General features: G+C 35.8%; 1 protein-coding gene across 1 annotated transcript; it reads right to left on the bottom strand.

Annotated features, from left to right (window-relative positions):
• Positions 1-4,492: 4,492 nt before the first annotated feature.
• LOC129229489 (capon-like protein) lies at positions 4,493-114,468 on the bottom strand. The gene is made up of 7 exons (XM_054863807.1): positions 114,094-114,468; positions 56,456-57,370; positions 43,983-44,124; positions 28,463-28,602; positions 26,758-26,952; positions 21,031-21,174; positions 4,493-5,580 (listed from the first exon to the last, which is right to left on the bottom strand). Exons 2-7 carry the CDS (start codon positions 56,669-56,671, stop codon positions 4,780-4,782), a joined length of 1,638 nt encoding a protein of 545 aa, XP_054719782.1. The 5' UTR covers positions 56,672-57,370; positions 114,094-114,468; the 3' UTR covers positions 4,493-4,779.
• Between the last annotated feature and the right edge of the window lie 29,711 nt (positions 114,469-144,179).

The following is a 144,179-nucleotide window of genomic DNA, read 5'->3' on the forward strand; positions in this document are numbered from 1 at the left end:
ACATGGTTTTAAAATGTACGAATCTATGTTCAAATTGTCACGGTTCTGAAAATGCGGCAATGTGGAAGTAAAAATCTATGAGGAAGTTAATGATTTAGATGAAATTGGGGATGAAGAACTAATGCAAACTGGAAAAAATATTGGAGACGAAGATGATGATGCTCTAGAAGATTTCGAAGATCTACTGGAATCAAGAACTATAGTTGAGCATAAGGATGAAGAAATGCCATTAAAGAAGCGAAAACTAATGGATAAGTAAAGGATGTGATTATAGTTAACGGTTAAATATTGATAAATAACAAGATAATGAAGTGTTTTGTTAAAATGAATGAAGTATTTTTTAAATGAAGTAAATTTCCTATGCCTTTTTTTTTTGTGTAATTAAAGTGCAAATTTTAATAAATAGCTGAAAACTTTACATAGTGATTATTTTTTTTTTTCAAATTCCGAGTTTTTTTTCATTTTTTGCGAAAAGTTTCCATAGCATTGTTTATTGCTTTTTATACCATCAAACAGTAGAGGTTCCAACAAAAAAAAACTTGCTCCGATTTTTTAAAAAAATCAGATATTTTGACGTGAGATTTTTCGATTGAAAATTCTGATGCTTTTTTAATACTGAATCAAAACAAAGAAAAAAATAAGTATTTTACTTAAAAAAATTGCAGTGTATTTGGGACATAAAACGGTAACTTTTCACCAAGTTTGGTGAAAAAAAAAAATTGTGGGAGATAAAAACCAAAAAGTCGTTTTTTTGAATTTTTCGCATAAATTTTGATATTATGTAAAAGAAGTGCAAATACAAAATTCGTAGATCTTTTTATTACCAACAACTTTGTGGTTTAGTTTTTTTCGATAGGATTTGTAGTTTTGCTGGAAATCGTAATAAACCGTCCCCCCCCCCTCCTCCCCGAACTCAGATCGCCCTTAAATTATTATTCCTGTTAATGTTATTAGATTTTCTTACCTTTCGAACTGGTTTTATCCTGTTCTACATTGTTTTCGTCTCAAATATTATTGGCACTAGCCTAATAAGCCAATCGATGAATATAACGTCGTCATAAGAGCAGAAAGAAGATCTGCAGGTGAAACATGAACGACAATTCAATGCTCCTCAAGTAGATGAAGTTCCAGTGGTTGTATCAGGAGACGAGTTAGAGCAATGAGGCATCATTAATCAAAGAGGAGAATCTTTGAAGCGCATTTCAGAAACACATCGCTCCTATGATGCTCTTCAGTACCCAATATTATTTCCTAGGGGTGATGACGGATATCATTTTAATCTAAGACAAGTAAATCCAACAACAGATGAAACAACCAGCAAGAAAGTTTCAGCGATGAATTTCTACGCATATAGATTAATGGTTTGTGATACTGAAAACAACCATATACTAAATTGCAGACTATTGTTTCTACAATTCATCGTAGACATGTAAGCAAAAGTTTAAAGTGAACATCTTCTTTACGTTCATTTAGATCAACGTAAATTACGAGTTGAAGAATATATTCATCTTCGAGATTCGGTAGTGAATGATGGGAACACTGAAAACCTAGTATCCTTAATTATATTACCATCTTTCATTTACAGGTAGTCCTAGCATGTGTACTCTCGAGCAGCTATGACTTACGTTAGAACGTACGGGAGACCGGATTTATTTATTACTTTTATTTGCAACCCGGTAAGGACAGAAATGAAAGAGATGCTCTTTAGTACTCAATCACCCAATGAGCGCCACGATTCAGTTGCGAGAGTCATCAGACAGAAGCAGATAATGCTAATAAATGTTATAACCAAATGTCATGTGTTTGGAGAGCCAAAATGCCGTTTGCACACGATTGAGTGGCAAAAGCGAGGACTACCACACTCACACAACTTAATCTGGCTGGCAGAAAAAATTTAGCCAACGCAAATCGATGACGTCATATCTGCTGAGTTGCGTAGCCCTACACAAGATCCTCAACATTTCTCAATTATAACATAACACATGTATCGCGGACCGTGTTGGAATCTCAATCTAACTCACCATGTATGAAAGCTATAACGTGTACCAAGTACCCACGCAAATTTATCAAAGAGACACAAACTGGAACTGATGGCTATCCTTTATGTATAGACGTAGAGCTTCAGAAGACGGATGGTTTGTGGCACAACTGAATGTACGCAACATTTCAGTGATAGAAATCGACAAAAAAGATGGGTCGTTCCATTTTCTCTTCCTTTATCAAAAATACAGGGTGTCCGAAAAAGATCCGTACAACTTCAAAAATTTATTGAAAAAGAAACAATAGGGTTACAGCGAAACTAATTAGTACATTAGATAGAATAACTCAAAAAGTTTTTTTTCCTATAACTTAAGATATTACCTTAGGAAATTTCTCCATGAGACCCTTTCGTAGCACGAACAATATCAAGACGATAATCTAATTCCATCCACTACCGTTTCAGCATGCTAACATCAACAGTAGCTACAGCTGTTTGGATGTTTTGTTCCGTTGTGTTTGCGGATCGGATTTTGTTTCGATAAACCACCCAACACATTGAGCTTTCTTCACGCGATCCGCCATTGAAATAACTAAAATGCTTTAATATTCGTTTGCGTGACATGTAGTGTCATATATGGTCAGAAACATACTGCAGAAAAAACTTTTTGAGTTATTCTATCTAATGTACTAATTAGTTTCTCTGTAACCCTATTGTTTCTTTTTCAATAAATTTTTGAAGTTGTACGGATCTTTCTCGGATACCTTGTATTTCAGGCACATATCAACGTAGAATACTGCAATAGAGTGAAATCAATCAAATACTGCATTCTACAAGCATATTTACAAAGGCAGTGATATGGCTGCTTTCGGTTTAAGCAACGAAGAAACGAATAAAGAAGTTGTGCGATACCAATTGGGCAGATACATTAATAGCAACGAAGCAGTTTGGCGAATCTTAGAGTTTTCACTTTATGAAAGACACTCAACTGTTGTTCATCTCAGTGTCCATTCAGAAAATGGTCAAAGGGGGTATTTCAAGCCAGAAAATATCTCTAATCTGGTTGATAATCCGCCAAACACTACCTTAACAGCATTTTTTTCAACTTTGCAAAACACAATTATTTCGCAAGAACTTTGTTGTATCATGAGATTCCTAGGTATTATACTTGGAATGCGTAGACGAAAGTTTTTTGCAGAAGGAAAGCTGGTCACTCAGTCACTGGTCATGATATTGTCGTGACTAACGCCCTAGGTCATGTAAATAAACAAAATTTAACAAAATACACCACGCTTTATTTTGTGCGTTCCGAACTTGAGTACTGTAGTTTTATTTGGGATCCCTACTACAATCTAATGCGTACCGCGGGAGTGTCGCAAACCTAAATGACATAAAAGATCACGTGACAAACCATGTGCAAAACCTCATTCCTGACGCATCCTATTCCGCAGTTGAGTACGTCGCGCACTCCTCGATTGTGTCCTCCAGCTCAATGGACATGTGGATGGAACCTGAAGATGACGGCATCGCTATGCACACGTGAAAAAAATCTAACATTATTCAATAAATTATGACTGCCATTCGGTTTTACGTTTTGATTCTATATTCTTGCATTACTCATTATGACCCCAAAAACGCCACCTATCGGTGATTGTGGCAAACTATTTCTTTTTTAAATTAGTTAGTCTTCCCCTTTCCCGATCAGTAACGGGGTTGTTTCCTTCAGTCAAAAGTACTACTTTTAGTCACTGAAATTGATAGAATAAAAATTATAATAATAAAAAAAAACATGGAGGGAGAAAAAACTAAAAATGAAGCATTAGGAAAATGAAAGTTAATTTTTTAAAATGTCCGATTTTGAAAATAAGGCGTGGTCTTTAAGATGTCACAAACGGTGTACTTTGGCGCCTATGTATACCGCGTTTCCACGTTATGATAACCAGGAAGTGAATTAAATATTGCGCTCTGTGAATGGCAAAAGTTAAGTGGCAGTTCATCATTTGTGATGTCATCGGCAGAAACTTAAACAATAAAAGCGCAGAGATTAATATATTTTTTTAAAAATATTAAACTTAGTCAAATAATTTAAAAAATAGTCAGATCCTATGTTTTTGAGCAGACAGCTCCAAATAGAGATACTTATTTTTTAACTCACCGGTACTTTCATGGGAATATTATGGCCAAGATAATGTGCTTTGACGACATTGGATTTCCGAGCTCTAAAATTAAAGTTAGGAAACTCAAATTGAATCACTCTTAGTGATACAACATCTCTATGAATTATACAATTTTTAGATACAAATTTTACTAATATTCAACGTGTCAGGTCGCTCCGTTTCTGGTACAAATGCTCTTCTAGCTTAGTCAAAAAAGTTCTTAGTTTTTTTTTTTTTTTGGTAAGATTTTTGGTTCTTCCGCAAAAAACCCAATTGAACCACCTAACGAATAAAAAAAAGTGAACGCGCTTTTTGTTTTTATTCATTGCCATTCTCATTTCTATGGTATAACATAAGATTCTTTAATTCAACATATTTATTAAATACATACACTTTTGTACATTTTCTTGACTAATGAATATAATGTCTGCTTTTCAACTTCCCTGCAAACACATACAATAAGAAAAGACCATGGCAGTTTCTTTTAGGAATACATTCATTTAGATTTCTCAATCTGAAAGCTCTTCATGGTACTTATTCCTGCCGAAATCGATAACGACTAGCTGTTCCTTGAGAGTTATGCAGTCCCTCAAGCAATTAAGTTATATCTTTGCGATGAAAATCACTGTGTCTCAACATCTGGCTTCATCTGTTAAACAGGGATGTCTCTGTTTTGCTTTTAAACTTATCTTTCTCTGCAGGAGAAAATTGTTCGGAATCACTCAAAGAAGCCTTCCTCTGAAATGACGAGAAGGCCTGATACCTCGGAAGTTTACTAGGTGGAGTCAAGTTCAAATTGCTAATGGAACTTTTTGTGCTTGTTAAGGGTTCATCTATTACTAACGGTTTAGTCATTTGATATGAGCTCTGATTGCTATACAAGTCAGAGGTACTAGATGAATATTTTTTACTTGAAGCATTGGAAAAATTGTTGCTGTTGCTGAACAATGTGTTCTTTGTCGGAGGGCTCTCTGGTGCTTTTAGCTTACTATATGAACTGAAGCTACCAGTCCTACTTCTTGGAGGCATTCCTACAGTTTTATCTGGTGGAGTTGGTGCATTCAACTTCCACCCAGATCCGAAGGGCGTCATTGTTCCACTCTGAACAGGTGGACTAGTGTCACCGATTCGCAGAAAATCTTTGCTTTTATTGCTAGCGTCGGCTGATTTGCTCTGAGATGGATATTGTTTCGAAGATGCTGTGGCATCAGATGTCTTGGTTTGGGTTGAATATTGCCTTGGTTGGGTTAGAGAGCTTCTCCTGCTGCTTGGTAGATTTTGATGACTGGCAGGTTTGCTTACAGGTGTTGTTGATTTCGCTGTCGATAAAGTGCTCTTTTTAGTTGAGATTTGGCTGCGATTAGTGTTGGCTGATTTTTCTGGTGCAATTTGGTCAGAGCTCAATCTCCGAAATCCAGCATATGAAGGCAGTGGTTTGTGAATCACCTACAAATGAAAAGTTGCATATATACCAAACAAAATACGGATTTTTATCAATACAATTTAAAAAGTATAGAGATTGTTTTTACCATCAAAAAATAAATGAAAAAAATAATTATAATGGTGAAACTTCTACAACACTGATTATCGGTTACAAAAAAAAAGTTCCCCCTTCCGAAAGATATTGAAATTATTTTGACTGCCATTTTGTTTTGACGAAAAACGAAATTGTTACGGAATTGCAAAGACCAATCAAATATTTTTTATAAGGCAGTCCGTTCTTTTCATTTAGCAAGTACGCAGTACCTGTTGAAGTCTTTCCCGTTCAATAATACATTTTTAGAAAATTTGGAAGTGTTGCAGCCTATGTACAGATAAGAAGGCAATTCCGTTCAACTCATGAGATTGCTTGCTGCAGAAGTTTCCGGAGTCATTAATCCTAGTTAAGTTTCATCAGTGGCAGATGAGTGGCTGGTACTTCAAAGCCAAGACTATGATATTGAAAATAGTAAAAGTGCTAATGCAATGATTTCTGAAAATAGGTGCCCAGATAGTAATAGTTTGCCTCAATATAGTAGAGTAGATCATTACTAGTCATCTATTTTTACCCAACTACGGCAAAGCCTAAAGGAAGGGTTATGATTTTAGCTGTCTATGTATGTTTGTATTTACAGTTATTCCACCGTAGCGCCTAAATTATTTATCCGATTTTGATAAGATAAATAAGGTGTCATTCGTTTCGTGATTGTAACCCGGGTAACACAGGCTACATTTTAACCGACTTCAGTAATAGAAATAGTCGATTTTACCTTATAAATCCTGTTTTTAACCAATTTCATTACTCTCTCTTTTTAGCACGGGTTTTAAATAAATGTAAAAAACACTGTAACCATACTACGGAAAAACACCAGAAGGAAAGAAACAATTTAGATGTTGATTATAATTATAGTCTTATTAAGCAACAGCAATCTTTCATGATCTAAGTTGTCTTCCAGTTTTATATAGTAAGATTATAATTTAATTTACCATTCTAGTATTTCAAACTAAGAGTTTATCTTGTTGAGTATACAATGCTCGTGCTATTGTAAAACTCAACTTTTAATTTAATAAGATAAAAGGTTAAAAACTGAAACCCGACATCGGCAAAAAACACTAAAAGGTAAGAAACAAGGTAGGTGCTGATTCATATTATCGTCCTATTGAGTGAAACCAATAATCTGATAGGTTAGATATTCCTATTTATTTCTATTGAAATCTTCTGTCACTTTCACATTAATAACATTATAATTAATTCACTTCAAATACCGTAGTCGTGCGTTGATAAAACAAACTGTTTGTTTGTTTGTTTATTTAATTTTAGTGGCACAAGAGCCCTTGAGGACTATACTGCGCCAAACGTTTTCTTTATGCAATATTATTTATATGAAGTCATGATATTGTACAGGTAAACTCGTTTTAAGGTAAAAAGTATTAAACTTCAGTACTTTAAAATAAGTAGTAAAAAACATGTATTTATTAAAAACATTTAAATGGATATAACAATAGGTTGACAATAACCTTGGTTAACAAGAAGAGGACAAAATCACAGTTTGACGACACAAACACTAAATTAAAAAGGAGAAACCAATCTCCTGGAGGAAGGAGTACAAATTGCGATGAGGTGGGTCCCCCAGCAACTCCTTCAAAGGTGGATTAAAATTATTAAAATACTTAAAACGAATTTGATTAAAATTAGGGCAGTTACTTAAAATGTGTAACACTGTCTGATTTACATTACATGTAATGCAAGTTGGAACTGGTTCACGACATAAGAGGTACTTGTGGGTGAATCTGGTATGACCAGTGCGTAGTCGCGCTAATAGAACTTGTTCTCTCCTGGTAAGCTGCATTGATTTGAAACCTGCAGTCGAGGGCTGGATCGAATGTAATTTGTTTTGCGTTTCAAGATTCCAGTTCTGCTGCCAATGTGTGTTAGGACATTCACAAATGGCTTTTTTAATATCCTCGAAAGGGACACTGTCATCCGTTTGGATACATGCAGCTCTGGCAGCCAAATCGGCTGCTTCATTGCCGGCAATGCCCACGTGACAAGGGATCCAACAAAAGAGTACGTGAAAATTATTTTGGATAAGATTTTTGTATAAATGATATGATTGATTGACTATGGGGTGGCTGTTATTATTGCAATGAGCGATGGCTTCCACTGAACTCTTAAAGTCAGTGTATACTATCTATTTTTATTGTTTAGACTGGGCTATTGATTGGAGAGATTTAAATATAGCTTTTATTACTGAGGTAAACACTGAGCAAGATGGGTTTAGTTTTTCTGCGGTAACTTAATAGTCGACGTGATCGCTTGTTTTTGACCCGTCGGTGAAAATGGAATTGTATTTAAAATATTTGCCTTTTATGTCATAAAATATTTGTTGATAGACTGTATCTGCAGTAGTTTGATTGGGGAATTTTGAGAAGTCACTGATTATAGAGGGTATTACTTCGCACCAAGGTTCAATTAGTTTTATTGTGTTGGCAGTTTTCAAATCTGATAGATGCAGGTCTGACAGTACCCGACGCATTCGGATCCCAAATGTTGGGGTCATCGAAGGTCGATGTAGAAATAATGCAACATTAGATGGATTAAAAATATGGAGATGTAGTGGGTGATTGATACAAGGTTTTGTTTTAGAGTAAAAATTTAAAGAAAGTTTAAGACGTCTATTGTTTAGAGATTGTTCAGATGCAAGAATATATAGACTGTTGATAGGTGAGGTCCGGAAGGCTCCTGTGCAGATGCGCAGTGCCTGATTATGTATTGGATCCAGGGCTTTCAGATAGCTTTTCGCGGCAGAACCATAAATTTGACATCCATAATCAAGTTTTGAGAGGAAAAGAACACTGTAAATTTTCAACAAAGACTCTGTATCAGCACCCCAAGAAGTGTTTGCTAAGACTTTAAGTATATTTAATTTCAATAGACATTTTTTCCTTAACTCTTGTATGTGCGGTATAAATTTAAGTTTTTTATCAAGTGTGAGACCAAGAAATTTTCCTTGGTCTTTTACAGCTATTGGTTGATTGTTAAGGAGAAGATTTGGATCAGGATGAAGACCTCTTTTTCGGCAGAAATGGATACAGAATGTCTTTTGAGCAGAGAAAGTGAAGCCATTTTCCTCCGCCCATTGTGATACTTTATTGATTGTAATTTGGAGTTGTCTATCCACGATACTAATGTTCGACGACGACAAAGATATTTGAAAGTCATCAACGAACATGGTACCTTTTACAGCGGGGGGCAATTGATCAATCAAGCTATTGATTGCTATTATAAATAGAGTCACGCTTAGTACACTTCCTTGGCGTACTCCTTCTTGAGTGAAGGTATCCGACAGAACAGACTTGACACGTGCACGAAAAGAACGATGTTTCAGAAAATTGGAGAGAAAGATGGGGAGGTTACCTCGCAACCCATACTCATGCAGGGTTTTGAGAATCCCATATCTCCAGGTACGGTCATATGCTTTTTCAATATCGAAAAATACGCTCACAAAATGTTTTCGCTTAAGAAATGCTTCTCTTACGGATGTTTCGAGAAGCAATAGGTTGTCTGTTGTGCATCTGCCATGCCTGAATCCACTTTGATATGAAGATAGCAGATGGTGCGACTCCAGAATGTACATCAGCCTGGCGTTGACCATCCGCTCCATTAATTTACATAGGCAGCTTGTGAGAGCTATAGGTCTATAGCTCTCAAGTTTTTCAGGTTGTTTGTTTGGCTTAAGGATAGGAATTACTATTGCTTGACTCCAGGATTTTGGGAATTTGTGTTCAGAATAAATTCTATTAAAAAGTTGCAAAATATTTTCCAATGAGGACTTGCTTAAGTTTTTTAACATACTATTGTGAATTTCATCTGGGCCTGGTGATGTGTTTTTTGATTTTTGCAAAGCAATATTTAGTTCTTGAAAGGTGAATTTTGTGTTATATTGATTAAAAATGTTTGAATTAAAATCCAGAACTCTTTGTTCCTTGCATGATTTGATAGTTAAAAATTTTGTGCAATAGTTATTTGCATTGGAGACTTCTGCCAATTGTGTCCCCATGCAGTGAGCAACCTCTTTGTGATTAGATAAAATATTGCCGTTTTCTTCCAGAATGGGAGCACAAGATGTATTGTAGTTGCCAGCGATCTTTTTTAATTTTACTCCATACAGTCTTGGATGGGGTGGATGTCGTGATTGTGCTGACGTAGGCCTGCCACGACTCCCGCTGGCTCCTCCGTCGAATCCTTCGAGCTTCAGCACGAGCTCGTTTAAGTGCTACGAGATTTTGTGTGGTTGGATAGCGACGAAATGTGTTCCATGCCTTTTTTTGTTTCTTATGAGCCTCCTGACAATCAAAATTCCACCAAGGCTTAGGGAATTTGATCCTGCCTTTAGTGGTTCTCGGTAGAGCAGTGTTCGCTGCGTTTAAGATAATGTCGGTTACTCGCTTTACCGCCAAATCAATATCAATCACGTCTTCCGATGTTATTTCTGCCAATTTGGTAAATGCTGCCCAATCAGCTCGATCAATGCGAAGTCGGCCTTGCTGATGCTGCTGATTGCTGCAGCGTCCATTAAATGTTATCCGGATCGGAAAATGGCCACTGGTGTAGAGACCAGCCTGCACTTGGAAATCCCAACGTGGCAAAAAGGAAGGTGAACATATTGCAAGGTCGATGGCATGGTAAGATTGAGTAGGAAGGTGAAAATAGGTATTTTCACCGTTGTTAAGAACACATATATCATTGTCTTCTATAAACTTTTCTATTATTAGACCTCTACTGTTAGAGTCTGGACTCCCCCAGAGAGGATTATGACCATTGAAATCCCCCAAGATGACAAATGGGGGAGGAAGTTGGTCTACAAGTGTTTGTAATTCCACGCCTCTCACGTCGTAAGAAGGTGGAATATATACGGAGCAGATTGTAAACAGCGAGTGAAGGTGAACGCGCGCAGCTACTGCTTGCAGGGATGTGTTGGTATTGAGCTGGTTAGATGCATAATCATTAGAGATTAGCAGTGCCACTCCTCCACAACGACGGTCACCTGACAAGCAGTCCTTGCGGTATATGTCAAAACCTTTCAACCTCGGTTTATCAACGGGCGATAGGAATGTTTCTTGCAGACAAAAAATGGCCGGTTGATGGTATTCGACAAGATCTTTGACGTCCGTGACATTATGCGAGTAACTCTGACAATTCCAAGAGAGAATGTTCAAGGCCATGGAGAAAAAAGGAGGAAGAAACGGCCGGAAGGAGAGGGAACAGTTCATGAAGGAGGATGGTCCGTCCACCCTTCATCGTCGGATGGCGGAAGGTCTTCAAATTCAACATCCTCATCTTCCTCTTGTGGAGGAAGGTTTTGGGATTTAGTCAATTTCACCTTTTTGCTGGTAAGCAAAAAGTCCTCTTTTTTAAAATTATGATATTTGGGGGCCTCTGTTTAGTGGTCACCCCAATTTTAGCGCGTTTGCATGTTTTCCTTTTTTTCAATAATTTTTTTCGAATTCTGTGGGATAGGTTTGTTTTCAATAACAATGCTGGCTGCAGTATTATTTTTTTGCATTTGTAGTAGATTTTGATTAGCTTCCTTAAAAGAGGATTTGGGACTATTGATTTGTTTAGTTGATTTGGTTGTGTTTACAGTTTTGGGATTAGTTGAAGTTTCAGTTTGGGCATCTGTTTGTGTGCTTGCAGACTTAAATACCTTTTTAACGGCTGTTGCGTATGAAAGACCTGTTGTAGGGGTGCGAGATTCAACTAGTATTCTTGCTTCTGGATAAGATATTTTTTGTGTTGTTTTAATTACCTGAATTTCTTTTTCAGTGAGCCATTTAGAGCATGATTTGGAGTATGAAGGATGATCCCCCTTGCAGTTTACGCATTTGTAAGTCTTGATACATGCAGTACTATCGTGACCGGGTTCTGCACACCTGGCACAGGTGTCAGTACCACGGCACGAAAGCTTTGAATGTCCAAACCGCTGGCATTTGAAACAACGGAGCGGATTTGGAATATAGGGGCGAACTGGGCAAGAAAGATAACCGGCTTTAACACGTTGCGGAAGGGTGGGTGTATTAAATGTTAGAATTATATGTTTGGTGTTCATCATTTCACCATTACGTTTTATGGTTATCCTTTTAACTGCGCTTACGTTTTGATCCTTCATTCCCTCCAAGATTTCCTCCTCGGGTGTAAAGAGGAGGTCAGGTTCGGAAATGATTCCCCGTGAAAAATTAACAGTTTTATGTTCTTAAGCAGTTACGAGATATGAACCAATTTGTTTGATAGCCATTATAGATTTTATTTGTTTTGAATCTTTGATTTCAACTAAAAGTTCACCGCTGCGTAGTTTTTTTACGGACTGATATTCTCCTATTAGGTGAGTTAGTGCTTTATTAATCAAAAAGGGGGAAACTTTACTTAAATTTAGGTTTGGGTCATTGCGCTTAATTATAAAAAACTTAGCAGTGCTTGACAAAACGTTCTGACGCTCCCCACAAGGGGGAGAAGTGTTCTTTGTGTTTTCATCCATAAACGAACCAGAGAACTAGGGGGAAAAGATGGGGTCTAGCCCCTGTGTAGCCCTCCTACACAGAGGTAAGGCTGCGTACGACAGGGTTCGCCTGCTATCCCTGAAGTCTCCCGTTTGAGGCACCGACTACCCCCGGTACCACGCAGCCATCAGCACGGTTGACACACCTTGGCTTAGGGGTTTTCGTCCGAATTTGGTAAGTGTGATGAGGGAAAGAAGGGAAAAAGATCCCCTCCCGCCGATATTCTGTTTGAGCAACTGGGGGTTCACTACTCCTCCCAAGAGCTCGCCCCGAACTCACCACGACAAGGTAAACGGACACGGGGGGGGGGGGAAACAAATTTTAGTTGAGAACGCACGACAACGGCATTTGAATTGAATTATGTTATTAATGCGAAAGTGACAAAGGATTTCAATAGAACTAAATAAATAGCAGCATCTAACCTATTAAATTACTGGTTTTACTCAACAGGACGATGATATGAAACAGCACCTACCTTATTTCTTACCTTTTAGTGTTTTTCGCTGTAGTCGGGTTTCAGTTTTTTATCGACATGAAAGATTCGTTAGGCAACACTAATTTAAACAACTACCAAAACTTGTAAAGGCTTTGTTGTCATTAGCGCATGGCAGTGCTGACTGCGAACGAGGATTCAGCACTAATAAGCTTAAGCATTGAAAGTCTGAATGGAATGCGACAAATCAAAAGTCATATCTTTAACAGATGCAGGATAACATTAGAAGTTTAAAAATTAACGAAGCTCTTTTAAGGGCTGTTAAGAACTCAGGATCAAAATACAGAAAAAGAATTGAAAGTGAGAGAACAATTAAAAAAGGAAAATAGAAGAGAATCAGAGAGCCTAATCTTCAGAGTCTTTAAAGAAAATTGAAGATGATCGGTACAAAAAAATTTCAGCATCACAAAATATGCTGAACAGAGCAGAAGGGATGATTTCCGATGGGATAAAAACAAAAAAAATTATCTGAAATCGAAAGTGGCCAAGTCCTTTTAAAAGAAGCTAAAAGTAACATTGAAAAACATTTAGAGCAAATGAAAAATCTTCGAAAGAGTGCTTGAAAAAATGAAAATTAATGATATAATAACGTTGTGTTTTGCATACTTTGTTTATATATTCTACAATAATTTTTGGTATTTATTTGGAATGTATGCTTAAAGAATTTTAAGCTTTTCAACTTTCTACATTTTAGATTGAAAATCCGATAAAGGTTGAATAATGTACCATTTATCAAACAATCATTAATAAAGTAATACATAAAAAACATTCATCGTATATTTCTTAAAGTTCAATTATTCTACAATAGAATTAACTGATTTTTGAGAACCATACGCTAACAAATTTAACAATATGCATTGTTTATGTTGTTTGTTGAGTTGGTTTTTATGGCGCAAGAGCCCTTGAGGGCTATACTGCGCCAAACGATATTTTATTATATGCTATTTATTTTTTTATTAAAGAATATAGTAAATAGAAGCATATTTTGAAGGAGAAAGCATAAAACTTCAAGTGTCAATATTAAAAAAGTGCAGCCGATAAAAACATTTAAACAATTTAAAGATAAAGACCAAATGGACGAAAAAATATCTTGAGAAACAAAGGAAGGACGAAATCACATAATGACCAGACAAATACTAAATTAAAAAGGAGAATCCAATCTCCTGGAGGAAGGAGTACAAATTTCGATGGGGTGGCTCTCCCAGCAACTCCTTCAAAGATGGGTTAAAATTATTAAAATATTTATAACGAATTAGATTAAAATTTGGGCAGTTGCATAAAATGTGCAACACTGTCTGATTTACATCACATGTAATGCATGTTGGAGCTGGTTCATGACATAAGAGATATTTGTGGGTGAATCTGGTATGTCCAATGCGAAGTCGAGCTAATAAGACTTGCTCTCTCCTGGTGATATTTAATAATCCGAAACCTCTAGTGGAGGGCTGGATCGAATGCAGTTTATTTTGGATTTCTGAATTCCAAGTCCCCTGCCAATACGTGTTGAGGCTTACAACGATGGCGTTTTTAATATCATTGAAAGGGACACTATTATCAACCAGGATACTTGCAGCTCTGGCAGCTGAATCGGCTGCTTCATTGCCTGCAATACCCACATGACCAGGGATCCAACAAAAAAGAACACGAAAATTATTTTGCATAAGGTTTTTGTATAAAAGATATGACTGGATGACTATAGGATGGCTATTATTATCGCAATGAGTGATGGCTTCCACTGAACTCTTTGAGTCAGTGAATATCACCCACTTTCTATGAACAGATTGGGCTATTGATTCTAGAGATGAAAATATTGCTTTTATTTCTGCAGTAAATACCGAGCAAGATGTGTTTAATTTTTCTGCCGTAACTTGATCATTAATTATTGTGGAAAAGCCGACGTGTTCGTTTGCTTTTGATCCGTCAGTGAAAATGTGTTTATATCCAGAATATTTGCTTTTGATCTCATGAAAGACTTGTTGATAAACTATATTAGCGGTAGTTTGTTTTGGGAATTTTGAGAAATCATTGATTATAGAAGGTATGACTTCGCACCATGGTTCAATTAGTTTTATTGTGTTAACGGTTTTGAAATCTGATAGCTGCAGGTGTGAGAGTACCAGACGCATTCGGATCCCAAATGTTGGGGTCATCGAAGGCCGGTGTAGAAATAAAGCAACATTAGATGGATTAAAAATGTGGAGATGTAGTGGGTGATTGGTGCAGGGTTTTGTTTTGAAGTAAAAATTTAAAGAAAGTTTGAGGCGTCTATTGTTTAGAGATTGTTCGTGTGCAAGGATATAAAGACTGTTGATAGGCGAAGTTCGAAATGCTCCTGTGCAGATGCGCAGTGCCTGATTATGTATTGGATCCAGGCTTTTCAGATAGGTTTTTGCAGCAGAGCCATAAATTTGACATCCATAATCAAGTTTTGAGCGTATCAGAGCCCTGTATATTCTTAACAGAGACTCTGTATCAGCACCCCAAGAAGTGTTCGCTAAGACTTTAAGGATATTTAATTTTAATGAACATTTCTTTTTTAAATCTTGTATATGCGGTATAAATTTTAGTTTATTATCAAATGTGAGACCAAGGAATTTTCCTTGATCTTTTACAGCTATTGTTGATTATTGAGGAGAAGATTTGGATCAGGGTGAAGTCCTCTTTTACGGCAGAAGTGGATACAGAATGTTTTTTGAGCAGAGAAAGTGAAGCCATTTTCTTCCGCCCATTGGGTTACTTTATTGATTGCAATTTGAAGTTGTCTTTCAATGATACTCATGTTTGTTGATGAGAAAGAAATTTGAAAATCATCCACAAATATGGTACCTTTTACAGCGGGAGGCAATTGGTCAATTAAGCTATTGATTGCTATAATGAATAGAGTTACGCTTAGTACACTTCCCTGGGGTACTCCTTCTTCTTGAATGAAGGTATCCGATAGAACAGACTTGACGCGTACACGAAAAGAACGATGTTTCAGAAAATTGGAGAGAAAGATGGGTAAATTACCTCGCAACCCATACTCATGAAGGGTTTTGAGGATCCCATACCTCCAGGTACGGTCGTATGCTTTTTTAATATCGAAAAATACGCTGACAAGATGTTTTCGTTTGAGAAATGCTTCTCTTACTGATGTTTCGAGAAGCATTAGATTGTCTATTGTGCATCTGCCACGCCTAAACCCACTTTGATATGAGGATATGAGATGGTGTGACTCCAGAATGTGCATCAGTCTGGCGTTTACCATCCGTTCCATGACTTTACATAGGCAACTAGTGAGAGCTATAGGTCTATAGCTCTCAGGTTTATCAGATTGTTTATTTGGTTTAAGGATAGGGATAACTATTGCTTCACTCCAGGATTTTGGGAATCTATGTTCAGAATAAATTCTGTTAAAAAGCTGCAGAATATTTTCTAATGAAGACCTGCTTAGATTTTTTAACATGCTATTTTGAATTTGATCTGGACCTGGTGATGTGTTTTTTGATTTTTTTAAGGCAGTATTTAGTTCATGAAGGGTGAATTTTGTGTTGTATTGGTTAAAAATGTTTGAATTAAAATCTAGAACTTTTTGTTCTTTGCGTGATTTGATGGTTAAAAATTTTGAGCAATAGTTATTTGCACTGGAGACTTCTGTCAAATAAGTCCCCATGCAGTCAGCCACCTCTTTGTAATCGGATAAAATACGACCATTATTCTCCAGAATGGGTGCACAAGATGTATTGTAGTTGCCAACGATTTTTTTTATTTTACCCCATACAGTCTTGGATGGGGTGGACGTCGTGATTGTGCTGACGTAGGCCTGCCACGAGTCCCGCTGGCTCTTCCGTCGAATCCTTCGAGCTTCAGCACGAGCTCGTTTAAGTGCCACGAGATTTTGTGTGGTTGGATAACGACGAAACGTGTTCCATGCCTTTTTTTGTTTCTTATGAGCCTCCTGACAATCAAGGTTCCACCAAGGCTTAGGATACTTGATCCTGCCTTTAGTGGTTTTTGGTATAGCAGCGTTAGCTGCGTTTAAGATGATGTCGGTTACTCGCTTTACCGCTACATCGATATCAATATCAGTCACGTCTTCTGATTTAATTTCTGCCAACTGGGTAAATGCTGCCCAATCAGCTCGATCAATGCGAAGTCGAGCTTGCTGATGCTGCTGATGGCCGCAGCGTCCTGTAGAGGTTATCCTGATTGGAAAGTGGCCACTGGAGTAGAGTCCACCCTCCACCTGAAAATCCCAACGTGGCAGAAAAGAAGGTGAGCATATTACGAGATCGATGGCATGGTAAGATTGGGTAGAAAGATGAAAATAAGTGTTTTCACCGTTATTAAGGATGCAGAGATCATTGTCTTCAATAAAATTTTCTATTGTTAAACCTCTACTGTTGAAGTCTGGACTCCCCCAGAGAGGATTATGGCCATTGAAATCCCCCAAGATGACAAATGGAGGAGGAAGTTGATCAACCAGTGTCTGCAACTCCACGCTTCTTAAGTCATAGGAAGGTGGGATATATACAGAACAAACTGTGAACAGCGAGTGAAGGTGAACGCGCGCAGCTACTGCTTGCAGGGATGTGTTGATATTGAGCTGGCTAGATGCATAATCATTGTTGATTAGCAATGCCACTCCTCCACAACGACGGTCTCCTGACAAGCAGTCCTTGCGGTACATGTCAAAACCTTTCAACCTCGGTCTATCAGCAGGGGACAGAAATGTTTCTTGCAGACAAAATATGGCCGGTTGGTAATATTCGACAAGATCCTTGATGTCCATGACATTATGCGAGTAACTCTGACAATTCCAAGAAAGAATGCTCAGGGCCATAGAGAAAAGAGGAAGGAGAAACGGCCGAAAGAAGAGGGGGCAGCTCATGAAGGAGGATGGTCCGTCCACCCTTCATCGTCGGATGGCGGAAGGTCTTCGAATTCGACATCCTCGTCCTCCTCTTGGGGGAGAAGGTTGTTGAAGTTTTTCAATTTGGGACTTTGTTAATTTTACTTTCTTGCTAGAAAGTAAAAAGTCCTCTTTTTTAAAATTATAAAATTTTGGGGGCCTCTGTTTAGAGACTACCCCAATTTTTGCGCGCGTTTGGATAATTTTCTTTTTTTCCACAGTTTTGTTTTGTTTTTGATCAGTTGGTTTTTTTAAAATTATTGTAGATGGGTAACTTGAACTCGGGATTTGTGTACTTAATATTTTAGTTTCGTTACTATTTTTTTGTGGAGGCTTAGGGGTATTGAGTTGTTTATTTTTTGATTTAGGAGAGTTAGTTGATTTAGTGCTGGTTATTGTATTAATAATTTGAGGATCTGTTTGTGTGCTGGTAGAATTGAATACTTTTCTAACTGCTGCAGCATATGAAAGTCCGGCTGAAGGCGTACGAGACTGAACAATTTTTCTGGCATCTGGATATGATATGTTCTGAGTGGTTTTGAATTCTTGTATTTCCTTTTCGGAGAGCCAGTTTGGACATTTTCTAGAGTAGGACGGGTGATCTCCTTTGCAGTTGACACATTTATATTCCTTTTTGCATTCATTGCTGTCGTGGCCGGGCTCAGCGCACCTGGCACAAGTTTCTGCACTACGGCATGACAGTCTGGAATGCCCAAAGCGCTGGCACTTAAAGCACCGTAGCGGGTTAGGAATATATGGTCTAACAGGGCAGGAGAGATAACCAGCTTTGACACGTGAAGGGAGGATAGGCGTACTAAAAGTCAGAATAATATGTTTAGTATTCTGCATTTCGCCATTGCGTTTAATAGTGATCCTCTTCACTCCACTTACGTGTTGGTCTTTCATTTCTTCTAGAATTTCCTTCTCTGATGTAAATAGAAGGTCTGGCTCTGAAATAACTCCCCGAGAAAAGTTAAGAGTTGAGTGAGCTGTAACTGTACATAGATATGAGCCTAGTTGTTTGATAGCTAGAATAGGTTGAACTTGTTTAGGATGTTTGATTTCAACTAATAGTTCGCCAGTGCGTAGCTTTTTTACTGATTGGAACTCGCCGATAAGATTTATTAATGCCTTGTTAATTAAGAATGGGGATACAGCGGTGAATGTTAGATTTTCGTTCCTTTTGATAATAAAGAATTTTGCAGATGTAAGCGATTCAGTCTGACGCTCCCCACAAGGGGGAGAAGTGTTCTTTGTGTTTATATCCATAAAAAAACCAGAGAACTAGGGGGAAAAGTGGGGTCTAGCCCCTGTGTAGCCCCCCTACACAGAGGTAAGGCTGCGTACGACAGGGTTCGCCTGCTATCCCTGAAGCCTCCCGTTTGAGGCACCGACTACCCCCGGTACCACGCAGCCATAGGCACGGTTGACACACCTTGGCTTAGGGGTTTTCGTCCGCATTTGGTAAGTGTGATGAGGGAAGGAAGGGAAAAAAATCCCCTCCCGCCGATATTCTGTTTGAGCAACTGGGGGTTCACTACTCCTCCCAAGAGCTCGCCCCGAACTCACCACGACAAGGTAAACGGACACGAGGGGGGGGGGGAAACAAATTTTAGTTGAGAACGCACGACAACGGCATTTGAATTGAATTATGTTATTAATGCGAAAGTGACAAAGGATTTCAATAGAACTAAATAAATAGCAGCATCTAACCTATTAAATTACTGGTTTTACTCAACAGGACGATGATATGAAACAGCACCTACCTTATTTCTTACCTTTTAGTGTTTTTCGCTGTAGTCGGGTTTCAGTTTTTTATCGACATGAAAGATTCGTTAGGCAACACTAATTTAAACAACTACCAAAACTTGTAAAGGCTTTGTTGTCATTAGCGCATGGCAGTGCTGACTGCGAACGAGGATTCAGCACTAATAAGCTTAAGCATTGAAAGTCTGAATGGAATGCGACAAATCAAAAGTCATATCTTTAACAGATGCAGGATAACATTAGAAGTTTAAAAATTAACGAAGCTCTTTTAAGGGCTGTTAAGAACTCAGGATCAAAATACAGAAAAAGAATTGAAAGTGAGAGAACAATTAAAAAAGGAAAATAGAAGAGAATCAGAGAGCCTAATCTTCAGAGTCTTTAAAGAAAATTGAAGATGATCGGTACAAAAAAATTTCAGCATCACAAAATATGCTGAACAGAGCAGAAGGGATGATTTCCGATGGGATAAAAACAAAAAAAATTATCTGAAATCGAAAGTGGCCAAGTCCTTTTAAAAGAAGCTAAAAGTAACATTGAAAAACATTTAGAGCAAATGAAAAATCTTCGAAAGAGTGCTTGAAAAAATGAAAATTAATGATATAATAACGTTGTGTTTTGCATACTTTGTTTATATATTCTACAATAATTTTTGGTATTTATTTGGAATGTATGCTTAAAGAATTTTAAGCTTTTCAACTTTCTACATTTTAGATTGAAAATCCGATAAAGGTTGAATAATGTACCATTTATCAAACAATCATTAATAAAGTAATACATAAAAAAATATTCATCGTATATTTCTTAAAGTTCAATTATTCTACAATAGAATTAACTGATTTTTGAGAACCATACGCTAACAAATTTAACAATATGCATTGTTTATGTACCGTATTTTAATATGTATTTCAACAACAAAACATGTGTAAGCATTTTAAACTGCGTTCAACATATTTGATTTTATAGGGTTTTAAAAAAATTTCTAGACATTTTGCCTTAATTTGTAAAAACTTTCCCTTAAAATTGAATATACTAAAACATTGCTCCTGAATTCGAATGAGCTGATTTATAATGTCATTATATTTGTACCAATCTCTAAATATTTGCATAGCTTATCTAGTAAAATATCAAAAAAAAAAATAAATAAATAAATAAAAAATTCTTTTAAAATCGCCTAAATACTAAGTGTTTTAAAATTATTATCAGTTTAAAGAATTTTTTAATTTTTAAAATTTTATTTTTTCAGGAAAAGATCCATTAATTCAGTTATTAAAACTTAAAAGAATAAGTATTATACTAGGAAAAAAAAAACACCGTGGAGGTGTGTGTATCATTTTTTGATGTAATGATTTATATTATTTATCTTACACTTACAGGATTGTTTGTTTTCTAAAATTTTCCTACTTGTAACATATCGGAGCATCGGAGCAACCGTAAGATGTCTTAGAGTTGCTCTGAGGTGACGATATATTTATTAACATATTTTGCTCTTTAGTTTTGATTGTATTTAGTAATGTACAATTATATGTAGCATATAGATATATATTGATTTTATTCTTGTTGTTGCCTACTCTTTTCTATAATGTTGCAAGAATACTATAATGTCTTTGTAATACACAACAATTTGTTGTAGTAGAAGCTAAGTTTTCATAATAAATACTTAAGTCTGCATACATTCAACTGCGTAGTTGGAACCTGATAGTAAACTTACTTGTGAATCTTGTGATACCCCCGATGTATTCTTCTCTTGCTCAAGAACATGCACTTTTCTTTCTAAATCCTCAATTTGCAGGAAAAGTTTTTCAATGTGTTCGAGTAGGTCTCTGTTTTGCATCATGAGCTGATTATTTTGGTCCTAGAAAAAAGTATATGGATAGTTATGAATACGTCAACAAAACGTTATGAATAAACTTTTAAAAATTGCCTTTAAACGTTTCAGATGAACACTCACTCAATAATACGTTAAAAGTAGTTAAGTTGTAAGCACTTTGAAGCATCTACATAATCTATATCTTAAAATGTTTACTTTTTTTTCTTACCTTGAAAATGCCAAGTTTGAACGAACTGCAAATAATCATAAAGCTATTAGTAAGAGATGAACTTTTTTTAACGGCCTGCCCCCCCCCCCCCATCCGAGGATACCAATTTTATTTTAATTGCCATGTACGCGCGATAATTGACCGATAAGAAAAACTGCTTCACTTGCTAGCCCTCTTGAAAGTAAGTTCATGTAGATACAACATAGTTATTTTTACCAGTCGGTAGATTTTTTTCAGTCATTGAATTGAACAAAACATTCAAATAGTTTCACAATACTAGCGATGGCGACAAAATGCAATAAGCTGTTATTGTCATTTTGTTAAACAGATTGTTGAAGTGGCTTCCCCTCCCTCCCTGCACCCCTATCAATTAGTCCTTTCCGGTATCTTTCTTTCCAGAAACAACTCTGAAAGCAACAATCCATCAATACACATGAAACAAGACCAACAACTCACGAACCTTCTCTACACGTTAGGCGACTTGAACTTTCTTTTAATGTTTAATACAAAATTAAATGTAATACTAATCATCCGTTGCATAAAAATATTTTCCATCCATTACACTTTGATATATTTAAGCGTTGTCCTTCGGTCTCCCAACATTTGGGATCTGAATGCAACAGGAACTTACTCTTCTTTATCTTACAGATTCCAATCCAATTGAACTTATTGAACCATGGAGTGAAGTTAACATTTCTGTTCTCCACGAGCTCGAAAGTTGTCAAAAAGATAACACTGCAGATTCAGTATGTCAACGAATCTATTTTGATTTAAAACACAAATATAAACAACATAAAGAAATTTTTACCGAGGGATCAAAACCAAACGATCACATTGGCTTCTCGGCAATAATTAATGATCAATTTATTTCACAGCAATTAAATTCATCTCGTTCAGTTTTCACCTCGGAAATAAAAGCCATTTTTACAGCTCTACAAACAATAGCCCAATCAAGTTACAAAAAGTGGGTGATATACACTGACTCAATGAGTTCAGTGGATGCTATCACTCACTGCAGCAACAATAGCCACCCTATGGTTATCCAATCATATTTATTGTACAATAGTCTAAAAGAAAATAACTTCGACATTTTCTTTTGCTGGATCCCTCGACATGGTCGGCATTGCAGGCAACGAGGCAGCGGATTCAGCTACCAAAACTGCAAGTGTTCATGCCGATAGTCTTGTACCTTTCGATGACATTAAGAGTTCAGTTTTGGACTGCCTCGTCAACTATTGGCAGCAAGACTGGAATGGAGGAACGCAAAACAAGTCGTCAATGATTATCCAAAGAGAACAAGTTATGCTAGCTCCGTCTTCGCATTGGCCACGCAAGATTCACTCATAAACAAATCTTTTGCTGCGAATCTGTTCCAATATGCAACACAGGCAATGTGTGCATACCCTCTCCGACTGTTCAAATTTCAATCATGTTCGTTTTAAATTCACCCAATAAAACTGTGACATACATTTACGTCAAGCGCTGCGGAATTTTTATAATAAAACGAAACGAATCAGATTTGACGAAAGTATAAGACTCTATCGATGGTTCAACAATTTAGCCATCAGCGGCCGATGCTAACTTGGGAGGAAACATCGGCCCATCGGCCTTAAATAACATCGAAAAGCCGATGGAATTCGCCGATGTCTTCGAAAAAAAAAGGACCTTTGCTGTTTTCCTTATTAATACAAAGTAAAGGGAGTTATCGTTTTCATAAAAAAAATTTTACTTAAATTTCATAATGAGTTTCTATTTTAGTCACCCCTTGAAAGAAAGTTTAATGTTGCATTCAAGTACAAACAAGTTAATTATTGCGTTGATTTTTGCGGCTAGATGTGCGTATGTATCTCTCATAAGTCACAAATCAAAAATGGTAAGCTGTAGAAAGTTGAAATTTCGAATGTGGGGTCTGCGGACGTTTCAGTTTTGCATTTCCCTTTTTGTTTTCAATCGAGTGTTCTAATAGGCATATTTACTTATTTTAAGGAAAAACTAATATAACGTCTTAGACTGACGATCATTTGGTGATATTTTGCTGAATTGGAGACCAGCTTGGAAACAAATATGAGATGCCCAAACCGGTTTTTGTGACATTTTGTTAGATTCCCGTTGACCCGACTGTAACTTTTAACTTTTAGATATTTGATATTTGTAATATGAATCTTTTCTGTATCCCTTCATCGGAGTTACAAGTTTGGGGCCCGTCGAAATACAATTTTGGGCCCTCTTTTCTATCACGGAACTTGTAAAACATTTATCAGAAGCATTTTTGTAACTCCAACGTGGCCTCTATGGTCATGGGGCCTCCCTCGCAATTGCAACATTTGCGATATTTTAAATCCGCCACTGCACGTCAAAACAAACTGGGGGTGCAAGTTTTTCTGCTCGCTCAAAGGCAGGGGTTCTCAAACTGAGGCGGGGGAGGTGCACACCTCCCTAGTGGGCGAATAAGGGTGTACTGGGAGGCGTACATGTTAAGAAAAAATAAAATGAAAACGTAAAACTAATAATAATTTGTTCAATTGTGTGGTCACATGTGAATATTTTCGACGTTATCGCCTTTTTCAGGTTGTTGGTGTAGTTTTTATCTACATATGAGTGAATCTGAATTTTCAGCATTAGCACCACATACGAAGTCAAAGCATCGAAGAAGATATTGAAAGTAATCTGATGCACTGCGTTAATTACAACCTAACATTCAGAAGTTTATCAATCACAAACAATCAATGTCAATCTTACTTAGATCATAGATTTCCTCAAATTAATGTGTATTAGTTCTTTGCTTCTCTGATTTCATGAGTTCTAATAATAACACGCTCAAAATAAAGATATATGCGTAGTAGTAATACATAAATTTTTCGTACGAACTTACTATACTTTCACTTAATAGCCTGCTTCAGTTTTAAATCCCGATTTTCCGATTGCACTATACTTGTATTGATCAAATATAGTTGGGGTGATAGCGGGAGGGGGGGGGGATACGTGAAACCCACATTAATGTTCATAGGTGTCGCAAAGCCGTAAAGTTTGAGAACCACTGCTCTAAGACATAAAAAATGTAATTTTGTTCCTTTTACGAGCTCCCCTTAGGTTCTCTTTTTAAGGGGGCTTCCGTTCCTGTTGGAATCACCGTGCTATTTCGCTTCGTGCAGCGCTATTGCTTTGGAGTACGGAGGAGTGCAACCTTGATTAAAAAATTTTAGAAAAAAGAAAACTTTTCTGACTGTCTTATTCTGATATTTTTTTACCTTTTAACACATTGGTCAAATATAGGTATAACTTTTTTTTTTTTTTTTGAATGTAACCTTCCTTCCATTACTTACTTGACAAAAAGGACTAGCGGCGTATTAAAAACAAAGAAAAAAAAAGCAAAAGAAGAAAAACACAGTCATTTATCATTGCAACTAAGGTGTGGGAAACCCATAAATTCATTAGATCAGTTCATGCAAAAGGAGAAATCCCAATTGCGCAACTGTGGAAACCCCAATTGCGCAACCACTTGAACTCCCACAAGGCTAACTAAGAATCAGCACTGGCAGTCAGAGCAAGATTGTCACGGGAAGAGTGAACGAGTAAATATGTGTATTAAACAGTGATCAACTAAAACCGAGTTATGTAGTGAATATACCACCTCTGACATAACCACCACAGCACAAAGGCATCGGGATTTTTCACAATTCCCAAAATTGGATCATGAAAGAAGCCTCCAATTTAGATTGCTTAGCCGAAAAGATATATTTAAGTGAAAATAGTATGTTTTCTGCTTAATATATTCAGTGAAATTATTTTTTCATGAATAAAAGCCAAAACATAAGATTTTTACTCAAAATCCAAACATCTATGTTGAAAACCTAAGATTCTACTCTGGCAACTTTGGTAGGCAACCATGTCAAGCTTTTTAGATAATGCGCCAAGTTCACAAAATTAAGAAAAAATTTGCCAAATGTCGCCAAAATATTTTTAGCTAACGTAAGTACTGAAAGAAATTCAGACTGCGCATATTAGTTCTTGTCTTTCCATGGTATTATTTTGATTTTGGTGCGGACAATGGAAAATTTAGATAGCAGCAATGAATCAGACGTCGACGAACCTACAACTTCTCGAAAAAAGAGAAAAGGATGTATTGAATGAAGATCCAATTTACAGTTTCTATAGTGCATGTGGAGGGGACCAAAAAGGTTATGACCTGCAATGACTGCAAAAAAGAAATTTCAAGAGCCACTACCTGTTACATACACAGGAAATCAACACCCCCGAAGCCTACAGGAGCCAATTTGTTGTTTTCAAAGATCATTCATTAATGGCCTATAGAATCCCTTGTGTCCATATAGGTGGAAAGAAACGTTCACCTGCTGCTTGGTTTGGAACGAGCGCAGAAGAGCGGTATGCCAGAACCAAGATCTTTGGTGAACATGTACCCTTTGTAACACGTAAAATTTTACAGAATGAAAGTCAGAGAATCGTCGGTCTAGAAGTAGAAGCACCTATTGAGGTTCAAAATTACTTTAAATATAAAGCGTAAGAATATTTTTACATAAATGAGAAAATTCGCAATTTTTTCTTCGAACCTCAAAAAAGGGGGCCCTAAGGACACGAGTGGAATTCATGGAATTTTGCAAGGATAATTTATTTGTATAATGGAACAAAATGAAGGGGCGTCACGTATAAAATATTTATATAACTTCAAAAATAAGGACCACCCTAATGTATATTATATATATATATATATATATATATATATATATATATATATATATATATATATATATATATAATATATATATAATATATATATATATATATATATATAATATATATATAATATATATATATATATATATAATATATATATATATATATATATATATTAGCTTTAATGGATGAAAAGCTGCCATCCTAATTCCTGGATCTCCAGCTGCAATCTTGTTGAAGGGGACATCATCGCACATGTGAAATATACTTACCTCAATCAACTAAATATTGACTTTGCTCTCAAGGAATTCCGCTGGGAAAGCAAAAAGCAAAAACTGCTACTGAAAATACAATTATGGAAGACGCCCAACTTATGTTAAAAGACATTGTTAGATTTGCTGATTTAGAATCACCATTAGCAACTTTAATGAATGAATTGAATTCCGTACAAATAAAAAACACTGGCTTATCAAATGAAAATACGAACAAATTAAAGCCGAACCGGCGAAATCCAAAATCGCAGCAACTTTTAGAAGGTAAATTTGACTTCTTTGTTTTAATTAAATCACAATTGCAATATTGTTTTGATATGACAGTAAATCTAATTCAGTAATATTGCTTACTTAGACATTTTTACGAGATTTTAGAGGAAAAGATACGGGGGGGGGGAAGGGGTGAAGAAAATAAGTCCAATAAGGTTGTGTCACCTGGGCTTTTCGCCTGGCATTGCTCTCTGCTTCCATTTGGTCTGTGAGGAGCTGCACCTGAAACAGCGCCATTTGTGTCTGTTGATTCTGTTGGTCCAGTTGATACTTGAGGAGCTGAATCTGATGCTGTGAGCCTCTCGGATACGTATCCTCTTGAGGATCTGACAGATTGCAATTTTGGTTCCCTTCCCTTGACTGGAATGGAAATATTTAAATTTTTTGAAAGGGGTATATGGCATTCAACTCTTTTACAAACTGTTCTTCGTGGTTAGTTAATTGAGAGACAAATATGAATATTTTCTTTCGTAATTCACAGCATCGAGTAACAATTATAAGAACTACTACAATTTGTGTACATAAAAATTAATCAGTAAGCAATAATACATTAAATTTGAAATAAAAGTTTTTTAGGAAAACAAAATAGATAACTAATGCTTTGAGTATGCTAATACACATGTCAAAAAGGTGTTTGGTTGTCTGAAAGTTTTTTTAATTTTTTGTACGGTTCTTTAAAATAAAAGGAAAATGTTTAACACTGGTAACGATGTAAAAGTAATATCAGCTTTTATAGAAAGCTTGTAACCTCCAACTTCATTGAATATATTCTAGATTGATGCTTCCAAACAAAGGTCAAACTGTAGCCTCTGGATGCCGCAATGGGCTGCTTGGAATTTGCGATCAATTCTGCCTACGTTCCCGTTGAAAGGCGGTAAATTTTAGTTTTTAAACAGAAAAATTATAACATATTTTTCAAAAAATATTCTCTTCCTTCTCTATTCTTTGGCCATGCTAGTTGAAAATGGAAATTCGACTCACGTTCTGTACAGTTTCATTGTAGTGGAAATAAAACATTTCATGGCGGATCAAGCAGTGTGAAATCCGCTTCGCGAAATGTCATCACATATGCAGCACTGGTGGCAATTTTTGAAGCGTATACACTTTCAGATGTTACAGATACTAAGTCGACACCACCATAAAATACAAAAGGCTTTCTGATTGGCCAAAGGCTGTTTCATCGCGAAGCTTGTAGGTCCTCAACACCTTTAGATGTAAAAACTCCCTATCGTACTGCATTGACGTAACGAACACCCCAGTCATTTAATGTGGAGGAGAACAAAATTGGCCAGAGGTCATGTATCATTTAAGAATGCCTCCTCAAACTCGCTTTTTACATCTTTTGAGCCTTTCAACAAAACTAGCCCTAAATGGCAGCAAGGCAACCGAGGGGTTTGGCCAATACCTTTGTGGCAACATGCGAGAACAATGCCCGGACAATGAACTTTTAAAGATGCAAATCGGCTGCTTTTTAAAGTTTTTGCCAAGCGTTATTCGGCACATGAACTCTATGAAATGACTGTGTGTGTAATCTGCGGTATGGAGTTTCAAGAAGAAACGTATTTATTCAGTTTTAGATTTTGTTTCATTTTAAAAGTAAAATTTTGCGTTAAGCATGCCCCCCTGCCTGGTATTCCATACCTACACCTCTATTCGTGCACTTCTGATTTTGAGACTAATTTGCTTTGTCCGTACGTCTCTCGCCACCACACTTTCCTTGTCCAAAAATGTTTATGATTGTCGCAGGATGTCTTGAATGTGTTTAAATATTTTGAAACAAACGTTTACTCAACGAGGATAATCATTAATCATTTTCCAACAAACTCAAAAAGTTCAAGTAGCGCTATTATTGTGTCCAAATGAAACTTACTTCAATAATTGGGCAGCGCATTGTAGCACCTTCAGGAGGAGAACCCGCTGAGTCCAAGTATTTTTCGTCTCCTGCACTGATTTTAAAACTTCGCTGCTGGCACTTTCGTTGATAGGAAGTGTACTCAAGAGATGAACAACCTGGGAGGGAAAAAGTAACTGGTCTAATTCGAATCTGAAATAGTATGACATATTTTTTTATGTCACCGAAAGGAACAAGATTATCGACCTCGGCACTTGCAGCTTTAGCTGCAAAGTCAGCCACCTCATTGCTTGACATGCCAACGCAGCCAGGTATCCAGCAGGAGAAAACTTGGAAATTATATTATTTAAGATTATTTTATAACATAATTATTTGAGTACCAAACTTGGTTGGTTGGTTCTATTAGGTTTTATATATGGCGCAATGGCCTTGATAGGCTATAGTGCGCAAAACAGGTGTAAGGAAGAAGGAACAAATGCCAAAAATAAAGTAAAATTGTCTCTGGAATGTCTGCGCCAACATGCAAATGCGCTCGCGAATTCTTTATTCAACAAAAATGGTTTTGGATTTACAATTCAGTTTTAATTTATGTAAATGTGTTACAAAGTCAATATAATAGTTTTTTAAGTATCAGTTTAGTTTTTATTACTTACGACGAATTATTCACTAAAACAATGACATAAAACTTCTGAAAAGTTTCTAGAAAATGAACAGAGCAATGAAGTTTAAAATTTCAAAAGAAAAACCAAAAGACAAAACTAAAAAATATTTTTTAGTAACGTAAAAACATGAATAACAAACGAATACGAGACGAAAAGGACATAAAGACGAACTCTAAATTAAAGAGAAATTTAATCTTCAGAAAGAAGGGAAATAATTTGGGATGAGGAGTGTCCTGCAGTAGTTCCTTGAAAGATGGATGCAGCTAATTAAAAATTTTAAAACGAATATTATTGAGAATTTGTCAATTGAAAAAGATATGCAATACTGACTGACGTTACTGTGTTGCCTATTGGAGCTGGGTCTGAAGAAAAAAGATGCTTATGAGTAAATCTAGTATGACCAGTACGAAGTCTGGCTATCAAAACTTGTTCTCTTCTGATGATCTTCGATGACTTTCGTCACGGGCTAGATGGAGTGCAATTAATTTTACGTGTCTTTATTTCAGGCTCGTTTCCAATAGTTGTAAGGCGGAATTTTTAATGTCATAGAAAGAATCAAGATCATTGACATGGACGTTTGCAGTCTTGGCAGCTGTAATAGCTGCCGCATTGTCTGCGATGCAGACCAATGATTTTAAGAGGAATTTTAAAATTATTCTTTCAGACTGTGTTTTAAATATGATAGAGCAACCAAAGAATGGCTGTTGTTGTTGCAGGAAGTGATAGCTTTCCCTGAACTCTATCAAATCAGTGTAGATCACCCACATATGATTTCATGAGAAAATTGTAATGCTACGAAAGTGGCTCTGATACTGGAGTTAAAAATGGAACAAGTGCTTAGTTTATGTGATATAATTTGATCATCAATTATTGCCGCAAATGCGACGTGATCACTTGATTTTGATCCGTTGGTAAAGATTTCTTATGGGGAATAATTGTGTTTGACATCATAATATACGATTAATCAGTACAAGTAATGCAAAAAACGATGGTAGGTTCTATAACTTTTTGAAACTTATCGAAGTCGAAACTAATCGTGCGGAGAATTGACTACTCCATTTAAATTCCCCTTCATGAAAGGACTGAAACTTTTAGTTACTGTCGTTTGGCAACACACGAAAGGTTAAATAATGAACGTCATTTGTTTATAACGAAGTCCGTTAATCTTTCCATTAATATAAATAGAACTGTGTATAGTTCTTCTTAGCTCAGAATTAAAATATTATTATAAACCACCTTGAAGTCATTATTTCCAGTAAATAGTGGTGCGTCTTCGCCGAGAACTAGCAGTTGCTACTCCAAATAAATCGGCTATAACAATGGTTCCAGTTAGATTTTGAATTTCTGTGTAAAAAATCTCAAAATGTGGAGCTAGGATAAAGAGAACAAAATAGCAAGGCTTAAATAGGGCTGCAATGAAAACGTGGAAAACAAAATCAATGAATGAAATTGATGTTGAACTACAACAAGTAGCACCAAGTAATTTAATCAAGGAAAAAAAATCAATGAAATTGATAATAAAATTGAGAATCTTATTATCAGTGCTAGTTCGTTAGAAAGAGAATTTGAAAATTTTATCGATTATAACGAATTATCAAATGAGGCAGTGAGAAGCAAAGAGATTGCAAGTAGACATTTTCAAGTTTTGAGTAAAATCCGTTTAAAGATTTGCTCCTAGGCAGGCTTTCATTTAAATTTTTTTCTAAATCATGCTGTATAGCAGCAACTACCAGGGCTACTAGTACCATTTCTTACCTCAAGACAGAGGAGAGGTTCACCTACCATGCGTACTGGTTATATCCAAATTTTTAATTTTGCCACTTGCATCCCTTTGCTTCTCATTGCCTCAAAGGTAAATCTCGCTGGGTAGCTATTTTAGACATACACGTAAGATTTCCGAATCACGTGTTGATTTTCCTTTGTTATCAGAACCATCACAACAAGAAATGAGTCAGCGTAGTCATTTTAATGTTGCTGGAGTAAAACTTAGCAGCTTATTTATAAATAAATTTCACGGAGATATTTGTGAATAGCAAAGATTTTGACCAATGTTTCAGGTCTTGACAATAAAGATTTAAGTGAAGAAAAAAAAGTTAATTATTTGTAATCGTTTTTTCGCAGGCATTACTTTAACTGCAGTTTCTGAACCGAAAAATAAAAATACTGAACGCTAGGTTCAGAAAAGGGGAATTGTTAATTAATGGTCATATGGATTGTTTATTGAATTTGGAACTACACATTTGTCATCCGTAAGGAAAATCTATGATAACTAAAATCCAAATTAGAAAATGAAACTTGGGATTATGGTAACCTTACTAAAATATTTAAAAGCTTCGCCGAAATAAACACATTTAACTATGTTTTAAATTTTGAAAAACGAACCGAAAAAATAAACTGAAAAACCATTTTGGGAAAGATAGAAAAATCAATAACAAAACAAACACATACGTATGAACGCTGAATTAAAGAGAGAAATCCAATCTCCTGAAAGAAGGGGAACAGTTTGAGATAAGATGTGTCCCTTAGTAGTGATTCAAAGAGGGATGAAGCTGATTGAAAAATTTAAAACGAATATGTTTGAAAATTGGACAATTCCAAGGGATATGCAACACTGATTGACACTGCATGTGTTGCATATTAGAGCTGGTTCTTCGGAAAAAAAGATTTTTTAATGTACTACGGGCGTTGAAAAAGTAAGAAAAAGTAAGTTACACTAACAATTTAGGTCAAAAAAAAAAAAAAAAAAAAAAAAAAAACATTTTTTTTGAGAAGTGCGCTACAATAAAATATGACACAAATACCATCACTCTATTTTACTACAAAATCTCCCAGTCGCTGCAGATATTCGTCGGACCGTATCACTAATCGTTCGATTTCCTGGCGATAGAAATCTGCTCCCTGGTCCTTGCGCCAGCTTAGAACAGCTGTCTGAACCTGGTGACCGCTGGTAAATTCTCTTCGACCCAAATGTTCTTTGAGTTTGCTGAACACGTGGAAGTCGCAGGACGCCAGATCGGGACTGTAGGGTGGATGCTGCCAGACCAGGTCTGTGCGACCATCTTCAAACTGCTGGCACCATTTCACAATGGCTGGACGTGACATTGCACGTGGCTCATACACTGCCGATATTTCACGATGTCTCTGTACTTATTAAAAGTTTTGCTCACAAAAAACTTACTGTTCCACGGACTTTAACGTTGGAGTACGTTTCCAGTTGCAGCGCTATTTTTTTCTCGTACAACGCAGCAACGATTCAAACTATCCGAATGAAATTGCTGCAGTTGGAAACTGTAGAACTAAAGTATCGTCTGCGCACGTTTCCTTCTTGTTACGGGTGTTGGCGCCAATGCTATGATAAAAGAGAATCCGCATTCGCCACGCGCGCCAATACTCCCAAAGGGTTGCTATAGAACATTTCGTATACAGTTCTCTTCGCTATGATGTTGGTTTCGGTTTGGAGTTGATGTGCACTTGCGCACAAATTGCGGGAATATCCCCAATGCATAGTTGATAGTTAGCAATAAATATGTTTCTTCGTTGATCTTGTGTCTTTGAACCAAAAAAAAAAAAAAAAAAAAATTCTCTATCGCCTTACATTTTGGACCGATAGAGCCGGAGATAGTACGAACAATGCCTACCATCAAAAGTTTAAATCGAAAAAGTAACAGCATTCGTACGCAACTAGCCAAACTTTCGGCAAAAACTTTAGAAACTCTCACAGAAAGTGAACTTCGTGCTATTTTGGACTCTTTAGAAGACATAAAAGTCGTTTCGAAACTTTAAAACAGGATTACTATGATATAGCAGATGACGAAGAATTTGAGAAAATAGAAAATTCATTAGCAAAACTGGATGAAAATATTTAAGAATTTCAGGTGAGTGCGAAACTCTGTCTTTACAAATCTATTGAAGATGATAAATTTAATGTTGCAGTTGAAAATAGTAAAAATATTCGTTTACCTGAAATTCCATTACCCTATTTTGATGGTCAATTAAGTAACTGGAGCTCATTTAAGCAGCAATTTCAGAACTTAATTGAAAGTAATCCGAACTTATCTGACTCCCAAAAGTTTCACTATTTGAATGCGTCTTTGAAAGGCGCTACAAAACAAGTACAGTCGCCGACTGATAATTACGATTCGTTGTTTAAAGCTCTTACGCTTCGCTATGAAAACACAAAGTTAATTGTTGATAGCCATGTACAAAGTATTATTAATTACAAAGCAATAAATAAAGAGAATCCTACAGAGCTTCGAATTCATATTGATAATTTGCGGAAAAATATTCGCGCTTTAAGTGTGTTAAAATTTGAACGCAACAACTTTTGTTGATATTTTGTTGATACATTTAATTTGCTCAAAGTTAGATACACAGGCAGTTTCAATTATCTGTAGATTCTCACGAAGTGCCTACTTGGGATAGTTTTATGACTTTCTTAGATAAACGGTATCAAGTGCTGGAAAATTTGAATGCTATTTGTTGTGATGCAAAACCCAAGGTATCGAACGCCTCGAAAAATTATGGAAAAATGTATACCCTTCCAACAAATCTAAATCATTTTTTTTATTCACTCTGCTTCTCAATATTGTATACTTTGTGATTCAAATCATTCTTTGTATAAATGCCAATCGTTTTTGAAAATGAAAGTGTGTGAAAGGTTTGACTTTTGTAAATCGAAAAATCTTTGCCTGAATTGCTTAAATTCATCTCATAAATTAATTGACTGCAGTTCTAAATCAAAATGTAATGAATGTCAGCAGAAGCTCCATTCTCTTTTGCATGAACCAGATCTGAGATCTTTTTCAAAACACATTCGTCATTCGCCACTTACAAATAATTCCGATAGCTTAAATCTCTCAGCCCCTGCTTTCCCCCATCAAGCGTCGCCATCGGTTTCATCTGGAGATGCTACACTCCTCGTAAATAAAAGTAACGAGAAAGTTATTCAGAACTTCATTTCGCAAACAGAAAAAACATTCGTTCTTCTCAGCACAGCCATTATTCATGTTCAAGATATCCATGGCCGATACAGGGAAATGAGAGCGATTTTAGACTCAGCAAGTCAATCTGGATTTATGACTAATGAGTGCGCTTCTTATCTTAGTTTAAAAAGAAATAAAATTAATATTCCAGTTGGCGGATTAAATGGTTCGTTAATAACTGTTGGGCAACGGGTAAATACAGTGATTTCCAATAAGGATAAAGAATTTATAACAGAAATTGAATTCTTAGTCGTTTCAAAGATTACTGATTTAACACCTGCTCAAAAAATAGATGTTCGCAACATACATTTACCATCGGGTATCGAACTTGCAGACTCTAGAATTTTTTAACCATCTAAACTACATATTTTGCTAGGAGCGAAAACTTTCTTCGAAATTTTAAAACCGACTCAAATTAGAATAGTCAAATCTTGCTTCAAAATACATATTTCGGATATTTAGTCACTGGTAGTGTTCCAAGTGACACAACATGCAACACTGTATGTCACTTAGCTGTCGATGACACACAACTAGACAAAACATTGAGGTCTTTTTGGGAAGTCGAAGCTTTGCTGGAAAAAGTGCCCATGAGCGATGAATTGAAATATTGTATGGAACATTTTAATGCTACTCACACTAGAGATAATAACAGTCGCTATGAAGTATGCATGCCCATGATGCAAGATAGGGTGGATCTAGGTTTATCTAAAGATCTGGCTGTTAAAAGGCTGCAGAGATCCATTGTTCGACTAAAGAGGAACCCTGCCGTCAAAGAACTGTATCACGATTTTCTCGCAGAATATAAACACCTAGGACATATGGAGGAAGTAAAGGAAAATGCTCTGCCAAATCCTCATTATTACATTCCTCATCAAGGAGTATTCCGACCTGAAAAAAGTACAACTAAATTGAGGGTAGTATTTAATGCGTCTGCTAAAACTTCGAATGGAGTATCTTTAAATGTTATCTTATTGATAGGTGGAACTGTTCAAGATCCCCTTTGATCTACTCTACTTAGATTTCGCAAGCACATCATTGCTTTTACAGCCGATGTACAGAAGATGTATAGACAGATCAAAGTACATCCATCGCAACAAGACCTACTCAGAATATTTTGGAAAGAACTAAATGAGGATACGATCAAAACCTTTCGTTTGACAACCGTAACATACAGAACATCTTGTGCGCCATTTCTAGCCACTCGAACTCTTCTACAACTAGCGGAAGATGAAAGGGATAAATATCCTTTAGCATCACCAATAGTAAAAAATGACTTACGTTGACGATGTACTTAGCGGTGCAGCGGACATACACTGCTTTAGAAATTCAGCAGCAACTTATAGGTATGTTGAATGCCGGTGGAATGCACTTGTACAAATGGAGCTCTAACAATCGTGAGCTACTTTCGCATGCATCGACTGATGATCAAGAATATGTCTTTGGGAAAGATGAAAGCACATCCGTAAAGACATTGGGTTTGTCATGGAATCCTATGAAGGATAATTTTCACTTTCTTTCGAGCATTAAAGATATTCCAATCACTTTGACAAAAAGAACAATGTTATCTATAATTGCTGAGTTATACGAGCCATTGGATCTGGTTGGTCCTCTTGTTGTAAAGGCTAAAGTCATCATTCAAAAATTATGGTTGCTAGGATTACCTTGGGATTCAGAAGTCCCCACCAGCGAAAGAATTGCATTTCAAGAATTCACTCAGGATTTGAACAATATCGACAAGTTGAACATTCCGCGTTGTGTCGTTTCAAAGGAAAGTACACATTTGGAAATTCATGGGTTTTCAGATTCGTCAGAGTACGCTTATGGAGCTTGTATTTACGTCCGTGCGAAAGATAGTTTCGGTAACATCAGTGTGATTTTGTTATGCAGCAAATCTAGAGTAGCACCAGTAAAGCGAGTTTCCCTTCCGCGTTTAGAACTGTTAGGAGCTGTGTTACTGTCAAAGCTATGAAGTAAAGTTCTAGATGCAATTCAACTTCATATTGATGCAGTGTACTTGTACTCCGATTCAACTATTGTGCTATCATGGATCCGAACGCCGCCTCATCGCTTGAAATGCTTTGTAGCCAATAGAGTTGTTCAGATAACGGATTTGACCAGCAAGTTCGAATGGCGTCACGTACGCTCAGAGGACAATCCAAGTGACCCATTGTCTAGAGGACTTCTGTGAATGAACTTGTACAAAGTAGACTCTGGTGGTCTGGTCCAGAATTTCTACACTGTGACACAAAATTTCAAAGCCACTTCGACTATTCGAACACTGACCCTGCATATACACAGGAGTACAAACCATCTGTGAACAATTATGTGAAACTAATTCGTATTTTAAGTTTTGTTTTCAGGTTCATCTGTAAATTTCAAAGAAAACCTATTCATGGTGAGTACATTAGTAGTGATGAACTTAACCGTGCTCGTGATATTTTGGTAAAACATGTTCAAGCGCTAGAATTCGCAACAGAGGTGAAGCCTAACACAGGGTAAAAACATTTCGAATCAAAGTGAGTTTGCACCGATCCATATTACAAATTCACAACCACCGAGTCTAGTGTGATGGAGGACAAGGCAAGCCCGGGAAAAAAGTTTAAAACAGAGTGTTTCGAACTCTCCTATAACGGAGTGTAATAATTGTGGAGTACTGTTTTTCCGTCCTCATGCTAAGGCGCAATTGTGCTTCACTTGCAAAGACGCTTCTAAAAAACGGGTTTGTAGTAAGGACTAAAAACTGCCAAGATTGTGGTATACACCGATCCATACCACAAAAGTTACAACCACTGAGTCTGGTGTGATGGAGGATGAATCTATCCCAGAAAAGACTAAAACAGAGTGATTCTTCCCGCTCTTCCTCTACCATTTCTAAACATCCAGCTGTACGTGAAAATTTTCCTCTTCAAAGAAGTGAGACTCAGCTATCTACCAAGTTTTGAGGAAACATTCTCGCGTCCTTACCAGCTTTGCTGGTGTTGGTGCTGCCTCTACTTTAATGACTCTCACAAATAACTTGTATAGCAGAATGACGCCCTCTAGAAGTAGCAGTGGTTTTCAGAGTCCAGCGAGACTAGCAAGCACCACTTTTCAACACGCCATTGAACAGTGTTGGTCTGCAGAGGAACTAGCAATTGATGCCTCATTACCGTTCCAGGGAAATTGTTCCCAATAGAAGTCCTTTTCGACACCTGTCATAATCTGACCCGTGCTCTATGAATTCCAGGCTTCCGAACGGCAATGTGAACGTTCGTCATCCTTTTCAATTGTTTAGGAATAGTTTTTTTTTTTTTTAATAACCAAGATATAATATTTTCTCTAATATACTTATTCACTACTTTTTTCCCAAAGAAATGAGTCATCCACGAAAAAGTCAACCGCTTGTCCCAGACGTGAAGGTTCATATATTTCATTAAAAAATAAGGATTTTAAAGTTTAATTACGTAGTTTTTTGCCTGAGATATCATACATAAATTTCTAATTTGCTACGCAAAAAAAAAATTGTACATAGTATTTGGAAATCTTGGAAACGAGATTTTCTAAATAATTTGCAAGCTCGTTCGAAATGGCAATTCGAAAAACAAAACATAGAACCTAAAAGTTTTGTCTTCATAAAGGAAGACAATCTTCCAATTGCGCATTGGATAATTGGAAGAATAGTAAATACCTATCCAGGTAGTGATGGAAAAATTCGTGTTGTCGAAGTAAAATTACCTACTGGGAATATGGTCAAAAGACCTATTTCAAAAATTGCCATTTTGCCTATTGTATAGTCATATTATTGCATATAGTAATGTTGTTTTTCATGTTTAAAAATTGTAATGAATGTTTACTTTAATTTCCTCACAATGTATATCGATTTTGTTTTGAAATGATATTTCAAGGCCCGGCGGGATGTTGGCGCCAATGCTATGATGAAAGCGAATCCGCATTCGCCACGCGCGCCAATACTCCCAAAGGGTTGCTATAGAACATTCGTATACAGTCCTCTTCGCTATAATGTTGGTTTCGGTTTGGAGTTGATGTGCACTTGCGTACAAATTGCGGGAATATCCCCAATGCATAGTTGACAGTTAGCAATAAATATGTTTCATCGTTGATCTTGTTTCTTTGAAAAAAAAAAACCATTTCTCTGTCGCCTTACAACGGGATGCTGCGATTTATGGGGAAACACGTGTGACTTACTTTTTGAATGCCCTAAATAAAGCCGGTTTGACCAATACGAAGCCGGGCTGTTATAACTTGTTCTCTTCTGGTGATCTTTGCTGACTTGAAGTTTTTAAATAATGGAGGATTGGAGGGTAAGAAATTAACACATGAACTGAATACTTTGATTCACTTTTTTATCGTTTAATAATAGAAATAGACTTGGTCTACTAAGACATATCTTCAAATGTAAACCGACTATGTCGCTGACATGTTGGAACTCGGTTACATAAATTAACTTAATTCTCAAGATTCTTCCCCGATTGGCATTACGACTAAGAAATGTGTGATATCTGCTGTTCTCCCTTACCGGTTTTTGAAATTGATCGGTTGTAGAATCGCTGCCAGAAATTCTTCCCGCAAGAAATAAGTTACTTTCTAAAGTCTCTCCTCCAACAATTTTGCAATTACGCGGCTTGCCTGGCACGGATCCATACACCTAGCGGCCGCCTGGAACGCGCGACACTTTGTTAGTGGCTCCTTCTGGTGATGTATGCTCGCCGTGCCGTCGTAAACTCTCGCGCTCTGTTCCACCTCCTAGTTTGTGTTGCCACGTGTGGACTCCGGTTTACGCAAAGCAGGTCTCGGAAGTAAAGAGTTTGTATTTTTGAGGAAAACATAAAATGAAGCACACTTCGCATAAATTTAGCTGATCTGTGTTTTGAGTTTACGAAGAACACTAATATAAATGTATAAAATTGCAAACTTCTGTTTAGATCTCGTGGTTTTCATAGCGCAAGAAGTCTAAAGGGCTATACTGCGACCAACAATCGTTTGAAAAAGGTGAAAGAATGAAAAAAGGCACCAAAAATTGAATTTACTCGAGTAAAAAGGACAGAACTTTCTACAATCAAAGGCCAACACTATGGACAGTTTTGAAATTTTACTTTCAGTAGAATATTAATAATATGTTTTCCATTCGTAAAAAGTGTTCTATTTTTAGGGTGTACCTTAGTACTTCACCATAAGATAATATATAGCTGTGTACCGTAAAATGGTCCAACTGTGGGCCATTTTTCAATGTTTTCAATGAAAATTCCGTGGACAACCTTGATTTAGAAATTTGAGGACTTCAGCAATGATAGCTATACTGCAGTGTGCAGGTAAACGGCAGTATCTGCAGAAATGAGTTTTCGAGATATTTGAAGAAATGTGTGTCGGAATCAGTATTAACTATAAGGAAATCTTGGAATTAGACTTTTTTTTGCCCTTTTTTATCAGCAGAAGCCAAATAAGCAAGCTTGTACAATAAAGCTAACGTACAATAGATGACAAAAATGCAAAAAAATTTAAAATTTGCAGTTATTGTCCTTTACCTGCACACGGCAGTATACATCTCATCTTTCAAATAAAATAATAACCTAAGTTGGAAAGAAGAGGAAGGGGAATTCCCCCCCCCCCTTGTACCCCTATGGGGTACATCTATGGCCACCTTATTTTTATTTACTATAGACCACCTCATTTTAACCTAGAAAACACATTCAAAACTTGATCTGGCCTATTGTTGTCTGAGGCAACAATAGGCCAGCTTCTCTGCTTGAAACTGCATAAATAATTTTTTTAGTCCATCATTTACCTTTTTTTTATTTTTCAACTTTTTAAGGTTTAATCATTTGTCGTCTCGAGTGATTAATAATGTTCTACACGGTAAATGTAGGAAAAGCTCTTTATTTATCTGCTTAGGTTTTGACTTGGAAACATTTGAAAACTAGAAAAATCTCATCAACTAAATGCTAGGTACACAAACTTAGGTCTCAGAAAATACGTAGGTCGAAAGGTTTTAAACGAGATCAACAGAAGTACCGAAAACTGAAGTTACATTTCAAATCTGATCGAAATAAATAATTTTAAAAAATTATCTCTATATTTGGTCCGGACTTCAGTCAGTACCTTCTGCAAAAACTCCCATGAATACGGGCGATTGGGCGACTATCAAGCTTTCTTTTGTCATTTCTTTTCATTATTTGCAATGAGTAACAAAAAATATGACAAAAGCATCCCTACAGAGAATAAAATGAAGCTCCAAATAACTAAAAACGGTGAAAAATAGGTGGAACATTGTTGTACCCCAACATTCCCATTTTCGATAAATGTTGAGAGCTTGTGAAAACTAGGAAACATTTTAAGCACAACTATATTTCAAATAACGATCTAAGATATATTTCAACATCTAAAGCAAATCAGGAGTTCATGGAAAATTTATTTTCTCAGCTAAGAGATTGGCACATTTCTACTACAATCCCTCTCCAATCGAAATGAAACAACGCATAAAAGTGTTGAGAATATTAAATGATTTATCATGCCGTGGATCGAAAACACATTTATTAATGTTGAAGAAACTATCTACATAAACAATGACAAAATATGTAATACTTAATAACCAAAGAACCAAATCAGAGTAAGCACATAGACTATTTATAGTTTTAGTCTAGGATTAGTAAGTTAACCAATTAATATGCTTCTAATGTAAAACAACCAATGAGAAATAAATAAATAAAATATAGACAAAAGAAAAGAATTAACTTAAGAAAATTTAGGACCTCAGAGAGAGCTTCAAGTAAGCCTTGACCAATAGCAAAACGTTATTGAATCAAGTTTACATTAACCAATTAAAGTGCGATTATAGATATTTAGACAAAAAGTATTACTATTAGAAACAAATGTTTGTTATAGAATACGAAATTTGACTGCCTTGCCTGTTTAAATTGAAGAAACTAATTGATCTAAAACATATCACACGTACATACACACAAAGTTGTGGGTGTTCCAGATGTGGAAGATTTCATAGAAAATGCTAGAGAAGCAGAAGTAAGAAATACTTCACTGGTAGATGCTCAAAACGACAGCGAAGAACTGACTGGCATTCAATCACGAGAGCCAGCTATTGATTGTGTATTTAGATGTCTTCGTTTCATCGTTGGATAAGTAGCACACCAACGTTTTTACTATGATAAAAAGTAAGATACGTATTCGTAGACACAAAATTGATCAATCAGAATCTAATGGAAGAACTGAAAAATGATCTCGTGGCGGCTTAATTAAAGAGAATGAAGAATGGTAAACAGATGGAAATAAGATTTGGCGTTTTTCATGAGCAAAATATATCAAATATAGGAGAAGTTGTAATTTTTATAACAATGTAATAAAGTGATATGTTCGTGGAACTTGCATTCACATACTTGCGATATTTAAATACCGCAATAAAAAGAAAATACAGCATATCATGTAAAGCTTAGGTAGATGGGACGTTAAGTATTCTCGTAGTCTCTAAGTCCTCCAAGTGAAACACTACCTCTCGGGGTGCCGAACCAGGGACTGCTCGGTTTCTAGTCTGGATCAAAAAAAAATCAGAGCTCTTCGGGGTTCCATTCAACTGTTTAAACCACAAATTGTGGTAGGTAGGGGGGGGGGACCCTGAAGTGAAAAACTTGTTCGTTTTAAAATGGAAAATAAAACACCACATTAGCCTATTCTTCATTTATCAATCACCTCTCCTGGGGCAATTAGCTCTATAAACAAATCGTCACTCGTTTACATTAAGATAAACCTGAATACTTTGTTTTTTCGTAAGTCCTTGCACTGCTTTTTGAAGTATGATTTAGCCAGAAAAAACGTTTGCCACTGATTTGAGTCACACTAATATTATTAAATATACAATACGATTCTTTTTTCTTAGAGCAAATTATAACATTGATTTACTCAGATTAATGACACATCTAATACGAAAGAATAAACATTTTTCCACGAAAACTTTCTTGCATTGGCAGAAAAAGGGAAGTTACTAGAAAGCCAAAGTAATGATGACAGTTATCCATAGCGACATTGAACGACAAATTTTACTTCTGGGAAGTCATCGACACTCCATATTACTTTGGAATTAAGAATTTACAGTTAACGTATTCGATTTGTCCTCGGTAAGCCTGGCACACCTCACCGTTCGGTTAGAAACACCTCATGTCCACAGGATCCCCGTCTCCTTCCTAAACTACCCTAAACCGTAGGATTGAATGTTTAAATGTTGACCTGTGAGTTATAAAAAGTTTCATTTGGGGTTCAACATTGAAAACAAAGGTTACGACAATGGAAGATGCAGATAAGTTTTGTTGTCTTTCAACTACTGAGATTTGGTACTATAATATAAGAATTTGCAGGGAAAACTACTTTAGAAACTACTAAGTGTGTAAAATGTATGGTAGATATGTTTCGTGGATTAAAATCTCTATGCAAGTAATTATCCGCGAACTTACTTGCCCTTCAACAGCCGGAGCTGAAATGAAAGAATATAAATAACATTGTATCAATTGCTGAAAAGTTGGGGTTAAATGTTGTGTTAGAAGTTTCTGACAAAAGATCCAATAGTATTGGAGTGTGGAAATCGGCTGGAGTTTCTGTAACTCGAAACACCAGATGGGCCCAGTAAATGGAAGAACAATTTATTGTTCTGCTGATATTAATCATTTAATTAAATACATGTAGAGTATTTTGGCACAATCCGTTTGTTTTGCCAAATGCTATCTGTGGAGAGAGTCACATATTTAAACCAGATTTGTAGGTTCTGGATTCGTCAAAAAAATGTGGATACATTCGTCATATGCAGAAGCTAGTTTAAGATCCCATCATCTTAAGGAATCGCTATTGTATACCTACCCATTTTAGCACTATGAATGAAAGTTGGCTATTCAAGTTTTGGGCAAAAACAACAAGATTACTGCAGCAGCACTTAAAAAAAGTTGTCAAAGGATGCACTAACAGCTTATTACTTGCATAGACTATACTAAACTATACTATACTAAACAATACTATACAACTATACTAAACTTATTGATCAGTGAATCGGCTTACTTACTGCTCGTCACAGGAAAATGGAAATATGATGAGCTGTGGGCTACTTATTTGGTTCTATATACTGAGCTCTGAGATGTACTTTTCTCCGCACACACCCCACCTCTTAGCCGTAGGCCTTAGGTTCCACCGCCCGGGGGGTCCGCGTAGCGGGCCCCCCGCACGGCTGGGTGCGGCGGTCGATAGTCGTATCATGCTACGGACGTGCTTGATGCCTATTGCGCCGGGGAAGGTCCCCGCGCTGGGCGTCAACCCAGCTGGGAGTTTACCCCTTAATGTTTGAACCTTGCTCACCATGAGATACGGTATGTCTCCCCGTACCTCGTTGGTGTGCCATGGTTCCCTACTCTGAGATGTACTACTATTGTTGTTGGTGAGCGATGAACGAAGGAAAATGCCTCAGGCAAAATTATGGTGTAGAAAAATCCATGCAAATCTTAGGCTCGCCTGTGCGCAAGAGGGCGCTTTTGATTTATGCAAATCAACCACCATAAACTTAACTGTCGGTTCAATTTCGTTTGATGCTTTTTTTTGGTATCATAGCTTCGATACCGTTCATGTGTGATTGGCTCGTGGAAGGTTTTGTCAGCAAGGGCAATTTGGAAGCCCTTTCGATTGTAGAATTGAAATAAAGTTTGTTTATATTTTATAGATAGTTGCCTAGCATATTCTTTCAATGGTAGTTCCATGAATTTCAAGAAATTCTTTTTTCGATAGAAATGATATTCTTGATTGCCTCAGAACTCAATATATTATCAAAAAAAAAAAAAAAGTAGATTATAGCTTAGAAAGTCGAAATACTTTCCCTAAATATATTTACTGTGCTAAGACTAACTTAAGACTTACTTGTATTCGTTGTACCTTGAAACGGGATTTCAGAATTGTTATTATAAGGTACTTGGTCGGAATATTCGCAACGATCGTTCACTTTCATTGGTAGATCCAAAAATGCGTTGCCAACGCTGTGAACTATGTTAAGAGCTTGATCCTGAAAAGATCAGAAAAAAAAAACTACTATTAAATGCCATCCATACTGATAAAATATTTATTTATTATGTAAACCAAGTCAATCTTTTCCACTTATGAAATTTAACCTTCTATAGTTGGAAAGAACCTAGAAAAGTTGATTCTTCCAGATAATAGGAACAGGGAACATGTAAAAAAAAGTCGCCAATACGTACTCGTCGCCGCACAGGTTTATTTACACCTGATTTAATTACCACGACGCGTTTTTGCATCGTGTAGGCAAACACGTTGCGATTTTGATCCGCAATAATTGTTTATTTGTGTTTCATATTTTCATTTTATGATTTAATTTGTTTATTTTGATTTGTACTTTCTATTTATAATTATCATGCGACTATTAATTACTGGTGATTCGATAGTGAAATATTAGTCACAATATTTGCCATCAGAATTACATGATCATAAAATTAAAGTTATTTCTTTTCCAGGTACAACCAAACGTCTGACGAAACGTGTTTCATCTCTGAATTTGTTTATGATTGTCTGTTTTTGCGTGTAGGTACAAACAACGTGACTCAAGATAAATTTCAATGCCTTGAAGACTACAGGGATTTGCTGAAGGAAGTGGAGAGGAACAACAACAAGGTAAAAGTAATTATTTCGGGAGTTCTACCTGGGAGTAAAAACTTTTATCAACCATTATCGGAGCGGCGGCTTATGTTTGCGGAACGCGTGGAAGAACAAAACATCAAATTTGGTAAGTTAAATGATCTTTTGTTTGAATTATGTAGTAGTGACTCAAAACTATTCTTTTGCAGGTCTAAAACATCTTGGCAAGGCTGCATGGGATGGATTGCACCTAAATGTTCGAGGTAACATGAAGTTGGCCCAATTATTTCAGTATTGCTTCACATCCGTTGCGACCAAGGGAGCTGAAGGAAAAGGTTCAGCTGTCGGATTTCCTAAGGAAAGCATGGTAACACTTTCCAACTCTCAGGTAAGACTGATGATTCAAACAAAGTAAGGAACAAGTTTGGCTGGTTATGAATAAGTGAAAACTAACGGGTTATATTCTTCATCTAGGACTTCTCTGGAGAAATTATCAACTGCTCCATTGCCCGCAGACTGTAGGCCTTCTGCTGCTTTGCTGTACAGCGAGGTTGCTGCTCTTCACATGATTAAAAATACTGTTGGATTGCTCCAAGAAATTAAGGAAACTCCCTGTCCTCAGGTAAACTTGGTAAATCAACCACCAAAGTAAATAATAAGTTTTAACTATTTATGCTTAAATTTCTATCTTATAGTGCATGATGTTAAGAAAATCCGTTGAAATGAAAAATAATGTGTTTTATGTTTCATCTGGGCCTGCCCAGGAGAAACTAACTGATGTAACACCCACAGATTCAGACCCATGAATTCTGGTTGAACGGAAAAAAGTCAGGAAAAATGGTATCATCAAGTAAGTTAATTTTTATGCAGTTTACGACAGTTAATTTAGGTTATTATTCAAACTTCCTGTATTTATTTCTTGGTTCTCAACTTTTTCCTTTAAATTATTAATTAACACTAATCTTAGCTGTATCTTTTTTGAATTAACATACATTAAAAACTTTGTCAATAATTTGTTGTGCAATTTATATTACAATAGAATTGTATTGTTTAATATTGGATTGTATTTACATATATATTTCTTGCATAAATTTATTGATAAATTATTTCATAGCCTAGGCGTACTCCTTGTTAGTTGAGTCGCGTTGCCCACCTACCTGCCAAAGCCTCTTGTTGGCGCAACCTTCATTTGTATTTTTAAGAATTCATTCACACTTGATTTCCTTGCATTCTTACATTTCTTTCTTTCAGACCTGTTGTATCTAATACTTTAAGTCTCCCTGAAAGACTTGAGAAGAAGGAGGAGGATATTCTCACGACAGTATTCCCGCGATGTAACGACCAGAAGGCTATTAAGAAAAGATGCTCATCTCGTTTTTTCATGTTAGTTCTTTGAACAGTTTCTTTTGGAAAAATTATTCCTAGTTGAGTTTTGTTTCATTTTATAGCTTTTTTTCTTTGAATTTCAGTAATTCTGCTGTATGGCCAAGCATTGCTGATGACGATGAACTTTCGGTGGATGTCAAAGAAAAGAAAAGGGTAACTAATTCTCCTGCTCTTCCAGGCTTGGAAATTTCTTGCATCGATGATTGAAGAACTCCAATGACTGGTGGAGGAACAGATGAAGAAACATCTTATGCTGCTGAACTTAATGAAAGTAAGTTTTTCTAAATGCAATACCTCTTGCAAAAATTTAGTTAATGATGACATACATAAAATAGATAAACCATACACATATAATTGTAACATATGTAACAGAAAGTTTGCTTCTACGTCAGGTGTTTGGAAACATAAAAAGTCGTGTAATCGAAATCAAAGTAACCCGTTGCTAAAGTCTTGTTTTTATCCCGATTGTAAGTTTAAATATCATTTCATTAATCAATTACATAGCCATGTTACAGAATGTCATGATAGTAATATTGAATTGGAAAAGCATACTTTCCGTATCTTTGAAAATTTTCAAAAATGGTTGAAGTCGGTTGCAACTAAATCACTTAGTTCATTTAAAAAGACTACAGGAAGCAAAGTAGGTAAGGGCAAAGTATTTTATTATTATTCATGTCAGTTTCATACTAAATCTGTTTTCCCTGTAGAACGTTTAACAAGCGTAAAAAACTCGAGGGGTGTTTTGCCTGTGAATAATTTTTGTCCAGCACGTGTTATTGTCCATGAAGAAAAAGATCTTGTTACAGCACTTTTTTTATCCTGGCCATAACATGAGCTTCTGTTAGAAAATGTCAAATTTCACCGTCTAAATGAATCTACTCACAATATCACATCTAAGGCATTTTTAAATGTACCAGTAAGTATTATTCAGGAGATTCTTCAAGATGAAGCAGGAGATGAGAGACAAAGCTTTATTCCGAAAGAAGTCTTTATATCAAAGAAATCTATTCAGTATTATTCAAAAAAAGCTGAAGCTCCTTTAATCAAAGATGATGCTGCATCTGTATCTGCACTTTTATAAAAACTAAGAAATGATAAATATAATCCCGTAATTTTGTTTAAACCTCTAGGAGAATCAACATTGTATGGCCCAAAAGGGCTTGATACTTTACCTTGTGCATCTGAGTCGTTTGCCCTTGGTTTGCAAACTAAGAAGCAGAAAGAGATGATGATTTCTGGTTGTAGTCTAATTGTATGTATTGATTCTACTCACAAGACGAATAAGTATGGATTCTACTTGCTTAACTTAATTGTTCCGGATGAATTTGGCTTTGGTTATCCCCAGTGGCTCATTTTATTACCAATACTTTAGATCTAGAAACAATGCACAATCTATTTATAAGCATTAAAGAAGTAATTTCAGAATTAAATGTAAACTGTATTATGACGGATGATGATAAAACAACATTTCCAGCTTTCAATAGAGCATTCGGTCCTGATATGATGATTTTCCATCTACTCTGCAAGTGGCATATTCATCGTGGATGGCAACGGAAACTAGTCACCTGCATTTCGGACATCACATTTCGAAATGAAGTTTATCACTCATTAATCACTCTGCTGGAAGAAAGAAGGAGTACCGAATTTGAAAGAATGTTACACGCTTTTGTCAAGATATATAAAGAAAGGATACCAGAACTTGTTGATTATTTTGAAGCTAATTATTTTACTAGAACACAACTGTGGGCCATGGCTTATCGAAATTTTCCGCATTTTTTCACTGATACAAATATGCATTATGAATCTTTTCATAATAAATTGAAAACCAGTAACTTTAAAAGAGAAGCCAATAGAAAACCCAAGTTCCAATGGTGCAAGTCTCTCAGTGGCAAGAAACTAATCAAGTTCCTTGCTTTATTACAGAGAGGAGACCCACAAAACTAAGGCTATTCAGTACTGTGTGAATGTGGAGTGGGAACCTTAGTGTATGCTTATGTATTTCATGCCACTGTTTAAAAAATAAGATGTGTGTATGTTTTTTATTTTATTTAAAAAAAAAAAATTAAACAGTTTTTAAACAGGCCAGCATTTACAGCTGCCAATCCTAAGCCTGGATAAAGTGTGAAGGAAAATTGTGCAACATTTTTATCAAGTACTGAATAGTATATAAGAGCAGGAAGGTTTAGTTAACTCCAAAATGTGTTGTTTAATATTAAATCATTTCTTGCTTTTTCAGTTATTCTATGACCCTTCTTTTGAGCATATGATCAAAAACTGTAACCAGCAGTTTCAATACAAGTATTAGTGCAATCTATTTCTTTCTATAAAAAATAAAGGCAGAACCCCCTATTTACCAAATAATAAACCCCAAAATAAATTATTTTAACAGCCGATTTTTTTTTGTAAACTTGAGTTAGGAAATATTATTGGACTGATTTCCAAATGTTACATATATAGTATGCAAAGCAGAAAAAGACTTTTCTTTGAATCGGCTATTTTTGACTGGCGAGGGGGGCAAACAACAAATATTGATTCTGACTCAGAAAGCCATAGATTGAAACTCCCATTAAAACTTACTTTTTCAAATGCTTTACATGGCCTGGAAACGATAAACATATCTCATGCAGCAGGCAGCGAAAGACACAGTATTTTCTTCTCCATAAAATTGAAATAGAACTATTTCGAGTCAAATATCAAGGAAATTGTCAAATATCTATTACTCAGTAGTTTAAAATTTCAAATTAACTAGCGTGTAACTAATAAGTCGTGGAATGCTGAATAAAAAGGGTACAGTTTCTAATTATGGATATGTTTGCGCAGTTGCTTATTCGGGGTTTTAGGTAAGGTAAGTGCTTTTTTTTAAAAAAAATTTCGCACCCTGATATTACGAATAACCTAGATTTAGCGCATGAAAGTTTTGTTTCCGGTAGATTCGTAAAATTGGGGTCGGACTGTATAGACAGCAAACGCTGTTAGAAGACGATATTGATATTTAAAAAAAATTATGCAGTATTTTATGAATTCTTTTTTGGTGAGCGACAAATTTGTCTCCAATTTGATATTTCCTCAGTCAAAAATACTATAACAAGTGTAAATATTCTTTTCGAAAAAAAAAAAAAAAAAAAAAAAACTGGTTGCATAGTGGTACTCGACACTCTTTCGACTTGACTATCGTTATCCACGATACAAGTCCTGGTGTGAGGAGTGGGGGCACTTTTTTTTTGCAGAACATTTTGGAAAAAATATTCGTGTACGTTATATCAAATTTTAACTATAATTACTGTCATTTTGTGTCTGTTGATTTTTATATTAAGGCAGTTCATCGAAGTACTCTACGGCAATGTTTCATGACATTATTTGAGTAACGTTTTGACCGTCTATTTAATTTAAAGATTTTTGTAAACATTAATTTTCTTACGCAGCAGTTATATTAACTTGATGGTAAAATGTGTCACACAATTACATTAACAGCACTTGACTGCTTATTTTCTGTTCGGACATTGTTTCTTGCTTTTCATTTTGTAACCCTATTGTTTGCGCATGCGCGAGCTTGCTACTCGGCCGTAGTCAGTCAGTTGATGAACGGACGCCTCAGAGAGAAGGCATTTAAGACGTCAGCATTGATATGTTTCCCTTTGAAGCCCACATTCCATTACCATTTAAATGTAAATTAGTGTATATAATTTTGTCTTGTGAAGTTTATTAAAAGCTCATTAGCAAAATTTTATTGATTAAGTTCATCAACCAAATATTACAGTCCACTAAAATATAATCGGAGATACCTATGTAGGGAAAAAAAATCCATCCATCCAAAAATCTCCATCTCTCCATTTAAATGTGTGTTTAAAGTTTACGCTTTTATTACATAAGTATTTCATTTAAAATCTCTAGTATATTGTACATTTTCTTTTAGTGAATCTGTGACTTCGAAAGCAGAGGCAGAGAGTGATAGCCAGCAAGCAAAAGATAAGGAGGTTCAAACAGACAGTGATGTTATGGAATACTTACTGGAACAGCTGAACATTGGAGATCAACAGATAAGTCGACTCCAAAGTAAGTTGTTTTCACTTTAGAAAGTGAAATTGAATGGGAATGCATTTTTGTCGATTACAGGGTTTACTGCAGAGTGTTCCAATTCCTGAATTTAGAAGATTTAGTTAACAAAGGATTGACACCTGAAGAGCAATTTTTTATGTTTCTGGTGCAAGTGCGTTGTGGCCGCACTCTGGATTTCTTTGTGAGAAATTCTGCCTCACAAAATCTTCCGTTTCCAGAATGCTAAGTGCAGTCATTGATTCAATCTACTTTATGGTGAAAGACATCGATATCTGGCCCTCAAAAAGGCAAGTTCAAGAGTACATGCTAGAGGCTTTTGCATTAAAATATCCAAATTGTAGAGCAATTCTGGACTGTACTGAATTGCCATACAAAAACCCTCCAATCCTCGTGTACAGCAGCTAACTTTTAGCTACTATAAAAATCGAAACACCGTAAAGGCATTGATTGCCATCACACCTTCTGGAGCCTTATCTAACATGTCAGACGTATGGTGTGGAGGGATTTCCTATAAGCAACTTTTCTTGAAAGTGGACTGTTGCAGCGTACACAAAATGACGATATTCTAGCTGACAGAGGATTTATCATTGCAGTAGAATTAGCAGCAAAGACTGATAATGCCTCACTTCTTGAAGCAAAAGATTCAGTTCACAGTGACAGAAAAGGATGAAAATCAACAAGTCTCTAATTTGCGTGTCCATGTTGAATAGGCCATCTCACGCATAAAAAAATTTAGATATTTCCGAGTTCCTATTGACAGGCAGTGTTTTGGAGAAGTCAAAGTTTTTTACATTTTGCCATTTTTTACAAATTATTCTAATCCCCTTATTAAAATTGAATAATTTTCAAGAATAACTTATTGCTAGTTAATTTTGATTCCCTTAAGTTGTCTCCATATCTGTAGCTCTCCCTATCTGCATTGGATATTAAAAAAAAAATTAAAAAAACTATTAAAATCCTGTTCATCTCACTTTTTCAGGGGTTGTTTTTTTTTCATATTTTGATATTATTTTCGAGTTTAATGTCTAATCTATAGTATTAACAATAATTTGTCATGATTTTTTTAAAGTATAGTTTAAATGTAATTTCAAAATCTTGTATTCATTAATTTGGCTCTGATTTGAAGGGCTGTGGGTAGTGTGATTTAGCAAACATAAAAGTAAATTCCTTTCTTAAAAATGACAGATTAGCTATGAGCTACAGGAGCAACGAATTTATCACACAAGCTTCAACTTAAACTCGTCTTATTCCAGAATTAATGCCACCGTTTCTAAAAGACGAACCACGAAAAAGCAATCGAAGTGGACTATATTAAAGATGTTGTTGTTTGTTGTTTACAATCCTTCATTGATCTAGCGGCAGCTAGATCAGATTCATGATGCCATGAACCCTAGCGAAGTCAAGCACCAGTAGTGGGCTAGCACAGACATCTGCCAGAGTGAACCCCAAACAATAAAGGAAGTGGTCGGGGGATGCCGGTTTCAGATTGCATTTGCTGCACAAAGAGAAGATCTTACACCCAGAGTCGAAAATCATGTTCTTCAGATAACCACTTATGAGTCTCGAGACGGCCGTTTGATCATGTCTGTCACCCTCGAAATTTAACGAGCCTCCCGGGGTCTTCCTGCAGTACCAGGGATGGGCGGGAGGGGTGATCCAGACTTGCCTGTCTCCTTGTTTCTTCATAGAGAAAATTTCCTTATAAGTAAATGTGAAGTCCTTGTTGGGCAACCTCTTTTAGCCAAGATGTCTGCGGCTTCATTGCCATGGATGTTTACATGAGAGGGAATCCACTGAAAGTGGACTTCCCTTCCCTTGGCTAGATTTTTGAGATGGGTGATAATCTGAATACCCACAAGGTCGCACACACTGCTCCAGTTCTGTAGGTATTGAATCGAGCTCCGACTATCAGTAAGGATCCAAATGTCACCATATTTAGTGTCGTGAAGGATGGTATTTAATCTTTCATTTACGGCGATTAATTCATTTCTGAATACCGAACAGTTATCCGGGTTGCGTCTGAAAAGCTGAACAGAAAGACTTTCGATAAAGACACCACTCCCAGTGTTATTCAATTCATCTTTACTGCCATCTGTGTAAATTAAAATGGCATCACTCGGGATGCCATATATAACTTCTAGAGACAACCGTCTTAAATAATCTGGAGCATCTATGTTTTTGTTAGTGACGGACATAAGTTCAGTATGGAAGTGAACTCCGGGTAGGCCCACAATCGGGCTCACACAAGGTCTTAGAGAGGACTGCTCTACTGATTTAGAAATTATCTTCATATTATCAGCCAAACTAAATGGGCTATATTTCTTTTATCTTTGATTATTTATCCAATTACACAAATATTCTGATGTTCTATTATGGTTTTCATAGCTGCGTAATTTGTTAAAATATTTAACCAAGTTTTTCTTTCAAGACCAAGTGGTGGAAGATTTGCCTCAGAGTACAATGTCGTTCGGGCAGCTGCTTTTCAAACCTGTTATGATACAAGCTGCACATAACTGAACCCTTTCTAATTTGGAGAGATTCGTTAAAGAGGCTCTGAAGTATACTGGGGACCCATACTGTAGGATAGGTCTAATAAGAGCAATATACGTTGCCCTGAGTATTTTTGCATCAGCACCCGAATTTCTTCCACAGATGTACTTAAGGATGTTCAGTCTCTTGCGACTCTTGTTGACCAAATGTAGTAAGTGCCCATTGCACGTGATCTCTGGATCCAAAACGAAACCCAGGTACTTAGGGTGTTTGACATATGAGAGAAGCTGGTTTTTAAGGAGAATCTGGGGGCGATACGAGTAAAGATGTTTATTAGTAGTAAAGAATCCCGTATATGACTTTGAAACATTAAAAACCAGTTTGAAGTCATCTGCAAACTTCTTCACATCAATTAACGTTGAATTTAGAGTTGATTCTATAAGACTGACATCGGGGCCAGAGCACCACAGGACAATGTCATCAGCGAACATTCCAACTTCACACCCTCCATCAGATATTGCAGAATAACGACATTGGCCAACGAGAAAAATTTAATTGAAGCTGAACACTAATCCCGTTTAAAAATGAGAAGAAAAATCTGAGCAATGTGGCACTTCTTTACGAAAATAAATCAGTCTGATTTACATAAATTTGGTTAAATAATAAAAGTTTTGTAATTTCCATAAATGAAGAGGCGTTAATATTTTATCAATTTCTAATTTTTATAAATATGCAGTTTGACAAAACTGTTAAGTTAGTTTATTTTTTTTTAAAATTCTTCAAAGGTACCTCTAGCCTTACCCTTATCTGGAGCAGGTTTGAACAGGAAAATTAAAATTTTAAAACTTAGCATAATATTTAATTGTAAAATACAGTCAATTCTCAATAACTCAAATCTAAAGGGACCGAAAAAAAACTTCGATTCATCGGAAGTTCGACTTGACAATTTGAGACGAGGTGTCTCCCCTAGCAGTTCCTTCGGAGAATGAAATTAATCGAAATATATGAAACGAACATGATTGAAATTTGAACAATAAGAGAGGATACGCAACACTGATTGACATTTCATGTGTTGCATAAGGAACCGGTTGGCGGCATAAGAGATGTTGGTGAGTGAATATTATGTGACAATGCGAAGACGGATTATTACAACTTGCTCTCTTCTGACGATCATTGAAGACTTTAAACCTTTCATTGAAGGCTGGATGGAGTGCAATTTATTTTGCGTTTCTGCGTTCCAGCTCCGCTGCCAACAGTTGTTAAGACAGTAGCTAATAGTATTTTTACTGTCATCGAAAGGAACAAGATCATCGACCTGGGCACTTGCAGCCTTGGCAGCTGAATCTGCCGCCTCATTGCCTGCAATGCCAACGTGGGATCCATCAAAAGGTAACTTGGACATTTTGTTTGAGACTATTGTATAAAAGGTATGAACGTATTACTGTAGGATGGCTATTGTTGTTGCAGTGAGTGATGGCTTCTACCGAACTCTTTGAGTCAGTGTAGATCATCAATTCAAATGATTTGATGAAGATTTGATTTGATGATATTTGTAATGCTTTCAAAATTGCGTTTATTTCAGAGGTAAAAACTGAACAAGAAGTATTTAATTTATGTGATATAATTGGTTCATCAATTATTAAGCTTTCTAATGAAGATAGATACAACGATAGATGAAAGATACTTTTTATCTCCATTGAAATTTTCAAGAAGGCGAAAAAATGTTTCCGGGTTGATTTTTTTTTATAAAAATGTGTCGTACATGAAAACGCATAACGTACGATTCAGCAACAAGTTCTGATAAGTAGGCAGTATAAAACCTTCAACAGTCAACCGACAATCTTCCATGGACTTAACGTCGATCTAAATCATCAAAGGCCACTTTTAAAAAATGGGGTGAAAAAAAGTGCGAATAAATCATCTGCTTAAAGATTCTTGGCTTTCACTCTGATACAGGTGCGGAGGAAAGCCATTCCCCGTTGCCAGATCCCTATGATGCAGATGAAAGTCTTTTTCCGCTGCCAGATCCTTTCGACTGATCTCATGAAACGGGTCAAGGCAGTTGTGAACGAGGCCAAGACGATGCTGAGTAAGATACTTATGCTGAAGAAAGGGTAAAATTAACTGTCATTCTTCTCGGATTGAGTATTTTAGGCAATGTGATGAAAATTAAGGAATGAGAGAGTAGAGATTAAGGGTAATTTAAGTAGGAGTGGCTTTGTTTATTTTCCGAGCGCTTCTTTTGATGTCGGTCGGCGATCACCGCCTTAAGAAACATTCGCGTGTGCTGAATTGTCACAACAGGGCGGTAGGTTGGTTCTATTGGTTTTAATGGCGCAAGAGACTAAATAGACTATACTGCGCCTAACGATATTAATAAAGAGAGTTAAAAAAAAACTAAAAGTGTAAAATTATTTTAACTATAAAATACATAAAACTTCTAGAATTAAGAATAAATTTTTTAAAGAAACAAGAACGAAGTTTCGAATTTTGAAAAAGCCGAAAAAAACTCTTAAATAATTTTGAAAAGCGAAAAACACATATACAAAAACAATGACAAAGAAACAGACTAAATAAAAGACAAAAAGCCGATCTCCTGAAGGAAGGGGAAAAATTCCAAAGAGGGTGGAAAAGGTCAACTACAGCAGCGTTTCTCATGCTTTTCATTCTCACGGATCTCTTCAGTGTCCAAGCCCCAGAGAATTCAAAACTATTTTTTTATGTTTTATGCACTTCTATTTCTTCAACATGTATCTTATAGATACATATTTAAAGTCAGTAGTTGCATTGAACGGGAATAAATACTTTTACATTTTGAACAACGAAGCAAAAGAATAAACAGAAAAATAGTTTTTCAATTCTTCAAAAGTATTACAGTTTATTTTTATCGTCTGTTGCGCAAGATTTTAAATTTTGTACGTGTGTTTATTTCACGAAACTTTTCAAAATTCTAGAAGTTACACCACCTTTGCTCCTCAGACTCAATGCTTAACACCATAGATATGCCTGAGTATACTCGAGCATGGCACGAGAAAGGTTAAGCAATTTTACATTTTTGGTACCTTTTCCGAAAGTTGTTTGGAGTAGAATAGCCTATTATGACTCTTACGCCATAAAAACCAACAGAGAAAACCAATATGTTTTTTGATGCAGAGTTTCAAAGAAATACTGTAATGATAAAATTAAGAACAAAATCGGAGTTCAATATTTCCAGCTACATTTATTCCCCTAATGGAAAATAGCTTAAAACCATGTAATTAGTACTCCAGTTAAATTTTTCTGCCAGAAAATATAATTTCCAAGCATGCATTATTGCTAACGCGCCTGCTCGAAGTACGAAAGCATAAATATGGATTCGAGCTCGACTCACACAGTTTAGACTGTTATTCGTACACCTTTTCAAATAATGCTTAGCTGCGTTAATATATTTGCACTTAGGAACAACAACATCAAATGTTTCAGCTTTTCAAAAAGAGGCCGTAAAGTTTCTTAATTCGAAAGACTTATTTTACCTCAGTAATGTACATTAAATTTCAAATTGACTCTCCATACACATCAGAGAACCAAAGTAAAGTTTAGTTGTTGCTCATACAGCTAACGATAAATTTTTTTGGGACATTGGTAAATGTGATTACTTTTACTCAATATTTAGACGCTGTATCACATTCTTGCTTTCGCAACGAGAAATTGACTACTTCGCGGACAGATTTCCATTAGAAATTAAATTTGTCCAAAATATGACTTGGGCTGCGGTTGTTCCAAGATGCACACAAAATTTAAAGAAATTTCTTCAGTGTAAAAATGTTTCTTACCTCCAATGTCAGATCTTCAACACTGGAACTACCCCTTCTAGATTCAAGAGCTTTAGTCGGAACTGCAGAGAGTGAAACTTTTGATCTGTAATCCCCTTGTCTTTGAGGTCCCACAATTTCCGGCTCCCTGAAAGACAATCTCTTCTTCTGTTTCTGCTGCTGTTGCTGCTTCTCTAGTTTGTCGTGTGCAGAAACTTTAGGTCCAGCTCTGAACATTCTTGTCAAAGATTCCACAAAAGGTCCCGCGCTCTACTCATAGAGTCCCTAAACCCGACTCATAGAGTTGGATTTTTACTCCAAAGAGGCACTAATTTTGCTTCAGATCTATAATATTTACGGTGAGGAACTAAGTTGCAAACATTTAGCTTAAACTGTGGCATGATCTAGATAACAGTGATACCCACAATAGCTTTACTTAATTGAAGACGAGTTCTTAACATTACCGCATTTCATAACGCATAATTGAGGGATTGTAATGCTTCAGTCATTCCAATAATTCAAAGTCATTACAAGCTTGAACAGCTCTTTGAATGTTTTAACACTTTAAGCTCAATTCTTCATAAGACATTTATTGAATTATGATAATTCAATACTTGAATGCAAATATAATTTGCTAATGCAGGAACATCAAGATTCTTCTTGCTGGACTTCATTGCATATCCTTTGTTCTTTATGAAGTATTGGTTTCGCTCTAAAGAAAAACGTTCTGTATCTAAATGTTTTCATAGATATTTTTTGCCTCAGCATTCTTCAAAACGGTTTGAAAAACCTATGATTCAGTTTTGGAGGAATTATGCAAGATTAGTAAAATATATATTTGTGCTAATGCATAATTTGCTATGAGATTTCTGAACAATTAATCCCAAGACAAAACTGTGGGTACATGATTGATTCTTCTTAACTCAGCTTCATTTCCTGAAAAAAGAAAAGAATGTAAGTTTTTCAGGAAATTTTCAACAATTCACTGAATAAAAAAAGGAAAAAAAAAATCAGTCAATGACAGAAGAAATTGTAGTTAAAGGTGTGGATATTTCATTAAAAGAGAACGGCTGACAGTTTGAGTAATTAACTTTTTTTCTTAATTGCACCGACAAAACAAAACTAATACTAAATTTTATAAATAATTCAGACGGAATTCGCTTCACAAAATGCAGAATAAATTTCTATGAAATATAATAAATGTTTTGTATGCTAGTGAATAAACAAGACATTTTATGCAATCTGTGAATGTGTCACACAATGTTACGTTAGTAATAATATTTGTAAAGCGTGCATCTTTTGCATAACTGTTAATATTAATATGCCAATTCTGTTTTATATGAATGGAGGCACGCGCGCACATATCCTTCATCGGCAACAATTGTGGCACATCCTCAAAAATCAGAATTGAGAATTCTTTCATTAAAAAGGACTTAATAACAATATGCCATTTTTTTTTTCAAAAAAGCAAGATTTTTTGTTTCGTATTGAGTAAAACTAACGTATAGCTAACAGTAAAAAATATTTAAAAAAAATACAATTGCAACTATATGTCTGTTTTTCCCAATTTTATATAAAAAAAAGTAGTTAATCAACCAATTAAATCTTATAACGAATAAATACCTTTGTGCTGAAAATTCAAAAAATCAGTAATCCAACGTCAGAAAGCACAAATATTGCAGACACGTGTTTCGGTGTTACAAGGAACACCTTTTTCAATGCAAAGAAATGTGAGCTTCTGGATGAAAAGTCATCCGAGAAAAGCAACACGGTGGAACAGGAGATAGTATAAATATCAAAAACTAGAAATTAAACAAAACAAAAAAGATAAAATGACACCTGGAGGCAAAATTTATTATATAATTCCATCAGGAAAAAAAACCGTTAAGTAATAAATTTTCCAAGAAAACCCATAAACAATGCAAAAAGTCCAAAAATGAAACCACTCTGAATAAATTAGTTTTTCCCGCTGGCAAATTTATTGCTATGTATGAAAGCAATGCATCAAATGGAGAAATGCATTTAAGAACAAAGTGAAGGATAAACATATTGGAATTAGTTAATCACGAAACGAATTAACTAATTCCAATATGTTTATCCTTCACTTTGTTCTTAAATGCATTTCTCCATTTGATACATTGCTTTCATACATAGTTTTTCCCGCTGGCAAATTTATTGCTAATTTATTCAGAGTGGTTTCATTTTTGGACTTTTTGCATTGCTTATGGGTTTTCTTGAAAAATTTATTACTTAACGGTTTTTTTTTTTCCTGATGGAATTATATAATAAATTTTGCCTCCAGGTGTCATTTTATCTTTTTTGTTTTGTTTAATTTTTAGTTTTTGATATTTATACTATCTCCTGTTCCACCGTGTTGCTTTTCTCGGATGACTTTTCATCCAGAAGCTCACGTTTCTTTGCATTGAAAAAGGTGTTCCTTGTAACACCGAAACACGTGTCTGCAATATTTTGCAATATTTGGGCTTTCTGACGTTGGATTACTGATTTTTTTCAATTAAATCTTCTCGAAATTTTTCAAACATATTTCTTTTAATTACTTTGCATGTGAGGAAGTAAATGTCTGCAGGAAAAAAAATGAGTATTAACTGCTGAACAAAGTAACATAAAGAGGGGAGAAAAAACAGTTTCGCTTGGTGACACCGAGGCGTGACAAAGGAGATGAAACGCGGGATTAAACAAGTGAAGATGAAACCTGAGCACCATCAAGATCTTCCCCAATCAACTCAACACCAGTTGTATTTGCTCTTGTTTGTGCATAAGCTCTAATTAAAGCACTACAGCAGCTTATTTTGTTGTCAGGCTTGTTTTGAGCCATCAGTCAAGCTTTGTAATCGCGTATTGACCTAAATATCATGGTCCCGAATTTTGCCTCCGACAGATGAGTTCTTATTCATCAATGGGGAAAAGAATGAGGGAAGGGCGAAAAAAGTTTCTTGAGGACGTGCCAGTTGTTTTTGCTCTGGTGCCCTTCCTTTTTCACGCATTCTCTCAACCTATTTTTATGGTGTTCATTTTCATATTATGTAAATCGTTTTAACACATTCTTTTCAAACAAATCGTACAATCAAGTTTTAGTTGGTAGATTAGTTATACTGTATTTTTAGCTCAAGAGCCTCGATAGGCTATGCTGCGCCGAACGATTGTCAGGGAGTAGAAAAAAGGGACAAAAGAGTGAAAACCTTTAAAGTGTAAAGAACATAAAACTTCTAGAATTTTCTAAAGTATTGCGGAAATAAACACGTAACAAAGTTTTAAATTTTGCATTAAAAACAAAAGAATAAACTGAGAAATAATTTTCAGCTAAGTAAAAATCTTCACAACAAAATAATGACGAAACGAAAACAAGGACATAAGGACGATCACCCTAAATTAAAAATATGAAGCCAATCTCGAGAACGAAAGGGTACAATGTCATATTAGGCATGTTCCTTAACAATTCCTTCAAAGACTGGTGAAAATCCTTTCAGAATCTGAAAAGAATATGATTGAAATTTGGTCAATCGGAGAGGGTAGGCAACACTGTCTAATTGACATTGCATGTGTTGCATATATGAGTAGGTTCGCGGCAAAATAGATGTTGGTGTTAATCTTGCGTGACCAATGCGAAGACTGGCTAGTATAACTTGATGCTTTCTGGTGACCATTGAAGACTTTTAACAACGTTCCAATCTTGCTTGTTGGAAGGACACAAATTCAAATTCTCATAAATAATAGCCGGTGATAAAGTAACCCGCGTGTTTCAACAATGAAACTTGCGTCACGGCATGATCGTTTGATAATATGTTAATGTTTAACATGCATAGAAAAGCTTTATTGTGACAAGGCTGAACTCGATCCGGCAACTTAATAGTTTTACTGGTAAAACTGTCATTTTAGGAAAACGAAGGAACCAAAATAATTCGCAACTCTAATAAACTATAGGGGCCGCTACAGCCACTGTCTAATGGCAGATGAAAAAGGTAAAACAAACAAATGCCGTAACTTCAATTGTTCATGGTATTTATTTAAAAAAAAACGAAGTTATTCTCAAATTAAAAGATAAATGAATGCATCTTGCATTAGGCGAACAGTGCGTAATGTTGGGCAAAAGAATTCCAATGTTACATATCGCACCTTGACACAACGAAAAGTAGGTAAAGGTAAGTTTAATTAGAATTAAAAAAAAATTCTAATTAAACTTACCTTTATGTGTATTTGTACCAAGCAGAAGAGGAAGATATTTAGATTGCATATAATTTTTAATACGTAATCCTTTATATGTTCGGTCAAACACCAGAAATAAGTCAAATCGTCGTTCAACCAATAATATTGGGAAAGGTGTGTCTGATCATAACTACATTTTCTATTTTAGATTGCCTTAGAAACTTAAGGAAATAATAATAGTAATTATTGACTTCAAAAGGTATTTATTCGTTACTAGCTTTGCCCGTGGTTTCGCTCACGTTGATGTAGTGTTTTTTCAATTAATTCAAGTTAATGGTCATTACAGGCAGAGGTCAAATAGTTACCAAAACATTGTTTGTCTCTAGTTTCGCCGACATTTCAAATTGTCTGCCCCCTTAAATGTATCAAAAGGTATGATTAAAACTGAAAATCAGGGGGAAGGGTAGTAAATGAAATGTCGGCGAAACTTGGAAGACACTCAAAAAATCACACAAAATAAATCTTGAAAACGTTCAGGAGTTGTAAAGAAATTAGTTTGGGTAATTCTCAAAAAATCCAATTCGAGTGAGGTCAACTATTCTTAAATAAAGTGAAACAGTTCCCTTATAATCCAGATCTTCGTCATATACATAACATCCAGCGCTACACCGGAAATCTAAATTATTGTATAATGTGTAACTTCTTACCGTAGAAATCGTCCCAAAATAGGGTCAACAATGATGCTACCCGAAATGTTTCCAATAAACAGTAAAAATTTGGCAATTGTTTGAAATTGTGTGCAAAGACAAAGTAATGGAAGTTTTTGCGCTGTTTATGAATTTGCGAATTAGTTGGCGAATTATTTTACGTGTTAACAAATTTAAAGAACGAAATATTAAAGAAATGGATATATTTGGTTACATGGTGAAAACCGAGAAACAGTATTGCGTAGTCTTTAGCTACAAAAACAGCGACAGTTGAAAAAAATGCCAAATGCCTTAGCTATTGAAATGATTCCACAAAAAAAGTTTGGCTAGATTCCAGCTGATCGATTAAATACCCAGTCAATACAAATAAATAAAAAAAAACATTAATTGCCTCAAAGTTGCATTAAAACGAAAAAAAATCAGCCAAATCCATGTATTATTTGCCAATCTTGTGCAAAAATCTTACTTCAAGATTTGACTCGAGAAAAGCCTTGAACAGTCACGAAAAGCAAAGATAGTCAACAATACAACAATAGTCGCTATCAACAGGGAGTTGAGATGATACACTAAATATTGTATTGAGTTAAGGAAAGCCTTCGAACATGGAACTAAAAAGCTCATAACTCGTTTTTTCTTCTACTTAGAAATTTCGAACAGGTGCCATCTTCAGCAGAAAAATCAGAGGTTTCGATGGACATATAATGTTAATATGTGCAAGTATTTTTTCATCCCCATATCAGAGAATTTATACGAAAATTGTGTTTTATTGCCCCCCTAAGGGGATTTTGCCCCCCATAATGGGACGAAAACTACCCTATGTGTTATTCTGATGCATAAGCTGTATTATTGTAAAGTTTCATAAAAATCCATTCAGTAGTTTTTGCGTGAAAGAGTAACAAACATCCATACATCCATACAGACAAACTTTCGCATATATAATAGTAGTAAGATGATTGATATTGTTTAAAAGACTAACAAGTAAGATTTCCCTTCTTTAATTGTAACTTAAATGTCTGAAAATGAAAGGTGTTGAGTTTTGATTTTTTTTCTACTTCAATCAAAGTCTAAATCGTAAAGTGGTTTTTCTTTATCTTTCCAACAGAAACCACAAACCAAAACTGGAGTCTCAGTTTACGGCCGTGCTAAGCGCAGTAGTAAAAGTAGTTATACCTAAAACTTTTGAACAAAATTGAGTTATTGTTGGTTGGTTGGTTTAATTTTTATGGCGCAAGAGCCCTTGAGGGCTATACTGCGCCAAACGATATTTTATTATAAAGCTATTTATTTTTCATAAAAGAATAAGGTAAATAAAATCATATTTTGAAGAAGAAAGCATAAAACTTCAAGTGCTAGTGTTAAAAAGTGTAACCGATAAAAAAATTTAAACAATTTGAAGATAAATACAAAAAGGGCAAAACATATCTTGAAAAACAAAGGAAGGACGAAATCACATAATGTCGAGACAAACACTAAATTAAAAAGGAGAATCCAATCTCCTGGAGGAAGGAATACAAATTGCGATGAGGCGGCTCCCCCAGCAACTCCTTCAAAGATGGCTTAAAATTATTAAAATATTTATAACGAATTAGATTAAAATTTGGGCAGTTGCATAAAATGTGCAACACTGTCTGATTTACATCACATGTAATGCATGTTGGAGCTGGTTCATGACATTAGATATATTTATGAGTAAATCTGGTATGTCCAATGCGAAGTCGAGCTAATAAGACTTGTTCTCTCCTGGTGATATTTAATGATTTAAAACCTCTAGTGGAGGGCTGGATCGAATGCAATTTATTTTGGATTTCTGAATTCCACGTCCCCTGCCAATACGTGTTGAGGCTTACAACGACGGCGTTTTTGATGTCATCGAAAGGGACACTATTATCGACCAGGATACTTGCAGCTCTGGCAGCTGAGTCGGCTGCCTCATTGCCTGCAATGCCCACATGACCAGGAATCCAACAAAAGAGAACACGAAAATTATTTTGCTTAAGGTTTTTGTATAAAAGATATGACTGGATGACTATAGGATGGCTGTTATTATTGCAATGAGTGATGGCTTCCACTGAACTCTTTGAGTTTTTGTAACTCGTTGGTTGGTTGGTTGGTTGGTTTGTTTAGTTTTTATGGCGCAAGAGCCCTTGAGGGCTATACTGCGCCAAACGATTTTTTAGAATAAAATGTATAGATAAAGATAAAAGTAAGCGTGTTTTCAGGTGAAAGGTATAAGCATAGGTAGTTTAAAATACGTAATAAAAAACAAGTAGACATTAAAAACACTTAAATAACGTATGAAATAATATGTTGACAAAAAACCTTGAATAACAGGAAAAGGACAATTCACATTTTAACGGCACAAACACTAAATTAAAAGGGAGAATCCAATCTCCTGGAGGAAGGAGAATAAATTGCGATGGGGTGGGTCCCCAAGCAACTCCTTCAAAGAGGGGTTAAAATTATTAAAATATTTAAAACGTATTTGGTTAAAATTAGGGCAGTTACTTAAAATATGTAACACTGTCTGATTCACATTACATGTAACGCACGTTGGAGCTGGTTCGCGACATAAGAGGTATTTATGAGTGAACCTTGTGTGACCAATGCGAAGTCGAGCTAATAATACTTGTTCTCTCCTGGTAAGTTGTAAAGATATGAAACCTTTAGTCGAGGGCTGGATGGAATGCAATTTATTTTGTGTTTCAAGATTCCAGTTCTGCTGCCAATGTGTGTTAAGACATTCACAAATGGCTTTTTTAATATCCTCCAAAGGGACACTGTCATCGGTCTGGATACTTGCAGTTCTGGCAGCCAAGTTCTCCGTTTCGTATTTTACTTAATAAACAAAACGTTTTAAGGTCACTTGATCAGGAACTATTAAAAAAAAATCTTAAATAAAACGAAACAAAATGACATCTGAATGCTGGGGTGTACCATAGGGTATACTCCAGAAACGCCGTATACTCTCAAACATTTTTTAGACAAATAGCGTATACCCTCAATCTTTAAAACTTTTCATTTATAATTCAGATTCTATCATTGAATTAAAAATTTTCCGAAATGATTTAGCTCCCGGTTACAATTTTTACAAATCAACCCTTATAGCATTATTGCACATGAAAAGTAGTTAATAATCATTACAGTGGTAGTTAATTACAGTGAATTTTTTGAAACATTCGAAAAGTATGAAACTTTAATTTTACCATTTTTTTTTTCGCCTTCCTGGAAAACCCGGAACTCTGTCACCCTTGGGTTATACCTACAAGAATTTCTGGACATATCATGTATATGATCGCACACACATTGTGCATAGTGGATTACTGGGAGTATACCCTCCGGAAAATTAATGGGAATATCACTGTCTGAATCAAATACATGGATGAGCCAATCTTTAAAACGCAATATAGCAGTTTGAGCTCTATTGCAGATTCCACTTTTGTGCTTAACATAGTTCTGTGATTAAAGTCATGTTTGTTTCATGAAGAAGGAAAAAAATATTGCTTTTGCTAAAAAAGGTTCAGTGAGTGGAAGCTTTCTGTGTGGAAGTATAATTAGCAAACCAAGACTTTCGTTTTTCTCAAAACTTGCAGGAAATGCAATTTTTTAAAGTCTTGACGGAACATTTTTAATGAACAGTTTTTCTTATAATCACTCACAAAAACACACGCATTTTGGTATTTCAAAGAACCCCTTTTTAAATGGAAGCAGATGAGACTATTTCCATGAGTTTACATCTTTTCGCATTGAAAAAATAGGTTCATACCTATTGTTGGATCCGAGCGCTTTTTATACTGTGATGTTTCCCAAGAGACAAATCGACCATACATACCAGCCGAATTTAGAAAACAAGTGTTTCACCACGTTCATGATATAGCATATCCAGGTATTAATTCTACAATCAAACTAATCTCCTCAAAATTTATTTGGCCATCGATTAGGAAAGACTCAAGAAATTGGGCCAAATGTTGCATCAAATGCCAAAAGTTTCCAGACATGTACGGAATCCGCATCAACAATATCATACAGTAAGTCAACGCTTCAGTGAAAGAAATCTTGACATCGTAGGACCCTTACAACGTCAGAAGGCTGTCGCTATTGCCTTACTATCATCGACCGTTTCTCACGTTGGCCAGAAGACACCCCAATACCTGACATAGAAGCCGGAACAGTTGCAGATGCACTAGTCAAAACTCGTAAAAGACGTCAATTCGAATCAAATTTGTTTTGAGAATTATCAAAGCTCATAGGTTACAAAAGGCAACGCACAGTAGCTTACCATCCGCAGGCGAATGGCGCGGTGGAACGCTGACACCGTACATTAAATGCTGCCATTATGTGCCATGAAAATCAAAGCTGGACAAAATCACTTCCGATCATTCTGCTTGGTTTACGCACAACTTAGCATACAACCTTCAACTCTACGCCAGCTGAACTTCTTTACGGAGAAAATACCCGTTTGCCTTATGATTTTTTTGAGAATACAGCCAGTGAACCACAGTCTGAATTTGTAAAATCTCTAAAAATTAAAATTCAAGAGCTTAGACCTATACCTTTCACAAACCATTCAAGCCAAAAACCATTCGTTTTTGCAGATCAAAAAAATGCACCCATGTTTTTATAAGAACTGATTGTGTTCGTCGAAGTCTTCAACCTCCATGTCAAGGCCCATTTGAAGTTCTAAACAGATCAGACAAAATTTTTCAAGTCAAAATAAATGAAAAGGCAGTCAACGTTTCAATAGATAGAGTAAAACCCTGTTTTTTGGAAAACTCTACTATTAAAAATGACTTTCTATCCAATACAATGCCAAGCGTACTGCCACAACAAACTTCCACTGTCAAGTCAAATGAACAGCCACCTCTCAAAAAACCAAAGTCGCATACTCCAAAAGCTCCTCAGAAAGTTACATTTGCAGAGGGCCTTCCGCCATCACATTCCAGATCTGGATGTATCGTTCGACGAACGGCACGTTTTCTTTGAACAATTTTTTAATCGGTCGGTACCTCACTAGGCAGGGGAATGATGTGGCGTCTCACTGTAACCGCGATAATTTATATATATTAATTTTTTGTTTTTATATTGAGTGGCAACTGTTATGATATTCGAATCTCTAGTGCTGGCGTCCATGTTTGAAAATATAGTTTTTGTTCTCTCTCGCAAATGAATGTCGTTCAGTTACTTTCGTTAATATATATGTAGAGAGATCACCGTCGAGTGCCCCACAATATAAAAATCTTCTTTGCGGACGTTTGTCAACATAAAGCTTTTAAACGGCTGGACCGATTTTGATCAAATTTGTGTGTAATTAAGTTGTGGCGAGCATGGTTTAGAAGCGCGATGGATCGAATCGGAAACGTTTTTGTTAAGTAATTAATTAATTAATTTAAACATTGGATGGTTATATCTCTCAAATGATTAATATTTATTTTAACCAATTGTTGAGCGACAACTGAAATAAATATTTAACCCGTTGCCAAAACAAACAATAAGATAGCCAGCTCTGCTTTTTGTAATGAAATTTCCTACTGTGACATGTCAATTGAGAATAGATAAAACATAGAGAGAGTGTGAAGCCTTCATTTCTTGGAAGCAACGGTTTTAGGTCCCGAGATATATTTTAAAGTAATGTACTGGAAGCTTCACGCAAACGTGTGTTCTCTCGTCGTAGTTGAACCAAAGACCATATAGCTTCGCATAAGACTGGACACTTCCGTAGAGATCAATGCATTCGCGTTTTCTCCCACTTTAAGGAAAGTTAGTTAGCATAGAAAACAACTTTGCAGGCGAGTTGGCGATTCAACTTTGGCGGAAAAAAGGCTTTATACTGTGTGCAGCGATTATTCGCCAAGTTCTGCTACCGTACGTCGTATGCCTTCAGCAGGTCCCTCTCCTTTCCCTTCTGGCAAAGGGTGGTAATTACATGGGTATTTAAGCATAAGAGAGGGTTATCAGGAAAAAATGAAAGCAAATTAAAAAACAAAAGTAGCACAGGGTAAGTTTGTTGTATGAATAACAGGCTGTTTACGAAGATGCAAAGAGAAAAACTAAGATTTCTTTCATTTATTTTTTTTTTTTTGCCATTTAATTTATTTTTATTTCCCTTTTTTATTGCATATTTATTTTTAGTAATTTCATTTACTTTGTATTTATTTATTTTTGAACCGACTGCTACGAGATATATTTTCATTTTTGTTACAATTGTTTAACATAAGTTTTATTTCTCTAATCACATTTTGTAATTTAATACATGACGACATTTATTAAATTGCAATTAAGTTACAATTGCGACAAAGATGAGAAAGCAGCAGAACGAAAAATGTGTAAATATAATGTGTTTAAGTTAAGGAAAAAGTGTTTGAGCAAAAAGTAGGCTTATGATCTGTCCATGGTTTGGGAAGGGTCATGACCCCCATGACCCTCCCCTTGTATACCCCTGTTCAAAACCAAATATTAATCGCATAAATAAGAAAATAATTTAAAAATATAATGACTAAGTATTTTGTATTCCGTTCAGACAAAATTATCGACGAAACTAAAGTATTATTAATGCATATTTTTTAATTTTTCGCTAATATTTTAGGTATTTTGATGCATATTTGCTGAAAGATGTTAATATTTTTTATTTCAATGCAGATACAACGACTTACTTCAAAAGCTTCTTGAGCTTACTATCAAGAACTCGTGTTCTATCGTGAGCTTTATCATTCCAACTGGTTTCTAAGTATAGCTGGAAAACAATGTTTTAAAAAATAATTATTTCTGAAATCCGCAGTTACTTACGGTTCTTTATTTTCCTTCTGTTTATGTTAAATTCCTTACATTCAGTCGAATCGCATTTCAAATGTTTAATCGACAACCAATTGATTTTTTTTGTTTTATCTCTATTCATGGTATATAGTTCAAGGATACATTCATAATAAAGTTTAGTAACCTAATTCCGTTCTTTAATGTTACGTCCTTTGACTTGGCGAAGGTTTTTCAAAAATAAATAAAAAGTAAAACAAAATAATAATAATAGTCATTAAAATTATCAAACTACTGAAAGGTTGATAAATCTCATTAAATTAGGGTACCTTAAGCAATAGAAATAGTTTTTGTTCTCATTCTCCATCCGTACAATTATGCATTCTACTGTAACAGTAAACGAAAATATAATTCCTCCCTTTATTTGGCCTACCTTTCATGAGTTATTTTTATTTGCAACTGTACGGTTAAGAAACTTTGTTCAACGGCTCTGTGGGATAAATGCAACACTTACATTGCTGAAAAAAGTTTTTCAAACCCTACTCCGTTTCGGAGGGAAACTAATGCATTACGTCAACAAAAAATGAAGCTAAAAAGAAAGAAAATACGCAGAGTGCATTAATATTTAACCCTCTTTTGCTCTCAGGCGGAGATAGTTCGGTTTGAGTTAAATGTAGGGACTCTACCTCCGATGCTATGAACTTCGAATCGATAGACTCATCCAATACTATCAACATGGAATCAATCCCTAGAATCCATTGATAAAGGTTCAGACAAACAGGGCACGAGGTTCTACAAACATGGAAGCATTGACCCCCGTGATTGGGAGTGACCATCAAGATTAAGCAGTGAACTCCAACAAGTCAAGAGGTTCTACAGGCACAGAAGTATTCTCCCCCAAGAGTGATGGCGTGACAGCTGGCTCCGTTGTGTCAAAAGGCAGCATTTGAAAGGTCACCCGCGATGTGTTTAAAAATGCCATAAACTCGATCCATGAATATGGGAAAAGTACAAGCTAGAAACATTGAAGAGGAACAAGCTAGAAACATTGCGGAAGAACAAGCTATAAACATTGCAGAAGAACAAGCTATAAATATAGCCGAAGACCAAGCTATAAATATTGAAAAAGAATAAGGTGGAAACATTGAAAAGGAATAAGCCAAAAGCATTGAAAAAATGAAGCACGAATCACTGAAAAAGAACAAAGCATTACAGAAGATCAAGCAACCAAAGTTAAGATAGGACAAATTATCAAAATTGAAAAAGAAACACGCTAGAAGTATTAGAAAAGATTAAGTCTTAGATATTGAACAAGCTAGAAACATTCAAGAAACAGCTGACTCCGTAAAAGTCATCATACCGCCCAGGAACACACACGCTTGAACTCCCAGAGACGTGTTGGACATCAACGACATCGTCACTTAAGAATATTTCTTTCTCGCCGATGAAACCCAACTCCTTATGGATGCCAAGCTAGAGGACATCACCAGATGGAAGCGGAGCAAAGTGTTCTGCTAGTACGTCTTGAGCAAGTACGGAAGAAGGGCCGTCCGACCCTCGGAGAACCTGGTACCTGACCGACTACAATCTGATGGCTCGTTTCTCCAACTTCGGATTTGCCGAGTTCAGGAAGCATGCAGCGGCCGTCGACATCCCTGTACCGCTCCGACAGAGATTTCTCCGAAGCTTCACAATGGCCACAACGAAAAGCGGCGGTTTGGTCATTTTCAAATTTGTAAAAAATATTCAAGCATATACGGTCCCACTAGAGGGAAAAACTTCCAGAAAATTTGAAGCCTTGAAACAAACCACTTTTTGTCCAGGTTTTTTCGGGAAAAAATTGAAAAATTAATTTCTTACGAATTGAAGTGAAGTTTAATACGTAGTTATATTTTCTTACGAAACTTAAAAAGAGCTTAATATTTAAAAATATACGCAGTCTATATTATTTTTCCTTCTTAGAAATGTGCATCAAACTTTTACCAGTAAAATGTCTTTCTGTTTTGTAACAGCTAGTAGATTTCTAAGTTCAAAACACAGAAAATTATCCAAATTAGTCAAATCATCGTTGAGCAACCAATTTTAATTAGGGTGTGGGTTTTTCTTTTTTTTTTTGAATTGCTAAATCAATTTTGAAACTGAAGTATTATTAATGCATATTTTTAAATTTTTCGCTAATATTTTAAGTATTTTGATGCATATTTGTTAGAACATGTTAATGAATTTTTTAATGCATATAACACGATTTACTTCATAAGCTTCTTGTGGTTACTATTCTGCCGTCATACGCATAGTTGCCGTAACTCCACTTTTTGTCGATTTTGAGTTATTGCGATTTTTGGGTACTATAGGCCATTACGCATGTGTGTACGAAAGGATATATTCGGTTGAAGCGTCCTTCCCACCTAAATCGATAGCCAGTTTTGCCGCAACTCCTCCAAAATGCAGTCGGTACTCGGCATAAATGCCGCAAATCCAATCATAGGCATAAATGCCGCAACTCCGCACGCGTGGTGGAGTTACTGTGTTTACGCTTAGGAACGGACCAGAGACACGATGCGCGAAAGGGCCAGCGCGGAAGTTTCAGCTGGTGATGTTTACTTTGCAAGGTAGACTGTGGCACACCTTCATTTTATTTTAGTACGTGGACGTGTGATCTTGACCTATCTAGTGTGCCCGAGTGAATTATTGTTCAGCAGCAATAGTGCATACCTAAAAAAAAGTGCTCTTGGAGACTTCAAAAGTCGGGTGAGTTTATTTTTATTCTGTAATTCACTAAAAACTTACACTAAAGTTTGTGTATTTATTAGTGCAATATTGCAGTTACTAGTTTTAATTACGTAGACTAATTAGGTGGGACAACGGCTTTTAACAAGAGTCACCTTTTTAATGAGTTTTCTGTCTGTTTGGCTGTTAGGGTATAACAAATTGACCGCCACAATGGAAACCGATCCAGAGGAGCGGGAGGCAGTTAAATTGGATCAAGATGACAACAACAGTGCATCTTCACCAAAAGCGGGCCCGTCCCACATTAATACGAGTTCAAACCGCTCCATGCTAAATCCAAATTTTGTTTGCACTGATTCTTCGGATTCCAGTGATTGTGATCCGTTTGATTACTATATACGATTAACGGAAGCAAAGAAAAATAGGGCAAACGGCAGCAGCAGCACTGAACTGGGACAGTCCACTTCAAATACCGGTACTCCGAGCGTTAAGGAATCTGATGTAGCCGAAAGTTTGACGAAGAGGGGTGCCACTAGAAAGAGAAAAATGTACAGCCAATCTGTAAATGACAGGAAAGAGGATCAACGGTCAAAGAAAGTTAAACAACATCAACTCAAAGCTAGTTGCGCTTGCACCTTTAAAGCTTGCGGTTCAAAAATTTCCAATGATCGAAGATACGTCTTAAATTCTGAATATTGGGCTATGAAACCGAATGAACAGCAGCTTTTTGTTTCGTCGTGTGTAACACAATCGGTAGTTAAAAGAAGGCGCGGCGAGAATGCTGATAAACGCAAGAGATCTGTTACGTACGAGTTAAAAGATGAAAACGGAAAAGCTTGCCATGTGTGTAAAACATTCTTCCTTACAACTCTTGGTTATAGTGCTAAAAACGATAGAATCATTGTTAAGGTCCTGAACGGCGATAAAGTTTTTGGTAACTATGTGACTGCTGATAAAAGAGGTCGGTATGAAAGAGACAAAACAACCAGAGATCTTATAAATAAACACATAGAATCTTTTTCGCCTAGCGTGTCTCATTACCGTAGGGAGCACGCTCCGAACAAAAGATATTTGCCAAACGACGTAACGGTCACTGATATGCATGCGGATTTTGTTGAAAAGTATCCAAACATTACGTGTTCGTATGATTTGTACCGAAAATGTGTCAAAGCTTTGAATATTTCGTTTACCAAACTTGGTCATGAAGAGTGCGATCATTGCGAAATTTTTAAGCTACATGACCCTCTGCATACAGAGGATTCTTTGTCAAGTGACTGTACTTCTTGTATTGAATGGAAAAAACGTATTGAGAAAGCAACAGCAGCGCGAGAAACATATCGCGCCGACAGCCAAACTACTTCCGCCGAGACCTTGTACGTTTCTGCTGATCTAGAAAAAGTAATTATGTTACCGCGAATTGACATGTTTAAAAAGGTATTATTTTGTCCAAGAATCGTTGTATTTAATGAGACTTTCGCTCCGTTAGGCGATAAGCCGCAGGTACCCCCTTTTGCCTGCCTATGGCATGAATGCACTTCTGGGCGCAAAAAAGAAGATCTTGTAAGTGCTTTCCATTCGTTTTTTGTTTGTCACAGGGACATACTTTATTTAGTTATCTGGCTGGATAATTGCGCCGGTCAAAATAAAAATTGGACTCTCATTTCGTACATCGTAAAAATAGTTAACTCCAACGAAATAGCTGCAAACTCTATTACCTTACGTTATTTTGAGCCTGGCCATACTTTCATGGCGGCTGATAGTTTTCACCACCAGGTCGAACTATCACTGAAACGTCAAAAAAAAACCTACGACTTTTCGGATTTCGTTAAAGCTGTCGGTGAAGCCAATTCTGGCAAAGTTAAGGTGAAAGAGATGGGTCAAAGCGATTTTTTGGAATGGAAAGATGAGTCATCACAATACAAAATAAGTCGGGCCAAGCCAAGGCCCTACTTAAAAGATATCGTCGAAATTGTTGCGGAGAGGGGACAGCAAAACGTTAAATATAAAACTGACTTTTCAGAAAAGGAGTACATTCCACTCAATTTCCTTTCAGTAAAGGCACAAAAATACAAGGGCATGCCGCAATCGATTTCCGAAGCACGGGGCATTTCAGCTGAAAGAAAAGAAGGAATTTTAAAAACCTTGCTCCCCCTCATGCCAGAAAACAGACGGCTATTTTGGGAAAATCTTCCAGTGAATAACAAGGCTGCAGATCTCCGCAGCAATGTCGACGATGGCTAGAAAAATGTCATTTAATCAATGTTATTTAAGTTGTAATCCTGACAGCTCTATAGTTTTTTCAATTTTTGTATAAATATCTCCTTTGAATGGTATTTAAATTGTAATACTGAAAGCACTATACTTTTGTAAATTTTTGGATAAATATGTCATTCGAAAAATGGTATTTAACATGCAAATTTTTACAACCAGACACGTTACTGACCTGGTATCAACTTGTGAATAACAAGTAAGACTTTTTGTTTTGTTTTTGATGTAATAAAACTTATTTGGCTGGTGTTAAAGGTTCATTTTTAATTTAATTCATCCTTTTTATTTACAAAGCAAAAGTTAAATAACAAATATAAAGTACAATTTCACTGAATGGTGTTTCAAATCGTAACTTTGTAGCCGAAATCACGCTAAAGAAGGGAGTTGCGGCATTTCTGCTGCTCCAGAATGAAGTCGTATACTACGCATAAAAGCCGTAACCGCCATTTTAGCCCCAAATTTTGGAAAATCGTCCAATTTAACGATCTTATGTCAAAGAGCATCCAAAATACCTCCTAGTAACATAATCACCAAAAGAGTTGTCGCAATTTAAATTGGTGGCCCAAGCGAAAGAAACTAAATCGCCCTTCCTGAACATTTACCTAAAGTGGAGTTACGGCAACTATGATTATGACGGCAGTATTAAGAAATCGTGTTTATCGCGTGCTTTATCATTCCAGCTGGTTTCTAAGTATAGATGGAAAACAATGTTTTAAATCCGCAGTTACGTACGGTTCTTCATTTTTTTTTCTGTTTATGTTTAATTCCTTACATTCAGTCGAATCTCATTTCAAATGTTTAATTGAAAAACAATTGATTTTTTTTCTTTTTCCTCCTTTCATGGCATAGAATTCAAAGATACCTTCATAATAAAGTTTAGTAACCTAATTCCGTTCTTTCACGTTACGTCATTTGAGTTGGCGAAGGTTTTTCAAAATATAAATAAAAAGAAAAACGAAATACTAATAATAGTCATTAAAATTATCAAACTGCTGAAAGGTTGTTATAAATCTCATTAAATTAGGGTACATAAAGCAATAGAAATAGTTTTTGTTCTCATTCTCCATCCGTCCCAGCCCCCATACGTTGGCAGAGCAGTACAATTATGCATTCTACAGTAACAGTAAACGTAAATATTATACCTTTTTTTTTGTCCTACCTTTCGTGAGTTATTTTTATTTGCAACTGTACGGTTAAGAAACTTGGTTCAACGGCTCTGTTGGACAAATGCAACACTTAAATTGCTGAAAAAAGTTTTTCAAACCCTACTCTCTGTTTCGGAGAGAAACTAATGCATTACGTCAACATAAAATGAAGCTAAAAAGAAAGAGAAAACACGCAGAGTGCATTAATAATTCACCCTCTTTTGATCACAAGCGGCGAATAGTTAGGCCTGAGTTAAATGTAGGGACTCTACCTCGGATGCTATGAACTTCGAACCATTCACAACCGATAGACCCGTCCAATGCTATCAACATCGAATCAATCCCTAGAATCCATTGATGAGGTTCAGACAACCAGGACAAGAGGTTCTACAAACACGGAAGCATTGACTCTCGTGATTGGGATTGACCCTCAAGATTAAGCAGTCGACTCCTACAAGACAAGAGGTTCTACAAGCACAGATGTATCCTCCCCCGAGAGTGATGGCGTGGCAGCTGGCGCCGTTGTGTCAAAAGGGAGCATTTGAACGTCACCCGCGATGTGTTTGAAGATGCCACAGACTATCCATGAAACATCGGAAAAGTACAAGCAAGAAACACTGAAAAAGAACAAGCACGAAACATTAAAAAAGAATAAGCACGAAACATTGAAAGGAAGAAGCTATAAACATTGCAGAAGAACAAGGTAGAACAATTGAAATCGAACAAGCTAAAATCATCGAAAAAAAAAAGTATGGAATCATTGCAAAAGAAAAAGCTAGAAATATTGAAAAAGAACAAGGTGGAAACATTCAAAAGAAACAAGCCAGAAACATTGAAAAAAATCAAGCACGATTCATTGAAAAAGAACAAAGCATTACAGAAGATCAAGCAACCAAAGTTAAAAAAGGACCAGTTACCAAAATTGAAAAGAAACAAGCTAGAAATATTAGAAAGGAACAAGTCGTAAATATTGAACAAGCTAGAAACGTTCAAGAAACAGCCGACTCCGTATAGATGTCATCATACCGTCCAGGAACACAGACGCTTCAACTCCCAGAGATGTGTTCGACATCAACGACATCGTCACTAAAGAATATTTCTTTCTCGTCGATAAAGTCCAACTCCTTATGAATGCCAAGATAGAGGACATCTTCAGGTGGAAGCGGGGCAAAGTGTCCTGCAAGTACGTCTTTGGCAAGTACGAAAGCAAGGCCGTCCGACCCTCGGAGGGTCCGGTACCTGACCGACTGCAACCTGATGGCTCGTTTCGCCAACTTCGGATTTGCCGAGTTCAGGAAGCCAGCAACGGCCGTCGTCTGGAAAAGACTGCTACGAGGCTTCACAATGGCCACAACGAAAAGCGGCAGGCCCACCTGAGGTAGGTCATTTTCAGATTTGTTCAAAATATTCAAGCATATATGGTCCCACTGGAGGGAAAACTTCCAGAAATTTTGAAGCCGTTAAACAAACCAGTTTTTGTCCGAGGTTTTTTAGGAAAAATTGCAAAACATTGAAAAATTAATTTCTTACGAATTGAAGTGAAGTTTAGTACGTAGTTATATTTTCTTACAAACTTTAAAAAGGGGTAAATATTTAAAAATATACGCAGTCTATATTATTTCTCCTTCTTGGAAATATGCATCAAACTTTTACCAGTAAAAAGTCTTTCTGTTTTGTAATAGCTAGTAGATTTCTAAAGCTTCTTTGGATTTTCCTCCAAATTAGTCAAATCATCGTTGGGCAACCAATTTTAAGAAGGGTGTGGGGTTTTTTTTCTTTTGAATTGCTAAATAATTTTTTTTGTCTGAAATTTGTGTATTTGTTTTTAAATGTTGAAATTTGAAACAAAAATTTTGTTATACATGCACTTACGAGACAGTGAGAAGCGAAGGGATGTAAGTGGACATTTTAAGTTTTGAGTATAACGCGTTCTAAGATGACGTCCTATGTAGGCTTTAATTGAAAAGTTTTTCTGAATCATGCTGCATAACAGCACCTACCAGGGCTACTAGTACCAAAGACCATATAACTTCGCATAAAACTAGACACTTCCGTAGAGATCAATGCTTTCGCGTTTTCTCCCACTTTAAGGAAAGTTAGTTGTCATAGAAAACAACTTTACAGGCGAGTTGGCGATTCAATTTTGGCGGGAAAACGTTTTATACTGCGTGCAGCGATTATTCTCCAAATTCTGCTACTGTGCGTCGTATGCCGTGATCAGGTAGTTCTCCTTTCCCTTCTGGCAAAGGGTGGTAATTACAACCCCTGGCGTCAGAGAGGGTCATTAGGAAAAAATGAAAGCAAATTAAAAAACAAAAGTAACACAGGGGAAGTTTGTTGTATTAATAACAGGCTGTTTACGAAGATGAAAAGAGTAAAACTAAGATCTCTTTCATTTATTTTTTGCCATTTATTTTTATTTTCCTTTTTTATTGCATATTTATTTTTATTAAATTCATTTACTTTGTATTTATTTATTTTTGTAGCGAGTGCTACGAGATATATTTTCATTTTTGTTACAATTGTTTAACATAAGTTCTCTAATCACATTTTGTAATTTAATACATGACGACAAGTCATGTATTAAATTGCAATTAATTTACAGTTACGATAAAGATGAGAAAGTAGCAGAATTGAAAATATGTAAACATAATGTGTTTAAGTTAAGGAAAAAGTGTTTGAGCAAAACGTGGGCTTATAATCCGTCGACGTTTGGGAAGGGTCATGACCCCCATGACCCTCCCCTTGTATACCCGTGTTCAATACCAAATATTTATTAATCGAGTGAATAAGAAAATAATTTAAAAATAGAATGACTATATATTTTGTATTCCGTTCAGACAAAATTATCGACGAAACTAAAATATTATTAATGCATATTTTTTAATTTTTCGCTAATATTTTAGGTATTTTGATGCATATTTGTTAGAAAATGTTAATGAATTTTTTAATGCATATCACACGATTTACTTCATAAGCTTCTTGTGCTTACTATTAGGAAATCGTGTTCTATCGCGTGCTTTATCATTCCAACTGGTTCTTAAGTATAGCTGGAAAACAATATTTAAAAAAATAATTATTTCTGAAATCCGCAGTTACTTACGGTTCTTTATTTTCCTTCCGTTTTTGTTTAATTCTTTACATTCAGTCGAATCGCATTTCAGATGTTTAATCGACAATTGATTTTTTTTCCTCTTTTCATGGCATAGAATTCAAAGATACCTGCATAATTATGTTTAGTAACCTAATTCCGTTCTTTAATGTTACGTCCTTTGACTTGGCGAAGGTTTTTCAAAAAATAAAAAGAAAATCAAAATACTAATAACAGTCATTAAAATTATCAAATTGCTGAAAGGTTGTTATCAGGGCCGCGCCGTCCCTATGTGCAAGGACGTGCGGCGCACGAGGGCGCCAGAGTCAAAAAGGCGCCGAGCTCTACCGATCGAAAATTTTCTAAATGTGAGAAAAAAAATTCCAACAAAAAATAAAATTGAACTTTTCATTGTATCTATTGGTGGGGGTGCAATTATACTGTTCAGTGAAACAAGCGATCCGTCTAGCAGCCTATCTAACAAGAAAAATTATTGCCTTGTGTCTAAACATGCTATGCATAAGCGTAATGTATTGCACTTTGCACTGGAAAAAATGTGATGCTAATTAATGCACACGTTAGCATTTTTCTTCCTAATGTGGAGCCGTGAATGCTTTTTTAGTAAGTCTGCGTAGAACATACGATTGAGTCATGGAGTATCTTGCATTAGATTGAGCATATGAGGCGTAACAAATTTGCATTTCTCCATTTTGGTTCTTGCAATGAATATGTTGCGCTATAATTTTTGCAATTGGTCTTTTCGTGATTTCCCCTACTTTGTGCTGTCATACGGTGAGCATATTTTCATATTATTGACCTGTGCGTAGTATTTATATATTGTGGATTATAACTTAGACTAACTTTTTAGTTCAGAAAAGTAACGACTTGACCATAATAACTCAATTCTTCCCTTCTCCCCTTTTAATCTGTTATTTGTGTATCAAATTGAAAAAAGAGCTTTGGAAAGAGAATGTACTTGTTTTAGATTTCAAATTTAATGTCTTCGCCATTTTATCGATTTCGTATTTTATAAATATTGGTTTTAATGGAAATAATTTCAGTTTTAGGGTTTAAGGTGGAATATCCTTTACATTACTGCACGTCATTTCAGAAATATAATCAGTAACCTGTGTCATGTTTTGACAGACATTTATGTTTAATTAATTATTCATCAATTAGAGTTTAGAGCGATATTTAGAGTGATGTTAAACTTTAATACTCCAAATATTTTCTCAACGCATTAGCATATTAGTGGAGTTACTGAACTCGAAAAAACTTCGAGACATGAAATAAAAACGTATTGTATTCCAAAATAAAAGTTTGTTATATACCGATTTTAGCCCTAACGGAAAAAGAGGGGGGGGGGGGGGGGGGGGATTCTTCCTAAAAAATACCTGAAGCAAGCTTTAAAATAACTGAACATTTTTTTTCTTTTTATTGCGTAAATTTTTACATCCGCAGAAAATACATAGCTTTGGTTTCACACACATTTTAAATGTTTTTTTGCATCAAAAATAAACTAATGTATGGATAGCCAATCAAGAAATTATCGTTAGGTGGAGCGATAAAAATCATTTGTAAAAAAAATCTTTCGTTTGAGCTTGTAAAATTGAAGATTCTTCATAGTTTAACGTTTACGACGAAGTAAATATTTCGGGATGTTTCATTAAGTGTGCTGCGTTCATAATAAAGCAAAAATTGTTAATAATCATTTTGAAAAGAATGAAATTAAAATGTTATGTATGAAAGAGTTTGAAATCGACATTTGGTGGGAAGTGCACCGTTTTTAGGGAGGGAACATTAAAAATTACCGTAGTGGATAACTCAGTCTTTCAGAATTAATGTAAAATATTTCAAGCAGTGTCTTTCTGAGTGGTTAAAAAAATGTTCTTCAGCCGTTCTTGTAATATTCATTATCTCTATTTTTCTTTTCCCTTTCATTTATTCCTTTCCTTTTCCAGATGAAAAAAAAAAAAAAAAACTGTGTGGTTACCAAAATTTACTGAAGAAAAGAAAACGAGAAGAGGACGTAAAAAAACATAATTTTAAAATTGATCAGTTTTTCCAAAAATCTGAGGATATCCAAACTAACTCTTCTAGTGGTTGTAGCACATCAACGTCTAAGATACCATTGGAAGTACCAAATGAACCAAACAATCAGAATGAGTTGGAAACAGTTTTGATTCGGGAATTACCTTCCAATACAGTTGAAACAAGCGAAGAAATAGCTGTCAAGTCAAATATTTCTTCAGTCGATACGTTTTTGCCAGTCCCTGATGATCCTGGGCTATGGCCAAATCCATTATTACCATCCCAAGTACAAGTCTTAATAGATCTGTACGTCTCTCTCGACGCAACCCAGACCACTGCTCGGTCTTTAAGAGCGAATTAATAGCTATTAAGGAGGGTTTAAATCAAATTCTCCACTCCACAGACTGTAGTGACATCTGGATTCTTACAGACAGCCGTAGCTCAATTCAACATCTACAGGACTGGAACCAAGTAAATGACCTAGTAAGCATTCAAATCATCAATATGCTTAAAACTATTTCAAAGCGAAGAGACGTCCACCTTCAGTGGATCCCCTCCCACGTCAACATTCCGGGAAATGAAACCGCGGATGCTTTGGCAAAAAGAGGCTGCTCTGAGATGGCCACGACTGATTACGACCTAACCTTTGAAGAAATTTTCTCTGCGGCGAAAAATAGAGACCGGCATGTCTGGCTAGCTCCTCCAGCCCATTCTTGGTACAGTAGACCAAAACCAGGAGGTGCATTACGTTTCAAGGCCGACAGACAGGACCAAACGGCCATCTCAAGACTCTTCAGTGGGCACCTGAAATGCATGTCATTTGAATCCGGCCGTAAAGTCTTCCCAACGTGTCCCAAGTGCCATCTGCTGCCGGCCTCCCCGCAACACCTACTGGATTGCTTGGGGCTCACTCTTGAGGATGTCCGCGACAACCCACTCCTGGTGCTCGACTTTGCGAGGGTGCATGGAATTATGGATTTGATCTAGCTGTCGCTAGATCCTGAAGGATTGGACACAACAACAACAGTCTTAATAGAAAATGGCCCTAGATATTACCAAAACCTTGTTTCCAATATCCGAAAGACAAAAGCGGACGTGAATTTTCTGGAACATACTTTTGTCGGATCTCGCCAAACAATGAAAAAGTGAAAAGAGACTGGTTACTATATTCTACGGAAAAAAATTGTGTTTTTTGTTCTTGTTGCAAAGTATTTAGTGATAGTAGTAATGTAAAACTAAGTACTTCTGGGTTTAATGATTGGAATCACCTAAATGAACACTTGAAAGTTTCTCGAAATGCGTTTTACTTTTTCGTAACTTTCATTCTTGGTTCGAACTCTTAGAACGATTAAGAAAAGGAAAAATCGTTGACTCAGAGTTACAAAATTTATTAAGAAGAGAAACTAAGCATTGGCGCAATGTTCTTGAAAGAATTATTTATGCCATTCAGTTTTTAGCTGAGCAGAACTTAGCCTTTCGTGGTGTAAGTAATAAATTATTTGAAAGAAATAATGGTAATTTTTTAAAGTGTATAGAAATGATTGCAAGATTTGATTCTATCATGTTTGAACATAAGTTTTATTTCTCTAATCACATTTTGTAATTTAATACATGACGACAACTCATGTATTAAACTGCAATTAAGTTACAGTTACGAGAAAGTAGCAGAATGAAAAATATGTAAACATAATGTGTTTAAGTTAAGGAAAAAGTGTTTGTGCAAAACGTGGGCTTATAATCTGTCGAAGGTTTGGGAAGGGTCATGGACCCCCATGACCCTCCCCTTGTATACTCGTGTTCAATACCAAATATTAATCGCGTGAATAAGAAAATAATTTAAAAATAGAATGACGAAATATTTTGTATTCCGTCCAGACAAAATTATCGACGAAACTATAGCATTATGAATGCATATTTTATTAATTTTCGCTAATTTTAGTTATTTTGATGCATATTTGTTAGAATATGTTAATGAATTTTTTAATGCACATAACACGACTTAATTCATACGCTTCTTGTGCTTACTATTAAGAAATCGTGTTCTATCGTGTGCTTTATCATTTCAACTGGTTTCTAAGTATAGCTGGAAAACAATGTTTTAAACAATAATTATTTCTGAAATCCGCAGTTACTTACTGTTCTTGATTTTCCTTCTGTTTATGTTAAATTCCTTACATTCAGTAGAATCGCATTTCAGATGTTTAACCGACAACCAATTGATTTTTTTTTCTTTTTCCTCCTTTCATGCCATATAATTCAAGGATAACTGCATAATAAAGTTTAGTAACCTAATGCTGTGCTTTAATATTATGTCCTTTGACTTGCCGAAGATTTCTCAAAAAATAAATAAAAAGAAAAACAAAATACTAATAATAGTCATTAAAATTATCAAAATACTGAAAGGTTGATAATCTCATTAAATTAGGGTACATAAAGCAATAGTTTTTGTTCTCATTCTCCATCCGTCGGTAGAGCCGTACAATTTTCCATTCTACTGTAACAATAAACGAAAATATAATTCCTCCTTTTATTTTGCCTACCTTTCATGAGTTATTTTTATTTGCCACTGTACGGTTAAGAAACTTTGTTCAACTGCTCTGTGGGACAAATGCAACACTTATATTGCTGAAATTTTTTTTAAAAACCCTATTCTCTGTTTCGGAGAGAAACTAATGCAGTACGTTAACATAAAATGAAGCTAAAAAGTAAAGGAAAACACGCAGAGTGCATTAATATTTCACCCTCTTTTGATGTCAAGCAGCGGATAGTTCGGCCTGAGTTAAATGTAGGGACACTACCTCCGATGCTATGAACTTCGAACCATTCACCCCGATAGGCTCGTCCAATGCTTTAAACATCGAATCAATCCATAGAATCCATTGATGAGATTCAGACAAACAAGACAAGAGGTTCTACAAACACGGAAGCATTGACCCCCGTGATTGGGAGTGACCCTCAAGATTAAGCAGTCGACTCCTACAAGACAAGAGGTTCTACAAGCACAGAAGTATCCTGCCCCGAGAGTGATGGCGTGGCAGCTGGCGCCGTTGTGTCAAAAGGGAGCATTTGAACGTCACTCGCGATGTGTTTGAAGATGCCACAGACTCTATCCATGAAACATCGGAAAAGTACTAACACGAAACAATGGAAAACAACAAGCACGAAACATTGAAAAGGAACAAGCTATAAACATGTCAGAAGAACAAGCTAGAAACATTGAAATGGAACAAGGTGGAAACATTGAAAAAAAATCAAGCACGAATCACCGAAAAAGAACAAGAACAAAGCATTACAGAAGATCAAGCAACCAAAGTTTAAAAAGGACAAGCTACCAAAACTAAAAAGGAACAAGCTAGAACCCCAAGCTAGTTTTCCTCCTTTCATGGCATAGAATTCAAAGATACCTTTATAATAAAGTTTAGTAACCTAATTCCGTTCTTTAATGTTACGTCATTTGAGTTGGCGAAGGTTTTTCAAAAAATAAATAAAAAGAAAAACAAAATACTAATAATAGTCATTAATGTGGTGATGCCACATATTCCTATCTTGCATCGGGATGCCGTTATCCACATTTTCCGACGAACGGAGCCCGCGCTCTTGTTTTTTTCATCCCATTGCCCACGGGGCTCCGCCGTGCCCTCGACCTAATTCCACTGGGGGTGCGTTTGTTGGGCTCCCTCTTGCTTTTTCCGGTTCCCGGCCCTTCTTGTTGCTTCGCGATCTTTCTGGAAAGTTCGCGGAGCGGAGACTACTGCCGTTTTTGGACCTGGAGCGGCAGTTGGTCACGTGAATGTGCGCGGTGGTGCAAGTGTGTTCCTCTCTTCATCGGATACTTCAATGGATTACCATGAAGGCCATTAATATGGGTGAGCTCTTTTGATTATGTTTTCTGCTTTGGCAAACTGGATCTATATGTAAATGTGCTGAATGAAGATTCTTTAATAATAAATGTCACGGCCTATATGAACCTGGTCTGTTTTGCCCACAACGTAACACCACCACACTTGGTGCCTGGACCAGCCCTTCACGGGATTAATTACACGTTTGGAGAAGATTTCTATTGATACCATTTTGAGGAGTAATAAGCTTAGATTTTTAAACTTTGGAACTGTACCACTTTTTTCCTTTTGCCATCGCTCAACTTAAATGTTCATTCCGGCTCACCCACTTCACTTGAATTGTCGCAAGTTTTTCCAAGCATAAATTTCTAGTATGGCTTTATCTAAAAGCAAGGGGAATACGTCCAACGCAAATAGAACTTTTGTAGTTGATGTTCATCCTTATGATGACGGGATAGAAAGCGAACTCAATTTTTTCCTAGAACAGGTTAAAGAATTATCTGAAATTAATACATGGAATGACAAAAAGACTATCGCATTTTTAAAATCCAAATTGCGCGGATGCGCGCTGAGATATTTCTTGGAATCAGATGAGCTGAGAAAATCGACTTCATTCGACACGGTGTGCAAGAGCTTGCGGTTGTTTTTTGGTAAATCGTCCACAGTTATAACGTCGAAGGAATTTAATACATTAAGATTTAACTATGATGAGAGCATTCGCCACTCCGCACATCGTATCAGTGTCCTTGCGTCAAAAATCTACCCCACACTGAATCAAAACGCACTTGAAAAGATAAAGTTGGAAAAGTTTCTCGCTGCTGCACCGCAAAAGATAAGATTGAAATTGCTTGAGGAGAATATTTTGCATTTCGAGGCCGCTGTTGACCGTGCACAGCATTTACAAGACATTTTTAAGCAAGATGATGCATTTTCAACAGTACAAAATAATTCAGAGCAAGTTATGCACTTGGCTAAAGAAATCGAGCATTTGAAACGAAGGCTGGAAGAAGTGCAGAACGCTAATAATGTGCAAGCGCAAATTAACCACGTTAACATTGCATCCTCCTTCTCCGCCCCTGGGCATAAACATTTGGAACAAAGAGGTGCACCTTATAAAAATGAGTCAAATTTCAGCAATCGACACTCTTTCGAGAGATATAATAGAAATCATCCGTATTCTAACATGCCGTATATTAATGCAAATTTTTTAATTTTTCGATAATATTTTAGGTATTTTGATGCATATTTGTTAGAACATATTAATGAATTTTTTAATGCATATAACACGACTTCATAAAGCTTCTTGTGCTTACTATTAAGAAATCCTGTTTATCGCGTGCTTTATCATTCCAAGTGGTTTTTAAGTACAGATGCAAAACAATGTTTTAAACAGTTATTTCTGAAATCCGTAGTTACGTACGGTTCTTTATTTTCTTTCTGTTTATGTTTAATTCCTTACATTCAGTCGAAACTAATTTCAAATGTTTAATCGAAAACCAATTGATTATTTTTTTTCGTTTTCCTCCTTTCATGGCATAGATTTCAAAGATACCTTTATAATAAAGTTTAGTAACCTAATTCCGTTCTTTAATGTTACGTCATTTGAGTTGGCGAAGGTTTTTCAAAAAATAAATAAAAAAGAAAAACAAAATACTAATAATAGTCATTAAAATTATCAAACTGCTGAAAGGTTGTTATAAATCTCATTAAATTAGGGTACATAAAGCAATAGAAATAGTTTTTGTTCTCATTCTCCATCCGTCCCAGCCCCCATACGTTGGTAGAGCCGTACAATTATGCATTCTACAATAACAGTAAACGTAAATATTATTCCTCCCTTTATTTGTCCTACCTTTTATGAGTAATTTTTATTTGCAACTGTACGGTTAAGAAACTTTGTTTAACGGCTCTGTGGGACAAATGCAACACTTATATTGCTGGAAAAAGTTTTTCAAACCCTTCTCTCTGTTTCGGAGAGAAACTAATGCATTACGTCAATATAAAATGAAGCTAAAAAGAAACAGAAAACACGCGGAGTGCATGAACTTCGAACCATTCAAAACCGATAGACCCGTCCAATGCTATTAACATCGAATCAATCCCTAGAATCCATTGCTGAGGTTCAGACAACCAGGACAAGAGGTTCTACAAACACGGAAGCATTGACTTTCAAGATTAAGCAGTCGACTCCAACAAGTCAAGAGGTTTTACAAACACAGAAGTATTCTCCCCCAAGAGTAATGGCGTGGCAGCTGGCTCCGTTGTGTCAAAAGGCAGCACTTGAACGTCACCCGCGATGTGTTTGAAGATGCCACAGACTCGATCCATGAAACATCGGAAAAGTACAAGCTAGAAACATTGAAAAGGAACAAGCTAGAAACATTGTGGAAGAACAAGCTATAAATATTGCGAAAGACCAAGCCCGAAATATTGAAAAGGAACAAGCCAAAAACATTGAAAAAAATCAAGCACGAATCATTGAAAAAGAACAAAACATTACAGAAGATCAAGCAACCAAAGTTAAAAAAGGACCAGTTACCAAAATTGAAAAGAAACAAGCTAGAAATATTAGAAAGGAACAAGTCGTAAATATTGAACAAGCTAGAAACGTTCAAGAAACAGCCGACTCCGTATAGATGTCATCATACCGTCCAGGAACACAGACGCTTCAACTCCAAGAGATGTGTTCGACATCAACGACATCGTCACTAAAGAATATTTCTTTCTCGTCGATAAAGTCCAACTCCTTATGAATGCCAAGATAGAGGACATCTTCAGGTGGAAGAGGAGCAAAGTGTCCTGCAAGTATGTCTTTAGCAAGTACGGAAGCAGGGCCGTCCGACCCTCGGAGGGCCCGGTTCCTGACCGTCTACAACCTGATGGCTCGTTTCGCCAACTTCAAATTTGCCGAGTTCAGGAAGCCAGCAGCGGCCTTCGACATCCGTGTACCGCTTCGGCAAAGACTGCTCCAAAGCTTCACAATGGCCACCACGAAAAGCGGCAGTTGGGTCATTTTCAAATTTATTCAAAATATTCAAGCATATACGGTTCCACTAGAGGGAAAACTTCCAGAAATTTTGAAGCTGTGAAACAAACCAGTTTCTGTCCGAGTTCTTTCAGGAAAAATTGAAAAAATTTAAAAAATAATTTCTTACGAATTGAAGTGAAGTTTAATACGTAGTTATATTTTCTTACGAAACTTAAAAAGAGCTAAATATTTAAAAATATACGCAGTCTATATCATTTTCCTTCTTAGAAATATGCATCAAACTTTTACCAGTAAAAAGTCTTTCTGTTTTGTAACAGCTAGTAGATTTCTAAGATCAAAACACAGAAAATACTCCAAATTAGTCATATCATCGTTGGGCAACCAATTTTAAGTAGGGTGTGGGTTTTTTTTCTTTTGAATTGCTCAATTAATTTTGAAACTGAATTATTATTAATGCATATTTTTTAATTTTTCGCTAGTATTTTAAGTATTTTTATGCATATTTGTTAGAACATGTTAATGAATTTTTTAATGCATGTAACACGACTTCATAAGCTTCTTGTGCTTACTATTAAGAAATCGTGTCCTATCGCATGCTTTATCATTCCAGCTGGTTTCTAAGTACAGCTGGAAAACAATGTTTTAAATAATAATAATTTCTGAAATCTGCAGTTACTTACGGTTTTTTTTTTCTTTTTGTTTATGTTTAATTCCTTACATTCAGTCGAATCGCAATTCAGATGTTTAATCGAAAACCAATTGAGTTTTTTTCCTCCTTTCATGGCATAGAATTCAAAGATACCTTCATAATAAAGTTTAGTAACCTAATTCCGTTCTTTAATGTTACGTCATTTGAGTTGGCGAAGGTTTTTCAAAAAATAAATAAAAAGAAGAACTAAATACTAATAATAGTCATTAAAATTATCAAACTGCTGAAAGGTTGTTATAAATCTCATTAAATTAGGGTACATAAAGCAATAGAAATAGTTTTTGTTCTCATGCTCCATCCGTCTCATCCCCCATACGTTGGTAGAGCCGTACAATTTTGCATTTTACTGTAACAGTAAACGTAACTACAAATCCTCACTTTATTTTGCCTACCTTTCATGAGTTATTTTTATTTGCAACTGTACGGTTAAGAAACTTTGTTCAACGGCTCTGTGGGACAAATGCAACCTTTATGTTGCTGAAAAGTATGAAACCAATCTCGGGGGAATGCGTTTTTAACAAACTAATCTTTTTACATCTCGCGTTTCAGCATTTTAATATTTGAATTGATTTCTAAGAAGAAAATTTAATTTTCCGGATAAAATGATGAAAAAACAATATAATAAATATGTAAAGCATATGTTATGAGAATAAATAATTCAAAAGGAACTTGACCGAGTACTGAAATGTTTCAATTTTTTATACATATAAAGATAAATTATTCAAAACAGTGACTACTGCTTAATCCAAGGGACTATAAATTCTATATTTACTCGATTATCAGTATTCAAGTGGTTATTCCGAACTTTATGTATTTCGCTCTTTCCGAATAGAATTTGACCACCTAATTAACTACTCGAAAGGTCAAGGTCGTATTCAGATGGAGAGGGGGGGGGGGTCGAAACCCGCAATGTTTCGTACCGTTAAACAGAAGAAAGTTTTTTTTTTAATTTCTCATGTCAGCAAAGGAAAATAAAGCTTTTTATTCTTAGTTTTGCAAGTATGAAACGAGTGAAAATTTGAAGAAATACAGTAAAAGCAATTCTAGTTCTGCAAACCATGCTTGAAATTTAGACCCTTAATTATGACTTCGTGCTCTCTTTCCAAATTCAATGCAGGGCCGTCCAGGGCCAAGACAGGCCCCTTGTCAGTTTTTTATAACTTGCCCTCCACCAGGGGTGGCACAAAAATTTTGGGGCCCGTCACAAATGACTTTTTTGCGTCCCCCTCCATATTGTTTACCCGTATTTTCGCCCCTACTTTTAAAAATATTGGGCCTCCTTCAGGCTCGGACCAACAAGTGTCCCCTCTCCCCCTGTGCACGCCCCTGCCCTCCTCCCCCCAAAACTCTAATAAAACTTATAATACACCGATTTCGAGCCGGGACTAGTTTCCCTAGCCCCTAGTTTCCGACTAGGCTAGTATCTGGTTGCCTAGATGTGCCAAATTCAGCTCCTTGATACATTCTGAGTAAAAAATTTAAAAATCATGATCCTCGCGTTTTTGTAGCATATTTTTCAAGATAAATTTTTGTGACGAATATGTTCCATGTCTTGCCATTTATTTAATACCGTATTCAGTATTTTGGAAGTTCTTTTGTTATTGCTTGTATATATCTTACTTATACTACATACTGTTAATATCTTAAGCACGAGGGGGGTGGGGATCACACTTACTCTGCTGTATTTCATTTTCTGCACTACTTGTGATTGAAATAAAAATGTTTGCTTGGAGAAATGTTTCGTTACATTTATTTTTAACTTGTGTGTCTTAGAAAGATTTAATCATTTTATAAGACTGTGCAATAGGGTGGATCGAAAATATGTGTTTTAGGAATTTTAAATCAACCAGAGTAAGAAAAGTTGTCTACAAAGACTAAACGATTACATGTGAAATTTTAAGTTGGTCAGATAATATCTTCATGCGCAGCAAGGCGGGCAAAAATCGCAAGTTGAGCCAAAAAATGCATTTTTTCTACTTTACGAAAACATTAATTTTTAATAATTTTTCAAATCGGACAGGGAGGAAAAAAGGTACCCAATGGAGTGAAATACTATGATGTAAAATAACATCTCAGTCCGATGAAATCTTCATGCACCACTTGGCAGTCCAAATTCAAGTATTGAACAGAAAAAAAAAGTTATTTTTTCGTCACGAAGACATTAATTTTTTAAACTTTTTAAATCGACCATAGGTAGAACAATTACCAATAAATACGTTCTTTAAACTAGCGCAAATATGATTAAAACTACCTAGCATTTTACCTTTTTTTTTGTGTGTGCAAATTTCTGATGAAAGAAAAATCTCATTCGAAAATATACACATAAGCGTTGTAACATGTTATAATTAGCTTCTAGTACAGGTAAGAGCCCGAAAAAAAAATATTTCTTTTGCATTATTTCAGTAAAGAACATTTTATAAATAAACCACTGTACAGTAAAATAAAATAAAAAAAGGAAGAGAGAGGGAGATAGATCTACAGATTGAAGCAGAACATGTTTGGGTAAAGTAAATAGAGAACTCTGTGTTCATATTGAAATAATTCATACTTTCTCGTGACTGAATCGTGGCTAAAATGAAGCCATGTCGTTATTTGTCTCTGCGAAGTTTACTTGCTGATTCTGTTACTATTTTAACATATCGCTTTGTTGCTTGAGTATGACATGGAAAGTTAGGAATGGAAATATTAAGCCTGCATTCCTGCTCCGATATTGCATTTAAAATTTCAGAATCTGCATTTTTTTCGTAATAGGTGGCTCATATTTTTCCATTTTTTGCTAGTTATCAAGGTTTGTCATTGCATCAAAGTTGAGGGCCGCAATAACAAATTTCCTCGCAGACTGTAAGGATTTTGTTAGTTTTCTTGCTTCCATTATTTTTCTTAGAGCCAGCTGACGTACGTGGTATCTTCATCTCAAATCATTGAGAGTGAAATATTTTCCTGTTGTGCGAAGACACTGTTCCTTCGTATGGCAGGATCGATAAACCTTTTTCAAATTCTCGTTTAAGTATCTCAATCGATTAATAGAATTCCAAAGCTCACTTGTAGCTAGAAAGTTATACAAACAACACCCCAGTTTACGTCAAAATGACCATGTGTAATTTGAGATTCTCAGTCTTAGACTTAGAGATTACTTGCCGAAATAATTTTCAAGATAATGAGCCAAATGTTCGATACTCTGACATTCTCGCACTCTTAAAAACATTAGCTCCTGGCATGAAATGGTGTAGTAGGGACGTTACTCAGACAATTTCAAGAGCATATAAATGATTTTCAACCCTTAGAAATCCACGAGATTAAACTTCGAACTATACCCTAGAGCTGGGCTTGGAAACTTGTGGCATATGGATCATATAAACTGTGCTTGGGGCTCTTGAGTATTTTAATAAAATGTTAAAAAATATCTGCAAGAGTGCCATTTGCTAATGTTTGGAGTAAAATATTTCATCTTATTCTCCATATTTCAACGTACGTATATTATTTTCGTTGCAAAAATAACTTTGTTCTCAAATGCTTTTGTTCATACACTTAACGCCAGGATTTCCACATACGTATAGCCGTTTCTGTATGCTTGATGTGAATTAATTTCTTTATATTCTAAATATAGTTACTAATATTTTAAGCAAAATTTACTTTTTTTATCTATTGTTCTAAGGGAAAGTGGTGGATGATAATTATAACTCTAGAACTACGGATAGGAATAGGAACATGGATATTAATACTGTATTTAATCTTTGTTTTCGAAGATTTTGAACCGTTAAAGCTTTTTGTTTTTGTTCTAATGATGGATGGTATATTCCCTTTTTTTATGTTATTTTAAATTGAGCAAAATAGATTGTTTTTTAATATCACTTTTTTTGTGGCTTAATATATCTTACTTTAATGAAAACGCGATGGTAATAACATGATTAATTGCTTTCTGTGGCGGGTATGAATTACTTTGATTGCATGAAGCAACTTTTCTACCCGTGGTCGATCTCAAAAGTTAAGATTTTTTTTTTCAATCATAATAAAAACACTATTTTAGGGCTCGATTTGCAAATTTCGACTGCAGAGTAAATGCATGAAGATTCCTTCGGACTGTAATGTTATTTTACATCTTAGTATTTCACTCCATTGGTTACCTTTTTTCATCCTGACCGATTTGGTTGGTTGGTTTGGTTTTTATGGCGCGAGAGCCCTTGAGGGCTATACTGCGCCAAACGATATTTTGTTATACATTATTTATTTTTCATTTAAGATTAAGTCAAAAAAGTAAAAGTAAGTATATTTTGAAGTAAAAAGCACAAACCTTCAAGTACTAGTATTAAATAAGGACAGCCTGGAAACCATATAAACGCTAAAAACATAAGGAAAAATATGATGAAACAATATCTTGAAAAATATAAAAAGGACAAAATCACATAATGACGATTCAAACACTAAATAAAAGGGAGAAACCAACCTCCCGGAGGAAGGAGTACAAATTGCGATGGGGTTGGTCCCCAAGCAACTCCTTCGAAGATGAATTAAAATTATTAAAATACTTAAAACGAATTTGATTAAAATTAGGGCAGTTACTTAAAATGTGTAACACTGTCTGATTCACATTACATGTAATGCAAGTTGGAACTAGTTCACGACATAAGAGGTGCTTGTGGGTGAATCTGGTATGACCAGTGCGTAGTCGCGCTAATAGAACTTGTTCTCTCCTGGTAAGCTGCATTGATTTGAAACCTACAGTCGAGGGCTGGATCGAATGCAATTTGTTTTGCGTTTCAAGATTCCAGTTCTGCTGCCAATGTGTGTTAAGACATTCACAAATGGCTTTTTTTAATATCCTCGAAAGGGACACTGTCATCGGTTTGGATACTTGCAGCTCTGGCAGCCAAATCGGCTGCTTCATTGCCGGCAATGCGCACGTGACCAGGGATCCAACAAAAGAGTACGTGAAAATTATTTTGGATAAGATTTTTGTATAAATGATATGACTGATTGCCTATGGGGTGGCTATTATTATTGCAGTGAGCGATGGCTACTACTGAACTCTTAGAGTCAGTGTATACTATCCATTTTTGCGGATTAGATTGGGCTATTGATTGGAGAGATTTAAATATAGCTTTTATTTCTGAGGTAAATACTGAGCAAGATGGGTTTAGTTTTTCTGCGGTAACTTGATCATTAATTATTGTAGCAAAGCCGACGTGATCGCTTGTTTTTGACCCGTCGGTGAAAATGGAATTGTATTCAGAATACTTGCTTTTTATGTCATAAAATATTTGTTGATAGACTGTATCTGCAGTAATTTGTTTGGGGAATTTTGAGAAGTCACTGATTATAGAGGGTATTACATCGCACTATGGTTCAATTAGTTTTATTGTGTTGGCAGTTTTGAAATCTGATAGCTGCAGGTCTGACAGTATCCGACGCATTCGGATCCCAAATGTTGGGGTCATCGATGGTCGATGTAGAAATAATATAACATTAGATGAATTAAAAACATGGAGATGTAGTGGGTGATTAGTGAAAGGTTTGTTTTAAAGTAAAAATTTAAAGGAAGTTTAAGACGTCTATTGTTTAGAGATTGTTCAGATGCAAGAATATATAGACTGTTGATAGGTGAGGTCCGGAAGGCTCCTGTGCAGATGCGCAGTGCCTGATTATGTATTGGATCCAGGGCTTTTAGATAGCTTTTCGCGGCAGAACCATAAATTTGACATCCATAATCAAGTTTTGAGCGTATAAGAGCCCTGTAAATTTTCAATAGAGACTCTGTATCAGCACCCCAAGAAGTGTTTGCTAAGATTAAGTATATTTAATTTCAATAGACACTTTTTCCTTAGCTCTTGTATGTGCGGTATAAACTTAAGTTTTTTTATCAAGTGTGAGACCAAGAAATTTTCCTTGGTCTTTTACAGCTATTGGTTGATTGTTAAGGAGAAGATTTGGATCAGGATGAAGACCTCTTTTTCGGCAGAAATGGATACAGATTGTCTTTTGAGCAGAGAAAGTGAAGCCATTTTCCTCCGCCCATTGTGATACTTTATTGATTGTAATTTGGAGTTGTCTTTCCCCGATACTCATGTTCGACGACGAGAAAGATATTTGAAAGTCATCAACGAACATGGTACCTTTTACAGCGGGGGGCTATTGATTGATATTATAAATAGAGTCACGCTTAGTACACTTCCCCGGGGTACTCCTTCTTGAAGGTATCCGATAGAACAGACATGATGCGTACGCGAAAAGAACGATCTCTTAGAAAATTAGAGAGAAAGATGAGGAGGTTACCTCGCAACCCATACTCGTGCAGGGTTTTGAGGATCCCATATCTCCATGTATGGTCATATGCTTTTTCAATATCGAAAAATACGCTCACAAAATGTTTTCGCTTGAGAAATGCTTGTCTTGCGGATGTTTCGAGAAGCAATAGGTTGTCTGTTGTGCATCTGCCATGCCTGAATCCACTTTGATATGAAGATAGCAGATGGTGCGACTCCAGAATGTACATCAGCCTGGCGTTGACCATCCGCTCCATTAATTTACATAGACAGCTCGTGAGTGCTATAGGTCTATAGCTCTCAGGTTTTTCAGGTTGTTTGTTTGGCTTAAGTATAGGATACTATTGCTTGACTCCAGGATTTTGGGAATTTGTGTTCAGAATAAATTCTATTAAAAATTTGCAAAATATTTTCTAATGAGGACCTGCTTAAGTTTTTTAACATACTATTGTGAATTTCACCTGGGCCTGGTGATGTGTTTTTTGATTTTTGCAAAGCAATATTTAGTTCTTGAAAGGTGAATTTTGTGTTATATTGATTAAAAATGTTTGAATAAAAATCCAGAACTCTTTGTTCCTTGTATAATTTGATAGTTAAAAATTTTGTGCAATAGTTATTTGCATTGGAGACTTCTGCCAAGTGCGTCCCCTTGCAGTTAGCAACCTCTTTGTGATTAGATAAAATATTGCTGTTTTCTTCTAGAATGGGAGCACAAGATGTAGTTGCCAGCGACCTTTTTAATTTTACTCCATACAGTCTTGGATGGGGTGGATGTCGTGATTGTGCTGACATAGGCCTGCAACGACTCCCGCTGGCTCCTCCGTCGAATCCTTCGAGCTTCAGCACGAGCTCGTTCAAATGCTACGAGATTTTGTGTGGTTGGATAGCAACGAAATGTGTTCCATGCCTTTTTTTGTTTCTTATGAGCCTCCTGACAATCAAAATTCCACCAAGGTTTAGGAATTTTGATCCTGCCTTTAGTGGTTTTTAGTATAGCAGTGTTCGCTGCGTTTAAGATAATGTCGGTTACTCGCTTTACCGCCAAATCAATATCAATCACGTCTTCCGAAGTTATTTCTGCCAATTGGGTAATTGCTGCCCAATCAGCTCGATCAATGCGAAGTTGGCCTTGCTGATGCTGCCGATTGCTGCAGCGTCCATTAAATGTTATCCGGATCGGAAAATGGCCACTAGTGTAGAGACCAGCCTGCACTTGGAAATCCCAACGTGGCAAAAAGGAAGGTGAACATATTGCAAGGTCGATGGCATGGTAAGATTGAGTAGGAAGGTGAAAATAGGTATTTCCACCGTTGTTAAGAACGCATAGATCATTGTGTTCTATAAACTTTTCTATTATTAGACCTCTACTGTTAGAGTCTGGACTCCCCCAAGATGACAAATGGGGGAGGAAGTTGATCTACAAGCGTTTGTAATTCCACGCCTCTCAAGTCGTAAGATGGTGGAATATATACGGAGCAAACTGTAAACAGCGAGTGAAGGTGAACGCGCGCAGCTACTGCTTGCAGGGATGTGTTGGTATTGAGTTGGTTAGATGCATAATCATTAGAGATTAGCAGTGCCACTCCTCCACAACGACGGTCACCTGACAAGCAGTCCTTGCGGTATATGTCAAAACCTTTCAACCTCGGTTTATCAACGGGCGATAGGAATGTTTCTTTCAGACAAAATATGGCCGGTTGATGATATTCGACAAGATCTGTAACATCATGCGAGTAACTCAGACAATTCCAAGAGAGAATGTTCAAGGCGATGGAGAAAAAAGGAAGAAGAAACGGCCGGAAGGAGAGGGAGCAGTTCATGAAGGAGGATGGTCCGTCCATCCTTCATCGTCGGATTGCGGAAGATCTTCAAAATCCACATCCTCGTCTTCCTCCTGGAAAGGAGGTTGTTGGAATTTTTCAATTTGTGATTTGGTCAATTTTACTTTCTTGCTAGAAAGTAAAAAGTCCTCTTTTTTAAAGTTATAAAGTTTTGGGGGCCTCTGTTTAGAGGCTACCCCGATTTTTGAGCGCGTTTGGATAATTTTCTTTTTTTCACTAAGTTTTTTCGAATTCTGTGTGAATGGTCTCTTTTCATTAACAGTAACAGATACAAAAAACAAATACTGTATTTGTTGTTGATTTTGATTAGTTTCCTTAAAAGAAGATTTGTGGCTATTATTTTGTTTATTTGATTTGGTTGTTTTGGCATTAGTAGAAGCATCTGTTTGGGAATCTGTTTGTGTGCTTACAGACTTCAGTACCTTTTTAACGGCTGAAGCATATGAAATTCCTGTTGTTGGTGTACGGGATTCAACTAGTTTTCTTGCATCTGGATAAGATATTTTTTGTGTTTTAATTATCTGAATTTCTTTTTCTGTGAGCCATTTTGAGCATGAACTGGAGTATGAAGGATGGTCCCTTTTTGCAGTTTACTCATTTGTAGGTCTTGTTACATGCATTACTGTCGTGACCGGGCTCTCCGCACCTGGCACAGGTGTCAGTACCACGGCACGCAAACTTCGAATGTCCAAACCGCTGGCATTTGAAACACCGGAGCGGATTTGGAATATAGGGGCGAACTGGGCAAGAGAGATAGCCGGCTTTAACACGTTGCGGGAGGACGGGTGTATTGAATGTCAGAATTACATGTTTGGTGTTTATCATTTCGCCGTTCCGTTTTATGGTGATCCTTTTCACTGAACTTAGTTTTGATCTTTCATTCCCTCCAAGATTTCCTCCTCGGGCGTAAAGAGAAGGTCAGGTTCGGAAATAATTCCCCGTGAAAAATTAAGGGTTTTATGTTCTGAAGTTGTAACAAGATATGAACCAATTTGTGTGATAGCCATTATAGATTTAATTTGTTTTGAATGTTTAATTTCAACCAGAAGTTCACCGGTGCGTAGTTTAACAGATTGATTTTCTCCTATTAGATGATTGAGCGCTTTATTGATAAAAAAGGGGGAAACTTTACTTAAATTGAAGTTCGGATCGTTGTGTTTAATGAGAAAAAACTTAGCTGTGTTCGACAATACGTTCTGACGCTTCCCGCAGGGGGGAGAAGTGCTATTTATATTATCTTCCATAAATAAACCTGGGAACTAGTGGGGAAAGTGGGGTCTAGCCCCTGTGTAGCCCCCCTGCACGGAGGTAAGGCTACGTACGACTGGGTTCGCCTGCTATCCCTGAAGACTCCCGTTTGAGGTACCGACTACCCCCGGTACCACGCAGCCATCGGCACGGTAGACACACCTTAGCTTAGGGGTTTTCGTCCGAATTTGGTAAGTGTGATGAGGGAAGGAAGGGAAAAAGATCCCCTCCCGCCGATATTCTGTTTGAGCAACTGGGGGGTCACTACTCCGCCCAAGAACTCGCCCCGAACTCACCACACCGCAAGCCCCCCACCACGACAAGGTAAACGGACACGGGGGGGGGGACAAAATGTGTTTACACAAGTCCAAATTTGTTTTAACCAGTCAAAATTGGTAAAAATGAAACTTAAAAAAATATATATATTAATGTATTTTCAACGTAAACAAAAAAAACAACATGCATTATACTTCAATTTTTTTAAGTCAGTTTTTTTTCTTCACAGTATGAAATTAAAGAAATCTAAAGAAAGAAATTATATTTGTACACAATTTATTTTTAATGGGCCAAAACCACGATAGAACTTTATCAAATATATATCCCTCCGCAACTAAAAATTTTACTGTGGTTAGGGCCATTAATAGTATATTATCAACATATGTAGAACACATTGTTATTGTTGTAGAGTGAAAGTTATGCACCGATAATACAACATTCTGATCACCGGTATGAAAATGATATACCAAACAACTTTCAAACAATTGAAATACAGCCATACCTTTTATCATGCAGCAAAAATATATTTAAGGTAATGCAGTGGACCTGTTAGTCCTCAATTACCATGTGAAATAAGAAGTAATAGTTAAATAACCTGTAACTATTAATTCCGTTTACCTTTTGAATATTCAGTGGTAAACGATACAAGTTCGAAATCAAGGAAATATAATTATGCTTCTAATTTTATGAATATTATCGGCGAAACGAGATGGCGGGCTAAAGATAAATAACATTTTGAAATATTTAACAATTCTTCAGAATTTATGTCTGACTTTACACGAAATTCAAATTCTAATAATTTCAGATCGATGTAATGCCCGAATTCTCACAACTAGTTTCCAGAAATACAAAACAATTTTAAATACAGAAATGTTTTAAGAGATATTCAGAGCAGAGATGTAAAACTCTCATTTGAATGAATACCTCCAAAATTGAAATACACATTATTATATTTTAAAAAGAGTAATCATAAAGTCAAACTTGCATTATCTGTATTAATTACTTGACGTTACACTACCTTCAATTTATTACATACCATTTTGAGTCTAAGGGTTCGTTTTTAAAGTTTTTTTTTTTTTTTTTTTTTGCGGATGTGCTTGTGTTGTGTTATTGTTTGAAAAGTTTTGTGTTACAGAGGTTTGGCTGGTTTTTGTCACGATTACCGACGGAACATCTCGTCCGCCAATGGGTTAATATCCTTCATACGTGGTGTACATCGAAGGGCAGTTGTCGGAGAGCGAAGACTGACAGTATATCTCCGTACTTGTTCCGAGGGTTCGCCTATACAACCTCACGAGTGTTCTCAAGTTTTCGCGAAAATACTTCCACCTCATCCATAGCAAAACGTGCTGGGGACAACAGCACTTCCTTCGTCCGAAGAAAATCGCACGGTTTGTAAAGGTTGTACAGGGGTAATGCAGACGGTTGTGCAGGGCGCAGCTTTTAGGGAGAAACCCAGTGACCCCTGTGGCGAAAATAGTGAAGGAAACTAGATTCTCTGCCACGCACGGAGGAACTCTTATTCTGTTGTCGATCTTTGCTTACACTGATTCTGGTTCTACTGAATTTATTGGCGCACGAGCCTTAGTAGGCTATACTGCGCCAAACAATTGTCGTTAAATAGAAAAAAAAGGGAAAAAGGAAATTTCATTGATAGTAAAAGACACAACACATCTAGAATTTTGAAGAGCTTAGTCGAAAAAAACACATAAACGACGTTTCGAATTTTGAAAAACAAGCCAAAAGGGAAAACGGAAAAACAATTTTGAACAACTTGAAAACTTTTACAAGCATACAAAGAAAATTTTCTAAATTTAATATAGTGCAAAGAAAACTATGTTGGGATCACGAACATGGGTCATTCCATGCGAAATCAGCAAATCAGCTGTGGCTGACATGTCACAGATTTCAATGAAAATTTTTATTTAGGTAAACCATGCATATCTATGAGGAAATGCAAAGTATGAAAGTTTAAAAACTGTTTGTTGCTTTGTTATTAAAGTTAGAAGTTGATGCTTACGCTAAGCCTAAATTTTCAGAGTTCATTGCTGCCAGTTTGTGACTCAATAACTCCATAAATTATAAACGTACACTTAAAAAATAAATATTTCGGCATTCTATGAACAAATCTGTATTGGGAAAGAGCAAAGTAAAATTTATTCGGATCTCTTTTTGAATCTGAGATATTAACAAAGATTGAAATTTTGGCAATTTACTTCAGATTTCAAATCACTCTTCTAGCTCTTTTAATGAAAAAATAACAGTAAAAATGATTCAGATTGAAAAACTATCTATAACTATCTGCTCTAATTTAGTAGTTGTTTACGAATTTCTTGATAACGAAATCGCACTTTAAAAAATCAAAAATTTACGAAAATTTCATTTTTTCCTCTATTTCAGATATTTTTCTGAAGATGAGGGAATGCTCTAAATTTACTCAATTTTTTTTACATAATATATTGAAGTGTCTTTTAGATGCTACTTAATTTTAATCATTGGTGTCAGCGTATTTTTGTTACTAGAGTAACTTGAACTAAGGTAAAATTTCATTAGTTACTTCCTTTTATTTTGTAAGTTTAGCAAAACTAACCATTTCTTTCGTATATTCAGTAAATTACCGCCCATTAGCCAGGGCTAAAGCAGAAATACATGAAATACTGTTTCGCACTCTTGGCTTCCTTAAGAGGTTTTCCATCTCCAGCTCAGTCATTTTCCTATGCCGGGCTGATGAGTGCTAATAAGCACGAAACTGCAGTCCTCGGCTGGAAATGATTGAGCTGGCGGTGTATTTCATGCATTTCTTTCGTGTTTCATTTTCTCAAAAGCATGTTTATGAAGTACAGTCTGAAATGTACATTTTTTTTAATTGAAATAAATCTTAGTTTTACTTGCTTTTGCATCATTTAGTCGTTTATCTAATTCTTTGAATTCTCGTAATTTCACATAAGGGTCGATCCATACAGGTTCCATACAGTATAAACTACTCGTTCATTCAGTAAGTTACCGCCCTATAGCCAGGACTAAGGCAGAAATACATGAAATACACCGCCAGCTCAGTCAATTCCACTCGTTCATGTTCAGATATTTCTAAGTTATCAAATTAAAATAATTATTTTGAAAATTACAATATGTTTTTTCAGTATAATGTATTATATAGGGCACAATATACGCAATTTAAGAAGGTGCCATGACGTTTTCACACTTTTAATTTGTTTTAGTGTGTGAATTGACTAGCAAAATTGCTTAATTTCAAAGACCTGTATCTTTTTTACAAACCAAATTAAAAAAAAAAAAAAAAAACAATATGTATAACATGTATAGTACTTGAACGGAATATTCAATTGGCCAGGAAATTTTATTTTTAATTCCATCCCCTTTTGGTTTATAAGGCTCTAAAAATGTCATTTTCGTCATTTTTCCGATTTTTGAGGGGCTACTATCTATAAAGGGTGCACAAACACACAGCAACAGTTACATATTCTTTTTAGCATGGTTCAAGTGATTAGTTTTTGTCGTACAGTGAAACCTGTGTAAGTTGACCACTTGCGGTGCAGTACTTTGGTGGTCAACTTAGACAGGTGGTCAACTTATAAAGGATGGTAATGATTTTTTTTTTTTTTTTGTCATTTCCTTGCACCATGGACCATGTATTCATTTCTGGAATCATTGCCACTTACTCTTTCTGTTTAAGTCACTTTTATTGTTTAACATTACTTTGAAACAATAATTAAAAAAGTTATTCAAATATTTTTGCTTTTTTTCCTTGTTTTTTTACTAAATTAGACATTGTAGTTTTAGAAATTCCGTGTGTGTCAGCTAATTTTCGCCAACTTTTTTCCTTTTCATATAATTTTAATATTTCATACTATTTATCAATCTCAAGTTCAACTAACTTTCTTTTTGAAACCATTTTATGTAAAACTTTTACAAAAAGAGCAACAAGCTGGACTCTCCTAGTTCATAAAGGCAGTTGAAAATGAAAATATCCTATCTCTTAATCCCTTGCACCAGAAATAAGTAACTTTTCTCTTTAGCACAATTCCAGTGTTGCCTCAAAATATTGCTACTGGAAGAAAAGACTTTGTACTTTTTCTACTACACTTTATTTTCATTGAACAGAGAGTACAAAAAGCAATCTCAAATAGAACAACAAAAGAAAAACAAGTTCGAAGAATTAGGAGCAGCATAAGCTTTATGCTGTTGTTTTATTTAGTTGGTAAAATGTTGGTCTAAAGCATCAAAATTATTCTTGGAAAGCTATAAAAAATAATAATAATAAAAGAAAATAATTTTCCTGATTAAGTTTAAAAAAAAAAAAACCTAGTGGTCAAGTTACAAAGGGTTTTTTACAATACTCCGAACCAAATTTGGTGTACATTAGTGGTCAAGATAGACAGGTGGTCAAGATAGAGAGGTGGTCAAGTTACAGAGGTTTTCCTTCATTATATAAGATAGGTCCAATTCCGTTCCCGACAAAAGCGGTCAACATAGACAGGTGGTCAACTTACAAAGGTGGTCAACTTGACAGGTTTTACTGTATTTCATTTTGTGTTTCCGTCCCCTACGTGAGTTATCCCCCTTTGAAATGAGTAAACTTTTTACATTTGGTCTTGAACTTTAACCTGTTGCCATTATTTGAATTATTAACTTACAGCTACGTAACTCAGCGTGTAAGACTATCAACTTATGCACTTTAACATCAAAGCGTTAAATTAACTGTCATAAGTGTAATTCAAATAGGTTTCGGCCAAAATGCAAAGGTCTAAAAGTCCCATTTTTGACTACGAAAATCACTTTTGATGACCTCTAAAAAATCAAAGGTCTAGTTGAGAGAAAAAATAAAAGTGGTTTTAAACATCTTTCATATGCAGCTTTTAGGAATATGAATTTCAAAAAAAAAAAAATTAAAAATGGTCGAGCGCACCCATCTGTCGAACCTGTATGAATTGACCCATAAAAAAAAAGGCTATTTATCTGAATTTTATTTTACGTTTGGAAATCAAAAACCAATTTCGAGTTTCTTCAAGTAAATAGTAGAAACACAGAATATAGAGGTATTCTTGTAAAATTTGAAAGTTGTCTGAATTTTCCCTCATTTGAATTTTTGTGGGTATGTGAAGGGGAAAATCATCATTTTGCAAAATGTCACCAAGTTTAAAACTCATTTTGAAGACAAAGGAGTTAAAATACAACTTCAAAAGTATGGTATTTCTTTTATGATACTTAGCACATTATTGGGTATTAATTTCATCAAAGCTAGTGCATTCCGTAAAGATTGAGATTAAAAAATAAAATGCTTAATTATGAGAAAATTGAAATATTTTCAGTTTTTGAAACTCGGTTAAAAGTTAACTATAATAACTTTGAAAATTTTACTGATATTATATTAATTACCCTACTCCATAGATTGCAACAACATATAACTTTTATGTTTTCATTAAATAGTTAATAAGATACAAGCCTTCAAAAGTGCAACATTTAGCATTTATGAGAATGCTGTTCAATTTGACCAATTTTCAATCGCATGTAACTATTCAAATAAAAAATTTTAAGCAAAAATATTTTAGATATTTTTATTTAGGCATAAAAGGAACCTGTATACCAAATTTCATAAAAATCTGTTACCATGCGGCCACCACTTTTTTGCGAATTTTGCTCATTTCGCATGGAATGACCCACATCCAACCACTTTCGTCACTAAAAAAAAAAAAACAGTAAAGGGTGTTGGTGCAATTGGGTGCAGCTCTGGTTGCAGGAGTTCGCACGCGAAACATACGCCAGCCTTCGGGTTGACCTGGCCTCTGTGTTCTCGAACCCTACAGGTGCCTACTCGTGACCCCGCCGGTTACCAGGAAACCACATTCGGGTGGGGATCCGGGCTGAATCCTGTTTGGGTGCACACGGGCGTCCTCCGGGTTGCCAGCCCGGTCGCTCCACTGAAAGTTGGCTCAGATAGTAAAAACTCGAGCAGTAGGGCGCGTCCCACGTGACGTGCGCTCCAACTTCAGGCTCCATCGCATCCTGATCCTCCTGACTTGAACCCTGGGGCAGTCGAAAGGTTGGACTGTGGCACATGTGAGCGCTTTGGAACCAAAATTGGTTTAGGGGTGCATGTGCGATCAAAGTATCCTGAGGTGGCTTATGCCGGTGTAAATGTTGACCGTTTAAAATCACGATGGACTGATGAAGAGGCGAGGATGCTAGCTTGCTCGGAGGCGGAGCTGGTCCGCCGCGGGGTAAGGTTCGTGCATCAAGAGCTCGTTGCCCTCCACCTGGAACGTACGCTTGAAGCGATTAAGGGGGAAAAGGCGTGAGTCCGAATACCGCCGGATAGTGGAGGAGCTGATCACGACTCCCCTGGCTGTGTCCAACGCTCCTAGGGTAGTGCCTCTTTCTTCCGGGGGCCCTTCATCAACTGGTGATGGTGCCACTGGGCAGGGCAAAACTGGCTCATCTTGCCAGGTCCGGCTGCCTCGAACTCGAATAATGATAGTCTGGTGTGGCTACTTAGGGAACTACGTGAATTGCTACCCTCCTCAGTTGGCTCGTTCGCTGAGATAGACGAGGTTATCTCCTCCTTAGACGTACTGTCTCGTGAAGCAGCTGCTGCGCGTCTGGAGGAGATCTGGCGGAAAATCTTTCCGCCTTCACGAGTAAGTCGTCGTGGTTCTAAACCCGCGCCCTCGTCTGGTGGTACTTGTGGTTCTCGCAAAAGGCCACCAACTCGACGACAAATGAGACGAGCGGAATATTTCAGATTCCAAAGCGGCTATAAGAGGAATCGTGCCCGTGTAGTTGAAAACATCCTCGCTGGGAAATCTGCATCGGCCGGGATTACTCAGAGCCTTGCTCGTGATTTTTGGACTTCCCGATGACTCAAACGGTCACCACCTTGGCTCCTTTTCCAGCGGCTAGCCGAGTGGCTCCCCGGGCTGGGTGTGCCCTTTTGGACAGACTCAGGCCGGCTGTCTACGAGGTAATCAAGACGAGCATTTCAGGTAATGCGTCTGCCTCTGGTTCCAATGATGTGTCACCGCGTCAGGTCAGGTCGGGCCTCCCTTGGAAGTTCTGATCTAGCTCATAAACCTGGGTTTTGGTGCGGAAAGCTTCCTGATGCCTTTGCCTCGGCCCGGAGCGTCTTCATACCAAAGAAGACTGCTGTTGCAAGTTCGGGGGATGTAAGACCGATTACTATCAGCAATGTGATTGGACGAGTCGTAACCAAATTACTCAGTCACAGCCTTACTCCGTACGTGCATTTGGACCAGTGGCAGCAGGGCTTTCGGCCGGTTGACAGGCGCCTGGAGAACACGATGATCCTGGACCTGATCTTAAATGAGAGAAGGGACGGGATTCGGTCTGTCTTCATGGCTTCTGTCGACTTGCAGAGGGCCTTCGACTCCATCTCGCACCGTGCTCTTTTGAAATTGCGGGAGGACCGATTTATACCCGATAGGGTTATTTATTTCATACGTCACTTGTATATAAACTCATTAACGGTTCTTCAGTTTTCAGATGGAGAGTGCGGTCCCATAACACCCACGGTTGGGTATAGGCAGGGGGATCCCTCATCATCTCTCCTGTTCAATGTCGGGATGAATGCCGTCTTAAGAGCATTGCCAGATCACATCGGCCTTCCTGTGTGCGGGGGTTTCGTGAGCGCCACCGCACACGCCGACGATCTTCTGCTTTTTGCGGAGACGTGCAAAGGTCTTCAGAAGCTTGTCAGTGATGTATATGCCGTCCTTAGAGCCCTTGTTCTGAACGTTAACTATCAAAAGTCGTTCACACTATCCTTAGTCCCCAGTGGGCGCGAGAAGAAAAATCAAAGTTGTCTCCTCCCGGATCCACGTAAATAATTTGCCGCTTCCGGCGCTTGGTGTGTGTGTGTGTGTGTGTGTGTGTGTGACACCTTACGGTACTTGGGGATTGACTTTTCCGTCACTGGGAGGACCAGGGTTGATTTGACGGCGGCACTAAGGGAAAAATGTGCGATTCTAACCAAGGTTCCGCTGATGCCACTGCAACGTCTCTATGCTTTGCGGAGCCACGCCTTACCGGGTGTCTACTATGCTCTAGCCTTGGGCAGGGTTCGCTGTGGTCCCTAAAGCGGGCAGACATTCTGGTGAGGCGATTTGTCAGAAAATGGTTGGATCTCTCCGACGATGTTCCAATAGCTTACCTGCATGCGGCTGTGAGGGATGGCGGATTGGGCGTACAGTCCTTCAGATGGTTGTGACCACGCCTAGCTCCGACCGCCTTCAGCGTTTTACCGCACTCGCGCGTCCTAATGCAGGAGGTAGCCCCTGCCCTCGCTCTCCGCTCGAGTGAAAGATCGTACGCCTCACACAGTACGGCCGTCGTAATAGGCGGCCTATCATGACTACGGCGGCGGTATGTGGCGGAGTCAATTGCGCTTGAGGGTTGACGGCGGTGCTCTGCGTCGTGCAAGCCTTGTCCCCTCGCAAAACCTGTGGGTGAGTGACGGAATATCTTTAATGATCGGTTGGAATTTTATTATAGCTGTGAAGACCCGGATCAATGCGCTGCCGACTCGGTCTAGAATATCGCGTGGTCGCCCAGATTTGGAACGAAGATTCCGGTCCGGGTGCGCCGCGCAGGAGACCCCTAATCATACGATTCAGCAATGCTTCAGGACCCACGGTGCCAGGGTTTAACTCCATAACAACTTGGTGTCTTACATCCAGCGAGCTCTAGATCAACGTGGGTCCGAAACAACCCTTGAGCCAGTTTTTAAATTGGCTTTGGGGACTCTGAAGCCTGATCTCGTGGCCATGATAGGGGACTGCTCTGTAATTATTAATGCCTCTATCGTCGGCGATGGTGTGAACCAGGAGGAGGTCCACGCGCATAAGGTGCGTAAATACCCAACGGCTCCCTTGGCCAACACCATCCAAACGTTAGCAGCACCCATGAAGTTAAGGCAACGTCCTGCACCATCTCCTGGCGGGGAATTTGGTCACGAGACAGTGCGGAACAGTTGGTTTCCCTGGGGGTCTTATCGACACGCAACATCAAGGTTCTTGTGGTGCGTGTGCTGGAGTCCTCCTTCGACTGCTTCAGATGTTTCAACAAAATGACCGCTTCCAATCAGGAGGTGATCGCTAGGATAGAAGTCGGTTGAGACGAGTAAACTTTTTTATGTGTTAGGCCACTGCTGGGCCTTCTTTCGAAACGGCACAATCACGCCCCGAGGGAAAACGTCCTTTACTTTTATTTTTCCTTTCTTCCTCTGCCTAACACTTCCCTCCGGAAGCAAAAAAAAAAAAAAAAAAGCCAACTGCCTCGTCATCTAATTACTGACGTGCATGAATGGATTAACGAGACATTCTACAGGTACAGCAATCGAAACAATATTCAGGGTATATACGCTGCTTAAGCAGGAAAATGGCATTTGTAGCCCACATAACATCTGTATTTTTAAAGGCAGAAAGTCAGATTTGCAAAGAAACGCCAGTACAAAGAACCAAATTATATATTATCTGAAGAGGTTGAAGGAAGCGAAAAATCGACAGCGTATATGATTAATTCCAAACAAATATGAACTAATATGCTACTTGAATTCCAAAGGCATAGAAACATTTTAGGTAAAATTAATTGTATTATTGTCATTGTATGCTTAATCAATAATACTGTCTTTTATATGGCGAACACAGCCAATTCTCTGTAACTGTTTAATTTTAGCATAAATAGAAGAAAATAGTTATAAATGTATACTATCCTCGCTTCCTTTTTTTTCTACTTTTTATACAAACACGTTCAGCATGTTTCATCAAAACACATTGCGAAAATATTTATCATTATACAAAAATAATGTATGATTTTGTCACTCCTCGTTCAGTTTGTGTCAATAGCGTCACTCCCTAACAGCATTTTTCTGCTGATGCCTTAAATTTCAAAAAAAGTTCAAAAACCTTCTGCCCTTCATCGTTTTAAACACAGAAAGGGCAACTAGTAAAAAACGAATCAACCTCGTTATCACGACATCTTTGGGACTGTCAACAAAGTGTCGTCATAACCGGAATAGTTTAAAAATTCCTATTTAAATATTAGTAAACAAAATTAGATTTAATGAAGAAATTCATGGCGTTTATGTTTTTAATTAGATTAAACTAATGCAAATTTGAATTATTCGTGCATTTTGCCAAAAAACTGAAATTTCTTGAATATCTAACGCAACACTTATTTTTTTCATACTTACAACTTTAGACTAAAAGAAGATGCTTAAAACTTGCCTATTTGACAATAGCTTTCCTCTAATAATTTGTTTGGAAACATAACCGAGAAGATCAACATCAAAATCACTTCTTAATTTGCATGAAGAGCTGCTGAATGACGTTGGAGAAAAGGTTGATCATCTCAAAATCAGGCAAAAGTAACCAGCAGCACAAACCACTCGTCAAATTAATTGTTTTCTCACATTCAAGTAACAAAAACAAATGCCATGTTATGGAAAACACTGCATGCTAACAAAGTTGATAAAACTTATTATATTTATAATTCAAATTTATGTATTCTTACAAAAAAAAAAAAAAACCCTCAACTGAAAACTAACAGAAACTTTTGTGATATTGTTTCAGAAATGACTGCAGCAGCATGAAATGTACTGGCGAAAAAGCTTTGTCATATGAAAAGAAAAGGCCTGGGCAGTGGGCAAGAATCGGAATGGAGGTCATAGGAGAAGGTAGTTCGAGTAAAATAACACGAAATAAGGCCATCAAATATGCAAATCTGATAAGTAATTTTTAATTTGAAAAATGACGAAAAAATCTTTTGTTCGGCGAAAAATCGATAATTTATGTTATTTGAGGCACCCCTTAAACATTTCCGATTGAGCCACTATTTTGCATACATCATTTTTTTGTCTATTGGAACAAATTTAGGGGGTGGGAGCTAACTTTTTCCAAAAATGAAAAATAAGGGTCACCCTAATGCACATACATACAATTTTGCATCATGTTTCATGAATCAATATTTTTTCCCTTAAGAAAAGTGCTTTTAGATAACTTTTTTAGGGATGAATAAAAAACTTGGATGAAATGGGCTACTAGCAATGTAAAAATAAAATTAAAAAATGTTCCTAAATGTTCAAGTTATGTGAAAAATATTGGTTCAATTCCATTACTGCCGACCGAGCAAAATGCCACTTACGAGAAATGTTCTGATGTTTCTAATGTAAAAAAATGAAAAATGTATAACAAAACAGAACGACTTGATGTATTTTGGTCCAGTTTGCTCTCTTATCAAACGAAATGTTGTGGTGATGCAATAGCCCTTATGAAGATTGTCATGATATTGTCCCACGGCCACAGCAATGCTGAAAGAGGATTCTCTATAAATAAAGATCGTTTGTGGGACAATATGAAAGAAGAAACAGTTGTAGCAAGAAGAGTTATTTATGATAGTATTCAAGCAATGAGAGGATTACAAAATTTTGGAATTTCAAAACAAATGTTACTGAGCGTGGCAAACTCAAGGTCCAAGTATGAAGAAGCGAAAGACAAAAACACAAGGAAGAAAAATATTTAAATGATAATATGAAAAGAAAAAGGGAAGCGGAGCATCAGCTTAAGTAACTGAAAGCTAAGAAGTCGAAGATTCTTGAAGCAGTCAAAGAAGGGGCCAAATTTGAAGAGGAAATTGCAAGCATCAAACTTTTACCTAAGAAACTTTAAAATTTCATTTGATCTAAAATCAAGTCATTTTTTTTTTCATTTTCGAAATTGATTTTTATTCTAATTTTAGTTTTTGATTTGATTCTCTTTCTGGATGGATGTTACAATGTGTGACAGATATGTCAATTATTTAGGTAAATATAAGTACCTTTGTCTTCGTCTATACTTTTCTTATATGTTATTCTTGCAGCAAATATATACAGCTTTAAAGTTCCGTTCAAAATTGTTTCAATATATACTTTTCCAACTTTATCATCATTAGACATATGTCTTTAAGTGTGCTTTTAATTATTTCTTAGAATTCTTATGCTCGGTGGTTACTGGAATTGAATTTTCTAAAATATTTCCATGTTAACAATTGAATATACTATTTAAAAAAAATTTCTTTCAACGAATGTTTTTTTTATAATTACCACTTTAATGAACAGTATCTTTTTAAATATAGTAACAGCTTTAAAATGTTTTAAATACTGCATTTTATATAAACATACAGCGGTTTTCAAGTAGGGCAAAAAGAGGAAACCATTTTATCATTGGTCACGTAAATCAGGGAAATTCGGTAAACTTAGTCAGGGAAACCAGGGAACTTTTTTTCGCTGTTTCTGTCGCCACCCTGTTATTGTTGTAGAGTTAATGGTATGCACCGACAATGCAACATTCTTATCATTGGTAAGAAAATGATATACGAAACAATTTTCCAACAATTAAAATACAACCATATGCTTTATCATGCAGCAAAAAGATTTTAGTTAATGCAGTGGATCAGATAGTCCTCAATTACCATGTCGAACAAGAAGGAATAGTTAAATAACCTCTATTGATTTTTTTTCTGTTGTAAACGATACAAATTTTGAATCAGGGAAATAGAATTATGCTTCTAACTTTATGAATATTATCGGCGAAACGAGATGGTGCGCTATTCCATCAACTGCAGTACAAGATCGATATAAAGCTCGAATCCATCCAACTAGTTTCCAGAAGTACAAAACAATTTTAACTATAAAAACGTTTTAAGAGACATCCAGACCAGAGATGTAAAACTCTCAGAAGTAATAAAATTTTTAGAAAAGCCCAGAATGTTCTCTAAAAAAAAATTTCCGCAACAACATTATCACACATTTGAATGAATACCTCCAAAAACGAAGTACATATTACATTTTAAAAAGAGTGATTATTTAGTTACATTTGCATTATTTGTATCAATGATTACTTGACGTTACATTACTTTCAATTTATTGCATTCATTTGTCACGAGAAGGAAGCGTGCGTACTTTCCCATTAATCAGCATCGATTTTATGACCAAAATTTGAAAAAAAAACTAACCATTGAGTCTAACGGTTAGTTTTTAAAACTTAATTTTCGTGGTTTATTTTGTTTTCGCTTTTTTAAATAAACATATAAACGAAGTTTTGAATTTTGAAAAACAAACTAAAAGGAAAACAGAAAAACAATTTTGAACAACGTGAAAACATTTATAAACGTACAAAGAAAATTTTCTAAATTTTACAGAGTGCAAAGGAAACAAGGTCAAACCACAAACATCCAACCATTTACGTCACTAAAAAAACAGTAAAGGGTTAACGCTCAGAATAAGCCCTACAGGTCAGCAACCAAAACAATATTCAGGGTATATGAATTTGTACATACCGCGGAGAGGAATATGCTGCTTAAGCAGGAAAATGACATTTGTAGCCCACACAACATGTTTTTAATGGCAGAAAGTAAGACTTACAAAGAAACGCCAGTACACAGAATCAAATTATATATATTATCTGAAGAGGTTGAAGAAAGCGAACAATCGACAGCGATGATGATTAATTCCAAAAAAAGTATGGGTTAATATGCTATTTGAATTCCAAAAGGCACAGAAAAGTTTTAGGTAAAACTAATTGTTTTATTGTCATTGTAAACTTAATTAATGAAGAATACTGTCTTTTATTTGGCGAACACAGTCAATTCTCGGTAACTGTTTAGTTTTAGCATTAATGGATGAAAATAGTTATAATAAATGTCGACTCGCATGACTTCCATTTTTCTACTTTTTACACAAACACGTTCAGCTTTTTTTTAAAAACAACCCGGCACAATGATTTTAAATCATAATAATACACCTAAATAAACGAAACTTATTTCATCAAAACATATTTCAAAAATATTTATTATTATACGAAAAGAATGTATGAATTTGTCACTCCTAGGTCAGTTTTTGTGACAATAGCGTCACCCCGACAGCATTTTCCCCTGGTGCCTTAAATTTCAAAAAAATATCAAAAACCTTCTGCCCTTCATTTTTTCAAACCCAAAAATAAGGGCAACTAGTTAAAAAAAAAAAAAAAAGAATATTAAAGTAAATAGACTTTTTCTTTAAGATGCAGAAAATTCATTTACTGTATTCACTCGAATATTTTGTCAATGTAAGGTAAAAAAAGTTTCTTCGTTAACCAATCTGAATAAATTTCTGATACATATATTTTTTTAACATTGAGAAATGTTGCATAAGTAGAACTAAAATGAAAAATAAAAACAAAAATTCAAAAAACTTAATAAGGTAGGTGAAATTTATAAAAGAAATGTTTTGATCACTGAAAAAATTACTTCAAAATTCTGAATATATATTTTTTCCATTGAATTTCATGAAAAGTTAATATTTTCGATTATTCATTAAATATCTTTCATTGTTTTGTCATCGAAGTTATATCCCTAAATGCCTACATTCAGGATGAATCTTTAATCCTTTAATCTATTCGATGGAAAAAAGAGTTACACACCCAAATTTCAAGCAAAATGTTCTCAAAATAAATCCAACTGTTTTCTAAATCTAAGCATTGAATTGTAATTTAAAGCTTGCCCCAAAAGATGTATTTTGAGAATAAAAATTACGTAACTGTGCGCATTCTTATTATTCCTCAGAAAGGTTTTTTATTTATTATTATGAAATAGTTCCTCTGTTCTAATCTGGTTGCGAAATATGCGATACGTTAATGTTTCAAGTTTTTCCTTCACTTAATAATAAGCAAAATTTTCATTCAAAAAACGCATAAATAAATAAAAAAAAAAAGCAAAACGAGAAATGAAAGGGTTTGTTGAGTTGAGAAAAAGAATTTGCTAATTAACTGCAAGAGAATGTTTGAAAAATTGAGTGAATAATTATCTCCATTACTGGATTCAAAAAATAATGCCGCGACTAACAACAAAACGTAAGCTATATAAAATTAAAAAAAAAAAAACTCTTGCTCCTTTTTAAAAGCAGTTGATGCAAGGCTACCAAATAAGAAGTTCGATTACAATATTTAGATGAAACTAGCTAAAAAATAGTAATTTGAGTGAAAACTTCACCTTTCATTATACTTAAATATAGTACTTAATGCAAATTTAGCCAAGAGTTTTACATTTACATTTGATTTTCGTTACTTTAATTTTTACCTTTTTCTTCATTAGAGTGAAACACAGAAGCATGTTCTTAAAATTATACACAGCTGTATAAAGTTAATAGTAGCAAAACAGTGGTTTGGTACAGCACTTCTATAAAAATGAAAATTATCGAAAAACCCGATAAAGCCCGGATTTTTATTTGAAATTTATTTCCAGAACTCAAGTAGGCTGGGCTTCAAAAACATCCACTTTTTTTCTAACCTTGGGCGAAGCGAAAACCTTCCTTGAGTATTAAATAATATTTTGTATCTCGCACATTTGGAAGAATAGTGCAGTAATACGAAGAAATGAAATTTGACAGGAGAAGCGTTTGAAGTTGAGATCTTCAGGCAATTTTGCCCGATTAACTCACTAAAGAAATTATTTTGTGAATACTGTAAAAGTACTTTCATTTTTGTTAGGCTGTCGTAGTCTAAAAAATTTAAAGCCGAGTGAGATGATTTTTTCATGAAGGATGTTTCAACTTTGAAGTATGTGCGAAAATTCGCAAAATCACCGATATCTTCATTTCCGCAAAAAAAAAAAAAGGGGCATTTGCAGTAATGCTTTACTGCATCTTTACCCAGTAAAATTAAAATCTTTTACACTTTTGTGTATGTATGACTGTGTTTCTTAGCAAATTTTAGTAGTACATGCGTAACTCGGCAACAAAATTTAATATTACGCCACAAATACAATAGCGTGCGAAACGTTACTTTAAACAACGTCTACATCTCTTTCTGACACCATATACATTCGAGTTTTAAAAATGTATTTGAAAAAAAAAATGCAGGTTTCAGTTTTACAAAGTTTTCTGTGCAGAAGAAAATGCTCGTGATTTGAAAATATATTGTTCACAGAAAATATGCTTTCTTGTGTTAAGTTAGTTATTGACTGCACTTAATAACAATCTAATGTTTCATTTAAAAAAAGCGCCATTTGCTTAAATAATGCGTTATATTTTGTACGATATATTCAAAATAATCGATTGTATTATTGTCAAAATACATTTTTTTAAGCATACCTTCACAAAAATCTATGATGAATACATTTATGAACAATAAATAAATGTAATTTGCTGCAAACATTATTTTAGAACTGCAGCATAAAATTTTACAGAGTCAAAAAAATAGTTTAGAAAGTGCGTAAAACTAAATGAAATATTAAAGAATAATTTTCACAGCTGAAATTCACACGGCACTACAAAGAATAAGTTACAGGACATTTAAATTGGAATGCAAAAATTATCCAAATATAATTTTTTTCAAACATTTTTTGATGCAGAAAAGCAAATAAATACATACTTTACTTTTTTTACAAACTGATGGTTGAAGGAATATTTTTTTTATATTTTGAATAAATATGCACATATACAATTTTGCATCATGTTTCATGAATCAATATTTTCCTCCTTTACAATAATGATTTTAGATAACTTTATATATTTTTTTTAATGAATAAAAAACTTGGATTTAATGGCAACTAGCAATTAAACAAAATTTTTTAATTAAAAAATGCTCCTAAATTTGCATGCTGCCCAAAATATTTTATAATTTTCATGTCTAGTTATTTTTATGTGATTTTATTAACATTAATATGAAAATTGGTTTAAAGAAATTAGCATGAAATTTCGAAAATATTTTTCGAAAATTAAGAAAGATTAGAAACATCGTCTCTCCCAAATAAACTGTTAACTATTTCTAAAGTCTTTAAAAAAAAAAAAAAAAAAGAAGAAAAGTGACGGAGAAAATGGTAGTATTAAAAATAATCATTACGATCATTAATCGGCTAGAGCCGATTATCAACAGCTCATTAATCAGTAATCGGCCAATTTGCTTATCGGTACATCCCTAAAACAAACTTTAACTACAGCCAACATTCAGATAAAACTAAAACCAATGATTTGAGTACGCGAAATAAATTTAAACCAAACATTGTCAGATTTAATCGCTGTATGTCATTCATAAATAAAGAAGTGAACAGTGCAGTAAAAAAAATAATAAACAGTTATACTATGGAAGAGGGGAAAATTAAATTCACCATTGAATGAATACTGCTAAAAAATTTTGGAGGCCATTTTCTATCTGGGAAATGTATTATTTTCATTATTTATCGATCCAAAAGCCCGGGACATTTGTGAATGCAAAAGTTGCTAATTTACTAATAATCACAAAAAACCAACTAAGTAAAAACCGCTATGTCATGGAGAGCTTTGTAAAACATAACTGGAAAAAAAAAAGCTTGAAAAAGATAAATGTTTCATCATACAAAAAGTAAAGTAAGTAATTCAAAAACTAAATTGTGATGCATAAAGCTACTAAAATATTTTAATTTCATTTGCATTTATATCATTTGTAAATATTTTAATATCATTTGTGGGGGAAAAAATAAGGTTATGAGCCGAAAAAAATAGCAACTTTTTAAAAAATCCTTCCGCAAAAACATTCAACAAGTTTTAAAGATGCGTTATTAAAAAAAAAAAATAATAATAAATTTCATAAGTTTACGTTACCTGTTTCAAAGTAATTCCAGCTTTTTTGAACAACTTTTAGTCGAAAGCATTTTTTATTCGCACATCCATATAAGAATAATTACGACGGAGAACAAAACACCGACACAAACACAGAAGAAACACTATTTCAAACCGAAGAAAATTTCGGCGCGCCGCCGGTGCAAACGTTCTTTTTCGGCAAAAAGAAAACAAAACTAAACAAGGGAAAGAAAAACTTTAACTTTCATTCTTTTTTTTTTTTTGCGATCGCAGCTCCTCCACGTGGCAGCTTGACATAACAGTCGTCCATCACAATTTATGACACGTAAAAAGGTCTCGGGGACCGAAACAGATGCTCCGGAGACCCTTAACATAACATAGTTCTGCTATGTTGGTCTTTCGCCGCCTCCGCTGCGAAATGTCGCAGTTTCTCGCCAACGGAGGACTTCAGCTGTTTTTTTGTCCCAAAGCTTTTATGTCTCTGTCGCCAAGTGTTGCGTACCAAGACGAAGCCAGGAATTAATTATTTGCTTCGATAAGAAAGCTTCAGGGCACCTTGATTCAGAGATGCGTGGCTGATTAATTTTTCTGTCTTTTTGCTACGGTTTTTACAAATCTGACTCGGCGAAAACAGCCTTTTGCGTCTAATGAATCGCACTAAGCTTTGGATATAAATTTTAATTGTCTCATCATAAATCGTGTCATAATTGAACCGTCTCATCTTTGTTCTGTTACAAATGTTTTTACGTTTTACTAAATTATTTTTCTGTTTACTATTGTGGTTTATTATTTAAAATTTAAAACTTCGCTTTTGTGCTTATTACGGCAAATTTCTTCCAGATTCTAGAAGTTTTACATCCTCTAATCTTGAATCAATGTGTTTATTTTGGCTAATTTTTCAAAATTCTAGATGTTTGCTCCTTAACAAAAATTGCTTTTTTGGCTCTTTCCACTATTCAACAATTGTGTAATGCAATATAACCTACTAAGGCTATTGCGCCAAAAAACACAATCAAACCAGCCAACCTTTGCAGGGGTAGAAGTGACCGACTTGTCACATATAGGACATTTTCCGTAAAAAATATAGGACAAATATGACACATTATATGAATAATTTTGCTATGAAAAAAGAAATAATACATGTCATATATTATTCAGTTATTCTTATCAATGATTTTGTTTTAAAAAAAAACCCTCAAACAAAATACCTTTCATCTATAATGACTTTCCTGTAGTTGAAAGAATAATTTTTGAAAAAAGTGTACTTTATAGACTAAATAACTAAAGAAAATTTGAACAAAGATAATTTTAATTTTTTCTTCCTCACTTATGACCAAAGTACTAATTCCACTGCTCTTAGATTTTATATCTAAACTGAACTCTTTACCACTTGTATTAAAAACAAACAGAGCTTGAGAAGGATCCTTCTGAAGTTTTTCAGATTTTTCTTTATGCTTGAATATTTTAGCATGCTGCCTCAATTGCGAAAATTCACTATTGCTTATGGGCACTGAACAGTTGCAAAAATGGCAAAAAGCGGTAAAATCATCTTTTCCTTTAGTGCACCATGCACCAAAATTTGTAGAATTAATGTCCTCCTGGTTCAACAACTCCACACGAAATGTTGTTAAGCGATGCGATTTCGCCATTATAATTCCACTTATTACAACAAACTACGTTTTAACATCATAAGGAACTAATCATTCCACGATCCCAAAATTCCACAAAAAGAAAAGATTGCAAAAAGAAAATTAGAACATTCCGATCAGAAAATGCACTGAACGCAAAAATATACCAACGAAAACCATGATGGAAAACAAAAATAACGGCCCACTATAGAGTGACGTGACATTGCTGTAGCTAATGAGAGAAGATGCCTGTTGCAGAATTGAGTCAGTTGAGTTTATTAATTTGAAATTCGTTTGGGCACGTACTTTCAGCGAAAAATCCGATGTCAGAAAGTTTATTTACCGTTCTTTTTAAAAGATATATATAGTATAAAACGGGAATATAGGAAATACAAGACATTTTTGAAAAATATTGGAAATATAGGACGATTTTGATGCTTTTTTTTTGAAAATATAGGATATATAGGACTACTTCGACCTCTGAATCTCTCTTCTTTGGCACCTTTTTGAAATTTACGCAATCGTTTGGCGCATTATAGCCTACTTAGGCTTTTGTGCCAAAAAACCCAATCAAACCAACCAACGTAAATTGCGAGATCGCTAAGTGCTACAACAAATTACAGAGAACTCGAGATAACTCGAAGCCCTGTATATTTCTTTATCTCGAAGCTCCCAAACTCTCGAGAAGGCTGTGGGAAGGTTACATAACTTGGAAAGTTTTTGCCGATCCCTGGGGACTTAAGAGCTATTGAGAGTTGATTGCACACTGTTGTTAAAAGAGCAATGTATAAAACATCATTTTAGAGTAATTTAAGCCACGTCAGTTAACTTTATTCCACTCCATTTGAGTATATTTGCCTAAAACAAATTAAAAGGCCCGGTGCTGCACTCTTTTGGCAAGTTTATAAAATAAGTTTTCGAATCTTAACTTCACAAAAAAAAAGACAGTAATATGTAAAACGCTAAAAAACGCATATTTTTCAAACAGTTACGGTGAGCAGTTTTTGCAACATTGCATTGATGCACTTGTGATAAAATCGCTTTTACATTCATCTTCAAATTTTTAACTCTCAGTCTCAGTCAATCTCAAATTTCCTTTTTCTCAGTGCAGTATAACATATTCATTTCGAACCTTTTTACTTTCTGCTTTTTATTGATTATTTTTCTACAACCGTTGAAGTTCATTTGCAATTTTCCAATGTATTCATTAGTAATGATTTGTGTAACTTGTTTGGGTAACGAACAAAATGTTTGGGCTACAAACAAAAGTCCAACTTTCTGAACCACGCAATTGCTAAAATCTTTCTCGCGCTTTCTGTCGCCAAAATTATTTCTAAAAATACCTTTTATCATATTTCTGGTCATCCTTTTGTTTTCTATAACATCCGTATCAACTACCACCTATATTGATTTTGCTTTATTTTTTAATTATTAACACTATGTTATTAGCTTCACCTGTATGTATGTAAGAATATGTATCTTGCAACTCAAATTTCGCCCACCTCCTGCTATCGGATTCTTTTGAAATTTGGCACGCGACCTCAGATCCGGCGACAATGCTATGTTCCATAATCAAATTAATTATTCATTAATTTTTAGTCAACATTTTGGCATAAATCCAACAATGTGAAGAAGAAAAAAATTTAAAGAAAAATATTTGAAAATGCTCACCAAAAATATCTATAAAACCGTTGATTTTTCTGCATCAGACAAAATTTATTCCAATTTTCCAGGTAATTAGAACATGAGTTAAAATCTTTTTAAACTAATTTCATGTGAAACGTTAGGTAAGCCTCCAACTGGCAATTCATTGTTGATCAGGCCATTGTTGAGGAATACTTTTATTAAAATGTATCTTAAATTTTCTAAGTAATATAAATATGATTTCCGCACACATGGTTGAGATGGATTAGTTGGATTGGACAATTACTAGACAGACAATTCATTGGCGCAGTTGAATGTTTTTAGAGCTCGGCTATTACGCTTTAAGGAGTATAATTATTCTTTTTGGAGTTCGAGAGACCGCGTTTCGAATGCTGCCCGAGACCTTTAGTCCCTTTTTTTTGAGGCAAATTTCATGAATATAAAAGATTTTGAATTATGTTGAAATGAATATGTTTTCATAAAACAAGTTAAGCTAAACAGAAAAAAAAAGAAAAATAAAAATAGAATAATAGTTTTAAAAACTAAAAAAAAAAAAAAAAAAAAACACGCTTTTGTATCAAAATAAACTAAAAAGTAAAAAATAATCTTTGGATGGCAATTAAATAAGTGTAAATTATATAAAGTAATTGACTGAACACTTAATTTTAATGTAACACAAAAAGCGTGAGGGGCTTTTTACTGCTGTCTTGAATTTCTTCCATTTGTTGTCCATGCAAAAATGTAAATAGAGAGCACCCCACGGGTTTTTTATTACATTAAAATTAAGTGTTTGGTCAATCACTTTATATACTTATCATCCAAAGATTATTTTTTACTTTTTAGTTCATTTTGCAACAAAAGCATGTTTTTTACAGTTTTTTAAACTGTTATTTTTTAACTTACTTGACGACTTTCAAGTCGCATATTTTACATTCAATATCCAGATATTTTAAAAAGGATTATTGCTGTCTAGTTTTTTTTTCCACTTAAAAAAGGGGTTGCGTTTTTTTTCCTCCTATCGGTATTGTGAAATAATTTTGAAGCTCCCCAATATTTAGGCGAGTCTTTCTTTAAATAAAGTTATCCGGTACTCCGGCTGAGCTACCGATGTATTTGTTGTTACTTTTTTTCGTTATACGTGGTATATTGGAAATACTAAATGTATATATACAATGCTGTAAGTGGAAAAATTTAATAACTTTTTTTTTTTTTTTTTGACGCGCTGAAATGGAGGCTGCGATTTTTGGAATGAAAAACATGTCTTACCATTCGGCAACTGAAAAATATTCGAAACCCGAATAAACGTTTTTGATTCATTTTTCACAGGCATATTTTCTTTCTTTAAGATAATTTTAATTATCTTTCCTTCAAACAATATTACTGATCTAGTGAAACATATCGAATGTACGTGAGTATGTCGTGCAGAGAGATCACCTGCAACTTTTTTAAATGAACGAAGTCGTTCAAATGAACGAGTTAAATGAACGGATCAGAAGAATGAACGATCCTCTGATGAACGGATCATTAAAAAGAACGACATTGCTCACCTCTAGTCTATACCGTATTATAAATAAGAGAAATGTTGTGGAGTACAAAAGAAGGCGAGTTAAACTTTTGAAAATTTCATTTTACTGCTTCAAATTTACAAAACTTCTTTAATAAAAAAACATTATTTTGCACCCTATATCTGGCACGGCTTAAATTTACCCCAAATTGCGCGATAACTTTGAAACAGGCAGATAATTAATTTTAAATGAGTTTAATAATTATTATTTTTAAATTTTGCATAACTGCACTTAAGAAGTTTTTCTTAAGTTCTATACCTACACATATAACTATTAAAATAAAAATGTGGCAGTTTAAAATTAAAAGAGAGGGGGTTCAAAAGTTGCCCTAAATGTAATAGTGTAGTACAATGTAGTATTAGCAGATACATGGTCAAGCAAATAACTCTTTAGATGTATGTAAATGCCACTGAAAACACAGTTTAAAGTAGACCACATTTAATAATTAAATTTTAAATCTTGATGTTCTACAAAGTCGTATATTTAAAGAATACTTTCTGTTTTTACTGTATAAAATTTATTATTATATAACAAATGCAATGGCGACCGAGCATGAATTAAACTAGCGTTTAACCAGTAGGGTAAGTAGTCTTGGGGAGAATCGTATCGGAAATTACTCTGCATGGGAAATTAAGAGTGGAATACGGTGTAACAGTTTCTTAGAATAAACCCATTTATTTAATTGCAAGTATTGGTTTAATTCAAGAAGTTAATTATTGCGTAGTTTCTTTACAGATTGAAACTCGTCTTCTGATGCATAAGGGCTTTGTTGATCATGAAGGGGGATGCTTTAGTCAAATCTGATTCATTTCGTTTTAGAATAAAAAATTTTGCAACGCTTGGCGTTACTGTCTGTCGCTCTCCACTAGGGGGAGAAGGTTTTTTTTCTTTCAATAGGGAAGTTGCAACCTATTAAATGTTCATATTTTGGCTATTGGATATTGTTAATTGACCCTCAAAACTAAAAAATTCACCATCGCCGAATTGTAAAACACCGTGGTTGATTTTTAATGAATTTTTAAAAATCCACGCGCAAAAGTGCGCGCTTCTGAAACGTCACGAGCCTACGTCACAGGGCGCGAATGGGCAGCCTTCCGCCGAAGATCCCTTGTTTTCGCTAGGAACATTTTGAGCGCGCTGATATTTTTATTTTTTAGAAATTCATTAATCCTTTTGAACACACTATGAAGACCGGATTCGTTAAAGCACAATCTAAATAATCTTCCTCATGTAACATCAATGATGATATTCGAATATTTCGGAGAGGATGAGAGGTTTAATGTTCCAGAAATGCGAGGAGTTAAATGCGAGGAGATAAGCCTTTTACGTTTCGTCTTCGAAGTCGAACGCGTGACCTTCGGCTTCTCCCCTATCGGAAGAGCGCATGACGTCACTTCCTATGCCATTTGACATCACAAGCGCTTGAACTTTAAAAATTAATTTAAAAAAACTACTTATCATATCGCAAAAAATTTTTCACTAATGATGTTCATACATGTTACTCTATCATATAAAAATAAAATTGAAAAATCGAAAACTTCCCTATTCCAGGCTGGAGTGGAGAACTGGGGGGGGGGGGGGGGTCCAGCCTCTATATAGCTGCTCTACACAGTGGTAAGGCTGCATACGACAGGGTTCTCCCGCTACCACTGAAGTCGCCGTTTGCGGCACCAACTACCCCCGGTGCCACGCAGCCATCGGCACGGTAGACACACCTTGGCTTAGGGGTTTTCGTCCTAACTTGGTAAGTGTGGTGAGAGAGGGAAAGAAAAGATTCCATTCCCTCAGATATTCTGTTTGAGCAACTGGGGTCACGACTCCTCCAAAGAGAGCGCCCCAAGTTCAATGCTCACCACAATGCAAGTTCCCTCACCACAACAAGCTAAACGGACACGAGGGGTCTCTGGATGTGGTGCTTCCCTCAAACAAATATAATACGATATGAACTCATTCTATCGCCTCTATTCTACTTACCCTAGTCAATTCGATTAATTAACGCATTCGGAGTAATTGCGACAATTTGTGCTTTTACTCTTATTTCCTCATCCATGACAAATAGCCTAATTTATAATCTGTCACAGGATAAACGTTGACTGAGTTTCACAGCCACGTTTCCAGAACCGCTGTTAATTATAGAGCTATATGACGTACCGCCGATTATTTTCCGTAGCTCGAGCTCTTTTAGAGTGAGCGGTGGGTCAGATAAACAAAGTCTCATTAAATCATGTCTGGAGCGGTTCTTTGTTTGGACGAGCCGACAGAGATGAACTATATTTGTGCCTTCAGAACACGTCAATCTTTGTCAGCCTTCCTCTGCTGTTTCTTTTTTTGATAAAAGTTAGAAAAAAAGCTGATTACTGTTCTAAATTGCTCTTGATTGTATCGTTACTGTTTACAGCATCTTCTCGCGAGTTGAAGTACCAAAGTGAAGGCTAAAAATGATACAACGTTCTGGGTGAATTAAAAAGTGAAAGAATTTTTGAGACATAATGATGAAAATTACTAGCTAATTAAAGAATTTGGAAACAGTATATTATTTTTTTTCAACTTATTTTAAAACTATTGTAAAAACAAGATGAGCACGCTATTTTTTACCAACCTATATCCCAAATGGTTCTCCTTCCTTCAAGAGATTGGATTTTTGTCTTTGATTTAGTGTTCGTTCTTATGTCTATGTTTTGCTATTCATGTTCTTTATATTACTCAAAATTATTTTTCAGTTTATTCCTTTGGTTTGTTATCCAAAATTCCAAACTTCGTTAATGTGTTAATTTTTGCAAACTTTTTTTTTCTCAAAATTCTAAAAGTTTTATAACCTTCTCTCCTAGAACAATTTCATTTTTTTCATCTCCCTAACAACCGTTTGGCGCAGTATGGTCTATCAAGGCTTTTGCGCCATAAAACCTAATATGACCAACTAGCTAAATAATTTATTAACCAATTCATATTTAAAAAAAAAAAAAAGAAGCGGTGCATGAGACATCATTTGTGGATAGTTTTTTAATGAATGCTCTCTGTATTTCATTATAAAAACCTTGACAGAAAAAAAAACCATGAAAAAAAAAACTAACGCCATAAACCGTAAATTGCAAACCATGTTGCTATTTTTGAAGACATTGCGCCCCGGCAAGAAAAAGTGACAGCTCAAAAGAAGAAAAGCATTGAAGCAATAGGTATTACGCAATAGTATATTCAAGTGATTTAGTCTCAAATATTACAATACGGACAAAAGAAATAAAAAAAGATGTTTACTCTTTAGTTTTGTCGTCTAAATCAATAATGCATACTCTAAGTTCGATCTTTTCTAAACTATGAGACTTTAATGATGTGTAATTATTGAGTACATCGTTTTTACGTCATCATGCACCACTTATGTAAGAGAACTTTGTATTACTTTTATGGCAAGAAAGAGCATTACATGTAGATTATCAACCAATAGCTACTTAGTTTCTCTAAAATTTTGAATTTGTCACTTTCCTTTCTAAGGAGCGGCATTAATTGCTTTGATAGGGTTTTTTGGAACAAGAGCCTGAATAGGCTATACTGCGCCAAACGATTGTTGTATAGTGGAAAAAAGAGCCAAAAAAGTGATTTTTATTAAGGAGCAAAAAGCATAAAACTTCTAGAATTTTGAAAAAATTGAGAAAATAAACACATAAACGAAGTTTTAAATTTTTGATGACAAGCCGAAAGGAATAACTGAGAAACAATTTTAAGTAATATAAAAAAAGTTAACAACAAAACAAAGACAGAAACAAGGACGAGCACTAAATTAAAGAAATAATCGGCATTAATACAAAAATGTAAAATACGCATTTCTGAAGTACATGCATTATTTTGAAAAACCTGTCACCAAAAGAGCCGTGAAAAACCAATCTAAAAAGGCGCCAATCACGAAATATATCTTTATCTCTGACTACCAAAAAAAAGAGAGAGAGAGAGAGAGAAAGAAAGTAGAGTATGCGTACTTTTGCTTAATGAATACGCAGAATGGATTATAATGAAAATTTTCACAACAGGAAAAATTGTGGGAACACTAAGGTCTTAAAGCGCACGTTTCAAAACATATAATTTATTGTGTCAGGGAAAGGTAAAGTGCAATATCTGTAATTAATTTAGTATTTTTTTCATTTTCGTCATCTTTTATACTTTAGCTTTACTCTTCCGCGGTCAGGTCAAGTTCAATATCTGCTAATATTTCATTTTATTGCCGCTAGAGAAGTTTACGAACGGGTATAGGGCTTGAAGTGCACGGGCAATGCATTTTTGATGCCATTATTAAATAAAAACGTATATTACAATTTCAAATATAAGCAGTTTTTTTTTTACTTAATATATCTTTTTCTGACTTCGAAGGATATTTTTGAATTTCGGACGATCTTATCATATAATGACATTCTTTGGTCTAAGGCTAATAATTCAAGTCGAAAATTTAAGGAAAAAGTTGAAAATCATTTACTACGTTGCAATAAAATTGTCAAAATTGAACAGCCAAATTCCATACCCTGTTTGTCAAATATGATATGAAGAAACACTTTTAACGGCAACAGCGTTTGATGTCAGATTCATAAAATTAATGGTTTTATGATAACCTTGAAGTAAAATATATATATATATATATATATATATATATATATATATATATATATATATATATATATATATATAAACTACTTAGAAAAGCTATATTATTTATTTACCAGACATTCCACTAAACTATAAAACTAAAAAAAACCTATAGATTACTTCATTCGAAGAGCAATGCGTTAAATTCAAAGTAAGCGCTTTTAAAATCGATTTTTTTTCTTCTGCAAGCGTTCGTCTTTTTCAGCATCAGGTTCCATCGAGAGTGATAAGATGCCAAACGTAGCAGTCCACCCCCCTCCCTCAAGAACAATGCAAACACCGCAAGAACGTTCGAATCCCAAAATAGCAGCTCTATCTCGCTTCCCAAATTTATCCCCAGCTCCAGTCATAGGGCCGAAGACAGCTGCTGCAATCTGTATCGAAAGGGATACGTAATTATCGCGGCAAAACAACATACAAGCAGCTGCCACTTAAAAGAAGAAAAGAAAAAGAAAACAAATACTGCACTCCCAAATTGTTCTAGGCGAGGTTTAATTTTGGGAACATCGATGAAAGAGATTAAACTGCAATCCTTTTGTCGGAAGCCAGTGTGCAGATGAGCCATTTTGCATGCTCGTGATGGAATGAGCGAAACAGTGTGAATGTTCTTAGAACAATAAGTAATAACCAGCTCATTGAAATAACTCCCTGTTCTGAGAGGAATTGTAGGCATGTTATGCTTCATTGCCGCTTGCATGCATAACTTAATTAACATCATAGCAAAATATTTGTATGAAATACAATAGACAATCGTTTTACGCGGGTGTTACGTTCCACGGAAATGCCGCCTAAATCAAAATCACGTAAATTATGACTTAATAGTAGTGTTAAAATATGGGTTATGTTAATAAACGAAAAAAATTCCGCACTCTATTCTAGTGATAGATAAATATATATAAGTTTAATGTGTACTTATACTGTAACATATGCACAACGAGAATAAAGAAAACATGGATTAACTTAATCTTTACAAAAAAAAAAAAAAAAAAAAAAGAAAAAAGAAAATAAGAGTTGATTACGATAGCCTTGGCAGTCAATAATTATTTTTCTCCGTAGTTCTTTGTGGGGTGTTAAAGCTTCCGGAATCACTCGCGTCACTTTCATAACAAGATCTTCTTTCACTAACAAATAAAAAAGATCGTTTGCCATTATCAAGAAACGAGAGGCTCAAAATTTTCAGAGAGAAAGCTTTTGGTTGTGTGTCATCGACAGGCCCGGACTGGCCATAGACTTGACCGGGACTTTTCCCGGTGCGCCCTCTCGAAAGGCGCCCTCCTGTTCTTTTCTTATTTTTCGAAACAATGTTTTAGCAAAATGGAAATAAATTATGTGGAACAAAGAAGTGATTTTGCATGTGAATATTTTCACATACAAAAGCAATGGTCTTATTTATATAAACGTTCCCTTTTATTGCCCCCAATAAAGGCAATTAGTCCCCTCTCGTTTCGTAAACGGCAGGTCCTCCCAGGCCTGCTGCCCCATCGTTTGTGGCTTATCTTTTGCTCCAAGTTTCAATTCTGAGGACAAAAGCGGACCCATGGTGTTTCCCCAATAAAAAAGGGATGTGAGGGTGAAAGTGACAGCACATATCTATGGTCAAGAATACGAGAATGGTTTGATTTATTGACTGTACTTAAGTTGCTGTAAAAGAGCGGGTAGCATGACTCCCTGTTCTGCTAACGATCATGAGTGCAATAGAAGCAAGAAGACAAATAATGTTAATTTTTGAAATCTGCGCATTAAAAATAGTGTAATGTCGAAATAAGCCGCATAAAAGCAATAATTTAGTGGATGGATGAACACGATGACAGAAGTCAGATGTCGTATTTTTTGTCACTTCACAAAATAACTTTTTGGACAAGACTGCACGGTGATTCCTAGATTTTAGAGTCATGGCGCCCTTCTCAAAATAAAAGTATGACTTGTAACTGGCAGTCAAAAATAAATACAAGTCAAGTATCTGCATTGAATAGCCCTTATTTATCCTGCAGAGGCTCTGGGAAAAAAAAAAAGTTTCACAAATAATAAGTCTAAATTAATTGAGAAAAAATAGTTAATTTTCGATGTGGTCCTAGGAGGACTGCAGGGCTCCCCTGAGCACATTTGGGGAATTACTGGACTAAACACAATAAAGATACTGAAAAATTTTAAAGATAAAACATTTTTCGATTTTAAACTAAGTTTTGCCAATTAAAATCATTACAAGTTCAAGATCTTTGCGTTCAAAACATATTCCAGTTTTTTTAGTTGGATTCAACTCTTTCACTGTCTTTTTAGCCAGATGTGTGTACAAAGGAAGGGGGTCATGGCATAACCTTCGGCATTGAAATTGTTAGGAGTTAACTTAAGAGATTTTTTAAATCTCATTTTGGGGGTCAAGTTCTCGGGAGGGGGAGCGCTGCGTTGCATTTGGAGGAGGTTCGTCATTGCCCTGGCGGTGGGGGGTTGTCGCCCTTATGTAAGCTACAATACTACCTTAAAAATATTACTATTTGAATTCCTGCATAAAATCATAATATTATTACATTTTATGCTGCCTTTATATCATTTTGGGAAGTTTTTTAATCTGTGTTTTCCCTCAGATGAAGCTCGATACCGCGTCCCCCACCCCTCGCTATCCTGTTGACTTGTGAAGGTTATTATTGATAAACTTTGCATCAATGAAACAATGCAATTCATTATGAGCGGAACGAAGTTTGAGTTTGAAGAAGGAATGTATGGCAATGGTGTTAATAACAGGGTGGCGACAGGAACAGTGAAAAAAAGTTCCCTGACTTTTCCCTGATTTCCCTGATCAAGTTCACCAAATTTCCCAGATTTACGTTACCAATGATAATGGTTTTCTGTCTTTGCTCTACTTGAAATCCATTGTATATCTGTATGAAATGCAGTATTTTTAACGTTTTAAGCTGTGTAAAGTTGTTGAACTAAAGATATATTTTCAAAAGATGTTACTTTTTTTTTTAAATAAAATGGTTAAAAAAATATATCAAGTCAATCTTTGGGGGGGGGGGGGGGGGGGGGGGGGACCTACAAAACAGTACATTAAATTTTTCTACAATGGAAAGATTATAGAAAATTAAAAAAAAAAAATACTTCACTTCCAGAAGCCACTTAGCATGAGAATTTTAAGAAACTAGGGGGCTATCGCCCCCTGCTCGCTATCGCTCGCCAACCCCCGGAACTGCTTACGCAGTTCCCTGTGGATCGCTTCGCGATCCATGCTCGCTTCGCTCGCTCGCTGTATGCCAATACATTAGCCTAGCTAAAATTTTCCGTAAAAATTAAAGTTGGTAATTGCATTTAGGTCACCATCCATTTAACCAATATGAAAATTACGTTCATAATGTTAATTTGTCTGCTTTAGCCAGATTTTCGACAGTTTAACTTTGCTGTATGTAAGATGACTGCCTTGGCAATGTGCACAACTTTACCATTATAGATACAAAAGTGTCTGTCATTGCTTTGGAGAGATTGCACTTCTACCTGTTGGTCCGCGGAAGGTATTTTATTTCCCTTCTACCACCCATTGGAAAACCAATGAAGGCATTCCCCTATCCGCCACCTGGGGACGCGCCCTCTAGGGGTTACAGGCTCCCCCGAGGGATGTATTTACATTATTTACACTCTTATATATTTACATATTTACACTCTTATATATTCTAATCTGAGAAAACTTCCTCATATACACAATTAAAAATGTCCCGTTTGGGAGCCACAACTGACACTGCTTCAAAAGATCTTGTTCTTGATAATGCCACATAGAGCTGGCCATGACTAAAAACAGGCTCAGAGAGCACCAAACATATTTTCTCAAACGTTTGTCCTTCTTGTTGTTATTCTGAATCCTTGCCACGTCACGAACAAAAAATGGTTTAACTAAAAACGCGAAAACTCGCCAAGGCTACTTTGCTTGCACAATACTAAAACTACTATAACCCTAAACAAATTTGGCGAAACCTTTCAGCTGAGAATAAAAGGAATAAAGTAAATTCTTTCTCGGTTATTCATTTTGAACTGAACTGTCGTACTGAAGCAGAGAATAGACGACGCTCAAAGCGCCTACGCGTTCAAAACAACATTGCCGATGAACATGATTGTGGAGCAATGTGTGAAGAATGCGAATTTTGTGGTGCTCTTTATTGGCAGAAAGAGCGTAATACTGCAAATAAATATACTAAATGTTGCCATGACGGAAAGGTGCGGTTACCGGCATTGTGTGACGCACCTGATCTGTTGAAGGAACTGCTGACTGAAAATTCCCCAGCCGCTAAAAATTATCGGCAGCGAATCAGAGAATACAACTCTGGAAATGGCTCGTCTTAAATTGGATTCAAGAACGGTTTCCTGCCTTCTTTGAGCTTTTCTTTGCTGATTAAGGTTGAAATGGGCCACAGCCCGACTCAAACTCATCTCAAAAAAAAAAAAGTTCGTTGAGTATTCTGTGATTCAAGATTTCAAAACAACGTAGAAGTTTGTTTACATGATTTATCGGCGAAGTGTTGCCAACAGAGGTTTAGAAATTCACCCCTTCATTTGCCGGCACGTAAGAGAATTATATATATAGACTATTAAATTTACTCTTGAAAACATATGTGTATTTAAGATAGAACTAAAAAGTAATTAAAGTCATTTTGAACTAAGTTTTCAAACAGTATAATAATTGTTGCAAGAATAACAAGTAATAGTGAAAGAATAGAATATTTATGCAAAACAGATGAAACCATTTGACATCCATTCATAGGGAGCTTTTCTCTAATCAAGAACATAGGTTTTAATGAATGAATACAGCATTTTAACAATTAGAAAAAAAAAAATACTTAAGTACACAAGTTAACTCTGTTTAAAATCATTTCAGTATGTAATGAAAAAAAAAAAATCTTAGATTGCTTTTGTAACAAAAAACTTTGAAATGCAAGAAAAAAAAAAGAAAAAAAAAGCAATTAGTTAATTTCAAAACATATAAAAGAATACAACTTGGTTATAAAATTAAAGAATCACTTAAGTCTGAAGAAAAGAAAACCTTTATAATCTGCGGTGGCAACAAATAGTATAACGGCAAAAAACAAAGTTCTTTTTATTGAAAGTTCAGCTTTAGCAATTAAATTGAAAATGCAAAGAAGTGATAACTTTTAAGCTTTTATAGTATTAATTCAAAAACCAAAGATTTCTTCTTGAGATCGTGATTACAGTACGCTAATCACTTCAAGACAACGGAATAAAGGCAAAGAAGCTAAGGCATTAATGAAGGCTTCCTCTTTGCCTGTATGGTTTTTTATTTTACGTAGCATTGAAAGCGTAAAAGGAAATTTCAAGCTAGGTAAAAGAAACAACCTAACAGACACAGAAGCAATCTTAGGAAGTTCATCCTTTGGTTAATAAGTAAGATTCAATACTTTGACGTTGAGGAAAAAAGATGCACAAATATGCGGCAGTGTATAATCACACCTCATTAATTTTACTTTTTTTTAACAGATCATTGGCAGAAAATGCGTAGGGAATTAGAGTACTTAATTTTGTAAAGCAAAAAAAAAAAAAAAATTTTTCTTCATAAAATAAATTTTCCCTGATTTTTTGTTATTTTTTCAAAATTCCCTGATTAATAAAGTTCCCTGACTTTTCCCCGATCTGTCCCACCCTGAATAAGTAAAACGCAAAGCTTGTGACGTCGCGAAGGGGGGGGGGGGTCTGCCTCGGGTTTGACTGTCTGGGGGGGGGGATTGATACCCAAAGTGGAATTACAAGTTTTTGATAAAAATGAAGCTTAAATGCATTTTTAAGACTTCTAATTTGAAAATTTTACAGGTGATAGGTCCGCCTGTACCCCAATATTTCCCACCCCACACCATGGAATCAATACGTACTACTATACTCAGAATTAGGTTCATATTGTCAATACTTAGACCTAGTAGTGACCTCTTATAACAAAAAACTAAAACCCATTAGCTTTCCATGTGTGTAAAATAAGTTCAAAGTAATTACAAGGCCAACAATTTCACAGACCCCCTTACTTTTTTGATCTCTCGACGCACACATGCGTCTTGGGTAAGTTACATAAAAAGCATTCATAGTTTTTATTTGCCTTATGTATATTATCCCACATAAAATTTTGTTTTTCACAAATACAGTTGTTTCTGAAAATTGTAATATTTTCATGTTTACATAGAATTTAAAAACTTTTTTTTTTGCGTTTAGAGGGAGAGGGGGGGAGGGGTGACACATCACTAATTACCGCTCCGAGTGTCACCCATGCTAGGTACGCTACTGGTATTACAAATATCAATAAGAGTCAAGAAAGACTACGTATATTAGAAATGTAATGTGAGAAATATCGAAGTAACCTTATTCGTTTTCTATCTGCAGTTAGTTTTTACATATCAGGATAGTATAAAGCCTAAAAAATAAACAGCACTTTTTTTTCACAGAATAAAAGCTAAAGATTCTAACCATTAAAGCATTTTATGAGGATCTTTCGAAGCATTCTTGTACTGTGCAAGAGCTTTTGACTAACTATCATTTGGTAAGCAGAAAAAAGGGAGCTTACATGTAGACCACACACTTGTTTTATGGCTTTAAATAACGCCTTTTAAGATGCTTTATATCGATAAGGATCTGCGATGCTTGGGTCCTGGGGGATTCGTAGCAGTGGATTTCTGTTGGACAAGGGAGGACAACTATCATAAATTTTATGCAGTTTGATTACAGAGGTCCAATTGCCGTTACTTACATGAATCGGAGAGTCATTTAGATCAGATTTTTGCATTAGTGAACAAGTAATTTTGAAGCAGCAGCAAAATTGGATATATTAAGTCAAGGATCTTTTCAACAGTAGGTTACTCGTTTCAGTTTTCATTTTCTTTTTATTGCGAAAATATTTTCCTTCATGTATAATCTTAAATTATAGAATTTCAATCTATGATTCATAATTAATGGCATTTTATGATCTGTGTGCTGCGAAATGACAAATGATATTGCAAAATTTTCGACAATACATATGGTTAAAAAAACAACGTACTCAGATAAGTTGAAAGGTCTTGTGTTGTCAATTGAAAACTATTATTTTAAAAAGTAAAAACTACTAAGATCAAGCCTGACCTTGAACTTTTTTTTTTTTCATCGTCCCTCTGTTTTTAATATGATTGGTAGTTTTTATGACGGCTCTGTCTAGGTCGGTCGCGCCAGTTTTCAAAAACAAAATCTGACACTCAAAAAGTTCTCAAAACTTTAAGACAACAATGCCATGAAAATGAATAGAAACGTTTAAAATGTTCGTTTTTGCTATATATATACTTTAAAAATATAACACTTTGGACAGCGAGAATTTCTGAAATGAATTTTCAGAAATTATCCTGATTTAAGAATGTGGAGGAAAAAATATCATTACGAAAAAACCTCTTGTTTTCTTATGCTAACAAAAAACTTGTAATTTTAATTTTACTTTAAAAAAAAAAATAAGGAATTCTTAAATGAAAAAAGGAGGCAAGGGGAAATTGGACATGGTCAAGAAATTTATTTGTTCTTCTTTTAAACTGAAATCTTTGAGTTTTCTTGCAAAAGTTTTATTGATTAATCAAATCAATTCATTTATTCCTTATAATGGTCACAAACAATAATAGTAATTTTAAATGTATATCCATACATAAAAAATGATTTCTCAAATAATTTAATTTCAAGCTTTTCCCAATAGTTTCAGTGTTATTAAAATGATATTATTTATTACTTACGTATTGCAAAAAGGCGATCAGGTGCACTGGATGAGTTAGAATTCGATTGGTTGTATTTTTCCCCAAGATATTTGCTATGACATGATCATGTTACTAATAAATAAATAAATAAATATAGGATTTGAAAAAAAAAATCAGACTTTAAAAATAGATTTTAAGGACTCTAGATATTACTTATGTTTTATTTATAAAAAATATGTCTTGCAAACATTAAGAAAAAAAAAACATGATATTTTAACTCATTTTCATGGTAGCAGTTACTTTATAGCATACATAAGCCAATTTCTTTACAAATGCATAATTCGTATAAAATTTGACATTTGAGATGTGAGATGCAAAAAAACAAAACAAGCAATACTATAAGTACAAAACAAATGCGTAAACATAATTCGAATAATCCTTTGATTTTGAGGACTGAAATCAATTAATGACTAACGTCATGTCTCATGTTATATCCGCACTAAATTCTTCATCTTAATTACTCTTTATTAATTTTCATTTTTGATAAATTATAATATTTCTTGATTTACCCAATTTGTAAAATCAAGTTCCCCCTTCATGACTGAATTCCTTTTTTGTATTGCTATTCATCCAAAAACATACCTTTTTTTTAAAAGTACATTTATAGAAACTAGTAATGGCCTGATATTCATTACCACTCGCTCCTACTCTAGAAATTATTGCATAACTAAAATGCTTTAAAAGAGCACCATGCAGAGATGCAAAGATTTTTAACAATCCAAAGAAAAAAATTTACTTATGAAATGATATTTTTAATTTATTCTTTTTCAGTTTTGAACTTTAGCACAATAAAGTGGAAAAAATATTTTAAAACAGTCTTTGAAAACGGACAACAGTTTGAATTGTCATGTACATACATCTCTTTTTAATTTTAAATTGCAGAAGCATTTTGTCGAAAATGACAAACTACCATATGCAGGGATAAAACGAAAAAAAAAAAACCTGAGCATGAATATTGATCGCACGGAGAAAACCTCGTCAGCTTAAAGAATCGACAAATTCACGTAATAAAATGATAGCGTCATGTTTTAAAACAACAGCAGATACCAGTGAAAAAAATTCAATCGACAACACAAAAAAAAGTATCACTGCAAGAGGTGTTGTTATTTAATGCTATGGAACTAGTGAATGATGCATTTCAGAAAAAAGACGAACAAGCAATGAATTTTCGGAAAAAGTTTCGGTTGAGAAACATTTTGCAAAACTTCTCATTCTTCGAAATTAAAAATTATTCCCCCCAACCGCCTCCGCGACGTTATTCAAATTTTCAGGGTGTATTTTGGTGGTCTTTCCTCACTTTTTTTAGGGGAGTCTCTTTCTAGGGGGTAATCATTAATATTTAAGGGGATGTACCAACACTCTTTGGGGGGAGGGGGGAGGTCTCTTCTACTATTTTTGAACTTGCAAAAAATGTGACTTCTCGTTTAGACATTTTCAGCAACAAAAAAGGGCTTTATTTGCTTCTCAATGATTTTTTATCCTTTTAAAAATGGTCGCACTAAATCTTAATTTCTTAGATATTATGGAGGCTCAGTCGGCGCCCTTCAACTCAGCTTTCCCGCGCCCTGTCGATCACCCAGTCCGGCCCTGGTCATCGATGTCTGTATCCTCTTTCGTTTCCTTCTCCATCGTTACTTCTGAAAGATCTTTTCTCAGTAGGCTCTGAATTGTGTGAATTAAAGAAACTTTACTGCTGGAAAGAGCTGTAGTTGGTTTGGTTTTTTTTTTTTTTTGGCGCAAGAGCCCTTGAGGGTTATACTGCGCCAAACGATTTTTTGTTATATATTTATTTTCTATTTAAGAATAAGTTTAAAAAGTAAAAGTAAGTATATTCTGAAATCAAAAGTATAAACATTCTAGTACTAGTATTAAAAAAAGGACAGCCTTAAAAACATATAAACGTTGAAGACATGTAAGGAAAAATGGATGAAACAATATCTTGAAAAATAAGAAAGGGACGAAATCACATAATGGTAAGACGAACACTAAATTAAAAAGGAGAATCCAATCTCCTGGAGAAAGGAGTATAAATTGCAATGGGGTGGGTCCCGCAGCAGGTCTTTCAAACATGGATTAAAATATTTAAAACGTATTTGATTAAAATTTGGGCAGTTGCATAAAATATGCAACACTGTCTGGTTGACGTTACATTTGATACAAATTGGAGCTGGTTCACGACATAAGAGGTGTTTATGGGTGAACCTGGTATGACCGATGCAAAGACGAGTTAAACTTGTTCTCTCCTGGAAAGTTGTAATGATTTGAAACCTTTAGCCGATGGTTGGATCGAATGTAATTTATTTAGGGTTTCAAGATTCCATGTCTGCTGCCAATGTGTGTCAAGACATTCAGAAATTGCGTTTTTAATGTCATTAAAAGGAACACTATCGTCGATCATGATGTTTGCGGTTTTGGCAGCTGCATCGGCTGCTTCATTGCCTGTAATGCCCACATGACCAGGGATCCAACAAAAGAGAACGTGAAAATTATTTTGAATAAGATTTTTGTACAAATGATATGATTCAATGACTATAGGGTGGCTATTATTATTGCAGCGAGTTATGGCATCCACTGAACTTTTTGAGTCAGTGTATATTACCCATTTTTTGTGGTTGGACTCAGCTATTGATTTCAGAGATGCAAATATAGCTTTTATTTCAGAGGTAAATACTGAACAAGATGGGTTTAGTTTTTCTGCGGTCATCTGACTATTAATTATTGTGGAAAAGTCGACGTGATCGTTTGCTTTTGATCCGTCAGTAAAAATGTCTTTATAACCAGAATATTTGTTTTTGATCTCATGAAAGATTTGTTGATAAACTGAATCGGCAGTAGTGGGGCTTGGGGAATTTTGAGAAGTCGTTGATTATAGAAAGTTTTACTTCGCACCATGGTTCAATTTGTTTTTTTTTGTGTTGACAGTTTTAAAATCTGGTAACTGTAAGTCTGATAGTACCCGACGCATTCGAATCCCGAATGTTGGTGTCATCGAAGGACGATTACGAAATAAAAGAACATTAGATGGATGAAAAATATGGAGATGTACTGGATGATTAGTGGAAGGTTTTGTTTTAAAGTAAAAATTTAAAGAAATTTGGAGACGTCTATTGTTTAGAGATTGTTCATGTGCTAGAATATGAAGGCTATTTATAGGTAAGGTTCGGAAGGCTCCTGTGCAGATGCGCAGCGCCTGATTATGTATTGGATCTAGGGCTTTTAGATAGCTTTTCGCTGCAGAGCCATAAATTTGGCATCCATAATCAAGTTTTGAGCGTATGAGAGCCCTATAGATTCTTAAGAGAGACTCTGTATCAGCACCCCAGGAAGTGTTTGCTAACACTCTAAGAATATTTAATTTCAATAAGCATTTTTTTTCTTAGCTCTTGAATGTGCGGTATAAATTTAAGTTTTTTATCAAGTGTGAGACCAAGAAATTTTCCTTGATCTTTTACAGCTATTGGTTGATTACTGAGGAAAAGATTTGGATCAGGATGAAGGCCTCTTTTACGGCAGAAATGAATACAGAATGTTTTTTGAGCAGACAAAGTGAAGCCATTTTCTTCCGCCCATTGTGATGCTATATTTATAGCGATTTGAAGTTGTCTTTCAACGATACTCATGTTCGATGATGAGAAAGAAATTTGAAAATCATCAACGAACATCGTACCTTTTACAGCAGGGGGCAATTGTTCAATTAAGCTATTGATTGCTATTAAGAATACAGTTACGCTTAATACTGAGGTACTCCTTCTTCTTGAATAAAGGTATCCGACAGAACCGACTTGACACGTACACGAAAAGAACGTTGTTTTAGATTTTAGAAAGTTGGAAAGAAAGATGGGTAGATTACCTCGCAACCCATACTCGTGCAGGGTTTTGAGGATAAAGATGTATCCTCAAAACCCTATCTCCAAGGTACGATCATATGCTTTTTCAATGTCGAAAAATACGCTCACATGATGTTTTCGTTTGAGAAATGCTTCTCTTACTGATGTTTCGAGAAGCAGTAAGTTGTCTATTGTGCATCTGTCTCGCCTAAATCCACTTTGATATGAGGATATCAGATGTTGTGACTCCAGAATGTGCATCAGTCTGGCGTTGACCATTCGTTCCATAACTTTACAAAGGCAACTAGTGCGAGCTATAAGTCTATAGCTCTCAGGTTTATCAGATTGTTTACTTGGTTTAAGGATAGGAATTACTATTGCATGGCTCCACGATTTTGAGAATCTGTGTTCAAAAAAAATTCTATTGAAAAGCTGCAGAATATTTTTCAATGAAAACCGGCTAAGATTTTTTAACATGCTATTGTGAATTTCATCTGGGCCTGGTGATGTGTTTTTTGATTTTTGTAAGGCAGTTTTTAGTTCGTGATAGGTAAATTTTTCATTGTAATGAATAGAAATGTTTGAATTAAAATCTAAAACTCTTTGTTCTTTATGTGATTTAATAGTTAAAAACTTAAAACAATAGTTATTTGCATTGGAGACTTCTGCTAAATGAGTCCCTATGCTGATCTGGAGTATGAAGGATGGTCCCCTTATTTTATGTTTAAGCCACCTCTTTGTGATCAGATAAAATATTGCCGTTTTCTTCTAGAATGGGAGCACAAGATGTATTGTAGTTGCCAGCGAACTTTTTTATTTTACCCCATACAGTCTTGGATGAGGTGGACGTCGTGATTGTGCTGACATAGGCCTGCCACGACTCCCGCTGGCTCTTTCATCGAATCCTTCGAGCTTCAGCACGAGCTCGTTTAAGTGCCACGAGATTTTGTGTGTTCCATGCCTTTTTTTGTTTCTTCTGAGCATCTTGGCAGGCAGAGTTCCACCACGGCTTAGGATATTTGATCCTGTCTTTAGAGGTTCTTGGTATAGCAGCGTTCGCTGCGTTTAAGATAATGTCGGTTACTCGCTTTACCGCTACATCATTATCGGTGTCAGTCACGTCTTCTGATGTTATTTCTGACAAATGGGTAAATGCTGCCCAATTAGCTCGATCAATGCGAAGACGGCCTTGATGATGCGGCTGATAGCTGCAGCGTCCAGTATATGTTATTTTGATTGGAAAGTGGCCACTGGTGTAGAGACCACACTGCACCTGGAAATCCCAAAGTGGCAGAAAGGAAGGTGAAAATATTGCAAGATCGATGGTATGGTAGGTTTGTGTAGGAATGTTGAAATAGGTATTTTTACCGTCGTTAAGAACACGTAGATCGTCGTCTTCAATAATTAGACCTCTGCTGTTGGGTCTAAACTCCCCCAGACAGGATTATGGTCATTGAAATCCCCCAAGATGACGAATGGGGAAGGGGGTTGATCAACCAGTGTTTGCAACTCCACGCTTCCCAAGTCATAAGAAGACGGGATATATACTGAACAAACTGTGAACAGCGAGTGAAGGTGAACGCGCGCAGCTACTGCTTGCAGGGATGTGTTGATATTGAGCTGGCTAGATGCATAATCATTAGAGATTAGCAATGCCACTCCTCCACAACGACGGTCACCTGACAAGCAGTCCTTGCGGTATATGTCGGGACCTTTCAACCTCGGTTTATCAGTGGGCGATAGGAATGTTTCCTGCAGACAGAATATGGCCGGTTGGGGATATTCGACAAGATCTTTAATGTCCGGGACATTATGCGAGTAACTCTGACAATTCCAAGAAAGAATGCTTAGGGCCATGGAGAAAAAAGGAAGGAGGAACGGCCGGAAGACGGTAGAGCGGCTCATGAAGGAGGATGGTCCGTCCACCCTTCATCGTCGGATGGCGGAAGATCTTCAAATTCAACATCCTCGTCTTCCTCTTGGGGAGGAAGTTGTTGGAATTTTTCTATTTGTGATTTGTTCAATTTTACTTTCTTGCTAGAAAGTAAAAAGTCCTCTTTTTTAAAGTTATAAAGTTTTGGGGGCCTCTGTTTAGAGGCTACCCCAATTTTTGCGCGCGTTTGGATAATTTTATTTTTTTCAATAAGTTTTTTCGAATTTTGAGTGATTGGTTTGTTTTCATTAACAGTAGCAGAATTTGTTTTTTCTATTTGTTGTTGATTACTTTTCTGAAAAGATTTGGGGCTATTATTCTGTTTATTTGATTTGGTTGTGTTTACAGTTTTGGCATTAGTAAAAGCATCGGTTTGGGTATCTGTTTGTGTGCTTACAGACTTTAGTACCTTTTTAACGGCTGAAGCATATGAAAGACCTGTTGTTGGTGTGCGGGATTCAACTAGTTTTCTTGCATCTGGATAAGATATTTTTTGTGTTGTTTTAATTATCTGAATTTCTTTTTCTGTGAGCCATTTTGAGCATGATCTGGAGTATGAAGGATGGTCCCCTTTGCAGTTTACGCATTTGTAGGTCTTGTTACATGTATTACTGTCGTGACCGGGTTCTGCACACCTGGCACAGGTGTCAGTACCACGGCACGCAAATTTCGAATGTCCAAACCGCTGGCATTTGAAACACTGGAGCGGATTTGGAATATAGGGGCGAACTGGGCAAGAGAGATAGCCAGCTTTAACACGTGGCGGGAGGACAGGTGTGTTAAATGTCAGAATGACATGTTTGGTGTTAGTCATTTCGCCATTGCGTTTTATGGTGATCCTTTTTACTGCGCACACGTTTTGTTCCTTCATTCCCTCCAAGATTTCCTCCTCGGGTGTAAAGAAAAGGTCAGGTTCCGAAATTATCCCCTTCGAAAAATTTAGAGTTTTATGTTCTGTTACATTGACAAGATATGAGCCTATTTGTTTTATAGCCATTATTTGTTTTATTTGTTTGCTGTCTTTTATTTGTACTAAAAGTTCGCCGTTGCGTAATTTTTTGACAGATTGATATTCACCAATTAAATGTGTTAGGGCTTTGTTTATTAAAAATGGAGAAACTTTAGTTAAATTTAAATTTGGATCATTGCGCTTTATTATGAAAAACTTAGCAGTGCTAGACAAAACATTCTGACGCTCCCCACAAGGGGGAGAATGGTTATTTACGTTATCTTCCATAAATAAACCTGGGAACTAGGGGGAAAAGTGGGGTCTAGCCCCTGTGTAGCCCCCCCCCACACAGAGGTAAGGCTGCGTACGACAGGGTTCGCCTGCTATCCCTGAAGCCTCCCGTTTGAGGCACCGACTACCCCCGGTACCACGCAGCCATCGGCACGGTTGACACACCTTAGCTTAGGGGTTTTCGTCCGAATTTGGTAAGTGTGATGAGGGAAGGAAGGGAAGAAGATCCCTTCCCGCCGATATTCTGTTTGAGCAACTGGGGGGTCACTACTCCTCCCAAGAGCTCGCCCCGAACTCACCACACCGCAAGCCCCCCCACCACGACAAGGTAAACGGACACGGGGGGTTTTGTAAGGCAGTATTTAGTTCCTGAAAGGTAAATTTTGTGTTGTATTGATGACAAATGTTTGAATTAAAATCTAGAACTCTTTGTTCCTTGCGTGATTTGATAGTTAAAAATTTTGAACAATAGTTATTTGCACTGGAGACTTCTGCCAAGTAAGTCCCTATGCAGGTAGCAACCTCTTTATGATCAGATAAAATACTACCATTTTTCTCTAGAGTGGGAGCACACGATGTATTGTAGTTTCCACAGATTTTTTTTTTTTTACCCCATACAGTCTTGGATGGGGTAAACGTCGTGATTGTGCTGACATAGGCCTACCACGAGCCCCGCCGGCTCTTTCGTCGAATCCTTCAAACTTCAGCACGCGCTCGTTTAAGTGCCACGAGATTTTATGTGGTTGGATATCGACGAAAAGTGTTAAATGCCTGTTTTTGTTTCTTATGAGCCTCCTGACAATCAAAGTTCCGTCAAGGCTTAGGAAACTTGATCCCGCCTTTAGTGGTTCTTGGTATAACAGTGTTCGCTGCAGTTAAGATATTGTTGTAGCAGTAAAGCGAGTAGCCGACATTAACAATCAGGTCTTCCGATGTTATTTCTGCCAACTGTGTAAATGCTGCACAATCAGCATAATCAGTACGAAGTCTGGTTTGCTGATGCTGCTGATGGCCGCAGCGTCCAGTAGAGGTTATCCTGATCGGAAAGTGGCCACTGGAGTAGAGACCACCCTCCACCTGAAAATCCCAACGTGGCAGAAAAGAAGGTGAGCATATTACGAGATCGATGGCACGGTAAGATTCGATAGAAAGACGAAAACAAGTGTTTTCACCGTTATTAAGGATTCAAAGATCATTGTCTTCAATAAAATTTTCTATTGTTAAACCTCTACTGTTGGAGTCTGGACTCCCCCAGAGAGGATTATGGCCATTGAAATCCCCCAAGATGACAAATGGGGAAGAAAGTTGATCAACCAGTGTCTGCAACTCCACGCTTCTCAAGTCATAGGAAGATGGGATATATACAGAACAAACTGTGAACAGCGAGTGAATGTGAACGCGCGCAGCTACTGCTTGCAGGGAGGTATTGATATTGAGCTGACTAGATGCATAATCATTGTTGATTAGCAATGCCACTCCTCCACAACGACGGTCTCCTGACAAGCAGTCCTTGCGGTATATGTCAAAACCTTTCAACCTCGGTCTATCATTAGGGGACAGAAATGTTTCTTGCAGACAAAATATGGCCGGTTGGTGATATTCGACAAGATCCTTGATGTCTGTGACATTATGCGAGTAACTCTGACAATTCCAAGAAAGAATGCTCAAGGCCATGAAGAGAAAAGAAAGGAAGGAGGATGATCCGTCCACTCTTCATCGTCGGATGGCGGAAGATCTTCAAAATCGACATCCTCGTCGTCCTCTTGGGGGGGGGGGGGAGGTTGTTGAAGTTTTTCAATTTGGGACTTTGTTAATTTTACTTTCTTGCTAGAAACTAAAAAGTCCTCTTTTTTAAAATTTCATATAAAAGGGGTAGCCTCTAAACAGAGGCAATTTTTGCACGCGTTTGAATAATTTTCTTTTTTTCCACAGTTTTGTTTTGTTTGTGATCAGTTGGTTTGTTCGAAATTATTGTAGATGAGTAACTTGTACTGGGGATTTGTGTACTTAATATTTTAGTTTCGTTACTATTTTTTTGTTTAGGCTTAGGGGTATTGAGCTGTTTATTTTTTGATTTAGGAGAGTTAGTTGATTTAGTGCTGGTTATTGTATTAATAATTTGAGGATATGGTTGTGTGCTTTCTTACTGCTGCAGCATATGAATGTCCGGCTGAAGGTGTACGAGACTGGACAGTTTTTTTGGCATCTGGATATATGTTCTGAGTGGTTTTGATTACTTGTATTTCCTTTTCGGAGAGCCAGTTTGGACAAATACCTAGAGTAGGACGGGTGATCTCCTTTGCAGTTGACCCATTTATATTCCTTTTTGCATTCACTGCTGTCTTTGCCGGGCTCAGCGCACCTGGCACAAGTTTCTGCACCACGGCATGACAGTCTGGAATGCCCAAAGCGCTGGCACTTACAGCACCGTAGCGGGTTAGGAATATATGGTCTAACAGGGCAGGAGAGATAACCAGCTTTGACTCCTGAAGGGAGGATAGGCGTACTAACGGCCGGATTCAAGTGAAACACTACACAATCGCAAAAAAGAAAATCGCAATGGACAAGATTTGCAATCGCTGTTAGCAGTCGAATTCAAGTGAAACATTTTGGACAATCGCAAGTGAGAAGTTGGGGTAGGAGCTACTGGTCGATGATATTTGCAAGTGCTTGTCATAACCGACCGATAACAGCTAATCAGAAGGCGATTCTTAATTAAGCGGATAAATGTCCACTTTTGACTTCAGTTTTTGCGCTCTCTTTGATTGTGTACAATTTGGAACTGAGACCAGATTTAGTGTCTGGGCGTTTAGGCGGAGATTATAAAACGCAAGGAGACCAAAAAGCCGCTTGGCAAGAAATTGCCACCAATGTTAATGCTCTAAGTATGAAATATATTTATCGTTACATTGTGTATATTTTTGTAACACATTAAAAAAAATAATAATATTCACTTCATAGCTATGCATTTATCTAAAAAAATTGGTATTTCGCATATTGCATGGTTCTGAATTGAATTTTGATCACTTATTTGCAGCTTCAGTTTTGTCCAAAATGAATGAAATTTTTTGAAAAAATATAACAACTGTTTAACAATTTCTCTGTGTATTTGTTCTCATTTTTTGTAAATTTAAGCAGCTGCAAACAAGATAAAAAACAAGTCATTTATTTGTTACCGTAGAAATTTTTATTGATGATAAGTTGGTTAGTAACCATATCACTTAAAAAAAAAATGGTGAGCTTAAAAGTTGACACTTTCACTATTTTTCTTAGCAACAAAGACTTTTTTTTTATTTTAACTCCTTTTTAGTGAATGGCCAACACATTATTCCTCAAGAATAAATAATTTTTCGCATAAACATTAATTTAAAAAATGTTCAGTGCCTACATTTATTTGTGTTTGCAAAACAAAATAGTAATATTTATTTGCACACATAAAAATAGTAAATCTCATTTTCAAAATTAAATTTAATATGTAACATAGAAAAATAACATTTCGAATGCCCATGCCATAATAAGGCCAAGTTGCTCACACCCATACCATTAGAGCTTTGCCACTATCTAAAATCCAAAAAGGATTTCAGACAAATTTACCCTGTTGCGATAACAACAATTGTCTCACCTGCAATAGCTCTGCGACCAAAGGAACCCTGAAAGGCTGGTTAAACATTTTACATTGTTCTGTGACAAAAAGGAATCCCACAAAAAATTATTCTAATAAACTGAATATTGTAGAAACCAAAATGTCAATGCCAAATTATGATCCTTTTTTACATTGAAAATGTATTAAAATAAGTGAGATATGTTTCTAAAAATGATATTCCAATGAGCGGCCTCGACAGTATTTTCTTTATGTTGTCAGCCTTTTTTATCTTCCATCACCAAATTGTGATTTTATAGTAGGATTTCTAATTTTATCTTTCTAATAAAAAAAAAATATATATATATCAAAATACAGGAAAATTTTGCTTGCTTGATTTTGATACTTTAAACAGATTTATTTTAATATGTCAATATTTCTACATTTTATATTGATCCAGTTTTTTTTTTTTTTTTCAAACATGAAAAGGATTCTGTATAATGTTGGAGAATATGAAAACTAATCAATGATAGGAAATCAGCAAAGTTGAAATATACTGGTATATTTTTGTCTTTGCTGTACAAAACAGGCATCATCAACTGTACACACTGTGTCAAGTTTAAGATAATAACTTAAAAAAATTCTTCCAGAACGGTCAACTACTAAAAATGTTTACGGTTTTTTGAGGCTAGATTTGAAATTATGTTTGAATTGTTTTGCTGATCTTTCCTATAATATGAATGAAAAGTTTAAAAGGATCTACAAATTTCATCTTTCAGATCCAAAGTTTAAAGCTGTCCGAATACTTATTTTACATAAAATGTATTTGGAAGCTTTTAAGTGTGTTGTTAAAAAAAGACAAAACTAACTCCATAATACATCATTTGATTCTTTCAGTGATAAAATTATTATTGTTACAGGCTTGGGACTTCAGAGAAATGCCACTGACGTAAAAAGGAAATGGAGTGACTTCAAACACAGGGTCAAGGTCAAAGTTGCAAAAATAACTATTCATCAAACTGCAACAGGTGGAGGATCACCAATATCGATAAGACTCTCTCTACTAGAAGAAAGGGTGTTAGCAATAATTGGAAGTGCCTGTGCCGTTGGTATCGTGGGTTCCGAAATGAACACTTCATTAAACAGAATAGTGGTACGACCATTTTCTCAAAATAAAGTAGCATCTTCTAATGTTCTGACATTACATAGATTTTCATTATCCCTTGTTTTTTTTAAGGAGGCGAGGAGCAAGGAATCAACAACGGATCAACAAAGTAAGGATCAAACAAATTTTAATATGTATTTTATATATTGTTTAAAATTAACATTAGTTTAATGTTAAAAATTCTGATCTTTAGATAAAAGAAATGATAACTTTTTGAAAAAAAAATCTTGTGGTAATTAAGATAAGAAAATTTTTACTTGAAATACTAAAGGTTGCGAGTTAGGAGCAGGTTCATAATTTCTTTCTAATTTCGTGCAGAGATACTGCACAGCCTCCTTCGATAGACGATATCTTTTCTGAAAATATCTTTCGGGCAATTCAAAAGGATTGTCATAATCTGTCAAATGTTTCCGAATTAAATTCAAACTCCATCGTCGGCGTCGTCTGCTACGAATGTATGCCGCCACTTGATACGCCATTATTATTGACTTGAGATGGTTGTGACGGACTTACAAAAGCTCGAGAGCAATTGCAAATTTTGCGAGGGAATTGGGACTGAAGACAATCGTAATGTTACACTTGAATTCAAATCGGGGAAATAGCGATCGCATCGGTGCACTGCGATCGGCCGTGTTTCACTTGAATCCCTGTGTAAAAGTCAGAATGACAATATTTAGTATTCTGCATTCATTGCGTTTAATAGTGATCCTCTTCACTCCACTTACGTGTTGGTCTTTCATTTCTTCTAGAATTTCCTTCTCAGATGTAAATAGAAGGTCTGGCTCTGAAATAACTCCCCGAGAAAAGTTTAAAGTTGAGTGAGCTGTAACTGTACATAGATATGAGCCTAGTTGTTTGATAGCTAGAATAGGTTGAACTTGTTTAGGATGTTTGATTTCAACTAACAGTTCGCCAGTGCGCAGCTTTTTTACTGATTGGAACTCGCCGATAAGATTTATTAACACCTTGTTAATCAAGAATGGGGATACAGCAGTGAATGTTAGATTTTCGTTCCTTTTGATAATAAAATTTTTTGTAGATGTAAGCGATTCATTCTGACGCTCCCCACAAGGGGGAGAGGTATTTTTTATGTTGTCTTCCATGGATTAACCTGGGAATTGAACATGGGGTCTAGCCCCTGTGTAGCCCCCCTG

Source organism: Uloborus diversus, chromosome 9, assembly GCF_026930045.1.
Source record: "Uloborus diversus isolate 005 chromosome 9, Udiv.v.3.1, whole genome shotgun sequence".
Classification (NCBI taxonomy): domain Eukaryota; kingdom Metazoa; phylum Arthropoda; class Arachnida; order Araneae; family Uloboridae; genus Uloborus; species Uloborus diversus.

Bases quoted from the DNA above. Each gene is read 5' to 3' on its own strand.
- LOC129229489 (XM_054863807.1), bottom strand. From the start codon at position 56,671: ATGTTCAGAGCTGGACCTAAAGTTTCTGCACACGACAAACTAGAGAAG. The intron at 44,125-56,455 runs GTAAGAAACATT...TGATCTTTTCAG, and splicing joins TTGAAGATCTGACATTGGAG to GATCAAGCTCTTAACATAGT. The intron at 26,953-28,462 runs GTAAGTTTCATT...TTTCCATTCCAG, and splicing joins TGCGCTGCCCAATTATTGAA to TCAAGGGAAGGGAACCAAAA.